The following is a 144,179-nucleotide window of genomic DNA, read 5'->3' as shown; positions in this document are numbered from 1 at the left end:
CTTTGCAATATCCCAACTACTGGTGAGTCTCTAACCAAGCAGTATAGAAGACAAGATGCTATTAGGAGAACACTGTGGGTATACAAAAAGCATTGAGGAAAGCAGGGTAGAACGGTAGAGATTTGAGTTAGTTCTATTAAACAGAAAGTACACACTTCTTTTAGGAACATTTATTTCAGAAAAAGATAGGGAAGGTACATGAAAATTCAGTGTTATGTGGATAGAAAAATGTACTTACTTTAAAAATCAATGGATGGTTTAATAGGCAAGTATAACAAAAATTTTATTAGACAGATAAGTTATGAACATTTTAAAGAGTTCAGAAACTTTTTTTAATCTTTAAGAAAGCTCATGGTCATGTTTTCACAAATTCAAGTATTGCAGGCCAAATACCAGGTGGTAAAATTCCATCTGACTCAATACATGCTCAGGTGTTAACTCCAAGGTAGTTTATGACCAGATTTAAAGAGCAGGAAAGAGACTGTTCTACATTTCTAATCATTATCAAAAATTACATATGGCATTTGAGTTTCAAGGAAATAACAGGGTATCATCTAATACCATTTCTTAGAAAATGAAAGATTATGTATTTGCCAAGTACAGTCCAAATGTCTCTTTTACACCACATATTTTGTCAACTGTGACCCTGGCAAGCTTCACTCTATTTTTTAAGGACTCTTAAAAAATGTGCTTCAATCATTTGCAGTTAATTATAACACTAACATGATAAATAACGGCTTCAAACTTGATGCCAAATTATAGATGGGAATGGGAAATGTGGTAGCCCATGTTGAAATACTGAGTGTTAACAAGTACAGCCGTCCTGAGGATAACATCTTGATAAGGAAGGACAACTATAAGGGTGTGAGCTTGCACAGAGAATAAATGGCCAGTCATTTTCTAAATACGGAAGTTTTCTTGGAGACATACTGTTTAAACCATTGGAAAAGGAAACAGAAGCACATCGCTCAGAAGTTAAAGGTTTGACATACCATACCTTTTAGACTCTTTCTTGACTCAGAGCCTTTGCCTAAGATGTTCCTTCCCTTGAAACATTACTTCTCACCTCTGCTTGCTACCTCCTCTTTATCATAAAGGTAATAAGTGGGATGTCCATTCTTTGCACAAGCACAGCACTTACTATGGCCTTTATCCCATTATAATCATATTATCTATTTATTTATATTTATTTTTATGTCTTCCCCAATATCCCATATCCTTAAGAGTAGTAGTACGACATTAGTTGTTATTCTATCTCGGCTCCTATTCTAATGCCTGGTAGCCCTGAAGAAATACTTGCTGAATGGATGAATGAAAATAATGAATATCAGAAGCAGTTAAACATGTGTTAAAGTTTATACAGCTGAATTCAAGTTCTCCCAAATCCCACATCCTCATAATCCTTTTCTGAGAAGGGCTGTACCAAACTGAAATGTTATTTGGGCATCACGGCTCCTTGTCACAAAAGATGCATCTGAGAGAAATTTGGTTCTGAAAATCCCAAGTTTCCCACATTTCTCCTGTCTCACCAAAGATCAAAATGTTTGCTTTCAGTCACCATTTTATTTTCCTTCAGGGGAGAATCCTGCCCAATTTTCCACATATGTCACCAGTTTAGGATTTTGATGTATCTAATAGCATACAGGATTTGCAAATAGAAGCTCTAGTGTGCTGGTCTTCCATCAATTTTTTGAAGCAAAATCATGGGTGGTATGGGGCAGATTTTGTTCAGGCTTTGAGAATGTGGCCATCTGCGTCAGAACTTTTAAAGGATATTATTAAGGGTGATATATAAAAGCACCCTTATAAGAACAGATTACATAGAGTGCTAAAGGTGGAAGAAAGGGAGAGAACAAACTCTTGTGTTGATTCTGAGCTGTGTCCTAGGCATTGTGTTGGATACTTTATTACAATGTAGTAGTTAAGAATATAGTCTCTGGAATCAGGCTGCCAAGGTTCAAATTTATCTTCGATACTTACTAGATAGGTGACTTTGGAAAAATTCCTTAATCACCATTGTATTTACAGATCTGAGCCTTACTGTCCATCTTCATCTGTAAAATGGGCAGAGATATAGCTCATACATCGTACGATTTGGGAAAGTAGTAATGATACATGTGTTATTTAAGGAAAGTCTTAGAATAATGTCTGGCACAGAGAAGGTGCTATACGTGTGTTTGTTTAAATAATTATCATTATTATTCGAACTCAGATCATTTTGTTTTCTAAAATTTCTACAGTGGGAAGTTTGGATTTCCTGTCCAACTGCCTAAGTGAAATGGCAAATACATATTTTACTTTTAAGAAATCAGGAAACTCCAAAAGTCTCATGATTGATTTGAAGAAAGAAACCAAAAAGCCAGGCTATCTGTGTAAGCACTCATTACTGACAGAAAGCATGTGGGCACTTTCTGTCTCTCAGGTAATAGTCATGTGTATAAACTGAATAGCATCAACAATTTTTTGAGTGAGATTTCTTATTCAAATTGAGTTTTGAAAAATATTGGGTAGAAAATGAAGGAGAAGACGATTGAGGAGTTGGAGTATAATCAATCAATAGTCAAGTAAGAGGACACACTCCAGAGGTGCCTTTTGTGAAAACTGTAATCAAGGAAACATTCCTCTGTCATCTAAACGTATCCACCCAAGTGCCGAGTACATTTGACAGTGATGAAGATAAGGATTACTCTCTGGAATAAATCTATTTAAGCAGCTACAAAGAATATCAAGACAAGGAAGGCAGTTTCTGATACAATCAAAACAAAGTTACTATTGAAGATTGGAAAGAGCAATTGAAAAGGCTGCTACATTCCTGATATTTTGAACTAAACAAGTTTGATGTCTATACACCCTGATCCCTTTTTTACAGGCAGTACATCGAAACAGTCCACTTTGTCACTGTGCATAATTCTACAAGACATGCTGTAGAGTGAGGGAAAATACTCAAATACTTATTTAGTGTTTCCTGGTCCATGGTCACAATTTTCAAAATTAGATCAGTGATTCCTTGTTCTGGTGGTTTTAAAATGATCTTCCAGCCACTGAAATAAAGCCTGTGATATCAAATAAGAAAATAAATAAAATCTTTACAGACTTTATATTATATTAATTAGTAGATTAGGTTTTCCAAGGGAGGTCTTTGCTGATGTAAATAGTCAGATTCCAGCCAAATGGGATACAGCTTCTGTTGACCAGTAGGTGTCAATAATCTTTGGATCCTTTTGAAAATTCAATTTAAAAATGCAGTTTACTTTTGTGAAAAAAAAAAAAAAGTGAGCTGAGAGTCTGACTTCATAAAACTAATTGGATTCAATTTCAAGATATAAAATAGCACCAGAACCAAAAATATTCATCTTAGAAGTTAAAGACTTTGGAAAATTGTATGCAGTTTAACACTCCCCAGCAGATTGGTCCTGGGCTTAGTTCTAATGGTAAATAACATAAATGGTTTAGTTTTTGCTCTAGTTTCTACCAACATTACAGACAGAATGAAATAATGCATCATAAAGTACATGGTATAGTGCCTGGCACTTAAAAGGTACCTAGTGGCAGGACAGGAATAAAGACGCAGACCTACTAGAGAATGGATTTGAGGACACGGGGAGGGGGAAGGGTAAGCTGGGACAAAGTGAGAGAGTGGCATGGACACATATATGCTCCCAAATGTAAAACAGATAGCTAGTGGGAAGCAGCCGCATGGCACAGGGAGATCAGCTCGGTGCTCTGTGACCACCTAGAGGGGTGGGAGAGGGAGGGTGGGAGGGAGGGAGATGCAAGCAGGAAGAGATATGGGGATATATGTATAACTGATTCACTTTGTTATAAAGCAGAAACTAACACACCACTGTAAAGCAATTATACTCCAATAAAGATGTTAAAAAAAAGGAACTAATGATTTGCTGTTTCTGAATGTGTCACATCTACATGATCATGTCCTCTGATAAGATTAGATCCCTATATTCATGATCTAATTCATACTTATACATCTCTTTGAGCAAAAATATGACAATTATTTAGGTCTTTAATTTACAGAGGAGAACATTTGGTTATACACTGATGCCAGCAGAATTCTTTTTCCTGGTGTTTATAGATGAGGGTGAAAGGTTTATTGTGACACAATTATTTACTCCTTCTCTGATCTACTGAAGGCTAAGAGGCGTGTTTCCTTTCTTTTGACTTCAGCATGTTCCAACAGAATCTTTAATTCAATAAAAAGTCAATATATTATTATGGTTGTACATTGTTGAATTTACAATGAAAATAAATTTGCCTGAAATTAACGTTAAAATCACCTTGCTCGGGCTTCCCTGGTGGCGCAGTGGTTAAGAATCTGCCTGCCAATGCAGGGGACATGGGTTCGAGCCTTGGTCTGGGAAGATCCCACATGCCGTGGAGCAACTAAGCCCTTGAGCCACAACTACTGAGCCTGCGCGTCTGGAGCCTGTGCTCCACAACGGGAGAGGCCTCGACAGTGAGAGGCCCGCGCACCGCGATGAAGAGTGGCCCTCGCCGCAACTGGAGAAAAACCCTCGCACAGCAACGAAGACCGAACACAGCCAAAAATAAATAAATAAATTTTTTTAAAAAATCACCTTGCTCTATCATCTGTGACAACTCAGGACGGCAGATATAGAATATCTGCCATTTCTGGGGAGAACCTTGCTCTGAGTTCAGCTGGTTCTTATTTAGTGAGAAATTTGAAACCATTCTTACACAAATTTTTGCATCACTAGATACCAAAATAATAGCAGATAGGTTAAGTATCAAACGTATAAGTAGCAAAAAATGAGATGATAGTTATACAAAAGTTTTTTTCATTAAAAGATAAAAAGATTCTTCCCATTTAGCAAAATCACAAAGAAATACATTCTCCAAAATTTCTTACAAAAATATTAATCTTAGAAATTCTCTGGAACAAAATTTGTTCCTCTTTGGGAATCATGATGCCTATTGATACAGCAAATGCTATGAGTATATAGTTTTAACTTTTGTGACACAAAACAGTCAAAACTTTTTTTGTTAAATCACAGAACTATTTCTTATTCAACAGATAGCATCATACTCAATGTCAAGAAGCTAAAAGCTTTTCCTCTAAGATCAGGAACGTAGAGAGTAATCTTCTTCACACTGATTTTTTTTGGATTTGACAACAAAAGCAAATGCAGCAAAAGCAAAGATCAACAAGTGGGACTATACCAAACTAAACTGCTTCTGCTCTGCACAGCAAAGGAAACAGTTAACAAAATGAAAGGGCAACCTACTGAATGTGAGAAAACATTTGCAAACCATCTATCTGATAAGGGGTTATTATCCAAAATATTTAAAGAACTCATACAACTCGACAGTAAAAAAGAAAAAAAAATCCAACCGATCCAATTAAAAAAAAAGGCAGAGGATCTAAATAGACATCTTTCCAAAGAAGTCATTCAAACTGCCAACAGGTGTTTGTGCTCAAAATCATGAATCATCAGGGAAATACAAATCGAAGTTACAATGAGATATCACTTAACATCTGTAGAATGGCTGTCATCAGAAAGACAAGAGATAACAAGCGTTGCCAAGCATGTGGAGTAAAGGAACTCTTGTGCACTGTTAATAGGAATATAAATCGGCACAGCCACTATGGAAAACAGTATGGAAGTTCCCCGAGAAATTAAAAATACCATATGATCTAGCAATTCCAATTTGGCAATTCCAATTCTTGGTAAACATCCAAAAGACACGAAATCACTATCTCAAAAAAGATAGTTGCATCCCTGTGTTCACTGCAATATTCCTTACAATAGCCAAGACATGGAAAGAACCTAAGTGCCCACTGACGGAAGAATGGATAAAGAAAATGTGACATATATATATATATGTATATATATATGTATATATATATATATATATAAAGGAATAGTAATGCATGATCTCACTTATGTATGAAACCTGAAAAACTGAACTCATAGAAACAGAAAACACATTGGTGGTTGCCAAAGGTGGGGACCGGGAAGAGGAGAAAATGTGTGAAGGGGGTCAAAAGGTAGAGCCTTCCAGTTATAAGATGAATAAGTTCTGGGTATGAAATGTACAGCATATTGAGTACAGTTAACAATAAAGTATTGCATATTTGAAAGCTGCTAAGTGAGTGGATATTAAAACGTTCTCATCGGGCTTCCCTGGTGGCGCAGTGGTTTGAGAGTCCGCCTGCCGATGCAGAGGACACGGGTTCGTGCCCCAGTCTCGGAAGATCCCACATGCCGCGGAGCGGCTGGGTCCGTGAGCCATGGCCGCTGGGCCTGCACGTCCGGAACCTGTGCTCCGCAACGGGAGAGGCCACAACAGTGAGAGGCCCGCGTACGGCAAAAAAAAAAAAAAAAAAAAAGGTTCTCATCAAAACAAAAGAAAAACGTAAACAAATGATATGAAGGATACACTCTGGTATGCACTGAGGAATGTTTTTAATATAATTAAAATAAAAAAGAACAATTAACTCCCTCCATATGTTATTATGATCACAGTCAGTGAACCCAGAGATTTAATTCAAAAGACACCACATAAATTCTCAAGTCTGTCTGGATTATGGGGAGCATGGCATGAGGTTACAAAGATGAAGGAGCATCTCATTTTACCATTAAACTGTATGTTTAGGATTGATCAAATACAGAGATTATGAAATTTCTCAGAGCATCAAAAATGTGTTTACTGCAAAAATCATACATTTCATTCTCACTCAGCACTAAACATTTTCTTGGAAATAACTATAATTCACTACAAAGTCTGAGTTAATAATTTCCCTAGGAGCTATTTTGAAGTTTTGCTTTTTTACTAAAATAGTCTTCCTAACACGATAGCATTAGCACAGATACTTCTTTTTTTACTCCCTCCATTACCACACCTCCACCTCATTCCTTGGCTATAAATCCTCACTTCTTCTTATATTCCAAATTGAGCTCAGTTCTATAATGAGATCTCTTTTCCCTTACAGTAATAGTTCCTGAATCAAATCTACTTTGACCACTTTATCTGTCATCCAGCTCTGGTTTTTCTTTGACATTCCCCTTGTAGTTATTTTGTGTTCTAGTCACACTGAATTATTTTCCACTTCTCAGAACATCTGCTGCTTTTTCATACCTTCCTGCTTCTGCACCTGCCTAGGAATGTCCTTCTTTCACATGTCTGCCTCGTTGAAGCCTAATTATTCTTCAAGATCAAGCTTACATCATTTATTAGCCAAGTCCCTTCTTTCCACTCCTAAAAGCACCACCACAGCTCAGGCCCTTGAAATTTCTTGGCTGGGTGGCTGCCAGCAATCTACATTCTCCAGGTCTCCAGCATTGAAGCCCTTCAAATCCATCTTCCACTCACCAATTTATTTATAACACAAATTTCAGCATCTTGTCCTTTGAATACTTTTTTTAAACTAAAAACATTATTGAGAAATAACTGACATATAACATTGTATTAGTTTAAGCTGTAAAATATAACGGTTCCATATATGTATATATTGCAAAATGATTACTGCAATAAGTTTACTTAACATCTATCACCACACAGTTACAAGTTTTTTCTTGTGATGAGAACTTTTAAAATCTACTTCCTTAGCAACTTTCAAATATACAATACATATAATGATACAAGTATCATTAACAATAGGCATCATTCTGTACTTTATATCCCCAGGACTTATTTTATAAACTGGAAGGTTGTACCTTTTGACCACCCTTACCCATTTAGCCTCTCCGCCCCCCATTTTAATTCTTATTTTTAAAATTTATTTTTTTTGAGGTAACATAGCTTTATAATATTATAGGTCTCATGTACACAACATTATATTTCTACTTCTGTATACACTACAGCATACTCACCACTAAAAATTTAGTTTCTATCCATCACCATGCAGTTGATCCCCTTTATGCATTTTGCCCTCACCCAGCCACTTTTTCTCCATAATCACTATTTTGTTCAATGTATCTACATGTTCGTTTTTCTCTGGTTTGTTCATTTATTTTGGTTTTTGTTTGTTATATTCCACAAATATATAAGTGAAATCATATACTATTTTTCTTTCTCTGACTTATTTCACTTAGCATAATACCCTCAAGTTCCATCCATGTTGTCAAAATGGAAAGACTGCATCTTTTCATGGCTGAGTAGTATTCCATAGTAGTATATACATACCATATCTTCTTTAGCCATTCACCCTTTCATGGGCATGTAGGTTATTTCCATATATTGGCTATCATAAATAATGTCCTGATGAATATAAGGGTGCTTGTATCTTTTTGAATTAGTGTTTTTGCATTCTTTGGATAAATACTCGTAAGTGGGATAACTGGAATACATGGTAGCTCATTCTTAATATTTTGAGGAATCTCCATACTGTCCTCCATATTGGCTGCATCAATTTACATTCCTACTAACAGTGTATGAGGTTCCTTTTTCTCTACATCCACACCAACACTTGTTGTTTCTTGCCTTCCTGATAATAGCCATTCTAACAGGTATGAATTTTATTGTGGTTTTGATTTGCACTTCCCTAATAATTAGTAATAAACATTTTTTCATGTGCCTATTGGCCATCTGTATGTCTTCTTTGGAAGAACGTCTACTCAGTTCCTCTGCCCATTATTTAATTGGTTTGTTTTTTGTTGTTGAGTTGTATGAGTTCTTCATATTTTGGAATATTAACTCCTTATCAGATACATAATTTGCAAATATCCTCTCCTATTTGGAAGGTTTTCTTTTTGTTTTGTTGATGGTTTCCTTTGCTAGCACAGAAAACTTATTTTTCTTTTTATGTGTATAGTTATATTGAAAATTGAAATCATTATACTAAAAGCTGTCTAGAAAACTTTTTCTCCTCAGGTGTAAAATATTTTAAACTGTAAATCTTACCACCTGTCTTAACTGCAAGCAAAATCAGTTATTATCAATGAAATAAAAATGAATACCTTACATTCATTTTAAAGTACACTGTACCTTGTAGTAACTGGTTGAAGGGAAAATACACTCTTGTAATTCATATAAACAAGGTCACAAAGTATATAGTCCTTTGTGTCTTGTTTCTTTTGGTCAACATAGTACTTTTTAGCCCCATTCACATTGGTTGTACATATCAGTAGTTCATTTCTTTTACTTCTGAGGAATATTGAATTATATAAATATATAACAATCTGTTAATCCATTTTCTTGTTGATGGTCACTCAGATCATTTCCAATATTAGGCTATTATGAAAAATCTGCTACAAACATATGTAGACAAATATGTAGACATAGGTATAGGTTTTTTTAGACATTCTTTATTAGTTTGAGGATGTTTCCCTCTATTAACAGTTTGCACAGACTGTTTATCATAAATGAACGTTGAACTATTTTCAAATGGTTTTCTACACCTATTGATATGGGTTTATCATTTTTTCCCAGTAATGTGATGAATTGTACTGATTAACATTCAAATTTTAAACCAAACTTGCATTGCTAAATTAACCCTCCCTTGGCATTAAGCATTATCATTTTCAAAAAAATTGTTGCACTTTATTTCCTAATATTTTGTTAAGTATTTTCTTATTGATGTTCATAAGGGATATGAATCTTTAATTTTCTCTTGTAATATCTTTGTGAGGTTGTGGTATCAGGGTTATCCAGGTTTCATAAAACGAAAGTTTTTCTTCTCTTTTTTCTGAAAGAGTTTCTGGAAGGTCTGTATTATTACTTACTTGAGTGTTTAAAAAGAAAATTCACCAGTAAAATAATCTGTACCTAGGATATTTTATTAAAATATTTTATAATGAATTTAACCATTTAACATATATTGAGGCATTTAGTTTTTCTATTTCTGCTGCATTTTTTGTAATTTCAATGACTGTAAATTTCATCCAAGTTATTTATTACCATAAAGTTATTTATAACATTATCTTATTATATTTATAATGCCTCTAGAATTTATAATGATATCCCCTCTTACCATTTCTGTTATTAGTAATTTGTGTTTTCTTTTACCTTTCATCTCTATCTTTATCTAAAAATGTATGCCACTTTCACCTTTAAAAGATATTTTGAATCTGCCTGCATCTCTTGATCACCCTGTCACTGTTTTCACATGGCCCTCTTCCATATGTGTCTGTGTCTTTTCCTCTTATTACATCAGCCATTGGATCTAGGGCCCACCCTAATCCAGTATGACCTCATTTTTTTTTTTAACATCTTTCTTGGAGTATAATTGCTTTACAATGGTGTGTTAGTTTCTGCTTTATAACAAAGTGAACCAGCTATACATATACATATATCCCCATATCCCCTCCCTCTTGTGTCCCCTCCCATCCTCCTTATCCCACCCCTCTAGGTTGACCTCATATTAATTACATGTGCAAAGACACTATTTTCAAATAGGGTCACATTCTGAGGTTCCAGGTGGGCATGAATTTGGGGAAGGTACTATTCAACTCACTACACATATATTTTACGCTTTTGGAATATAATAATTATTATATTCACAGAAATCCTACTATATTTTATAACTGATATATTCTTTTTTTGCAAATTGTACAATATCAGTTAATAAGTTACAATTTTCCCATCTAACACTTTTATATCACTTATGTGTTGTTTATCGTTGGCAGTACTGTTTCTCTTGTGCTGTTTTATGGTCGAATTTCACCAAATAACTAAAAGGACTTAAAACTGTTTTAGTGAAGAAATTACAAAGTTATCAATGTACATGTCTGAACTCAGAGTAACATTATAGATGCAAATAGTCAAAAAGAGTCAGCTTGTTACGGAATGTGATTCTATTGGTGTTAGATCAAATAAACCTGAAAGAGTGCTGAGAAAATAATAAGTGGTGCTGGGAAAACTGGACAGCTACATGTAAAAGTATGAGATTAGATCACTCCCTAATACCATACACAAAAATAAATTCAAAATGGATTAAAGACCTAAATGTAAGGCCAGACACTCTAAAAGTCTTAGAGAAAAATGTAGGCAGAACACTCTATGACATAAATCACAGCAAGATCCTTTTTGACCCACCTCCTAGAGAAATGGAAATAAAAACAAAAATAAACAAATGGGACCTAATGAAACTTAAAAGCTTTTGCACAGCAAAGGAAACCATAAACAAGATGAAAAGACAACCTTCAGAATGGGAGAAAATATTTGCAAACAAAGCAACTGACAAAGGATTAATCTCCAAAATCTACAAGCAGCTCATGCAGCTCAATATCAAAAAAACAAAGAACCCAATCCAAAAATTGGCAGAAGACCTAAATAGACATTTCTCCAAAGATATACAGATTTTCAACAAACACGTGAAAGAATGCTCAACATCACTAATCATTAAAGAAATGAAAATCTAAACTACAATGAGGTATCACCTCACACCAGTCAGAATGGCCATCATCAAAAAATCTAGAAACAATAAATGCTGGAGAGGGTGTGGAGAAAAGGGAACCCTCTTGCACTGCTGCTGGGAATGTAAACTGATACAGCCATTATGGAGAACAGTATGGAGGTTCCATAAATAATTAAAAATAGAACTCCCATATGACCCAGCAATCCCACTACTGGGCATATACCCTGAGAAAACCATAATTTAAAAAGAGTCATGTATCACAATGTTCATTGCAATAGTCAGGAAATGGAAGCAACCTAAGTGTCCATCAGCAGATGAATGGATAAAGAAGATGTGGCACATATATACAACGGAATACTAGTCAGCCATAAAAAGAAACGAAACTGAGTTATTTGTAGTGAGGTGGATGGACCTAGAGTCTGTCATACAGAGTGAAACAAGTCAGAAAGAGAAAAACAAATACCGTATGGTAACACATATATACGGAATCTTTAAAAAAAAATAGTTCTGAAGAAACTACGGGAAGGACAGGAATAAAGACGCAGACGTAGAGAATGGACTTGAGGACACGGGGAGTGGGCAGGGTAAGCTGGGACGAAGTGAGAGAGTGGCATGGACTTATATATACTACCAAATGTAAAATAGATAGCTAGTGGGAAGCAGCTGCGTAGCACAGGGAGATTAGCTCGGTGCTTTGTGACCACCTAAAGGGGTGGGATAGGGAGGGTGGGAGGAAGACACAAGAGGGAGGAGATATGGGGATGTGTATATATGTATAGCTGATTCACATTGTGGTAAAGCAGAAACTAACACACCATTGTGAAGCAATTATACTCCAATAAAGATGTTAAAAAAAAAAAAGACTTGGCCAGAGAATGAAATAAACCTGAAAAGATGTTTATTTTTCAACAAAATCTAAAACAAAATTGCCAATTGGAAGATGAATTTTTGAAAACTGGATTTCATCGTCCTACTGATACATTTTCCCCTAATCCTTCATCAGTAAAGATAGAATTTTAAAAGTTTCACTTTCTAAAATAAATATATATGAAGTTCATAAAACTAGATATAATGCTAATGACATATGTTCAAAATACAGAAAAAGTTCTTGGCAAAATCCTTCTATGAAATAGCACTATAGAATTTTGCTCAACATCAGCTTTGTACAATGGGGAAAGAAATCACCACACCATGGGTAACTAATATGTTGTTTGCTTCCCAGGATCGCTGATGGGTAAAGGTAGAACCATTTCTTGGCATTGATTCAGTGTGTATATATATATACACACATATATATATATAAACAGATACTATATATAGTATCTGTTTGTTACTGAAAAGGTTTTCTGCAGGACAAAAAGTGTTTTTAGTAACTTTTTTCACATAATGCAAACTGAAAAAAGTAATGTAGATGAGTGCCACATGGAATGGAATTAATAAATGTATTTTAAAATGTTGTAATTCTTACATGGCTTCATTCAGAGAAAATAGTAGCAGGTCAACAATATGACTGAGGATTTTATTTAAATATGGAATAATACAGTAAACACTAGGAGTATAATCAAACTGTGGTCACCAAGGATACATTGTTGCTTTGTGCTATGCAGAGAAATGGCAGCAAGAACAGATTTTACTTCCTCTGAGTGTAGAACACAGCTGTCAAGGGAAAGATACTTGCATGAGCTTTCGAAATAAGGAACGGATTTTAAAATATTTATGTATACCTCAATAATGTCAAGAAAGATAATTTATAAAATTTTAAGTTACTTTTCTAAGTGATGTGTCAGTATCTCAAATAGTGTGATAGAAAATTATGATTTTTAAAATTGAGATTAGGGAAAGAGTATTTTTTAAGACCCAATTTTAGTGCAAATTGCTGAGACATTGAATTTTCTCCCCTAGACTCGAAATTTTCACTTGTCAGAGAAATTAATTAATGGCATATTACTCTTGAGAATATTCGACACCACATGCAAGTGATACACTAGAACAATAGAAAACTTTCCACAGCTAAATGAATCAACGCCTCACTGACTTCTCTCACCCAAGTTAAATATGAAAACTTGTAGTTTTTACTTTTGAAATTCTTATCCCCTTAGTTTACAGTGGTTTTCAGTGTAAAAATCTCGTCTTGGTTTCTTGTCAATCTGAATATCTAGAACTATCTGTCAGACATATGAAACACTCATCATCATTCTTATCAGCTAGTGATTATGTGTCATAAGTTTCTAACTTGTATAACAACCAGTAGAAATAAGTATGACTGGATAGGAAACCTGAGCTATAGTTCAGGCTAGATATCATTAAGCTTAGTACAGATAACTTTAGTGTAAGGGTCTAAATAATATCTCATCACTCTGATATTCATCATTAATCTTACTATCATTTAACTTTAAATATATTTCTAACATTTAAGGTTATGAGGATTTTTATTTACAAAAAAAAGTTTGAGAAATTCTAATTTAAAGGGAAAAATATAGGCAGAAAATAATAAAATGTAATAGAATGTGCAAAAGTGTTATAAATTAGAATGTGCAAAAAGTTGTATATCTAATTGTCAGGGTCCCCCAAGCTAATGAGATCATTTAAATTACAGAAAAACAGAATAAACATTTTAATCATAAAATTGTTTATATCAATCATTAAGTGAGTAAATAAAAGCAGCAGGGATCCATCAGCTGGAAAATTCATTTGCTTCATTAAAACCTACTTTTCCAGAATGACCATGGGAAATCTTCGATGTTTTTCCATACTCAGAACTGATTTTTCTCTGTTAAGTCTGTAGCCAGTATGATGTCTTGCAAACAGTTGAAACAATTTTGTCAGCTCTCTTCAATCAAATCACACTTGTTCCGTCTCTCTACTACTGGTTTTGTTACTCAGATATCTTGGAGTGGTATCACTTCAAGCCCTTGTTTCTTGGCATCCAGCAATTGCTAGTCTTGCTGAAACTCCTTCAGAAGCAAAACTATACTCAATCATCAGAGGGAGAAGCCTTCACTTTAAACACTATGTCACATCTAGTTTCTGTTTTCCTAGCACTTTGTATGTGCTAGGAAAAGAATGAGACATTCTTTTGTTTCCATGATATTTTCCATTGACGTTGCTCCTGTATATAAAAATCTGATTTTTTTTCCTTTAATCCACAGTAGAATATTATTATTTTTACAAAATTATATTGAACATAGTTGAGTTTCATTGATTACATTCTGGTGCTTTAGCACATGCATTCAGATCTCAAACATATTGTGGGGGATTTTTAGCTCCATATTTTCTTAAATTTAGGGAGAACAAGAAAATAAAACTTAGTTAAGCTAAAGTTATAATTGTTATAGATTATGATAAATTAGTAAGACTTTTCGGAAGGCCCAGGAGGGATATAAATTCTAAATGGTCTCAAAGAAGAAAAGTGAGAGTGGGAGGAATAAACATTCCAGGTTGGTGAAGAAGAATACAAGAGATCATTGAACAATATGGAAAAGCAATTATGCAGGGATGAGGATTGGTCTGTTGAGACAGGGGAGAAATATGCCATTCAACTGCAAAAGAGGTATGACCTATACCTGTTTGATTTAATCTTATCAGGCTGAGTTCTCTAATCAAGGTTTATCCTGATATTGCAAATTGAATTAGATACTTCGAAACTATGTGTTATGGCTCTAGCATATGAACTTACATTATGAGAAGAAATGATCCAAAATGAGCATTACCACAATAATGAAGATTTCGCTTTTTTTTCTATATTCATGAGAGATATTGGTTTGCATTTATCCTTTCTTGTAATGTCTTTATCTGGTTTTCATATCAGGGTTATGCTGGCTTCTTGGAATGCCTTAGGAAGTGTTCCCTCTCTTATTTTCTGGAAGGATTTGTATAGAATTAGTATTATTTCTTCCTTAGAAAATTGATAGAATACACCAGTTAAACCATCTAGTAATGGTGTTTCTTTTTGGAAGGTTATTAATTATTGATAAAATTTCTTTAATAGATATAGGCCTGTTTAGATTATCTGTTTTTCCCTGTGTGAGTTTGGGTATGTTGTGTTCTTCAAGGAATTGGTCAATTTCATCTGTTATTTTTATTACAGTATATTTTTTATTATATGTATATTTATGCTTTTATGTTTTTCTTCTTTTGCTCAGTGTTATATGCCCAAGTGTCTGGAATGTATTTATTTATTTGATTATTTATTTATTTAGCTTAAACCAATTAATTAATTCACATACAAGTATGAAACAGCGCCTAACTCAAATGGGCCTATCATGTGGGGCTTTAGAGTATTTTGTTGTTGTTTACTTTCACCTATGAAAGGTCAGTGACTGGCCACTAATAAGTCATTGAATGATAAAGTTAATGTTCTGTCAATATTGATAACACGATTTTTGCCTCATCAATCTTATGAGATTTGCATTCACAATCCAATCATTATTATTTAAACATACAATAATCACTGACTTTAAACCAGTAAGAAGAAATACACATGAACATTTGCAAAGTGATATCTACTTTGTGCAACTTGGTGTCGGAGGTAGAACAGTGAAGGAAATAGTATTTTTCTAATAGCATCATGTACACAATTTCTTCCAGAAAAACACATTTCCATGTACTTGCTGATATTATTATCTCAGATCCTGCAAATAAATCTAGTATTTACAAATCTAACTATCATTTGACCAAAAGATATTTATTTTTTACAGATCAGTGTGAACTTATTCATGAAGAGAAATGAAATGTATTAGACTGACAGTAGAACACAAATGAGTGACCATGTATTATAATACAGTCGTGGAATCTAGGCTTATTTACCACCACTATTCTGTTTTTATAGTGCAATATGTGTAGATCATTTTCTCTTTAATGTCATCAGATGTAGAGCCATATATTCATTTGCTGTCATCAAGTTTTTAAAATTGTGCATATATATATATATATATATATATGCATTAGTCTGAATTAACAGATGTATCATCACCTCCAAATATATGAGACAGTTGACTAATGCCAATAACATCAGTTACTAACCAGAAATTATGTGCTCTTCTATTTTCTAAAATGTTTTTCAAAATAATTTACTTTCTTTTTACTCAAAGTCTAAAATGATACAAACTTTCTCAATAATACTTCCTCTTTTTGACTTCATCTCTGCTGTCAATATCACCACACTTTGTGTACTTACATTTAATATCTGAAGTCAGAATTGGACATTTGTATCTTGACTACTCTCATTTTTTAATTTAATTTTTATATTTTGTGTACAATTTTTCAAAGGTTACACTCCATTTACAGTTATTACAAAATATTGGCTATATTCCCTGTACAGTATAACACATCCTTGAGCCTGTCTTACACCCAACAGTTTGTACCTCCCATTCCCCCACCCCTATATTGCCCCACCTCCCCTCTCACCACTGGTAACCACGAGTTTGCTCTCTATTTCTGTGTCTGCTTCTTTTGTGTTATATTCATTAGTTTGTTGTATTTTTAAGATTCCACATATAAGTGATATCATACAATATTTGTCTTTCTCTGACGTTTCAGGGAACATAATGCCCTCCAAGTCCATCCATGTTGTTGCAAATGGCAAAATTTCATTCTATTTTATGGCTGAGTGGCATTCCATTGTATATACATATACCACAGTTTCTTTATCCATTCATCTGTTGATGGATACCTGCTTCCATATCTTGGCAATTGTAAATAATGCTGCTATAAACACTGTGGTGCATGTATTTTTCAATCAATGACCATACCAACTATAGTACTTAATTAAATGATGTTTTAATTATGTGAATCTTAAGCTTCATATATTGTCCTATAGTTACATGGATTTTAGATCTAAAACAAACAAACAACATACTATATTTTTTTAAATCTAAAACCAATTTTACTATGGCATTCCACCATTGGATTCCACCAACTGGCAGGTTCAAATGATTTGTTTAAACACATCATAACTGGCATCTGAATAAATCGATGACAGTCTTTATCAAAGCATATTTATTAATTATGGAATTTCAAAGCCTGTTTCAGTACATTCAAGTCTAATCTAAGAAGGTTTCGTTTTTATTTTTAATCTAATGCTGCTGCTTGTTTATTGCTTCATAATCTCCTGGGTAGCTTTCCTGGGTGTAATCTGAAACCAACCTGTAACAGGAGGGCAGGTAAGAGACCAAAGAAAGAGGCAGGCTGTTCCAGTTTGATAGACGGGGCAGGGTTGGTTTTTGTTTGTTTTTCTGTATAGTTGATTTGCAATATTGTGTCAGTTTCAGGTGCACAGCAAAGTGATTCAGCTGTATGTATATATATTTCAGATTATTAAGTTTATTAAGAAAGAGAACTTAGGAGTCTTATCTTGGTGGCCACAACATGAGCAGATTTCTGCACTGGCTAACCAGATTGTTAAAAATTTATATAGAGGATTTAATTGGGTTCAATCACATACCCAGTTCAGACAGTCTCAATGCCATATTACTTTCTCAAGGCTGTATACTTGGATCAACTTCTGGAAACTTGGACGGCAAGTGAAATGCACATTTCAAGGACAGGGGAGGAGGTAGAAAGCCTCCAACTGCCTCAGTCCAGCTTGATGGTAAAATGGCAGTCATGTCTTTTTGATGTCTTCCTCCAACATTGTTGAAATAACTACTTTTATACTCAGTAAATCTGCCGCCATCTTTCTTCCAAATTCTTCCCTAGATCAGACTCATCTCTCGAGTCTTTCAAACTTCTCATTTCACCAGAGGATGAGAAGAATGTATAAGCTGATTAAATGCAAAAAGAGTCCAAAGAACCCTTTACCCTTGATGTTTAAACACTTGAGCTCAAATTCCTATGACACAAATGTGGTATGAGTTTTAACTAGTAATAAGTTGCAAAGTTAGGATGAAAAGAGAGAGGTATCTAAGGATATTCCTAAACTGACACCTCTAGCATGTCACTGAGTATCTTTTTAAAATTTATTTTAAAGAAAGTATACTTTGGTCCCTTCTCATTTTACTTTCTGAATATTGAAATTTAATATCCTTATCATTTTATAGTTTTCTATTTTCAATGTGCTTATATTTCTTTCTCTTACAGACTGCCCTATTTTTACAAAGAAGATTGATTTTATATAAACCTTATTCTTGACTTTTTCTGATGTTCTTTTTTTTAATTTAATTTAGTTTTTATTGACGCATAGTTGGTTTACAATATTGTATTAGTTTCAGGGGTACAGCAAAGTGATTCAGTTAAATATATACGTATATATTTTTCAGATTATTTTCCATTATAGGTTATTACAAGATATTGAATATATCAATAGTTCCCTGTGCTATACAGTAAATCTTTGTTGCATATCTATTTTATGTATAGCAGTTTGCATCTGTTAGTCCCATACTCCTAATTTATCCCTCCCACTTTCCCCTTCCTCTTTGGTAACCATAACTTTATTTTCTATGTCTGTGAGTCTGTTTCTGTTTTGTGTGTAGATTCATTTGCATTTTTTTAGATTCTACATATAAGGGATATCAAATAACATTTGTCTTTCTCTGTCTGATTCTCTAGTTCCATCCGTGTTGCTGCAAATGACAATATTTTACTCTTTTTATGGCTGAGTAATATTCCATTGTATATATATACCACATCTTCTTTATCCATTCATCTGTTGATGGACACTTGAGTTGTTTCCATGTCTTGCCTATTGTAAATAATGCTGCTGTGAACATTGGGGTGCATGTATCTTTTCTAATTAGAATTTTCGTCTTTTCCAGGTATTTACCCAGGGGTGGGATTGCTGGATCATATGGTCTATTTCCAGTTTTTTAAGGAACCTCTATACTGTTTTCCATAGTGGCTACACCAATTTACATTCCCAACAACAGTGCTGTAGGGTGCCCTTTTCTGTTTTTATTTTTATATGAACTTGAAAAATTTATTTAACCTCACTTATCTCAAACTTAACATGGTGACCATAATTCCCATTCTATATACCTCATGGGACTTCTTTTGCACATCATACCAGATAAAATGTAAGAAAGCCCTTTATAAAATATATAAGGTGCTATATAAAATAAAAGCAGTATCAGCTTCTTTCTAGATACATTCTTTTCTAACACAAACCTAAGAACAGGAGCAGGTAAGATGATATTTAAAATTATTTTACAATGAACTAATGATATAATATCAGTGCCAAGATGACAGAATATATCTGGAAATCTATATAAATGAAAAATTCTTCCGTTTTATAAAGTTTTCAACTAATTTTATCTCAAATTGACTTCAACAGTTTTGCAAAAATTATAGATGGCATCTCTTTATAAAAACAGAATTTTCTAATTCAAATGATCCTCAGATGCTGTAATCAAGCACCTTCATTTTACATATGAGCAGTAACTAGAGATCCAAAAGCATTAACTAACTTGCCCACATTCAACGTCATTACTAGAACCCACTTTTCCTAGCTTACATATTAGTGCTTTTTTCACTGTACCACTGGTCATTTGATTGAAAGCCTGAGAAAGCTGCTTTGAAAGTCAGAGGGCAATAAATCTAGCTCATCTCTACACATTTGAAAGTCAACTTTTAATTTATTGCCAAATGCATGAGCTAAATTTTTCCCAGTGTAATGTATAGATTAGTATGGATCTGCTATCCTAGGATACCTGAACAATTAGATTGGATTAAATTTGAGCAGACTTGAAATTATTCTAAAAATAATAACATTAGCTCCATACATCTTTGTGCTAACTATTTCTTGTTATGTAATGCATTTCATTCTAGCAACAGTTAATGTAGAAAGAGATATTGAAAAATTGTGGGCTAGTAAAAGTTTTACAGATAATTGAGTTTTAAAAATTTATCCATAACATTGACTTGAAGCTACAGAGCTCTTCTGAGAAGTTTTATGTGGCATTTTAAAAAATCTTCCTGATTATGTTTAAATTTTTTAGCACAGAAGATTGCACTGTTCTCCCCTATTTCAGGAAACCTCCCCCCTCCAAACACACTCCTAGAGATTTATTAATCTGATGCCTCATTTTCAGACATAATGAAAATTAAAACACACACACACACACACACACACACACACACACACAACAAAGCTCATGCTACCATTATTGTCCTTAGGCTTTTGGGGATAACAACCAAAGCACACACACACACACACACACACACACACACACACACACACACACACACACACAAACAAAGCTCATGCTACCATTATTGTCCTTAGGCTTTTGGGGATAACAACCAAAGCTCAGAGGTAGATAATTGCAGACACTTTTCCCCATGACAGCAAACCAAAATCCAGACCAGAATTTTCATCAGTAAAGAATGCTGACCTAGAAAGTATATGGAGGGGGACATAGAATATTTAAAATATCAAGGGCCCACTCATCCTTTATTCTAGCAGTGGCTGAACTAAAAAAAGTCAAGGGTTATAGAAAATATATCTTTCCATCACTAGTATTTTTCTGTAGCAGTTATCACCACTGGGCCTAAGGGCTTTGACAAAAGAGCTTTTTAACATGAAAGCAGAAAGAAACAAGCCCTAGAGCTAAGCTGGTTGGAGGCCCAAATGGTGCTTTTTAAAAATAAGCTTGGAGAGCATTAAGCATCTCTGAGCAAGCACCTCCTTCCCCTCAGGATCATAGATACTACTTTTAGATAAGAAGGCTCTGCAAACAGCCATTCTGTACCCCTCAGGATTCCCCAGTTCCTAGTGAGGATGGCTCCCAGAGGAAATGGAGGGGAAGAAATAAATAGACTCAGAAGAGGAAATGAAAAATGTAATAACCATTAGAGTAAAGCTGGGGTAGTTAATGAAAACTGGAGATTAAATTTCCCATTTGAAACCTGGCTATTTTCAATGTATTTCTCAAACATTCTATTTGCAACTATGAAAGAAAAGCAATCAAGTTATCAATATTTCCATTTGTTTTTACATTTCATCATGATGTTTTAAAGTGGTAGACTGCAAATCAGCAGGATCAAGGTTAGTATAAAGAACTATAGGCCTGACCTTTAGTATAAAGAACTACAGGCCTGAACAATAATAAGCAAGGTCAGAAGACAGCATGTGTTCTGCATGAGGTGGTGGCATCCTCACACAGTGATGGCTCCTGCTTTTTAATTTTTAATTAATAGATAAGGGTTTCTTGAGAAAAATTCTTATGCTTGCAGTTATCTTGTGAACAGGTAACTGATTCATGGTCCACTTCAGCACCCTCATAGAACGCTAAAAGTCACAATAATTTATTTTCTTTCTATTTTTATCATCTTTATCTATTCAATATTGTTCTGAACAATTTTTATTCAATGCCTATCATGTGCCAGGTCTGTATTCAGATGTCCTGAAATCTGGGACTCACAATAATTGCATGCAACCTTTAGGAGGGTAGGTTTATTTATCACATAAATCTTTGGCTCTAATAGAATCAACTTTAGTTTTTCATGCAATTACCTTTTCTAAAAGCAAATACTATCTATTCCATAACCTGTGTAAACACCGCACATGTTAATTAGTATAGGCAGTGTGTAGTGATGAATTAAAACATCTCAACAGGAGGAACATACGGAATTCCCTTTCCGAGAGAACCCATTGGTTAGTTGCTAGACAGGAATTTCTATGATTGCCTCCTTACGTATTATAGTCACATCAACCTCCCACTGATATTAATGCAAGTCTTAGAATTAAAGGTAAAGATGCTTCTAATTACAGAGACAAATCGCTCACTGTTTAAATAACACCACAGGTTACTATTAAGCATTTAACAAAACAAAATAACTATGTAAAATCAGAGTAACAAACATCAAACTAAGGTACAAACAATTTCATCCACATATTTCTGTGGAAGAATAGCATACAGAAAAGCCTTGAGCTCTCATTTCCATGTATTATGGATACTATACACTTAGTATATTTTTTTGAAGGCAGAACTAACACATATTGATTATATATTATTTGCTAGGCCTTGTGGTAGATAAATACATTATCTCATTTAATCCCAGCAATTACCCAACGAAGCTGATATTATCATCTTTATTTGTGGATGAAGGTAATGAAACCTAGAAAACATGTGTAACTTGCCCAAGTTCACAAAGATAGTAAGGCTCAAAGCAGGTTTGAAATCTAGGACTGCCTCAGCGCAAAGCTTCATGATCTTTTCTTCATGTCATGCCAGTTACAGTATTTCTTAATCTCAGATTAACACGGTATGTGATATAATGGTTAAATCTAATTATTTCCAGTGTTTATAAATATGAACTCTTGTTTGTATAAGACAAACAAGTTTGTATAAGTTAAATTAATTACATATTTAACTTAAGTATAAGTTAAATTAATTAAATATTTTATATGCAAGAAACACTGTTTATCTCTGAATATTTTCAGTTACTTTTTTTTAATAAGTATTTTCTACAAGCAATTATCAGGTTTTAAATGACTCATATTCATTTTACTACAATCATTATATCTTTAAGTGTTAATTATTTGCTTTAGTAATTTCCAAATGAAACTTTAGAATTTCTAAGAAACAAAAAATTGCGACATGGGACTATTTATTAGCATGTGAGTTGTCTTTAGTAAATATTGTTCACATGGTAATGCATTTGTCTTACATATGGGAATTATTATTAGCTGCACCTTCATTTGTGCAAGTGAGAAAGCAAAAATTCATATTGAACAACAGATGAATTCCAAAATGATTAACTTTATAAATTATTATTAGTTTAATAAATCAAATATTATTCATTTAAAATGTATATTTCAAGTAGTTCCTGGATTTTCTTTGTTTACAAGCTTAACTATTGCATTTAAGTATCTGTTTATTTTAAAGATTTCTAAACTTTTTGTGTCCAAAAAGTTTTCCCTACACAGACATTGTAATTTGGCCTCCAAAAATATAAAGTGATTAAAAAACGATTTTATTATATGAAAGGATGAAAAAGAAAGATTTTATTATATGAAAGGATGAAAAAGAATCTGGGGTAAATTAGGTATTTCCATATAGTACTGGTGAGCAACTTGAATAAAGGGATTGAGTTATTATTTACCAAAAGTCTTAAAAGTGGGAAGGCCTCATCTATCAATTTTATTTCTACAAGGCATTATTCAAAAAAGCATGCATAGATGCAAGGACATGAATACTTACTGGAAAATTGTGAATAATACTGAAAAAGTCTGGACACTTCCTAAACATCCTTCAGTAGACACTGGGAAAAGATTTTTGTGTATCAAAGGATACTATCAAGACAATCCATATAAGGGGAGAAAATATTTGCAAATCATATATCTGATAAAGGTTTAATATCTGGAATATATAAAGAGCTCTTAGAACTCAACAACAAAAAGACAAAAAAAAACAATTCAAAATGAGCAAAGAACTTGAATGGACATTTCTCAAAAAAATGTAAATGGCCAATCAGTACATGAAAAGATCTTAACATCCTTAGTTACTAGGGAAATGCAAATCAAAACCATAATAAGATACTACTTTACAACTGCTAAGAAGGCTATAATTTACGGTGGAAAAAAAGGAAAATAACAAGTATTGAAGAGGATGTGGAGAAAATTGTAACCCTTGTGCATTGCTGATGGAAATATGGAATGGTGCAGTCACTGTGAAAATAGTTTCTGAAAAAGTTAAACATAGAATTACCATGTGATCCAGCAATTTCACTCCTATGTATATACCCAAAAGATTTGAACTCAAACAGATACTTGTAGGCCAATGTTCATAGCAGCATTTTCCATAACAACCAAAAGATAGAAACACTCCAAGGGTTTATCAACAGATGACTAGATAAACAAAACATGGGGCATATATATGCAGTGGAATACTATTCAGCCATAAAATGGAATGAAGCTTTGATACATGCTACAACAGAGATGAAACTTGAAAATATCATGCTAAATGAAGTAAGATAAACAAAAAATAAGAAATACTGTATGATTCCACTTATATGTATTATCTAGAACAGGCAAAGTGATAGAGACAGAAAGAAGATTAAAGGTTACCAGGGGCTGTGGTTAACGGAGAATGGGAAGTTACTGCTTAAGGGGTACATAGTTTCTGTTTGGAGTGATGAGAATGTTCTAGGAATAGATGGTGATGATGGTTACACAACATTTTGAATGTGATTATTGCCACTGAACTGTATACATTAAAGTAGTTAAAATGACAACTTGTGCTATATATATTTTACCACAAAAAAAGAAGACTGTGTGTTAAATATTCTGAATTCATCAATTATTTTTACACAAACATTAAATATTGAAGTAGATTTAAATTTATTTTTTACAAAAGATCACAATATATTTGTGAGGGAACAAAATCCTCAAAAATCAGTACACATAGTATGATTACATCTCAATAAATAAATGTGGATGGTGTATTTCCATGTATTTGAATGAATGTTGTGGTGTGTGTGTGTGTGAGCTAGAGAGGGGGAGAGGGAGGGAGAAATAGTAACACTGCATACATAGTGGTTAAAATAAAGCTGAGATTTCAGATAATTGTTTCTTCTTTTCTAAACTCTGATGCTGTTCTCTTATTTTTATATACAGAAAAATTTAAGAAGTAAGTTATTTCCATTTTCAAAAAAAGAGAAAACAGCAACATTAAAAAGTGGAAGAGATTTAAAAAAGAGAGAGAGAAGGGAAGAGGACAGAAGTAGTGGAAAAAGGAGGAGGAAAAATGCTGAGGCCAGCTTATTGCTTTTGACTTAAGTTAGAGTTCAATTCTTTATGAAAGAAAAAGGTCTTAGCACTCTAAGACACAGAAGAAAAAAAAAAGGAAAGACCAACTCCTGTGCTTGCATTTGTTTCCCTTCTACTAAATGCTTTCCATCCAATCTTTCCTCCAGGACCCTTGCAGTGAGGATTTCTGTCCGTTGAAGTTATAGGGCTAGTCATGACATAAGTAAAATTGTGAAATTTTCAAGAAAATAATTCAATTTTAGTAGACCTATACTTATATTCTTCCATTTCATACATGTTGCATACATATGTGTACCAGTGACTTGTTGGAAAAAATAACAATTATTTACTGTGATGTGTGTTGATCACCAAGCACACACTGATATATTCCATTTTCTATCTGGGCACATGGCAGGATGGCACTTCCTTGGCTGTGGGAAGTTAATGTGACCATGTGATTTGCATTAGTAAATGAGATATAAATAGAAGAGTCATGTATCACTTCCAACTGGAATCCTTAGAGTCAGCACATCATTTGCCATGTTCGCCTGTCATGCTCTGACAATAGTGGAAACACTGAGGTGCAGCCTCCCTCAACCTGACTACCTGACAGATGAAAACAGGTCAAAGCCCCTACCTGATTCATGACCTACAGGTGGCATGAGTGAGAAATCGATCTTTACTGTTTTAACTCACTGAGATGCAAGGGTTGTTTGTTACTGCAGCATAACCCCACTTATTCAAAAAATAGATTGGCAAAGAGCATTTCCAAGATCTCATATTCAAAAGAAGAAATTCATTCAGCAAATACTTCTTGAATACTTGCTTCATGCCAGTCATGGGTCGCAGCTAGGTGATAAACTCAAGGAACAACACCCCGTTTTGTGGAGTTTACATTTGAATGTGGAAAACAGACAACAAACATAATACATATAAAAACATATGCTATTCCAGAAGATGGTATTACTATGGAGAAAAGCATTAGAGCAGGATAAGAGGGATCAAGAATAACAGGAGGGGCTTCCCTGGTGGCGCAGTGGTTGAGAGTCCGCCTGCCAATGCAGGGCACGCGGGTTCGTGCCCCGGTCCGGGAAGATCCCACATGCCGCGGAGCGGCCGGGCCCGTGAGCCATGGCCACTGAGCCTGCGCGTCCGAAGCCTGTGCTCCACGACGGGAGAGGCCACAATAGTGAGAAGCTCACGTACCGCAAAAAAAAAAAAAAAGAATGACAGGAAATCAGGTGAGTTTAACTTCTAGAGAGGGTGTCTTATGTAGACCTCAGTGAGAAATGACATTTGCGGGAAAACTTGGAGGTGAGCACACTAACTTCAAGTGACTCAAGCTGAAGTTGGGCAGTGAATTGGTTTCCATGCCTACTCAGAATGAAAAAAAATCATTGAGAATGTTACTGGAAAATAATCTCAGTAGATGCTGGGTTGCTATGTGAATTCTTTGTGTATACATAATCTCATTTTCTTTTTAATGTTAAACTGTTAATTCTAGATTCTTAGCTGAACTAAAAATAAAATCCATATGCTTATGTGTAAAATCTGTGACAATACATTTTCATTTCATTCATCATTGCTTCCTCTGGGCCATGAATTGGAGAAGGTTGTAGAAATCATAGAGGGTTCAAAGGACTCACTTTAAAGATTTGAAAACAGCATTCACAGTGAAATGCTGAGGGGATTGAAAATCGTTTGTAATACTCTAAGAATGTGTGTGTGTATTTGTATATAATGCGTATGTATAGACCATCCACATATAGACATACTTGTTCATGAATCTACATATCATTGAATATTTTAATGCCATTTGCCATATAATTTCTTGGCCATATACAAGAGAGAGTCATGTTGCAGTTGGCTATGTCTATGGTTAGCTGAAGTTTCCACCTACTGTTTCTGGACTTAAACTATAGCACGGTCAGTTCTCTGATGAAAAACTAATTGCATTAGCTTGGCTGACCCTATAGATATTCTAGAGGAATGGCTCAAGAGCTATGTGAACCATTATTCCTCTAGATTCCTCTAGCTAGATTCTTCTAGCTCTGTATTAAGTTAAAACCACACACTGACCTATGAAAACCTTGGAGAAATGCCTTCCTAGAAATATGACCTAAGAATCTACCCTTGGCATAAGTAGCTTTGTATACCGAAAGAGTGGTGAAATAACTGTGCAATTTTGCAATCACAAACATTTCCAACTCTTCAGTAATGCAAATCCTAGTTCATGGACTTGAGTTGCTAAACTTCTTCCTTCATCAGTAAAGGGTCAGAAAATATGAAGTGAAAGGGTAAAAATAGAAGTACAACACTTGGACCATCCTTTTCCTCATTCATATAAATTCAGGTAGTCACTATTCAAGGCAGGTGTTAAGGCCAGCCCCAAATTAGATTTATATACATATGAATCTGGTGAGAGATCAACTAGGGGTATTCAGTAAAATTCTGTTTACTTTATATTGAACGCCTGCTCTCAGGGACTAAACACTGGGAGTCACAATACCTAACACTTGGGTTAATCGTGCCACAGTACTGGAAATTCAAGCAAAATAATATTTTGACTGTAAACTGTGGACACCATTGTACCTCTCTGAGTAACTCTGTTAAACATTTTTTTCCTTTCAAATCCATTCCTGCGGATAAATTAGAAAGGGTAGTGTGAAGGGGAAAAGAACCATTGAACTGAGGCTTTGTCCTTGGCTTTTCATTGCTCAACTGGGAGAAAACAGCTACCAGAGAGGGCTGCAACCTTACTCTGCCATATCGTTCAGAATGTCAGCCATAGATTACCCGTGACAAGTATTTAATTCTTTGTCTCACCAGGGACTATGTGCAACTTTCTGCTGGAAGTGAGGTGTTTCATTTCATTTTAAAGCTGCCAACAATAGTTGTCTTTTTGGCCTTGCAGTAAGCTTTCTTTCGATTTAGTATTCCCACCTTCTTCCTCTAAAAGAGGTAAAAATAATTCCCTTTCTACTGATTTCCATGCTAACTCCTTTCAAAAGTCTCTGACATACATGATTCTTCCCTCCGTAACAGTGCCTTTTCTTGTTTTCCCACAGAAGGCCACATAGAGCATTTCTGCCTTTGTTTTTGCCAGCTGAACAGAATAAAACATTAGGATTCAATGATTAAAGAGGCAGATCAAATGTGTTTTAGTTATTGGGCTTCTGCTGAGAAGGAAATATAGATTAGAGCGAATGTAGGTAAGCAATTTTTATAGGTGATATACTGAAAACACAAATTACATCCTAGTAATAGCTGATATGCACGGTAATTAGAAGATTCATTCTACCACTAAGAAGAGTATATTTGCAGACTCAAATGTTGCCTCATGCCATTTTCCAGATCATTGACAACTCAGTATGCCTCTGTACCTGGGCCATGACATAGTCACACAACAGTACAGATTAAACTTCCAGTTCCTCCAAATGGTATCCATCTTGATTGAATTTGAAACACATCATAATGTTTATTAAAAATCAGAAATATCTAAAGTATTCTCAGTTTTATTTCATTTTTACATGATGTATACTCTCTTATTCAAATGGATTAAAGCATTATTTTTAAAATGTGGGAATATATAAATATTCGATATCTATATATTTTATTATGTTATGAATTTGGCCTATTGAGACTTTAGAAAAAAATGTTATTCCATTTCTCTCCTAAACAGGTTCTTACTGTTGCAGACACAGTGAATAATGAAAAAGTTAAAAATTGTTATTTTTAAACAGAAAAGAAGGTATATATGAAGGAACTGGATAAATTAAAAAAAATAATTTGGTCTTAAAAACTGTAAAATCTGTGTAGACAATAAAAAGTAGACTAGAGAAAGATTTTTTGATGCTATAGATGTAAGCTATCTACACATGGGAAAAATAACAATGCATATAAAATAATTAATAGTTTTCTGGTCATTATAGCAATTCAAATTTAGATATTTTCCAACATGGATGAATGAGGGCAAGTTTATTCAAATCTGTTTAAACATTCTAAGTTACTGCCTTCAGTTCAGTAAGAGGCTTTACCTCAGATATAAACTCTCCTTTGTATATGAATGTATGTATATATAACTTACTTTGGTTTCCTTTTACAACATGATTTTTTAAATTATGATAGATTTTAGAAAATAAATATGGGAAACTGAGTTTTTTTTAACTTTAATTCTTGTGCTTACAGATTTAGAAGTATTGTTTCTTTAATGTCATGTGCACTTTATTTCTCCATGTATTCTGTTTATTCCTTACATAATGAATTGCCTGTGGGCATATGGAAAGCTTCAATAAACTGCATATAATGAGCTCATTTGAAATTTGCCATAAGTCCAGTGACAGTCATTTTCAAATTTGCCTTCTCTGTAAAAAATTTTGCACAAAGTGTGAAGAGACATTATTTTCTGTTAGGCTCTGACTGTATTCCTGACCCAACCATGCCAGCAAGATATATGCTGGAAAATATTATGGCATTTGTAATAATGTTTTCAAGTGGAACATATCCCTATGGGACATATTTTATGTGTGCTGTAGGTATTGCGAAGAAAAGCATTCAGGGGGCATGTTACTCAACTGAAGCTGTCGCCAGGTAATAGAGTACTACAGTACTTGGGTGAAATGATACAGATAGACTTATTGCATTTTCCAGTGGAACATTTTAAACTGGCTTGCTCTTAAGAGTCAGTAAATTGTCTAAGCAGGGGAAACAAGTGGCAAGGCTGATAAAATCATAAATAGCTTTTCCATTATTGCTGAAACTCTAATTTTCTTGCTTATTGCTTGAGTTGATAAAACAAATAAAAGAAGGACTCTCAGAAAGAGATTTCTTTAATATGCAAAATGAATTTCAATGTACTCTCCTGCTGGTATTTTTATGGAAAACCTGACTACATGGTACACATGGAATGTAGAAATCTGCATTTAGATAGAAATATTATAAAATGCATGGCATGGTACAAAGTCAGTCTTTAATGGAGATGACAAAGTGCTGAGTTATACGGTTGAGTGGAAAGACAGCATGCATATAGGTTTTCACGTCTTTGGTAACCAAGTGCCAGGTTTGCCCAGGAGAGTACTACATTATTTTGAATTTCTGACAAATATTGATGAGGAAAAAAAATATACCAGATGGGTAAGCCCTTCTCCAAGTGAAAATTCTTGTGCTGTCTATAAGATATGCTTGCAATGTAAAATTTTTCTTAATTTTTCCTCAAATATTTCTGGGGAATAGTGAAGATTGATTTTGTAGAAAGGTATTTCATTATACTTAGGTGAATTTGACTAGGAAGTACTGAGTGATGTTTCATGGTTATGTTAAAACAACTGAAGTCAAACATTCTTGATTCTCTTAACACAACTGATTTTTGGGGGTGACCTCAGGAATTTCACAGTCCCTCAGTGGCTCAGCTATTCTATCTGTAAATGTAAAGTTAAGGTTGCCTCTTGGAAACTATTCCACAGGGCTCGAGAAAGGACCAATGAGTTGACATTTTGTAGACATTTGCAAACGTCAAATAAGCATTTCTTTGTGCTGTTAGTAGAATTCAGTCTTATTATCAAGCACATGTAAGAGTAGCTTATTATAAGAATGAGAAATGAACTAGTGGTATAGAGATTATAAATTGTTGAAATAAATATGATTAAAATCATAATAAGCAGAAGAGATCATAATGATTTGAACTATTTTATATAAAACCATTTTTGTAATATTACTATATTTGAATACCTCTAATGAGTTTGTAACAGATAGAAAAAAAATCAATGACACAACATGGAAGGATGAAAACTGTGCACCTGTGCTCTTTTCAAAAACCTCACACACATAAAGAAAAGGATAAAAGACTGTATAATTCCACAGGAACAAAGATAACAGGATGAGCTGACAGTGACAAAATTTCAGAAGCCGGAAAGCACATGTCAAAGTGATAGCTGATTAAGCAAACTGAAGAAAGCTGAAACTTAGGTCTGGAGACGCTGAAGCAGGGAGTTAAGCTGACTGCCACCAGAAAACCCCAGAAGGCTCAAAAATTACTCTACTGAAGTGTCCAGGTGGCACTAGAAGTAGGACTGGCTGGAAAGTTGTGTACTAAGCATTTAGATGCTCAGAGCCCCTTCCTCACAAGACAGAGTTGTGGTGGGTGGCTACTGAAGAGATCGGAGTTGAGGAACTGAAACACAAAGCTTGCTGGATGTGGGAGAGTTTTACTGAAAACTCAGCGAGAAAGCACAGGCCTACAAGTGGTAAAATCTTCAAAGAACTACATTTTTCATAGTAAAAATCCAATAACTCTGAAATTGAAACATTAAGAACCGTATTATAAGCTTGTTATTTGGAAATATGGAGAGGATTACCAGAAAAAAAGAATTAAAAATCAAAATGGCTAAAAGAGGTAAGAGCCTATGGTATATAGGACTTGCAGGGAGGGAGAAACTGGTCTATTTCTTAGTAAGCTCATAGAATTATGTGGCTTTTAAAACTATCTCCAACATAAAAAGTAAAAATTAAATTAAAATGAAGAGTTGATGGCAAGCTTGTAAAAAGAATACACACACTAAGCCAAGTACGGATAAAAAGAACAGCATGTTGATATATTCATCAATGAGCTTTTTTTTTTTTAATCACAGAATCTAAATGACCTGGCAAAACATTTTAGTTATCAAAGTGTAAATGAATCTCTTAGTGGTTAGAAAGTGTATTTTTCTTGTTCACCATTCTTTTCTGTCACTTTTCTCTTGAGCATTTATTCACTTGTCTTTTAAATGCCTCTTTTAGCCCATTTTTATAATGGGATATACTCTGAGTGATTTGACTTAACTCTGAGTTTGCTCCTTAACTCAGCTTCAAAACAAAAGAGATCATGACAAGAAAGGCAATTTTAGGGCAAGCACAACACATGATTAGGTTCACAGTTCCCATATAAATAAAAACATTGCTTTAACAACACAGTTTCCTGAAGTTAAACACTGAAAAAAAAAGGTAACAAAAGATTTACAGAATTAAATTTAAGGGATAGAGCTTGATGGCACTGACTTTTCAGTAAAGCTTAAAATAAATAAATAAGATAATAAGATACCTTAAAAACATTTGCTTTCCAAATTTCAATCTCTGGAAATATAGCTCTTGGATCAATCATTTTGACCAAAGAGGGCAGTATTACAGAATTATTGCAAAGTGTTTTAGCGACCATCATAGGAATGCTTTTCACAAGCGGCCAAATGCAGGGTTTTTTATCATTTTTTTGATATAATCTAATTCATATTTAATTAACCCTTAAGAGCCTTTGACTACTGTTCCAAATATGTCTTTCTGCAAAAATCACCAGAAGTACTTCAGAACATATCCATATTCACTTTTACAGAGTTTGACCACTGAAAGTAATGGAGACGTTGTTAAGTGGCACATTCTGGGCTTGCCATGGATCCCTGATTCTCCAGAGGTTAATGGGTGACTATATATGGTAGTTGAATTATCAGATATAATATCCTTCCATACATGCCATCAACTGGGAAGGCACATCTAGGCACTAGAGGCTAATGGCCATTACTTTACTCTGCTTTCAACTTTAAATATTATTTTCAAGTATCATTTGCTTTACTGACGTTGACTGTTATAGACTTGAATAACAGCATTTTTTCCTGCTGCTTTCATTCTCTACGCAGGAAAACCAAATGGAGTCTTTTTCTCTTTTATTGAAATGCTCTCGTAAAAACAACAGCAATTAAATTGAGTATGTCTAAAACATTCAGATTTTGTAAAAGGAAATTTGAAAGAATTGCTCATATTAAAAACAATATAAAAAACTATCTTCATTAGCTGGTTTTATTCTTTAGATATGAATCTAATGTGTTAAAAATATACAATGTACTGCAAGGATTTCACAGTTATTTAAAACAATAATAGGATAAAGATTATGAAGACTTATGAAGCATACTATGAAATTAAATGATGAAGCATCCTAATGAACCTTTGACTCTGCACATCTTCCATAGGCATGTTTCACAGAGTAATAAGCATGGCATCATCCCTATATCTCCCCAGATAAAAGGAAAGGATAAAAATGACAGATCGACCAGGTTTAATATTATAGGCATTTGCAACTAAGCAGCCTGGCATCCTGTTTAAACTACTGTCTTCAACTCTCAGAGTTCATTATATCCTGCTCTTCAACTAAACCGCTGATCATGTTAATGCCAAACACTATCTCAATCTATTATGAAAATTTTGTTCCCTCTGTCATTGGGTCTTACGTGATTAAAGAAAGCAGAATGCTCATCCACTCCTCCACTGTTCATATTTAATAACATAAACATGCTCTGGAGTTTCCTACATCACCTTAAATATGAAAAAATATTAGAATAATGAGACTTCTTGTTGAGGGAATGAGTAGGTCTTAAAACGTTTGATTTCTTCTACAACATAACTTCTTTCATAACTTGCCACAGGATTTCTTTTAAATGTTTAGGTTCATTAGTATGAGGATGAGTCTTTAGATGTAATCTAATAATAAGATGATTTTTTAAACCAAAGCTCTTTAACTTATTTCATTAAATTTCCTTTCCTGTTAATGCAGAAGTTCAGTAATAATTAGGACTGTGATGGATTAATGATTGATAATTTTTCAAGTTAATATTGGCAAGCTGCAGTCAGAGATGTTCACTACTGCTATTCATCCCTGCTCTCTGGCATATTGAACATAAGCAAACTTGCTTCCCTTCCCTCTGTTTAAGGGGCTGGAAGGTATTGACTTGGACCTGCAGCCTGCTCATTTCTGTGACTGATGTATTTCCACTTAAATAGTGCGGATTCTTTTTGCAGTTTGTGTTGCTGTTGAGAATAGATTTAAAGAAGATCTGACATATCATTAATCCTTCAGCTCCTATTTTAGATTATGAACATAGCAAAAATCACTATAATGGAGGGAAATAACATTTGTTTAACCAGTACAACTCTACACTCAAGACAAATTCTACATAGGTTAAGATATTTTTTTAAATAGAAGTCTATTATTTTACTCCAAAAATAAAAGTCAGCTAACATGTTTCAGGTACCTATGAGTAATCCATGGAAATTAAGGATTTTAAAGATAAACATTAACCAAATTTTAAAAAATCTCCACTTTATCACAGTTGGGATTTTGTCTTGTAAGCAAGAGGAAACCATAAATATTTTGTTTTTGTTTTAAGCATGGCAGGTATACTACTAAATCTATTTTCTAAATTATGATGCTGCTTGTTCCATGTATGATGGATTGGAATATGAGACGCTAAAGGCAGAAAGACCAGCTAGAAGGCCATTACCATGTTCCAGGTGAGAGGTGGAGAGTGGTGCTGAAAAATGGTGAGGTGTTGAACTACACTGGCAGCTGTGGAGAAGCAGAGATGGATTTGGATGAAAGGGAGTTTGGAGTCATAGAAACAGTACTTAGAAACCAAATAATTATTTGCCCATGAATTTATGTGGATGGATCAGGGACAAGGGTTGGCAGGAAAAGCTTGAGGAGGGAAAGGAAGGTGTTAAGGGTGACTGATCAAACTACTTGGAGCCGGTAAGGGAATGATGATACCCAACAGCGGTCACACCAAATGCGAACAATGTCTACCTGTTCTTTTAAGAAAAGAGACGTGGGTTTTCTTGTTTGTGTGTTTTCTGCATGGAAACACAAGTGCATAAAATAAATCAACAATTGTGGAGTACAACTTTGTGCCAGGAACTGGGCAGAACTGATAATACAAAGTTGTTTATTACGGCCTGTTTTCTTCCCTAAAAAAAAAGAAGGTACTACAATCAAGGACATAGATACCTTAAAAAGATCATCTTAAAATAACTTCTCTTTTATATATATATACATATATATATATATATACACATACATATATATACATACATATACACACACACATATATATACATACATATATATATTCACTAAGTTTTTAGTTGCAAATAGAAAAAGAAGGCAACTTAACCTAAATGTGCATCAGAATAATTGGAAGGTGTAAAGTAAAAGTGTCTATACCTTTATTTTTTTAAATCTCTCTACCCCTCACCACTGTCATTAATATTTGGCTTATATATTTCCAGAACTTTCCCTGCCTAAGTTGATTCTTAAAAAGGGAGGATAAATTTTGAGCCTAGGCAGTAATGATACACCCAGAAACTTTCCTAATTCAATTAATCACAACTCCTCCTAAATTTTAAAGTACTCATTTTGTTTGGGACCTGTTTGCACAGGCTATGTTGCTAACCTCTATTAGTGAGTAGAAACCTAACTTTTTATTTCGTAAAATTACTGGACCAGAATACTTTCCATGCTCCCTAACCATGTCTTAGGCACCAGCAATATATTTTATTTTATTACAAGTATATTCTGCCCAACAAAAACCCAGGTATGACCATTTTAGGATATCTATTTGTGGACTTCCATCGTTAAGGTTAATGCATCATTGCACTGTAATAGAAGACAGCACCAGATCCTCCATCTTGAGCAATATAAACTATATGAATTTTTTGTGCAAAATTTAATCTTTGGGAATGTTTGCCCTCCCCAGAGCACTTTACAGCAGGAAACGCCACCTATTTATAGCTTAACACATTTCAATACATAATTTGAAACAACTGAAACAGTACAAATAAGTTTTACAAAAAGGTTAATTTTTTTTTTTTTTTTTTTCTTGCAGTACGCGGGCCTCTCACTGTTGTGGCCTCTCCCGTTGCAGAGCACAGGCTCCGGACGCGCAGGCTCAGCGGCCATGGTTCACGGGCCCAGCCGCTCCGCGGCATGTGGGATCTTCGCGGATCGGGGCACGAACCTCTGTCCCCTGCATCGGCAGGCAGACTCTCAACCACTGTGCCACCAGGGAAGCCCTTTTCTTCCCATTTTTTATCTCCAAATTATTTAAGCCAAAATCATTTTGGTATTTCCAATATTTTCAATAGGGAGAATGCTCTCTAGCCAATGTTCAGTGGATATCTGGATTTAGGTGTTAATAACAAGAGGCATACCTGGACTCCAACCTTGAACCACTGTAATTACTGCCAATAATAGTAAGTGAGTTGTGCCTTAGTAAGCACCCTGAAAAGTATTTGCTGTCTAGGTGGCTATTATAAAAGTGCTTTTATTAGTTGATATCAACCAGTCCTTGAGATAACTCAGCATTAATAGGGACCAATCAAAAGTAGTCTTATAATATTAGATACATATCTGGGTCTTTTAAAATTGTCATTAACTCTAGCTTGTCATCTCATAGATCCATATATATATGTAGGTATATATGTACGTACGTATGTATGTGTATATATATACATATACCTTAAGTTTTTAATTCTATTATACATTTATGTCCTTTCTATCAACAAAATTTAACTTCCATCTTTTGAGTCTAATACAGACCTACGAGAACTTGGCATATATAATAATGTGCCAGGTTTAAATGTATTTTCTTAGTGATTTAATAATTATCTGAAAGAGCACAAAATATCCATTGATGTTATTATGGATGTGGGAATAAAAGGTATATCAGCCAGTTTACCTGCAATAAAGGTATAGTAGCTGGACCAAAATTATTCTGGGTGCTTAAATATCCAATATCTTGCTCAAAGAGAGTGGCCAATTTAACTGCTAACTTTTTCACTTAAAATAGTTATTGAGAATCACTTAGGTACCAATCATTGAGTTAGACACTGCAGATATGATTACAGCCCTCTTCTGATTTAAAGCCCATCTCAGGATACAAGCAAGTAAAGATATAGTTGGAATTCAGTGATAGGGTTTTGAACAGTGAGTAAGACAGTATGTAAACAGTTGGGACTGACTCAGTTTTGGGGATTCAGGAAGTCTCCCTAGTGGTAGAACATATAACCAGAGTTCCTAAAGAAAGAGACCTGGGGTGTGTATGTATCAGAGTCCTATAGAATACAAAAGGAGATTGTAGAAAATTTGCATATTTATCAGTAGTTCAACATGACATACACACAGAATGACTGAGAATGGGAATGAGGAAAATAATAAAAGAGATGAAATAAGAAGAATTAATATCAGCTTCTTTTGGACCTAACACTAGAAGATAAGCACATTTAGTGTAATTTAGTAAATATCTGCTCTTCACTAAGTATCTAAGAACACGATATATTAATTATCCATTTGATCATTACTAGAGTACGTCTAAGAGACAAATATATTCATGTGCTCCACGTGGACAAAGACATTACGTCATTTATGCTTCAAATTTTCTCTGTTTGGGGTTTCTCAAATTTAAAAGTAATTCCTGTTTGTTTAAAAAATCAGTAAATGTGCATAATGGCAAAGTTAAACATTTCCTCCCCATATGGATACATCTTTCTCATGGATCATACACAAGACTGTAGGCACAAATATAGGAGTTATACTTACTTGACTTGATTTTTTTCATTTCATATCTCATAGACATTCATATATCAGCACATATAGATTTATTTTGATCTTTTATTCATGCTGTGTTTTTTAATGAAGAGTTTTTTTTCTTTTTCTTGATCTCATAACTCCAATTCCTACTCTTTACCCACATTCTCCTCCCTTCGATTCAAATAACATGTTAATCTGTGTATCTGCACATGAGGTGTATGACTAGTTTAATCTAATGGGTTGAATTAAGCGAGCAAATGAATGGATTTTTAATTCTTTATATTATTTCGTTGTAAAGTGGTATAATATTAGTGTTTATATATGTTTTATTTGTCCAGCAACTTTCAAATATAAGATTCAAAATGAATTTATATGTCAATTTTACTTTGTCAACTTTAAAGTATATATATATCATACTGGATATATATACTATATATATATGTATACATATATATAAATGCTTTATAAAGTAAGGTTGACATATAAATATTCATTTTGAGTATTATATTTGAAAATCTATGGACAAATAAAATATATATGAAACACTAATACCATTTTATAAATAAAATTATACAATTTAAATATAATATATAAATATATATTAGAAAAAATAACATGAATAATAGTGTCTCCTCTCAGATCACTAAGCTATATTAATACGTATGTGTGTATGCATTTACCTTAGTGTAATTTTTCTTTGGTATATTGATTTTCTTGAGAATAGTATTCTGTGGTAGGATTTTAATATTTACTTCACAGCTCTTATTCCCCTGATGAGAGTGTTCTGAAGACTTAATCAATGCTGAAAGCAGATATAATACACTTGCAGTCTATTCAAATTAACACCTCCTTCTCTCTTTGACTTTTGGGCTAATTATACTCATGATCCTTCTCTCTATGGACACCCTGAACTCAGCAGTTCTGAGTGAATAGGTTTGTTTCACTTTTCTCTTTTTGATTTTCTGGATAAATTTTCTTTTTCCATTTTTCTGACATTTTTTAAAAACAGAGCTATAAAATGTTAATATCACCTTACTTTTAAAGCATTTATTGTTAATGAGGATACTATATAAGAAACTTAAAAATCACAGGGTTTTAATAAAATTCAAATGTACTTCTATATCAGTGTTGTAGAAACTGACTCATTTTCATCAAGTGCAATATTGCATTCATTGGCACTATTATTTTCAACTAAGAATTTGCTTATTCTTTTTTTTCCAGTTGGCCTCTTTATCTAATAATTATACTTCCTTTCTCCAAATTTAAGAAATTGTTAAAAAGCCTCAGTGATTAAGAAAAATTTCCACTGCAAAAGAAACATATTATCATTATAAACCTTGTAACACTAATATCTGTAATAAGGTAATAACACCAAGAAATATTTGCATAGCTTTTTTTTATGGTGTAAAGTGCCAATTCATTATGTCAGCAGATCCAAATAACAATCAGTAATATGGAAAATCAAGGAAATTTGCATACATTAAAACTAGGAGTCACAGACATTAAAGTCCCCAAAATAACTATTTAATAAGAGAGAAAATTTTACAACAAAATATCCAAATCCCCAGGAATTTTTCCAGATAATTTCAAAATTCACCAAACCCTTTGCCTATCATAGTTTTCTCTGAGGAAAACTTTTACACCTTCCCTAATGAATCTCTTAACTTTATGGCTAATTATGAAATCACAATAACTATATATAGGACCAATCAATGTACACTTAAGATAAATATATATATATATATATATATATAGAGAGAGAGAGAGAGAGAGAGAGAGAGAGAGAGAGAGAGCGAGAGAGCGCGCACTTACTGTGTGGCAAGTACTGTTCTAGCAGCCAGAGAATTTTTTTGTTTGTTTTTTTTTGCGGTACGCGGGCCTCTCACTGTTGTGGCCTCTCCTGTTGCGGAGCACAGGCTCCGGATGCGCAGGCTCAGCGGCCATGGCTCACGGGCCCAGCCGCTCCGCGGCATGTGGGATCTTCCCGGACTGGGGCACAAACCCACGTCCCCTGCATCAGCAGGTGGACTCTCAACCACTGCGCCACCAGGGAAGCCCCAGAGAATTTTTTAAATGAAGTTCTTATATGCAAGAAAGTGACAATCTACTGGAGCAGGTAGATCCATAAGAAAATAATTTTGTACATGTTATAGTAATTTAGGAGTCTGACAGAGGAATGTTCCTTCCATGGACTTTTTTAGAAGTGCAAGTGAATTCAAAAGGAAGAACTTTCTGAGGGATAAAAGACAGAAAAATCATTCTTTTAGTTTGGCAATCTATCACAGCTAACATAGCCATATACCTTATCAGTTACTAATTAGTATCTAAAACAACAGGCATAAACTGGGACTGTCCTGTGTAAACCCAGACTCATGATGGTACTAGGTTCTCTCCAGAGAGAAAAATTATAGTATAAATATGATTTACAAAGAATACTATTGTATTTCTTCTCAGAAGTCACTCTGCCATCCCTATCCCATGTATCATGTAATGTTATCATACTGCTCATTTATTCAAGACAAAAAAACTGGGGATCATTCTAGACCTTCCCTATCTGTTTGATACCCCCAATTGTGATATAAATCATCTAAAACATATCTGTTCTTCTGTTCCCTCTCTCTGTCACCACTGCCACTACTCTGAATGAGATCTTGTTATCTCATGCCTAGACTTTCTCAGTGCCTGCTAATCAGTCTCCTCTCCTTCAGCTCTGCCCATTACTCTCCATGAGGATCCAGATTAAATTACCTACAGTCCATAAGTGGTCATGGCATTCACTGGGACTGCAGGTTCAGTGCATATTTATCGGCTGGCACATAGGGCCTTTCCTGATTTGCCCCACTCATCAGTTTTGCCTTCTAACTTGCTGCTTCTTTCTCACTCTTTATACTCTTTATACTCCAGAGACTTAACATATCCCCAAATACAGACACTTTTTCCCCCCACCTTTGAACTTTTCTATATGCTGCTTCCTCTGCCTAGAATTTCTCTCTCTTCCTTGTCTTCTTAGAGACCTTCAAAACCCTATCAAAGGTCAGGAGGCTTTGCTGGTACCACAGTGGTTAAGAATCCACCTGCCAAGGGAGGGGACATGGGTTTGAGCCCTGGTCCAGGAAGATCCCACATGCTGTGGAGCAACTAAGCCTGTGTGCCACAACTACTGAGCCTGCGCTCTAGAGCCCGCAAGCCACAACTACTGTCTGCATGTCACAACTGCTGAAGCCTGCACACCTACAGCCCATGCTCCGCAACAAGAGAAGCCACCACAATGAGAAGCCCGCATGCAGCAATGAAGACCCAACACAACCAATTAATTAATTATAAAAACAAAGGCCAATTAATCTTTCTCTTTTTCTTTGATAATCATAAATAAGAGTAAAACACTTCCTGTTCTTTCCTGCCATATAAATTGTATAAACATCTATGTCTGCACTCATTGTACTATAATTCTTTTGTTAATTTGTATGTCTCTACTCGATTGTCAGCTGTGAGTACAGGGAGGGCAGAACCATGCCCTTTTCTTCATTGAATCCCAAACTACTGGATAGTAATTAGCACAGAGCAGGCCATCAGTATATGTGATTAATTTTATTCACTGTCAAAACAAGGTGGTATGCATGCAGTGATGTGGCTTATTTGCCAATCAACAATAATAAACAGGCTCAATTCAGGAAATTATGCAAATGTTTTTTATCCACAGGTAGAGATATCCTCACAACATTTTTTCTATGAAAATACATTTAAGAAAAGATGATTAACTAAATATACCTGGATCTCATGGTAATTTTGAAGATCCTTTTTTTTTAGAACTCTCTGCAGAGCAGTAGCATATAGATAATTTCTTCCCAACTATAAACAAAAGCCTAGGTCACTTACTATTCTTGGTTTTTAGCTTACTCTTTTGTGTAACATGAATGAATATTTGCTCTCTCACCCCTAAGCCGAAGCATTGGACAAAAAAGTCCTCATTTTTAATACTAATAATCCAAGATGGCACAGGGGTGGGTAGCAGGGAGACACTGCAGAGAGGAGAAAGGAGGTATTTCAAAATAATTTATAGCAACTTTACATCAGATTTATCTCAAAATTGGAATCAGATGTATAATTAATCCATTACATATTTATTATTTGTTCAGAATAAAAGAAAATAATATGAGGCCCTTTCTAGTTTCCTTGGGTAGATTAATTGTATAATGTCTAGAATGTACCATGAAATATTTAGGGACTGGCCTAGTATGTATGTGAGTCACTGTGATTTAACTGCAAAAAAAATGAAACTGCTGTACAAAACATAAATTTAACTTCCCCATGAAGCTAACAGGTTTCAAATCTATTATGGAAAATCCTACAATTTTTGATTTGAGACTAGAGTAGGACTGCTGTTTTCACAAGTAAGGCTGAGAAGTATAATAAGTTTGTTTTCTACTGTTTGCCAAACCTACAAGCTGACTCCACAGACTGCATGACTGAAAATGCGTTTATGGCATGAGATCCCTTGGGATAACTGTGAAAGCCAAATTCATCATTCTTAGCTGAGACTAGGAACCACAGAGGGCATCAATAGCACCTCTGTCCTTGAAGAAAAAAATTCACTGTAGAAATGAAAGGCAGGGAGTCACCTTTGGACCTTGAAAAGTCTGAAAGAAATTCTGAAAATCATATGCTCTACTGGTCTCTAACGAAAACAGATCAAAAATAACCAAACTGTACTTATTCTGTATCTACAGGAAACTCTTACTAAATTAACGAAAATCCAAAGTTTATATTGAATTACATCACTTTAGGATATTATTTACAAGTTGAAGAAAAGAATTAGAAAATGTGCCCTTGACTGTGTCTAATACACCAAAATGAAATATACTCAAAGCCATAAATGCAAGAAGGCAGCCTAATGTTCATGTCAAGGTATTTTGATGTTGAGTCATATGGAATTTTGGTGATCACATACTCTATGAGCTAATGATTTATTTTTTTCTTTCCTTTCTTTTCAATTACAAGACACATTGCAATTGTTTCCCCACAGTCCTGGTTTATTTACAGTAGCCAAAAATTGAAAAACAACCAAAAAACGTGCATCAAATGGTGAATAGATATACTAATAGTGGTACATCCATACAATGGAAAACTTACTCAGCTATAAAATAAAAGAACTACTGATATCTGCAGCAACGTGAGTGACGTTCAAGAAAGAATATAGATAGAAAAATATATTTGAAGAAAAAGTGAATGAATATTTCTCAAATTTAGTTAACTTAAACCTACAGATTTTTAATAAGTTCAGTTTATCTTAAGTAGGATAATCTGAAGAAAACAACACCTTGACATATTGTGAACAGATCACTTAATATAAAGGTAAAGAGAAAATGTTAAAAGTATACAAATAGAAATGACACATTGCATACATGGTTGCGTATGTAGAAGACAAAGTTAAAAAATAAACTTCTCATCATAATCAGTGTGGATATGAAGACAATTGTTAAACAACTTTAAGGTGCTAACAGAAAAAAAAACCCAAAACTTTTCACCCAAAATTGTATAACCAACAAAATTATCCTTCAAAAAATGAAGACATCTTAAAGAAAAAAAAAAAACCAACTGGTAGAATTTATTACCAGCAGACCTGCAGTAAAAGAAACGTCAAAGGAAGTTTTTAAAGGCCAAAATAAAGTGATACCAAATAGAAACACAGGTCTATAGAAAGGAATGGAATTATCAGAAAGATATGTGGATAAATATTGAGATTATCTACAGTTGTAAATTAATTAATAAGGCAAGAAAGAAGCATCAAATATATCTATCTAGCACCCCCTTCACTGGTCTTTATTTCCATATCTTTTCCAGAGTGTATTTTTCTTCAGCCTAATACATTCACTTGGGGATAAACCTCAAAACGTAACTGTATAAGCCTTTATCAATTTCTTCAAATACTCTGTTTGTTTTACAATCACTAACTTCCTTAACTAAATGGTAAAAGATGAAACAGGCATTTTCTTTAAAAATGTGTGTAAATGTATATTTAAATAAATATGTAATATATTATTATAACATAACATTATAGTAATGTATAATATGTAAACATATATATCAGAAAATTACCAAAAAACCCATTTTGTTTCTATTAACTTTTTTTTTTTTTTTTTTTTTGCGATACACGGGCCTGTCACTGTTGTGGCCTCTCCCGTTGTGGAGCACAGGCTCCAGACGCGCAGGCTCAGCGGCCATGGCTCACGGGCCCAGCTGCTCCGCGGCATGTGGGATCTTCCCAGACCGGGGCACGAACCGTGTCCGCTGCATCGGCAGGCGGACTCTCAAGCGCTGCGCCACCAGGGAAGCCCTTCTATTAACTTTTAAAATAGTCTGTAGGCATTTAAGACAAAGGTATTGAAAAAGCCCAAATTATATTTAGGCAAGTCCTATAGGAATGGAAAATCTCTAAAAGAAATCCTTCAATGTCTGGTTTCAGTCTATCCTAAATCGAATTTAGAAAGTATATGAAGTGCAGGGCACATAAGAATATATAGTCAGGCCTTTTGTATCCATGAGTTCAACCAACCTAGGATTTCTATCTGCAGTTGGTTGAATCCCCAGATGCATTACCCACAGATACAGAGATACGGAGGGGCAACTGTACTACGCCATTTTAAATAAGGGACTTGAGCATCTGAGGATTTTGATATACATGGGGGTCCTGGAGTGAATCCCCGATGGATACCAAGGAGATTGTATTCCTCACAGTCATATCATACTAATTACATTACATATACAATATATAATATATTATGTAATTAGAATAAGCTTTTTATCTAGTCAGAAAATTTCTGCAAGTATTAGACACTCATTTCTAAAGAAGAATCTAACTTAAAGAGACTGACTAGCATCTAAGCTCACTTTAAAGAGAAAATAGTAACTCCTGAATGTGAATCTTACAGTAAGGCTGATTATGAAGGATTGGCCTAAATTTTGATACCAAGCACCAAATGGTACTATAGACTAAAAATAATCATTTTCCTCCTCTACTATCATTCATTCTTATTCCCTATGTCTCTTTTTAAAATGTTCAAATAATTTCCTTAATTTCTTTATATAGACATGATGATATTAACAGTAATTTTTATAATCCAATTCTTCTCTAAGTACATTAAAGTTTAATGTAGCCTGGCAATGCAATTCTAGCAAAAACATAATTTGCATAAAACATGAGGCAGCATGAAGCAGAGTTATTCAGAAAGGATTCAGGCTTCCAATGTTAACACTCACAATTTAATTCTAAGCCATGAAAACACACACACAAGCTTACAATTCCAAATTAATGAAAGTTTCAATGTTTCGGTGGTGTATAAGTCATACATCTTCTTTCTACCTAGATACATCCAACTGTTTAGATATCAGTTATGTGAGTGTATATGACTGCAGAGTTTGCCAAACCCGACACTGTTTAGGCATGTGCAGACCAGCATCTTCATGAATCTCAAAATGTAGTATACTCTTCATATGTTTTATAGTAAAGGTACCTTAACATTAAAATAATTCTCATATTATTAAATGTAGTTCTAATGAATTTAGACATCTCACATATATATAGGGAATTTGCAGTGCTCTGTATTAATGTAATTATGATCAGTCACCAACTGCCTCTTGCTTTATCCATAGCAAATTATATGTAGAAGAGAGGATGCTGTCCTTGAGGAATTCTACTTTTAAGACATAGGATCTGAAAAACAAAAGGAGTGAAATGCAGGATGGGACACGCCATTTCTTGGGAATAAGAGACGTCTCATTTCCTGCTAGGGCCTGATGAATCATGCAATCACATAAACAGAACAGAGATGGTAAATGAATTATAACACAAGAACAGTTAGGAATGAGCTGTTTCTCCACTCACAGATTAAGTGTAACAAATGTAAACTTCAAACACGTTTAAACTTGCTCAGCTGTTATTTTACTTTATGTATTTGTTTATTGTTTGATTAGTTTTTTAGTTGGAAAGGTAATTAGGTTGGTATTTATTAGGTTTTTTTTTTAATAAAACTATAATCCACATGGGAAATCAGTCACTTTCAAAACTATTGTCTTGCTTTCCTCTCATACAAGTCACCTATGTCTATCATAAACCTAATTCTGAACTATGACAGAATGGAATGAGTCAGCAAAATTTGCTTATACCTCTCATTTTACTCCCAAGGCTTAATTTCCCAAATTCAGAAATATATCAGTGACAAATAAAAGCAATGCTGTATCATCTGTTTGGTTCTCCCAACTCACTCCTACCCTAGAACCAAGCCTCACTGTGTTGTTCAGGAGTTAACCAGTACACGAAGCAGGGAGTGGTCATATTTATGCCTCAAAAAACTCAGTGGAACTCCTTGCAGATATGCAAGATTGTGGATCCATTATTCAGTTGAGATAGCAACTAACTGAAACTCCACTCCTTTTTTTTCCAGATTTGATTGTGTTTTACCTGTCTCCTGCTGCTTCATCTTGGTTACCCCTGGGCAAGACTGGAGGGAAAGATTTATACTTGCCCAAATGGAAAGAGAGAGCTTAGGCAGTTTCATCCAAGCCTGTATTTCTATAAAATTTACTGCCATTACCTGTAGAAGAACAGATCACTACGATACAAAGCCAATAGTTACAATTTGTATAAGAAAACATTGTAATGTCAAAGAAAAGTTATAGCATAAAATACAAAGAGACACAATGAGCTTCTCAGAAATGATCCTTTCTTTCGCGAGTCTCAAGAGGATCGCCCTTGGTGAGAATACGTGCTGATATCCTGTATCAGCTCACCCTGTACAAGTGGATGTAAACTGCACACAAAGGGAAAGCCAATTTTATTGTAAATGTTTTCATCGTTGTGATTGACTCACAAGAGGTCCATTTTCTTGTGGGTCCCAAAGGATGGCAGTCACGCAGCGTTGTGTAAGCACTCATTACTGCGCAAGAGATGCCACATAAACATTCCATCTCAAACAGATTCTATGGTATAAACATGTTTCTTTAAACAAGCACTTTAAACCAAAGATAAGCTGTAGTTACAGCAGGAATGAAGACATTTCTTATAAAGACTATTAACATAGGCACCAAGGCAGACTTCATTTTATCTACGTATTTTTGAGCGCTTACTCTGTGCTAAGTGATTTAAATGAATAATCTCATAACTGGTACCAGAACAGAATTGATGCATAGTGTCTCTGACTAAATTCTGGGCTCTTGTTCAAAGGCACTACAATCTCTTTAGCATTGATAGTTTTCAGCCCCAAATCAAGATTTCCTGAACTCTTATTTTTTATATTATCTGCAAGTTTAGCCTCATTCCAGACTCCAGGGTTCTTGCTTCTAGTTACCAGAAATTTAGTAACAATTCATGTTGTGAGTTTTAGAAAAATATTAGGCCTTGGTGGGCTTCACAGTGTGGGCATCAATGAAGTCTGATGCCTGCACACAGTTATCTCCCAAAAGGTGAACCTCTACCATTGTGTGAACAGTAACACAATAATAGTGGGGAACTTTAACACCTCACTTACACTAATGGACAGGTCAACCAAACAGAAAATTAATAAGGAAACACAAGCTTTAAGTGACACAGTAGACCAGATAGATTTAAGTGATATTTATAGGACATTCCTTCCAAAAACAGCAGATTACACTTTCTTCTCAAGTGCACACGGAACATTCTCCAGGATAGATCATACCTCAGGTCACAAATCAAGCCTCAGTAAATTTAAGAAAATTGAGATCATATCGAGCATCTTTTCTGACCACAGTGCTATGAGATTAGAAATCAATTACAGGGAAAAAAACGTAAAAAACACAAACACATTGACGCTAAACAATACGTTACTAAATAACCAAGACATCATTCAAGAAATCAAAGAGGAAATTGAAAAATACCTAGAGACAAATGACAATGAAAACACGACGATCCAAAACCTATGGGATGCAGCAAAAGCAGTTCTAAGAGGGAAGTTTATAGCTATACAAGCCTACCTCAAGAAAAAAGGAAAATCTCAAATGTACAATCTAACCTTACACATAAAGGAACTAGAGAAAGAAGAAGAAACAAAACTCAAAGTTAGCAGAAGAAGAGAAATCATAAAGATGAGAGCAGAAATAAATGAAATAGAAACAAAGAAAATAATAGCAAATATCAATAAAACTAAAAGGTGGTTCTTTGAGAAGATAAACAAAACTGATAAACCATTACCCAGCTTCATAAAGAAAAAGAGGGAGAGGACTCAAATCAATAAAACTAGAAATTAAAAAGGAGAAGTTACAACAGACACCACAGAAATACAAAGCATCCTAAGAGACGATTACAAGCAACTCTATGCCAATAAAATGGACAACCTGGAAAAAATGGACAAATTCTTAGAGAAGTATAACCTCCCAAGACTGAACCAGGAAGAAATAGAAAATATGAACAGACCAATCACAAGTAAAGACATTGAAACTGTGATCAAAAATCTTCCAACAGACAAAATCCAGGACCAGATGGCTTCACAGGTGAATTCTATCAAACATTTGGAGAAGAGCTAACACCCATCCTTCTCAGACTCTTCCAAAAATATGCAGAGGAAGTAACACTCCCAAACTCATTCTATGATGCCACCATCACCCTGATACCAAAACCAGTCAAAGATACTACAAAAAAGGAAATTACAAACCAATACCACTGATGAATATAGATGCAAAAATCCTCAACAACATACTGTCAAACAGACTCCAACAACGCATTAAAGGGATCATACACCATAATCAAGTGGGATTTGTCCCAGGGATGCAAGGATTCTTCAATATATGCAAATCAATCCATGTGATACACCATATTAACAAATTGAAGAATAAAAACCATATGATCATCTCAATAATTGCATACAAAGCTTTTGACAAAATTCAACACCTATTTATGATAAAAACTCTCCAGAAAGTGGTAATAGAGGGAACTTATCTCAACATAATAAAGGGCCTTATACGACAAACCCACAGCAAACATCATTCTCAATGGTGAAAAACTGAAAGTATTTCCTCTAAGATCAGGAACAAGACAAGGATGTCCACTCTCACCACTATTATTCAACATAGTTTTAGAAGTCCTAGCCATGGCGATCAGAGAAGAAAAAGAAATAAAAGAGATAAAAATTGGAAAAGAAGAAGTAAAACTGTCACTGTTTGCAGATGACATGATACTATACATAGAGAATCCTAAAGATGCCACCAGAAAACTACTAGAGCTAATCAATGAATTTGGTAAAGTTGCAGGATACAAAATTAATGCACAGAAATCTCTTGCATTTCTATACACTAATGATGAAAAATCTGAAAGAGAAATTAAAGAAACACTCCCATTTACCACTGCAAGAAAAAATACTAAGAACAAACCTAACTAGGGAGACAAAAGACCTTTATGCGGAAAACTATAAGACACTGATGAAAGAAATTAAAGATGATACCAACGGATGGAGAGATATACCATGTTTTTGGATTGGAAGAATCAATATTGTGAAAATGACTATACTACCCAAAGCCATCTACAGATTCAATGCAATCCCTATCAAATTACCAATGGCATTTTTTACAGAACTAGAACAAAAAATCTTAAAATTTGTATAGAGACACAAAAGATCCTGAATAGCCACAGCAGTCTTGAGGGAAAAAACTGCAGCTGAATCCCTGACTTCAAATTATACTACAAAGCTACAGTAATCAAGACAATATGGTACTGGCACAAAAACAGAAATATAGATCAATGGAACAAGACAGACAGCCCAGAGATAAACCCACACACCTATGGTCAGCTAATCTATGACAAAAGAGGCAAGGATATACAATGGAGAAAAAACAGCATCTTCAATAAGTGATGCTGGGAAAACTGGACAGCTACATGTAAAAGAATAAAATTAGAACACTTCCTAACACCATACACAAAAATAAACTCAAAATGGATTAGAGATCTAAATGTAATACCGGACACTATAAAACTCTTAGAGGAAAACATAGGAAGAACACTCTGACATAAATCACAGCAAGATCTTTTTTTGATCCACCTCCTAGAGTAATGGAAAAAAAAACAGAAATAAACAAATGGGACCTAATGAAACTTAAAAGCTTTTGCACAGCAAAGGAAACCATAAACAAGACAAAAAGATAACCCTCAGAATGGCAGAAAATATTTGCAAATGAAGCAACTGACAAAGGATTAATCTCCAAAATATATAAACAGCTCATGCAGCTCAATATTAAAAAAACAAACAACCCAATCTAAAAATGGGCAGAAGACCTAAATAGACTTTTCTCCAAAGAAGACACATAGATGGCCATGAAGCATATGAAAAGCTGATCAACATCACTAATTATTAGAGAAATGCAAATCAAAACTACAATGAGGTATCACCTCACACCAGTTAGAATGGGCATCATCAGAAAATCTACAAACAACAAATGCTGGAGAGGGTGTGAGAAAAGGGAACCGTCTTGCATTGTTGGTGGGAATGTAAATTGATACAGCCACTATGGAGAACAGTATGGAGGTTCCTTAAAAAACTAAAAATAGAATTACCATATGACCCAGCAATTTCACTACTGGGCATATATCCAGAGAAAACCATAATTCAAAAAGACACATGCACCCCAATGTTCATTGCAGCACTATTTAAAATAGCCAGGTCATGGAAGCAATCTAAATGCCCATCGACAGATGAATGGATAAGATGTGGTACATATATACAATGGAGTATTTCTCAGCCATAAAAATGAACGAAATTGGGTAATTTGTAGAGACATGGATGGATCTAGAGACTGTCATACAGAGTGAAGTAAGTCAGAAAGGGAAAAACAAATATCGTATATTAACGCATATACGTGGAACCTAGAAAAATGGCACAGATGAACCGGTTTGTAGGGCAGAAATTGAGACACTGATGTAGAGAACAAAACATATGGACACCAAGGGGAGATAGCAGCGGTGGGTGGGGGTGGTGGTGTGATGAATTGGGAGATTGGGATTGACAGGTATACACTGATGTGTATCAAATGGATGACTAATAAGAACCTGCCATATAGAAAAAAAGGAAAAAAATATGGTTATTTATCAATAATTACCATATTAATCTCTGTTTTCTCTCCTCTCACTACCATTCATACTCTTCCCCTTGTCAGCCATCACAAATTTTGGGGACACTTCGTTTTATAAACCACTCTATGTCCTTAGTGTCTGCCCAGATCATTTTTCCCCTGTCTTCTTTGGCTTTCTGCTGAGATCATTAGGCCAGAGATTTCCAAACTGTTTTGATCTGTGGTGCCTTTAGTATCTCAGGTTATTTTGTTTTTTGATTTTTTTTCCACAAAAAACCTGAGCCAAATGAAATACCTAAGAGTTCTATTTAGTAAGAAATTAGACCCAAATAATTTAATAAGTGTTTAGATTCTAACGATTTAGTAGCCGTTAGAAAAAATGATAAAAATAAATTTAAAAGATAATATTTTATTTCATTTTTAAATAACCATGATTACTTGCTAAGGGGATGTGTATATCTGGGCTCTGTGAAATTTCTCCAACCATGGAGTTATATTGTGCAATTCCACCTTCATTTCTTGCTCTACATTTTTTAAAGCAATATTTTATATTTATCACAACCACTGAAAACCTAGCTTTACAAAGATATGACGTCATTGAAAGGAAGGCAGCACAATCGAATGTTGAAACTATGAACTACCTTGAGTTAGTAATTCACACAGTGTCCTATAGATATTGCTGCATTTTTCTTAAAAATTTAAAATATTGTGTAGGATCCTGTGAGTTCACTGTGGCATCCTGGAGCACCTCAGTACTTATTTTGAAAACTGCAGATCTAGGCATTCCAAAGGTGACTTTCTCCCAAACCTTTCACACGCAATCAGTAATCAAGACTCGTCCGTTCCACCATTTCCATGTCATTTATTTATTCTTTCTTCTGTATATCTACAGCCACTTCATTACTTCATCACTTGCACTTTGACTGTTGGATAAGATTTCTAACTTCTACCCCAAGTTTCCAAACTCCAATTTATTTTCCATCTTTCTTCCAGGCTTTCTATTTAAAAATCCAATTCTGATTGTGTCATTATTTGACACTGAAATACTTCAAGCCTCCTTTGCTTTCATGTTCTTGCCCCTGTGAACTCTTAACACTCCCTATTTTCTCATCCTCTCTTTCAGGTGTACTCAGCTGTTTACAAAGCCCCATGCTCTTGCTTACTTCGTTGATGCTTGTTACTGCTTTGTCCTAATAGAAATCTCTACAGTCCTTTATCTAACTGGTCAGTGCCTACATAGTTTTCAAACATTAGCCCTAACATCATTTTCCTGATGTTGGCAGTTCTTATTGTGCCTCACTTGTCTGTGCCAATATCACAGTGAATACCTTTATAGGAATACTTTCAAAACATATGATAATGTTTAGCATAATAACTAGCACTTATAATTGGCCCAGTAAATATTTGCTGAAATAATGAAATACAAATGAATAAATACATGTCAATTTAGTTAATGGAGCAATGTTATGCAAACCTTGTCAGAAACCTAAAATAGAATGAAGCTGTCTTCTAGAATGAGTTTCCAGAGAAGTTGACCAATTCTTTTGGGGAAAGCTGCCATAATACATTTAGCATAAAACCAATCAAGCTTGATAACATGGTGCATCCTCTGAAAGCAAAACTCATTTATATACAGATGTTCACAATTCAAGCTTTGACTCCATTTTCATTTCATCATGCCCTATCTATGCCATTGGTAAGCCAACCCAGTCTGTTGCTGCTGCAATAGTATCCCCAGTACTCTAATTTTTCAACAAAGGATGTTATTCTGTAAGGTGGTGCCATGGTAAAGATTTTTTTTTTTTTTTCTCTAAAAGAAAGGCTCTAAACCAACAGGATAAGAGTCCTAGAGTTATCTGAGAACCATTTTTCCTATGCCATGGTCTCTGAATGACAGGTAAAATCTAGAAATCAGTGAATCAGAAACCTAAGGAAACTTTAGATATTGAGCTTTCAGAGATTGCAAGAGCAAAAATTAACCCTAACCAAGCATACCTCCACTAAGGTAAATAAACACCACTGAGTATCATAAAGGAAATTCTGCTCTTTGAGCCTGGGTAGAAGAACACAGCAATGAACTGCTACTCATACAATCCACCCAACCAAGAAATTATTTAAAATTCTTGCTTCTTTGTTTATGGGAATTGAGTATGTGGTAAGACATGATTACACCATCATATGGGCCATATATTTGATGGTCTCAAACTCCTACTAGCATCATCTTGGCAAATCAATGAAATTATAAAATATTAATCACTTAAAATGGTTCAATTATTTTTTCACCACATTAGTCAAAGTTTTAATATTCTTTCCATTGAAAAAAGAAAGATGAGCTTTGTGGAACTCCTATGAAATCACCATGGGAATTTTTTTCCTGGTACCTCTACATCCAGATTGTCAAGTTGAAGTCCTAAGGAATAAATCAGAAAGTTTAAAAAAAAAAACACCTTCCAATTATAACTAGGCACATCAGATGTCTGATTAGGAAAACTGATTTTTGATGTATGTCACTACTTTCAAGTTGATGTATGTCCCACAGGCCTATGAATCAGATTTTTCATCATTCAGTAATAAAGGGGGCAACTAATCACCTAGCACAAAATCCGAGGATGCGTATAGCAACACTTTCTATTAATATTTTAGAAAACATCCAGAATGAGTAGATGAGTACAGCTATGAGCCAACTGACACTCAAAAAAAAAAAAAAATAAAGAAAAAGAAAAGAAGGAAGGAAGAGAGGGAGGAAGGGAAAGAAGATGGGAGGAAGGAGGGAGGGAGGAAGGAAGGAAGAAAGGAAGGAAGGAAGAAAGGGAGAGAAGGAATGAAGGAAGAAAGCAAGAAAGAAAGGAAGGGGGACTTCCCTGGTGGTCCAGTGGTAAAGAATCCACCTTACAATGCAGGGGACGTGCGTTCCATCCCTGGTCAGGGAACTAAGATCCCATATGCCACGGAGCAACTAAGCCCATGTGCCACAGCTATTGAGCTCGCGTGCCTCAGCTAGAGCCCGCGAGCCGCAAGCTACAGAGCTCACATGCCCTGGAACCTGCACGACACAACTTGAGAGAGAAAAACCCACAAGCCATAACTAGGGAGAAGCCCACGTGCCGCAACGAAAGATCCTGCATGCTGCAACTAAGATCCAATGCAGCCAAAAATAAAATAAATAAATAAATTTTAAAAAGGAAAGAAGAAAGAAAGAAAAAAGGGTATTGGTAGTTTTTCACATTTGTGGACTGCTGTTAGTATCAGTGTCTTTTCTTAGATGCTCTCTCCAAGGAATATCCAGAAAAATGAAAGTACTTTTTTTGAACTGCCAGTTACTGAAGAGGCTTCCAAGAAACTTGAATGATGCTTCCCTCCTGGGTACACTGCCACACAGTCAGCCAAATGGAACACTTGGCTATATAAGCTTGGTTAGAAGTACTATGTCTCACAAAATGGTTAAAAGATCCAGTCCTAAGTTTTTCAGATCATTAACTTATTCATTCAACTATTTATTCATGTTGTTTAGTCAATATTGGAGAATCTTTTCTGTGCAAAGCATTGACTCAGGAGCAACATCTAACTCTAAAAACCATTCAGACCCCAGGGAAACACATCACATCTCATGCCCTGTCTTCAAAACCAAAGTCCACCATGTCTGAAAGCTATGAAGATTTGTGTGTTATGCTGCTGGCAGTTTTAGAGGAGATAAGACATTGTTTTGGAGTGTGGGGGGCATTTAAACAGCATATGAATTTAGGTAAGAGAAACAAAATTTTATTTGAATTGATTCATATTTCAATATTCCTCCCAGTGATGAACCTTGATGCTCCAATGTGAAATAAGGGGAAAAATTCCCAGCCTTCCTTTCCCATAGGGAACAGACATTGAAATTAGATTCCACCCAACAGACACTGCCTGGAATTCAGAAAACATCTGGTTAAGAAAACAGGGTAAGCAGGGCATGCACTTTTCTGGCAAAGGGACAGTGGTAAAGGCAGTGTGTTTCTGGGGTCAGTGGTGTCCATGACAGCAATATGTCAAGAATGTTGCATCATGGCACTTAATTCAATGGTAACAGTGCTCCATATTCTGCAGTATGGTTTTGGGCATTGCCCCTGAAATAGCAGCCTAGAGTTTATCTCTTCAGCTCTTTTAACATTTCTGTAAGTGTAAGATTTATGTAATGTTTAACCATGGTAGGAGTATGAGTTTAGAAAAAGGAACTGACTTGCAAATATTGTGAACATTTTCAATTTTACCATATTCTAGCATATAGTTTCCTAAAGTTGCAATACACCAGTTTATGAGAATAATCTTTCCCACCACTGCTTTAGCATCATAGATATTTATATTTTTTCAAAACTGATAAGTATATATCATATCTATTTTTACTTCAATTTGTATTTTGTTGACTATCAATGAAATTGAATATAGTGTCATGTGTTTACTGTGCATTCATATTTTCTTTTCTTTAAAATGATTATTCATATACTCTACCACTTTTTTCTATTGAACTGTGTACACATTTATTAATAATATTCATTGTATATTTGGAACAATACAAATATACATATATAATATGTATATGTATTATATATAATATTCTCTCCCTTTGGTGTCTGCATAACTTTGTTAGCATCATCTTTTGCACATCAGATGTCGTTGTTGTTTAATAAATACATGTTATCAACTTTTTTTTGCAAAATTTATTTTGTCCCTTGTTTAAGAAATTCTTCCCTAGTCAGAAGTAATGAAATATTTTTCTATATTTTCTTTTGATAGTTATAAATTTTATTTTCTCTTTGAATACTTCAAGTATTTGAAGCATATTTTGTGTATGGAATGAGATTGGGATATAATTTTATATTTTCCTCATGGATAGCTAATGGTAAGAACTGTGAAGGGTTTGATATTTTACCCTATAAACAAGCTAAAATGTTAGCCAACAATGTTTTATAGCTGTCAGTAGAAGATATGAGATTTCTGGGTCAATAATGACAGATAGTTTATTAATCACAGCAATAGCAGTAGCCAGATTATCATCAATTCCCTGAGCCCCAATTTCCACAAGGAAAGTTGAAGAGAACAAGATGACACCTGCACCTATGCTGTGGGTTGTGCTATAAAAAAGGAACTCTTGAGCTAAAGAAAACCAAACCTTTTATAATAGGTGGTAAGGATGCTTGCCCTTTGCTGTAGAGAGAGACTCTATGTCTATCTTCCGAGTCTGTTGACGACAAAAATATCCTATAAAATAAAGATTGGAGCAAAGGGCAATAAGATGGAAGAAACACAAGTGACCTATGAGGACTTGTCTCCCAACAGCCAATTGTCCCAACAATGTTTTCCTACAGAGACCTCACCTCTTTTACAAAAAATTCCAATATATAATCAATTTACCTTTCATTGAGTCAATGAAACAGATAAATATATGTATCCTTGGCTATCATGTTCTATGGATTTATATGTTATAAATAATTTAGGCTCATATCATTTTAACTAAAATCTCTTGAAACCTCTATATCTAGCAGTGGAAATCTATTACCCTTTTGGTTTGTCTTTTTAAATATTTTTAGTTCTTTGTGAAAATATACCCTTCTATATTTATTTTATTTTGTCAAGGTTCTTGAAAGAAACCTAATAGGGTTTTGTTGGAAAGACATTAAATGTAAAAATTAATTTGGAGAAAATTTATAATTTTAAAATGATGGGTGCTGCCATCAACAAAGACCTCTATATTTATTTTGGTTTTCCTCCACAGTCTTTAAAATGTTTTGTCAGCCATCTTAATTAGTGAGTTTGATCTATTATACTTAATCTCATTTCACCTTTCCATATTTCTTGCCATCTGTTATATTCATCATTGTCTTCATCCTAATTTTTTTCATTCTGTTTGAATTATAGTTTAGCTTATTTTCATTTTTGCATTGCTATACTCATATTAGTTTGCATATTAAATTTATTTTTCAAGCTATATCTAGTAACAATCATATCCATAGCCTCTCCATGAATAGGAGTTTAATCTCAGTGTATTTTTACTATTCCAACCACTCTTGCCATCTTTCTCATAAATATCACTTTGAATTTTAGTGCAAACTTTTTATTTTCAAGGACAAAAATAACTTTTACTCATTTATTTGCTCACTGTTCTTTCCCATAAATCACTACCTACTCTCAGATTCAATTTTCCTTTGTAATGGATTATAGCCTCTGTTTTTTTAAGACAATTTTTTTTAGAGCTGTTTTAGGTTTACAACAAAATTGAGTGGAAGGTACAGCGATTTTGCCTGCTCTCACACATGGATAGACTCCCCATTGTCAAGATCATTCTCGAGAATGGTACATATTTTCACCAAAAATGAACCTATATTGGCACATCATAATCACCCCAAATCCAGTTTACCTTAAGGTTCACTGTTGGTGTTTTACATTCTATGAGTTTGGACAAAATTATAATGACATATATCCATTGTTATAATAACATACAGAATATTTTCACTGTCCTAAAAATCCTTGTGTTCTGCCTGTTCATCTCTACCCTCAACCCGTGACAACCACTAATCTTTTTACTGTCACTATTCTTTTGCCTTTTCCAGAATATCATACAGTTGGAATCATACAGTATATCGCCTTTTCAGATGAGCTTCTTTCACTTAGTAGTATGCATTTAAACTTTCTCCATTTTTTTTCATGTCTTGATAGCTCATTTCCTTTTAGTGCTGTGTAATATTCTATTGCCTGGGTGTACCACAGTTCATTAACCCTTTCATGTAGGGCATATTTGATGCTTCCAGGTTTTGACAATTAGGAATAGAGCTGTTATAAATATCCGTGTGCAGGTTTTTGTGTAGACATAAGTTTTCAGCTTTTTTGGATAAATATCAAAGGAGTGAGATTGCTGGATTGTATGATAAGACTATATTTATTTTGTAAGAAACCACCAAACTGTTTTCCAAAGTGGCTGTACCATTTTGCATCCCCACTAGTTATAAATTAGAGGTATGTTTACCCACACCCTCACCAGCATATGGTGTTGTCAGTGTTGCACATTTGGGCTATTCTGATAGGTGTGTAGTGGTATCTCATTTTAATTTGCATTCCCCTGATGATATTTGATGTGGAGAATCACTTCATATACTTATTTGTCATCCGTATATCTTCTTTGGCAAGTTGTTTTAAGTTATTTGTCCTATTTTTTAACTGAGTTATTTATTTTCTTATTGTTGAGTTTTAGGAGTTCTTTGTATATTTCAGGTAACAGTCCTTTATTAGATGTGTCTTTTGCAAATATTTTCTCCCAATCTATGGGAGAAATTGTTTTCTCATTCTTTTGATCTTATCTTTCACAGAGCAAATGTTTTTAATTTCAATGAATTCTGGTTTATCAATTATTTCTTTCTTGCCTCATGCCTTTGGTGTTTTATCTAAAAAGGCATCACCATACTCAAAGTCATCTAGGTTTGCTCCTATATTTTCCTCTAGGAGTTTTACTGTTTTACATTTAGGCCTATGATCCATTTTGAGTTAATTTTGGTGAAGGGTATAAAGTCTGTGTCTAGATTCACTTTCTGTATGTGATGTCCAGTTGTTCCAGCACCATTTATTGAAAATACTATCTTTTCTCTGTTGCACTGCCTTTGTTCCTTTGTCAAAGATCAGTTGACTATATTTATGCGCATCTATTTCTAGGCTCTCTATTCTGTTTCATTGATTGATCTACTTGTCTTTCCTTTTACCATTAACACATTGCCTTGATGACTGTAGCTTTACACTAAGTCTTAAAGATGTGTAGCACAGTCTTCCAACTTTGTTCCTGTTTGTTAATATTGTGTTGACTATTCTAGATCTTTTGCCTCTCCATATAAACTTTAGAATCAGTTTATCAATATCCATAAAAATAATTTTTCTGAGATTTTGATTGAGATTGCATTGAATCTATGGATCCAGTTGAGAAGAACTGAAAAATTGATAATGCTTAGTCTTTATTATGAATAGAGAGTATCTCTCCATTTATTTAGTTCTTTAATTTGGTTTTTCTTTTATTTCATTTGAGTTTTGTAGTTTTCCTCTGAGAGACCTTGTACATCTTTTTGTTAGATTTATATCTAAGTATTTCTTTTTCTTTTTGGTGCTAATGTAAATGGGATTATATTTTTAATTTCAAGTTTCACTATTTGTTCATTGTTGGTATATAGGAAAGACATTCACTTTTTTATATTAACCCTGTATCCTGCAACCTTCCTATAATTACTTATTAGTTCCAGGAGGGTTTTTTTGGTTGTTGAATCTTTCAGATTTTCTACACAATCATGTCATATGTGAATAAAGACAGCTTTATATCTTTCTTCCCAATCTGTACATCTTTTATTCCCTTTTCTTGCCTTATTGCATTAGCAAGAACTTCCAGTATGATGTTGATATCTTTGTCTTATACCTAATCTGAGTGGAAAGCTTTGAGTTTCTTGTCATTAAGTGTGACATTAGCTGTATATTTTTTGTAGATTATCTTTATCAAGTTGAGAACGAGTCCTATTCTCAGTTTACTGAGAATTTTTATCATAAATGGGTACTGGATTTTGTCAAATGCTGTTTCTGCATCTATTAACATGATCATGTGAGTTTTCTTTTTAAATCTGTTGATATGATAGATTGAATTATTGATTTTTTTTTTTTTTTTTTTTTTTTTGCGGTACGCTGGCCTCTCACTGCTGTGGCCTCTCCCATTGCAGAGCAAAGGCTCTGGACGCACAGGCTCAGCAGCCATGGCTCATGGGCCTAGCCGCTCTGCAGCATGTGGGATCTTCCCGGACCGGGGCACGAACCCGTGTCCCCTGCATCGGCAGGCGGACTCTCAACCACTGTGCCACCAGGGAAGCCCTGAATTATTGATTTTTGAATGCTAAACCCTGGTTTTTTCAAAGGAAGTTTGAGGATGGTATATGTTTTGAGTCTTTGTTGATCATATAATGTGTTTTTACACTCTCAAATGAATAACAGTTTTTTTCTGGATGAAGTATTCTAGATGTAAATTCATTTCCCTCTGGTACTTGAAAGATATTGTTCCATCATCCTCTTGCATCCAGTGTTGGTGAAGAAAATTCTGAAGACTCTGATTTGTGTTTCTTTAAAGATAGTACATGTCTATAATGTGAATGGCACTGCCTTAGATATGGTGATCCTTTTCATTTTGCCACCTGAAAGCCTTAAGCAAAACTATAAGATATAAGCAAAAGTCAAACCAGGCACCAAAGAAAGATTCATAAAAAGGAAGCAGACTCGGAAGAATGCTTTATGCCTCTCACACTTCTCCATTTTCTCTACTAGAATATGGCTACAAGATAAGGGAAGAATATCTGTGGATAAGAGAGCGAGGAAACAAACAAACAGAATCTGAGGCTTTGTCACATTGCTGTATGAGCACTGGACTATCTAATTTTTCCAGGTTACTCTCTTTCAATTACTTAAATGCAACCAGGTTCAATTCTTAGCCCTGTTTGCAGTTTTCCCAGTCACGCCCTACCCCTGGTTGCACAGCATACCTCAGTGTTCTGGATGGGGCAAGAAAGAAGTGGGTCTCTTTGGCAGTGTCCTGTACAGCTGGGAATATCAGACTCTTTCTCACAAGCTCTCTTATTCGCCCATGGGAGAAATCATGGTCTGAGAAGGTCTCTCTTGGCACTGAGCCGTGCAACCTTGGAGGAGGAATGATATGGATAAAGTGAGACTGTTCCTCTTCCCTTCTTCAATGTGTTCAATAACAGATTGCTTTTGCTCCAAAGGTGTTCTGGAACTTCTCTGCTAGATTCCTACACTTCCACAAAGGCTCTCTTGTCTGTGGGTGATTGTCTGATTTGTGTTCTTTGGGGAGAAGATTGTAGAAAATTCTTATTCCACTATGGTGGTGACATCATTCCCGGAACTTCTCTATTTTTTCAAACAGTGCTTCAATACCATCCTTTCTATTTTCACTTCTGGAGGTCTTTTGTTTTCCTTTTTATTTTTTATTGAACTATGGTTTTATACAATATTAGTTTCAGTGTACAACATAGTGATTTGACTTTTATTTATATTATGAATTGATCACCACAAGTCTAGTAACCATCTGTCACTATAAAAGTTATTAAAATATTACAGGCTATAATACCTATGCTGTGCCTTACATCCCCATGACTTATGTATTTTATAACTGGAGGTCTGTATCTCTTGCTCCCTTTCTATTTTGGCCAACAACCTACCCCCCTCCCCTCGTGGTGACTACCAGTTTGTTCTCTGTATCTATGAATTTGTTTAGTTTTCTTTGTTCTTCTGTTTTGATTTTTTAGATTTAACATATAAGTGAAATCATACAGTATTTGTCTTTCTCTGAATTACTTCACTTAGCATAATACCCTCAAGGTCTATACATGTTGTCACAAATGGCAATATTTCATTCATTTTATGGTTGATGATTATTCCATTTTATATATATATATATATTTCTTGATCCATTCATCTGTTGATGGACACTTAGATTGCTTCCATATCTTGGCTATTATAAGTAATGCTGCAATAAGCATAGGGGTGCATATATCTTTTTGAATTAATATTTTTGAATAAAAATCCAGAAGTAAAATTACTGGATCATATGGAAGCTCTATTTTAAATTTTTTGCAGAATCTCTATACTGTTTTCCATTATGGCTGCACTGATTTATAATCCCACCAACAATGCCCAATGGTTCCCTTCTCTTCACATTCTTGCCAACATTTGTTATTTGTCGTCTTTTTGACGATAGACATTCTGACAGGTGTGAGGTGACATCTTACTGTGGTTTTGATTTGCTTTTCCCTGATGATTAGTGATGTTGAGCATCTTTTCATGTACTTGTTGGCCATGTGTATGTCTTCTTTGGAAAACTGTCTAGTCTGGTCCTCTGCTCGTTTTTTAATTCAGTTGTTTGTTTGTTTGATATTGAGTTGTTTGACTTCTTTATATATTTTGGATATTAACCACTTATCAAATATGTCATTTGCAAATGCCTTCTCCCATTCAGAAGGTTGCCTTTTCATTTGTTGATGGTTTCCTTCACTGTGTAAAACTTTAATTTGATTGGGTCCCATTTGTTTATTTTTTTCTTTTGTTTCTTTTGACTGAGGAGATAGATCCAAAAGAATACTGCTAAGACTATGTTAAAGAGCATACTGTCTATGTTTTCTTCTAGGAGTTTTATGGTTCCAGGTCTTACACTTAAGTCTTTAATGTATTTTGAGTTTATTTTTATACATGGTATAAGAAAGTAGTCCAGTTTCATTCTTTTGCATGTAGCTGTCCAGTTTTCCCACCATCATTTATTGAAAAGACTGTCTTTTCCCCACTGTATATTCTTTGTTTCTTTGTTGTAAATTAATTGACCATATAAGTATAAGTTTATTTTCGGGGCTCTCTATTAATCACATTTAGGTATCTCTTGCTCATTCTTTCCTTACTTTTTATTTTGTTTATACTTTTGACCTCTTTATCCCTTTTTCCTACATTCTAGGCTGATTCCACAGACCACTCTTTAAAATGTTAATTCAGTCATTTGCTCCCTCTATTCTGCTATTTAGCCTCTCCACTGAATTTTTAAAACAATTAAAATTTGCATTTCCCAAATTTCTAGAAGTTGTTTCTACAACAACATAATCTCATTTATTTCTCTGAGGATATGGAATTTTACTTATTTACAGCCTTTTTCTGGTTGTTATATAAGTCTGTTTCCTCAGGTGTAAGTTCTTTAGTTTGTTATCGCTCTTTCATTATATTGTTTTTACACAAATTTCTGGCAATTTCATTTTTTGATCTCATCTGTGTAATGTATTACCTACTATACTGGCAACTCCAACTGTTGGAACAGTCTGCTTGTAAAAGGGGAGAAATCAGCTGCTGAGGTTTATTCTATCATTACTAAGATTAGTGTATGCCCAGTACACTGGCAGCGAATCTTCTAGGCTTATATACTACCCACTTTTCCATGCAACTGTAAACTACCTGGAACACTCTTCTGCATTTTTTTATTTCAATGGCATCTACTACTTAAACCAGAACAATCATTTCATAGTTTCTGCCAAAAGGAATGATGTCCAGAAAGTTAATCTCTCTTGTTGATCCTGCTTAATTACCTCAAACAATTGCATTCTTGCTAACTGCTTCTATCACATTGAGCTTTTTGATGCCACTTCCATGAATAAAACTTAAAAGGCAGTTCTTTCACTGAAATAGACACTAAAAAGACAGTAGAAAAGATCAGTGAAACTAAGAGCTGATTCTTTGAAAAGGTAAAATTGACCAACCATTAGCTAGGCTCACTAAGAATAGAAAAAGAAGGCCCTGATAAATAAAATCTGATATGAAAGAGAAGTAACAACAGATACCACAGAAATATCACAGAGTATTATAAGAGAATATTATGAAAATCTATACACTAACAAACTGGACAACCCAGAAGAAATGGACAAATTCGTAGAATCATACTAACTTCCAAGACTGAATCAGGAAAAAAATAGAAAATCTAAATGGACGTATCACCAGAACAGAAATTGAAGCAGTAACAAATAAGCTACCAAGAAACAAGTGTTCAGGACCAGATGGCTTCACAAGTCAATTCTACAACATTCAAAGAAGATTTAGTGCCCATCCTCCTCAAACTATTCCAAAAAAACTGAAGAGAAGGGAACACTTCCTAACTCATTGTATGAGGCCAACATACCAAAAAAGAAAATTACAGGCCAATATCTCTGATGAACATAGAGGCAAAAATCCTCAACAAAACATTGGCAAACCAAATTCAACAATACATAAAAAAGATCATACACCATGATAAAGTGAGATTTATTCCATGTAAGCAAGGATGGTTCAACATCCACAAATGAATCTATGTGATACGCCACATCAAGAAAATGAAGAGGAAATATCATATGAACATCTCAGTAGATGCAGAAAAGGCATTTGACAAGAATCAGCACTTGTTTATAAAAATTCTCAATAAAGTGGGTATAGAAGGAATATAACTCAACATAATAAAGACTACATATGAGAAACCCACAGCTAACATCATACTCAATGGTGAAAAACTGAAAGTTAAGTAACAAAAAAAGGATGCACACTCTCACTGCTCTTATTCAACATGGTATTAGAAGTCCTAACCAGAGCAATTAGGCAAGGAAAAAAAGGCATCCAAATTGAACAGAAAGAAGTAAAACTGTCACTATTTATAGATGATGTGATTTTATATATAGAAAACCCTAAAGACTCCACCAAAACACTATTAGAAATAATAAATGAAAACATTAAAGTGGTTGGACACAAAATCAATATACAAAAATTTGTTGCATTTCTATATGCTAACAATGAGCTAACAGAAGGAGAAATAAAGAATCAATACCATTTACAATTGAGACAAAAAGAATAAAATACCTAGTAATAAATTTAAACAAGGAGGTGAAAGACCTGTACACTGAAAACTATAAGACATTGTTGAAAGAAATTAAATAAAATACAAATAAATGGAAAGATATTCCATGCTCATGGATTAGGAGATTAATATTGTCAAGATGTCCTTTCACAAAAGACCCCAAATAGCCATAGCAATCCTAAGAAAAAAGAACAAAGATGGAGGTATCACACTCCTTTATTGCAAATAATAGAAAAAACTAAAATTTATTTAATTAAGCTATATTTGTTTGAATTCAAAGGGATTTTAAACTCCATTTGCTACTACATCCGTTTGCTATACAGATTTTTTTTTTTATTTGTGAGAAAGTTTGGGGTTACTTTCCCCATAATACACTATTTTATGCACACAATTTCATAAATGTAATAATTTTAAGTGAAGAAATTTGCACCAATACCATTGTTGTGATAAAATTATAACTTCACAGCCTTTAAATCATAATCATGGTTTTTGTACACTATTCAAAACTCAGTTTAGCCATGACCTACTCTAGATCTTCCTAATAGCCCTTGGATACCTTCCATCATTTTCCTTAACAGATTTTGACTTAAAAATCTATTTCTGTGACTTTCACCCCAATAAGACCTTGAGTCAACAGAGGACAGAAAGTATCTTATTGACCCTGGTACCCTAGTTTCTGGCACAAGTGTGCCCAAACTGTGCTCCAGAAAAAGAAAAAGAAAAAAAAATTGTATGCTACAATGAAAAGAATTTTCACAAGATAAAAAATAATCATTAAATTTAAGTGAAAAAATGTATGATGTCTATGACATTTTTTTTCTTAGATTCCATATATATGTGTTAGCATACGGTATTTGTCTTTCTCTTTCTGACTTACTTCACTCTGTATGACAGACTCTAGGTCCATCCACCTCACTACAAATAACTCAATTTCATTTCTTTTTATGGCTGAGTAATATTCCATTGTATATATGTGCCACATCTTCTTTATCCATTCATAGATAGCTAGTGGGCAGCAGCTGCATAGCACAGGGAGATCAGCTCGGTGCTTTGTGACCACCTAGAGGTGTGGGAGTGGGAGGGTGGGAGGGAGGGAGACACAATGAGGGAAGAGATATGGGAACATATGTATATGTATAACTGATTCACTTTGTTATAAAGCAGAAACTAACACACCATTGTAAAGCAATTATACTCCAATAAAGATGTAAAAAAAAAAGTATGCTGTCTAACATATATTTTACTTTCATTTGGGTCTAAAAACTGATCGTGGTAACAAATGTTTGATCCTCTTTCATGAGAAGATAAATACTCTGTCACATCTCTCCTTCCACTGTTACAGAATTTGTAATCATTGTATGTGTAAACCACTATGAATATATGGTATGGAACTTGTTCTCATGTTTATCTTTGTCAGAGGATAATGAATTACTCTTTTCAAACGCATTGTTTAAAAAGGAAAATATTAGAACTAAAATAATTTTTAAAATCCTGATTCCTTGTAAATGCAATAAACTAACAGGAATAAATGTAAAGCTATTTAGGGCATGAAATAAGATCATCAACTTTGTAAGTAACATTCATTTTCCTGAGGTATCAGCTTCATCTGACAAGTATTTATAAATACCTGGTGATTAGTAGAATATATAAAGCTAAGCCTTAGGTTACTTTATGTAGTCTGAACCTAGTTCTTTGGGCAAATAAGATAAAAATACTCCCAGTAACTCATTTGAGGTAAACATGGCTTTCCAATCAATCAACAGGAATCAATAGGCACAAGAACTGTAGTAAAATGAACTTCTGATTGCTTGAACAAATCCCAAGTACCTAAGATTCAGGCCCAGAAAGTATATTTCCGAAGACTAATTGGCATAGGAATATTTTAATGACATTGTCAAAATTCTCTTGTTACCCATACTAATGTAATCAGATTTGTGTTTTCTATTTGGTGAATTAAATGTGTTTAACCCTGATGAGGAGTAAAATTTTATAAGAGGAATTTGAAGACCACATCCATACATATAGCTTAATATTAGTAAATTGAAAGGAATATCCATTTTGTCCTTGTCATCAATAAATGTATCTCCTCCATAATGTCCTGGGCAGATGGTGAATCATTCTTCAAGGGAGCAAACCTTGCTTCCGTTGAGCTTTTTTTTTTTGGTTCTTTTTTTTGCGGTATGCGGGCCTCTCACTGTTGTGGCCTCTCCCGTTGCGGAGCACAGGCTCCGGACGCGCAGGTTCAGCAGCCATGGCTCACAGGCCCAGACACTCTGCGGCATGTGGGATCTTCCCGCACCGGGAACGAACCCGTGTCCCCTGCATCAGCAAGTGAACTCTCAACCACTGTGCCACCAGGGAAGCCCTTCTTGAGCTTTTTTAAACTGTTAAAATCTTTTCCTTTTTATTAAGTCAAAACTTGCCTTTTTTTTTTTTTTTTTTTTGCGGTACACGGGCCTCTCACCGCTGTGGCCTCTCCCGTTGTGGAGCACAGGCTCTGGACGCGCAGGCTCAGCGGCCATGGCTCACGGGCCTAGCCGCTCCGCAGCATGTGGGATCTTCCCGGACCGGGGCACAAACCCGTGTCCCCTGCATCGGCAGGCAGACTCTCAACCACTGTGCCACCAGGGAAGCCCCTAAAACTTGCCTTCTTATAAATTCTATCCATTGACCTCTTCTCTAGGAACTTCTCAATCTACTCTTACTTCTACACTAAAGCCCCTATTTTAAAAAATAGGTCTCATATCCCTTTCTGTCCTGTCTTTTAAACACCATACTTCATGAACTATGGCTTCAAAACAATCTCATATTTCATGAACTATAGCTTCTAAACACTTAATCTCATATATTTTGTACACACACGTATGCAAACTCTCACACAATTTATTTGTGGCTCGGATGAAGTGTGAACTTGTTCTAAGCTATAATTTTTAAATAAATAAGGAACAAAATACCCCTTATTTATCTAAGCTCATGATTACTAGATTTTTCACTATAATTTACAATACTTTATAAAAAGGACTTCGTAATTTTCCAATTTGTATCTTTAGTTGGTTGATTCTTTAATATACGGCAAATTAAAATAGCTAACCTTGGCTGTAACCCAAGACTTACAATGTGTCACTTTTGTAGAATCTTAGAGTATAAGCGATAAATTAAATTATTTAACCCCCCCTTTTTTCTGGTAAAACTGGAAAAGTTCAAAATAGAATTTTGATTATTTTTCAGCTAGGCTCCTATGTATGAAGTATGGTGAGAGTAAACCTAAGGTTTTTTAAGTCACCCATGACACTCTTCTACCTTTTCTAAAACAAATTCTTTCTAGCCATTGTGAACAACTGAAGTCCTTTCTTTGCAGTTGTTTTCTCCTCACTCCTTCCCTTAACAGTCACCTATTTTTTACATGCTCTCTGCCCTTTTTCTCCCTCAACAAAGGCTAGTCTCAAAACAAAACATCATGCTCTTTATATTGAGATACATAGTGCTGATAAGGTTTCACCATGATCCTTCTGATCAACAGGTGATTTATATGTACATTACTGGAAAATACTATGTACAAATATTGGAAAATACTACTCTAGCCTCCTTCCAGATTTTACTTCCATTTTGTAATATCCGGTCTCTTCCTTGACAGTATTTCTGAATAAAAATGCCCATGTTCCTTTTATTTATTAGAAAAATCCTTCTCATTACCTAAACTATCTTCCTGAATATATCATTACTCTCCTACATTTTCCTACCAGATGTTTTGATAGAATTACTCTATACAGGATACTTCCAGAAAGGCTTTAACTTGGACTTCTGTCATCCCTGCTGCTTCCAATAACAAAATTAATTACAAAATTTCATGTAATTTTGTACGTCCTGGCCCTCCTCTCTTACTCTACTCAATTGACTGCAGCAGACACAGCTGGTTGTCCACCTAGCATCTTTTTCCTTATTCTTCCTTGAGAACAGAAATCTGATTTCATAAAGAAGTCCAGCCCTACTTCAAAGAAAGGTGATCCCATGCCCAAATCAGGCAGGAGAACTTAGTTAATCTAAGTTCATATAGTAGTTCTATTCTGCCTCATCTAGAAGCAATGGGAACATGACCCAATTCTGGCCAAAGAAAAGTGTGTGGATTTAAGAATCACTTTCCTCACTCATTATAACCTCACTCCTTTTGACCCTGGATATTAATATTTTGCGGTGTTAAACATGGAACTAATATAATCATCCTGGAACGAAGGGAAGAGCTAGTGTCTCAAAAGTGAAGTCAGTAGAGTGAATATAGAACGAGAAGAAACAATCTGGAGTCTTGATGCCAAAGCTGATATAACTTATCTTGCTCTCAACCATATTAGAAAGTTTTATTTTACATCTTATGGGGCCTTATCATACCTTAATTTGTGTCACAGTTCTGCATAACTCTCTTCTGTCCTTTAATACATTGTAAGCTATTTGAGGACAGTATCTGCATTGTAATGGCATTTGTATACCTTTTGGTATATAGCATAGTGTCTTACATGAAGTAGATATTCAGGGTATGCTTGTTGGTTAAATAAATGAGTATTCCTCTGCTTCTCAGTGTATCATCTTAGCTCATAGTACATTTTCTGGGTTTTCCTTAATTTTAAGATTGTTTTAATACCAAAGAGCATGGTGACCTACCTGGACTATAGTTTTACTTTGAATGAGCTAGATAAAGCACCCAGTTCCAATGCTGAAGGCAAAATAGCTAGGTATAATCTTTCAGTTAGGGCTTCCCTGGTGGTGCAGTGGTTGAGAATCTGTCTGCTAATGCAGGGGACACAGGTTCGAACCCTGGTCCAGGAAGATCCCACATACCACGGAGTAACTAAGCCCGTGTGCCACAACTACTGAGCCTGCGCGTCTGGAGCCTGTGCTCCTCAATGAGAGGCCATGATAGTGAGAGGCCCGCGCACCGCGATGAAGAGTGGCCCCCACTTGCCGCAACTAGAGAAAGCCCTTGCACAGAAATGAAGACCCAACACAGCAAAAAAATAAAATTAAAATTAATAAAAAAAAAATCTTTCAGTTGGGAAAAATAACCAAAAAGGATGAAAATGTTATATTTTGGGGGAATAAAGAGCTGCCTAAGTAGTACGCATAGTATTCCCCACGGTGAAAATTTTCAAAATTGCCAGTGATTCACATTTGGCACATGGGAAACATGTGACATTTCATAATGTTTCCATATTTTCTCTTCTATCACTAGCTCATGGTTATGGACACAACACCAAATCATGAAATCATTCATCTAAGAAAGGACAATGAGAAATGTTTCCCTATTACCATTGGCTAATTTCATTAATCTACTCAGAGGCATGTGCGTATGTGAGATAACATACTCTGCAAGTCCCAATGCTTCAGAAGCATTCATTTTTGTAATTCAGATCTAATTACATAATTATTAAATTTAATGCTGATTTACAAACACTGTTAAGTAACAATACCTACATTTTTCTAAAGCATTACTTTTGTTCCTCGGGAATGAAAAGTCGCTGATTAAAATCTCTTCATGTTGGTTCCATGTCCTGGCTATTGTAAATAGTGCTGCAATGAACATTGCGGTCATGTCTCTTTTTGAATTATGGTTTTCTCAGGGTACATGCCCAGTAGTGGGACTGCTGGGTCGTATGGTAGTTCTATTTTTAGTTTTTAAAGGAACCTCCATAAGCAGCCGCATAGCACAGGGAGATCATCTCTGTGCTTTGCAGATGACCTAGAAGGGTGGGATAGGGAGGTTGGGAGGGAGGCTCAAGAGGGAGGGGGATATGAGGACATGTGAGCGCATATGGCTGATTCACTTTGTTGTGCAACAGAAACTAACACAGTATTGTGAAGTAAAAAAAAGAAAAATCTCTTCATGTACATTTCCCAGTAAGCCATAGGAGCATTCGGTTTGATATGAGGAAAGCTGTTTGTTTTTTTAAGCCTCTCAATGTTTGGGGCCACCTGTTAGCCAATCCCAGATAGTAGCAGTGCCTAATTAAACTGCCCTCTCTAGAACCATTCGGACAATTTCATTATTGCTTCAGTTTATGATAGCAGAGCCAGCCATGCTGCATTGCAGAAAGTCCTGACAACTTAGAGAAAGCCCATTTGGGCACACAGGACATAGGTTTAGAAATTGTGCACAGTTGCAAAGTTTTGATTACATGAATTATACATGAGGGGTGACCAGCCATTTATGCTCAATGATGTTAGCCGATCAGTACAGGTGCAGGAAAGAAAGTAGATTGGGAGAGAGCAAAATCATAACTCAGAAAAGCACTTTCTTTTGGCTCTACCAACTCAATGCATGACACTGTAAATCCTGGCTGAATGCATTACGCCACTTATTAAAATTTTTCAGGTAGACTAGGAATTTCAATAAATAGAGGAGAGTAGAAAAGAGAATGCAATTTACAAGTCTCTGCTTGCAAATTACTGCATACATCGATGGGTTCTATAGGTGAACATAAACAGGGTCTCTGAAAGCTCACCTTGTTACTTTTCTAAAGACAGCTCTCCTCCTTGCACCAAATATCTCTCTATTCTGTTACCGGTTCATTTTATTAAAGCATGGGGGTTTGCTTTCTTCTTTTGATTTCTACTTTAGTTGACTCTAAAGAGTTTCAAATGTTTATGAAAGAAAGAAGCAACAATATTTGTACATGATTCAGATGATTTATACATTATTTTTGTTGATAAAAAGAGAATCTTGAGTTAGTATAAGATACTACTTGTATCTAAATTTTTAACTATAAAGTTTAATAGGGATAAGAAATTAATTTTGATAAAATATATAGTATAAATTGTAAAGAAAAAGAATCACAACAAAAAGGAGAGTTTTCATCTCCTATCCTTCATTTACATATGAATAGAAAAATGCTGCTTTTCTTTCTACCGTTTTATTATTTAACTGGGGCTTTCATATCAATTCCTATTATTCCTGGGTTAAGAAGCACATTGCATGAGATTGTAAGATAATTGAGATCTACTTTAAAAAACAAACCACTTTCTTACCAACAGGACAGCAATGAGGCTGCTCCTAGAGAAGAATGTTTCAGGGTCACCATTAAATAAATACGAAAGGCTGCTGCCTTCAGGACAGAAGGAAGCAGAGGAAGTCAGCAGGGGAAAGATGTATATTTGTCAGCTTTGACAGTTTGCTTTATAGCGGACCCACCTCCTCTTTAAAGTAATTCCCATTCAGTTTATGGTAGATTGGTATACAATGAGGCCAGGCACAGCAAATCAATTCTGATATGATTGCATTTTAGCCATAGTCATATTTCTCTTGGAAATCTTGCCAGAATCAGCTATTCATTTCATAGGAGCATTGATTTCCCTACCCTTACTCTCTTACTCTAGTCCACGTTCCATTCAGCAGGGCTCCTCCTTTAAGGAAAATCATGTAGGTCCCAAACAATCTCCCTGCAGGGTGACTGTGTGAGCAGACACATAGACAGGTACCTTTATTTAATGGCTTTGACCACTGCATAGTCTTCCTTGGTGGCTTCCCAGCATAAGTTGTATAGGTACTTCTGCCCTTATGTCATCTTGATATTAGCCCACGGACTACTGCTATGATTAATGCTGTGCTTTCCCCTTTCACGTAAAGAAATGGGCAAGTAGGGAAGAGAAGGAAAACACACCTAACACCTTTTCCTACTCAGTCTTCCTTTCCTAGTATTCAGCTCCCTTTTACTCTGAGCTGCCAATTATTACTTTCTCTCCTCCCAAACACCAGAATCCAACCACCTTCTATTATTCTTAGAAGGTCTCACAGTCTATTTTTAGGTTGAAAAAATCCATCAATTTCCCCCAGATATCTGCAGGGTCTCAAGATTAAGTTACACAGAGAGACCCAGAAGCCCATGCTTATCACCATCACAGCAGGACATGCAATCACTGTATTCTTCTAATGCTTTCTCTTGTTTTGGTAGATTCTATCCTTGTTTAGCAAGCATTCACTCATTTCCTGCAAACCTTGGTCTCCATGGGAAGAAAATCCTCCTTGCCCCACTGATACTGGGTTTGGCTACGTGATTTTCTTTGTTCAATGGGATGATAGTGTACATGACAAGACTCAAAATATGATATGCCTTTAGGCAAACATTCTTGGGCTCTGGTATTTTGCCATGAGAAGAGCTTCCCTCAGATTGCTTCTGCCTCTTTCAGTTCTACCTACAGAATGAATTTACTTGAACAGACATGGGCTCAAACACAGGCTCTCAAACCAAAGTAACCTCACCCCAGTCTGAAGTAGAGATATTCTAGGTGAATCACAGATCTATGACTAAGAAGTAAGTGCTTATTTTTAGGTGCCACAAAGATTTTGTGGTGGTTTGTTATGCAACAATAACTGATTAACACATAATTGGTCCTAGGAGCATGGTTCTGCAAAAATTAAAAACGAAAATTAGTGGCAGTGATTTTGGGAATTGGCAGGCTGGTAAAGAAATTGTTAAATGCAGTTGAGAAGAATGCTCTGTGTAATGTAGTGGCAAAACATTTGGTAACGCTAGCAGTAATGAAGTAAAAAGAAAATGTATGCGCTGAATTGGCAGTGTTGAACCAGGCAGTTTTGAGGCAATATTTTGAAAGTGTATATCACGTACCTTAGTGTGAGGGTTAATTTTATGTGTCAGCTTGACGGATGCCCAGATAGCTGGTAATTTACTTCTGGGTGTGTCTGTAAGGGTGCTTCTGCAAGAGATTAGCATTTGATTCAGTTGACTAGGTAAAGACATCCACTTCACCAGTGTGGGTAGTATCATGCAATCAGTTGGAAGCCCAAACAGAAAATAAAAGGTGAAGAAAGGGAGAATTCTCACTCTCTTCTTGTGATAGTACATCCATTTTCTCCTGCCTTTGGACATCAGAGCTCCTGGTTCTCAGAACTGCAGAACTGAGGATTTACACCATCGACTTTCCTGGGTCTCCAGTCTTTCAACACAGACTGAATTATACCACCAGCTTTCCTCTTTGCCCAGCTTGCAGACGGCAGGTAGTGGGATTTCTGTCTCCATAACTGTATGACCCATTCCTATAACAAATCTCCTCTTCTATGTATGTATGTATGTATGTATGTATGTATCTATCCATCCTATCAGTTACGTTACTTAGGAGAGCCCTGACTAATACAATTAGTTAAGACCCAAGAAAAAGATGAGCTCAGAAAGGAGCTGACCTGTTGGCAAGCAGAGTGCAGAGGAAATAAAAACAGCCCAGAATTTACAGAACTGAAAAATGGAACTGGTGCTAAGGCAATGATGAAATTAACAGTGTATCTGCAAAACTTTAGACCTCTAAAAGAATTAAGGTGATTGTAGAAGATTCTTTCAGCTGGCCCAATGTGCTTTTAGAAAGTTTGATAGCAGCAAAATTAAATACACCAAATTACTGGTAAGTAAATCTAAAAAGAAAGACAAGTCTGGAAAGTAATTGTGGGTATAGCTTTGAGCAAATAAATTTGCTGGAAACTAATGAGTAAAACACATACAATGTTTTTGAAAGAGCTATGATGGAAAAAGTACAAGCAGCCAGATTAAAAGAAACTGAGATTATATAAAGTATAAAAAGAAGACTGGCTCCCAAATTTCTAGATGCAGAAAGAGGCTGAAAAGCTGTGCATTCACCAATGAGTGACGTATTTCCCAATACTTTCTTTAGAAATGACCAAGGGAAATGATAAAACTGAAGCAGTCCCCAGAAAGTGAATCCAAGAACTGTGGAAAACCATGGACTGGAAAGCCACTTTGAGGAAGTTAATTGGTGACTGATCAAGGAAACTTCCCTAACAAGAGAACAACCTGGTAGCATTTACTTGGCCAAATTTTAGAATTTTTATGTATCAGTGAATGCTATATGCTCACCTTTTTGGATGGGATTGTTAATGAAGTTACAATCAGTTCCATTATTTTATGCCCCAGTTCCATTATTTTATGTTGGGTATATAGGGAATACATAACTTGTTTTGAGTTCATTGTTTCAGAGGAGCAAAATCTGGTTTCAGAGGGAGCAAAATCTTGGCCCAGTGTAAATCACAAGATCCTAGACTTCGAGCTTGATGCCATGATTGAATGAACCTTTTCAATGAGATTTTGGCATATTCTTTTTAAGGAGATAGTGAGTAACTCTGCATGAAGAAAGGAAGTGAATACCTATGAATAAGAGGGCACACTGTGAAAATTAGATTACTTTTCAGCATATATTCATTCCTGCCCCTCGCCCCACCATGAATACAGGGCTGTATTTATTTGCCTAACTGAAATGGCTTAGATATACACCATTGCTTTGGCCAGTAAGATACTAATGGATGTGATGCAAGTGAGGTTTATCATGTGCATCAGTGAATGTACTCTAGAGATCATTATGAGAAGAGCTTCCTCTGGACATCTGTTGTTCCTTTATCTGGGTTCCCAAGTGCAGACACATGGAAGAAAACTGAACCCCCTTTGTAACCAAGCTAAGCTGGATCCACAGTCTGAAACAGCTGCCCTGGCTAAACCTTATATACACAGCTGAAGCAAATCTACCCAAATGAGTAGCAGATACATGAACAAGAAATAAATGCTTATTATTGTATATCACTGAGATTTTTTTTTTATTATTTCTTACACAGAGGAACTGGGCTGATATGCCTTGCCTATCCAGATTCGAGACTTGCCTAGCTTTCCTCATTAAAATATTTCTCTGATGATTCCTGTGCTAATGACACAGAGTATTAATTTGTCAATGAAACAAATCTTGTCTCTTGCAGTTTATTAGTTCCTATCTACTCAGATATTGTGTTATTTTCCCTGTACAAGAGAACATAAAATAATTCATTTACTTATGCAGTCCTTTATGTACATGCTGGCATATTAACACAGTAATCATTCAACTCTCTAACCTTCTCTGTCTCAAAAAAAAGTCCCCAGGATAATCGTTAATTTTCTATACAATATACATTTTGACCAAATAGCATGTGCAATATACATGAAGAAATGCTTCCCAACTTCACCCATGGCTTATTACATAGAAAACATTTAAAAATATCTTTTGAATGAATTACTGAGTGACTTCTATGAATTAATATGCTGATGTTGTGTACCTGTAAACAAGTATAGAAGGGTATGGGTGACTTTTCAGTGAATGTGCACTTCAGCATATTCACAATATATTTTCTCTATTTTTATTGAAAATTTATCAGTGTCATAAGTCTCTAACACACACATATATGAAACTCTGAGTCAGTGATCTAGAAAATGTCTTTTATAAAAATCATAATTTTGTAAATTGTGAGTATATTATCTGCATGGAGAAAAGCTCTTAGCTCTCAATAAGGAATATGACCCTTTCATGCAAATGTGTTCTGCCTCTATACACACCACCGAACAATAAACAGTAGAGTCAACCAACTATATATTCAGATCCCTGAATGACGCTTGACTGAATTTTTTTACTTTGTCAATTACATGGATTAGATTCATGTACGTATAGCCACAGATATTCATAAATTACAGACCTTTCCTCTTGACACTATGATTGATAAACGGTAAATATTTTCTGTTTGTGCTTTCACACACACTCACAGAGCAAAACCAGAAACTCTAGGGCTGTTACTTTTTAAGACCTCAATGTCTATTTTTATTCAATTATCTATATGTTATGAACTGAATTGTGTCCCTGCCCCCGAATTCATGTTAAAGCCCTACTCCTCAATGAGACTGTATTTGGTAACAGGGTTTTTAGGAGGTATTTAAGATTAAATGAGGTCATGAGAGTCGGATCCTAATCTGATAGGATTAGTGACCTTAGAAAGAGGGAGAGAGAGAGTTGTCCATGTATACACACTAAGGAAAGGCCCTAGGAATATACAGTGAGAAAGAAGCTGACTGCAACCCAAGGAGAGAGCCCTTACCAGCCACCAAATCTGCTGGCACCTTGATCTTGGATTTTCTAGACTTCAGAACTGTGAGAAACCAATTTCTGTTGTTTAAGCCACCCAGTCTGTGTCTTTTGTTGTTGTTGATGTTGTTGTTATGGCAGTGTGGACAGAAAATGTTGCCTGCTACTCCAGTAGACTACGAATGTTACCCTCCATCACCATCAAGCCATAGCCACTGCAGCCACACACCCCCACCCATGGTGCACCCAGAGGGGAATTCAGGATGGAAAATAAAAAACAACAAGAGGATGCTGGCCCTAGACAGTTAAGATGAATATCTAAGGAATAATTTCAATGAGCCCAGACTTTTGCATCTTCCCAAACATAGAAAAGCGCTAAAATTATTAACTTAAGATGTCTGCTTTTTGTGATTTGCAGTAATCTTTTGATGTTCGACTCCATGTTTGTTTTTTTCCTGCAAAAACTCCTATATATCCTGGCTTCTCCCTAACCTCTTTGGAGCAGTTCCTCTGAGCTGAGAAGCTGTCTTCCAGGCTATACCCCTCAGTAAGGTCCCCAAATAAAACTTAACTCACAACTTTTAGGTTGTTCATTTTTCTTCAGTCAACAGCAGCCTGAGCTGAGTAAAACACAAGTATATTACCACATGAATTTTCTTAAGAAGTTTAAAATGGACTTCTTTAATATTAATAATTGATGTAAATGCACATGGAATCCCCTTTAAAAGATACCACTTAAAGAAAGTTAAGTTAAAAATTTAAGCTTCTAAGAGATGACAGTTGTATTGGACTATTATATAGAGTTATTTATAAACATTTGGAAAAGTCAAAATCTAAGAAAACAAGGTTGATAATGTTTGCCTTACAGGAAAGCACCATATCTAAAGATTAAAAGTATTGTGACCCAGTACTTTGCATTCATATTAGAGGGAGGCAGCAACATATTTCTGTAACATTGCGAGTTTTTTTGAACTGACAAAATATGTGTTTGAACTAGGAAGCTGGATGACTAACATTTTCTTGCCTTTGAATTTAGTTAACCTAATCAGTCAAGAAGTAGTTATTAAGTGTTTATTGTGTGTTAGTATTACTCCAAATTCAGCAGTGAATAAGATAGGCAAGGTCTCCATTCTCATGACTTTTATATCCTATGGGGTTCGATATAAAAATAATCAGTGAGAGTCAGAGCAGACTAAGATGCAACATAGGAGCCTCCTGAGTTTCCTTCTTCTCAGGAACACACCAAATGTACAGCTACCCATGGAGCAAGTCTCTCAGAAAGAGATCCAGAAACTAGCTGAGTGACTCCTACGCATCAGATAAATGAGAAAATACCCACATCGAAACACAAAGGAGAGGCTGAGACACTCTTGTCAAAATCTCCACCCATGGCATAGCACCATACAATCAGAAAGGAACACCTGACTCCCAGCTTCTCTCCGAGGAGCAAAGGGCTTGGACCTTACATCTAGTGCCCTAACTTTTAAGACTCCCACTGGAGGAATGCCCCCCCCCCCCCCCCCCCGCAACAGCTCTGAAAGCTAACGACTTGTGTCCACAAGACCCACAAGACTTCAGCAAACAAAGAAGCACATCTTAACAAATTCACTAGCACTCACTGCAACTATGCCCCTAGGGCTCAGCCCAGAGGAAGGAGATAAAAATACCCATCTCCCACTTTTTCCCTGAAATGGGTTTATCTGCCTACTTTAAAAGCTGCCTGAGAGCCAGTCTTCTAATTTAGCATGCACTAGCGGGGTGGCTACTTCTGTCAGGGAAGCTGATTTTTTGGATTTGACCCCAAAAGCAAAGGCAACAAAAGCAAAAATAAAAAGTGGGACATTATCAAACTAAAAAGTTTCTGCACAGCAAAAGAAACCATCAACAAAGTGAAAAAACAGTGTAATGGGAGAAAATATTTGCAAATCACATATCGCATAAGGAGTTAATATCTAAAACATACAAGGAACTCAATAGCAACTCAATAGCAAAAAAACCCAAAACACACAAAAAAACCCAAATAACCTAATTAATAAAATGGGCAAAGGACCTGAACTGATTTTCCAATAAAGACATACACATGCCAACAGGTACGGGAAAAGGTGCTCAATATCACTAATCATCAGGAAAATGTAAATCAAAACTACAGTGAGATACCACCTCACACATTAGAATGGTGGTCACCAAAAAGACAAGAGATAACGTATGTTGCAAGGATGTGGAGAAAAGTAAACCTTTGTGCACTGTTGGTGGGAATGTAAACTGGTACAGTCACTATGGAAAACAATATAAAGATTTTTCAAGAAACTAAAAACAGAACTACCATATAATTCACAATTCCACTTCTAAGTGTATATCCAAAGAAAATGAAATCACTATCTTGAAGAGATATCTGTACTCCCATTTTCTTTACAGCATTATTCACAATAGCCAATAGCCAAGGTATGTAAACAACCTGTGTCTATCAACAAATGAATGGACAAAGAAAATGTGATACACACACACAGAGAGACACACACACACACTGGGATATTAGTTAACCTTAAAAACCAAGAAAATCCTGTCATTTATGACAAAATGAATGAACATGGAAAGCACTATGCTAAGTGAAATAAGCCAGGCAGAGAAAGACAAATACTGTTTACAATTACTTATATGTAGAATCTAAAAAGTCAAACTCATAGAAGACACGGAGTAGAACAGTTATTGCCAGAGACTAGGAGGTGAAGGAAATGGGAAAAGGCTGGTAAAAAAAGTAACACCTTCAGTTATAAGATGGATAAAATCTGAGGATCTAATGTATAACATGGTTACTCTAGTTGATAATACTGTATTGTAAAATTGAAAATTTCTAAGACATTAGAACTTAAGTGTTCTCACCAAAAGAAAGAAAAAAGAAAAAAGGTAAACATGTGAGATGATTGGTGTGTTAATTAACTCAAGGGTAGAAATCCTTTCACAATGTATACATATGCCAAATCATCACATTGTACACTTTAAATATATTATAATTTTATTTGGAAATTGTACCTCAGTAAAGCTAAAAAAAAGAAAGTAAGTCAAAGAGATAGCAAGAGACTGAACAGCTACTTTATATTGCATGACATTTAACCTGAGATCTGAACAAAAAGGAAGAGAAAATCACGCGAAATTGAGAGGAAGGGCAATCCCAGCTGGGACAAAAGATGGTACATAATGAGTTTGGATCATTCAAAAAATACTTAGAAGATCACTGTGGCTGGAGTAATTTGAGCTAGGAATTAGAATAGCACAAAGTGAGGCTGGAGACACAGGTGATGACTAAATCATGCATCTCTTTATAAACAGTGAAAGGAGTTTGAATTTTATTATAAGTAAGTTAGAAAGATATTACATGTTTTAAGATATGGAAATGACATAATGTACTTTATTTACATTCAAGGGCATTTTCCATCCAGTATATACAATAAATAATAAAAAGGAATGATGAGAGGAAGATAAACAGTTTGGAGGCCATTGGATTGTCTAAGCAAGTGATAAAGTTGATCTTGCACTAAGGAGTCTCATAGATGGTGAAAAAGTCTGAAGATGCCTGCAAGTTGAGTAACTGCAGTAGTATTCTAAGAGCCAGAGTAGGTGAGCTGTTGTTTAGAAGACATTGGTCATAGAACTGATACTTAAAATTGTGTTTTCAGAAGAGTGGCTGTTTCTAAAACGACAGGATCAAAGGTTTGAACCAGAGAGTAGGACTAGTTGTAGGTGAGGAAATTAAGAACTGGAAATATCTTTTTATTTTATATGCAAGGTTATGACTCAATTCCAGTATTAATACCTTATCAATACCTATAGGAAGAATGACCACATATAAGAAAAATTGTTTAAATTAATTACTAAATTCTAACCTTTAGATAATGGCACCATTAAGCACAACCTAAAATGAAAACAGCCAAACAGAATATGAGCAATTTCGGGACAACAGACACTAAAGCAAATAGTATTTGTGTTCATAATAATAATGTTTTGAGATCTGAATGAATTACTCACATAATCTTATCAATAAGAAATAGAGTGCAATGTAAGAAAGGGAAACATATGGAGAGGAACTTATTATTGTATAATTATTTTTCTGTATATAATGAAATGTTTTATTTTGCATATATTATATGATATTTTAAATAAAAATAGTGCTGAGTAGATGCTTGGGATACCAGTCATCAGAGCCCAAAGAGATGTATTATGAACATCATCTCACCTACATTTACCATCTAGGGGTGATAACCACTACCTAAATTCAGGACATGTGAAATTCATGTCTTATCATTTGAGAGTCTAAATTAGCAATTCAATGTAATATAAAGTGATTCAAATATTACAGTGGAGAATTAAAGCACTGGATTCAATATAATCATGGAATTCCACAAATTTATGAAGTCTATGAGAATTCAAAATGCATTTCTTGGTTATAGAACATGAGCCATCTATCTTCTTCTCTACATTTGTCTCCACTTTATGATGGAGTGAGAATTGATAGTAAGCATTTTTCTTATAAATCAAAAAATAATAAAAGATCTATACAAATCTCTGACTCCAACATACATTAGCTGTGCTTTTCCCAGGTGGCTGAATTGAGTATTTCAACTTGTATAGGGAAAAATATGCCAATCAGATGGAATTGCTTGGACACACTGCTTCAATCAGTTAACTGAATTTTTTGCTACAATACAGTAAGTCTGGTGGATATTTTATAGGGAAAACACTTCAACAATAACTTTTATTTCCCCTAGATTCTTTTGGTGCAAGAAAGACAAAACTTTGTGTGTGTCTGTGTTTCTTTTCAAATGCTAAATAATTGTTAACTATGATAGAAAACTTAGTGGTTTCAACTTGTCTTTTCTGCATCTTTACATGTTTTCAGTTAGAACCTGTTTACTCTGGCTCAGCGTATTTTACCTTAAACTAAAGCTTATTTGACTTAAATGTTAGCTGATGATACTGGGGTCTGTCATTAAATTCTTCAGAGATCAAAATATAACGGTACATTTAGTATTCAATATGATTATAATTGAAGAAGACATATTTAAAGATATTGAAATTAATATTGCCAAAATTGTAAAATGTCCGTATGACCTAATAAGCTTTTATTTTACTTAAAGACTGTAGGTTACATTTTTTAAAATTATAATTGGCTATTCTCCAAAAAGTATAATGATTGCAGAGGACCTCCACTGTCTAAATGATTTCCTGATTATTTTATTTCTGTCCTGTTCTTAAATATTCTCTCAACTACTAATTGCTTTGTTAAGAACACTAGCATTTTCTTATTTCTGAAGCTTTCTCTAGTTACAGTTTCATACACAACATTTGTTAAAAGGATTATAAAATTCAAAAAGAATTTAAAAATATAAAATTATATTTTATCTGTATGTAAAATATTTATTATCATGTAAACAACATATTTTGTTAAATTATGAGTACTGATATTTCAGCTAGCAAATGAGTATGTTACTCTTTTGAGTCACATCATTTCATCTAGACACATTAAGTAGATGAAGTCTAATAAAAAATACCATTTGATTATAACCTCTCTGGTATGTCCTCAAATTTTTACTGATGTTAAACATAAAAACTAAGGATGTTATACTTAACAGTTACAGAAGTAAAGGGCTTCCCTAGGGAAAAAAGTTTCAGTGAAATTTTTAGATTACAGTGGGATATCGAAGTTTTCATCTTCCTCAGATCTTTTGCTCATTTAAAAATATATTCCAGGGCTTCCCTGGTGGCGCAGTGGTTGAGAGTCTGCCTGCCGATGCAGGGGACGCGGGTTCGTGTCCCGGTCCGGGAAGATCCCACATGCCGCGGAGCAGCTGGGCCCATGAGCCATGGCCGCTGAGCCTGCGCGTCCGGAGCCTGTGCTCCGCAACGGGAGAGGCCACAACAGTGAGAGGCCCGTGTACCAAAAAAATATATATATATGTATATATTCCACCACACAAATTTTTAGTTGAAATTAACCAGAGGAAAACTAGATATCAGGAATCAGGGACTATATAAAGAAAGATATAAAAGTTAGTTAGATATAAAATTTAGTTATCTTCAAATATGGAATGTCATCATAAAGCACAGGAATAGACATATCACTTCAATTGATAAAAGTTACCAAGAAGAAAGATCTCTAAGCACTCTAACAGAGAACATCCTCACAAGACAACAGTGTAATTTCACTGCCTCTAGAGGATACCTTTGCTGAATTAAAACCTTATCAAGCTTAAAACCATAGCTGATTTGTGATGCATGTTTCCAATTAAGGTTCTATGTTTCTGTACATCCTTGCACAATTATTCTTGTAAAAATTTTGTTATGATTTCATCCATGATTATCAAACTTACAGGTAATATTTACATAATACCTCAGCTGATGGTGTAAATCCAATTTTTGCTAAGAGGTTTAAATAGAGATCCAGAAGGTAAACATTCTAGACCAGGGCTTGGCAAACTAGGATCTGTATGCCAAACCCAGCTCACTGCCTGTTTTTAAAATAATCCATGAGCTAATAATGGCTTCTATGTCTTGAGTGGTAAAAAAAATAAATAAATAAAAATAAGAATACTATTTAATGATGTAAAAATTATACAAAATTCAAAATCCAGTGCTCAAAAATAAAATTTCATTGTAACATCATCACACTCATGCATTTCTGTATTGTCTATGGTTGCTTTCTTGCTACAGTGACAGAGCTGAGTAGTTTTAAGAGAGATTTTGTGGCCCATAAGGCCTAAAATATTTACTATCTAGACTTGTACAAAAAGATTACCCACTTGCATTCTAAACTACTAGAGGACATTAGTCTGTATTCTCTGGAGTAGTATTTACAAATGTAAATAATAATATTAATAATATATTTACTGTTATGTGGATTCCAGGAAGGAGAAAGAAATCTCAAATATTTTTGCCAATCAATAGGAGCCATCACACCCTGAAGTTTGATAATCGCTACCATAGATTCGAATAATATCTGAAACCCTCCACCCAACCCTCCACACTGAGGTCTTTTCTGGTATTTCCTGTCACAGAGAACCATCCAACAAGTTGTGTAGGCCAGGGATGTAGAAGTTTTGCTTGTCGCCTCCCTCTCCCTCACATACATTAACAGAGCCTATCAAATTTACCTCCTGCATCTCATGTATCTGTCCACATCTCTCCATCCCCATTATCATGTTCCTAGCCTGAGCACTCATGTGCCTGAACTATGACAACTAACTGCCTTTTAACTGGTTTCCCGACATTAATATTTGAAAATGCATGCTTTAGGGAAAAAAGTGGCATAAGCTCACCATAAAAGAGAGAAGTACAAAGAAAGTAAAGCAAGAATTGGTGAGTCTTAAATATTTATTTGAACAGGTCAAATTTCAACCTATTATTCTATCATGCTGTGTTCCTTCCTGATCTCTTTAATTTCATTGCCATCATCCCTTGGTTGGCTTTATTTTGTTATCAAGTAATATATCTTTCAAGAATAATGCAAGGGAAGACATCTTTTCTGAGTTTCATGAATTTTAGGATTATGCCTTGAAAGAAAACTAAGCTGAGCATGATATGCTTAAATTATCCAGTGTTGTCTCTTGGCATCTTATGAAGTATGGAAAAAATCTTTAGCTTTCTGTACATGTGCTTTTTATTATTATCATTATCATTAACCTTTAAGTTCTAAATCTCACAACGTATGCTTTGGTACTGCCTTTTCTGAATCAAATTTTGTGGGACAGGAATCACCTTTATGATAGGAAAGGCAGTTTTATCATCCATTTATCATTTTCCACATGCTGTATTTTCTTACTGAGAACACAAATTATACATCTGTTGATTTCCTTTGTATGTCTTCCGGAAATACTATTTCTTCTAATACTATTTATTTTTTTATTTTTGTGATTTTTCTCAGTTCTCTGATTTATCACTGTGCTTTAAGCCAGATTCATTCTACTTTTCATTATCTCTAAACTTTTCTTTAACTCTACAATGGTTTTGTTTTTCCCTTCCATTTCTTCCTCAGGTATGTCAGCTCCCTTTGATTCTCTTTTGTTGGCCTGGAATCTCTTCTTTAAACTCTTCTTTGAACTCCCATAAAACAGGCACAAACATACACATTTTCACAATTGCTACGAAGTGTAGAGAACCACATTCCAGGCCTCTTCTGATTCTAAAACTAAAACTTGTTAGATGTTACTTTCATCTTCCTTTCTTTCCAATTGCAGTTTGTTGTTATTGTCAAATGTTTATATGCTTCTGCTATTGTTTGCTTATTGTGTTTGTTTTAGTTTTATTTACAGCATCTCTGCACAGGTCTTGCATTTGTTCCTTTCTGTATTGTGACTGGTAGCATTCAGCAGAGTCTGAAATACAGTGAGAGTCAGGAGACTCTCCTGGGGCTATCAATAATTTCAAGTCCTTGATGAACCACTCTCCCAAAATCTGCTGTGCTCTTTTTGGTTGGGTACAATTTTCCACTCTGATTTTGGAGGTGGCAGTTTGAAGTTCCTTTATTCATACTCTCTGGGTTTTAATCTCCTAATCCCATGCCCCTTCCCCTCCCACCTTTCAAACATCTTCCCTCTTTCAGGCTCTCTCACCAGGAGGGGCAGGTTATTAGATGATAAAGGTGTCCTCTCACTTTCCCATCCCCTGCCACTGTCCACTCTGAGACCTGGAACCAGCAGTGTCAGGGACTCTCCCTACTTTGCCTTTGATCCATCCAAACCCTTTGATCTTTTATTCTATTAATCAAGGGAATATTGGATAAGCCTTTCAGAGATACGGCACTTTCTATAAAAGGTGTATGTATTCAACCTGAGGTTGCAGTTTGTGTTAGCTCTCAACATGCTGCCTTGTTGTGGACCATTTTTTTATTATAGATATTGTTCAAAATTTGTTGTCATCCTTACTATTTCATACTTATGCACACAAACACGCACACAGACACACACACTTTTTTCTTTCTATGTTTCAATAAATAAAAATACTTTATTCCACCAACTTTAACCCTAAATCTACACATTTTAATTTTCTCCTCCAATTTATTATCTCTGTGGGCCAAAGCAATCTTTGCAAAATGCTAATGCTACTACTCATCCCGCTTTGTAAAACCCTCCAAAGAATTACACTTCTCTTAGACAAACACTAACGTTGGTAACAAAGCCTACATATCACCGCATGATCTGTGCCCTATCTCCCCATCCTCACCTTGCAGGTTAGCCTCCTTTCTACAGTTCAGATGTACTGGCTTTCTCTGCTGTTCTCATTTGCCTCAAGGCCTGGTGCATACTGATGCTTAACAGAATGTGCTTTTCACTAGTAACCCACAACTTTGCTAAATTAACAGCACTTATGACTCAGAGATCAGAGCTACTTTCTTTAGAAAAATGTCTGACCTCCCCACCCTATCCTTACTATATGCAGTATTTGCATCTTTTTTTCAGAACACTAAATCAGAGTTAGGACATTATATGCTTATTCATTAAATGAATGATTGAATGAGAAAAATGAATGACAGAAAAATATCTTGACAATTATATTTTATCATCTAAAATGGTTGATGGAAGAATTTTAAGTAAGTAATATAAAGCAATATTCATTTAACAATATTATCCATTAATTTGTTTTGATACAATTCTTCATTCATAAGATCTATATTATATGCTGCTTTAGCAATTTTGCTTGATTTCTTCTGAAAATGATTCTCATATACTCTTTGCTCCTGTGCTCACACACTTTCTGTCACCCCCTCAGTCCCCCCATGTATATATACAGATACATATATATACCCACAATTATATGTGTATATATGTATGTATATATGTGTGTGTGTAACTTACAATGAACTAGAAAACCTTATCACACAAACACTTATAAGGATCTTAAGAGCATAGGAAACTTATGATAAGTTCTAGACCCTGATTCTTAGGACCCCAAACAAGGCCACATATCTCTATTCACATGCCTTATAAACTATGTAAGCATCAGACTAACATGTTCAGTTTTCAATATGATAAAGTATTTTCTCAAAGTTAATACTTCATTTTATTGTAAAACATACATTATCCATTCCAGGCTACATACATCTGGTAACTATTACTTCTTTCAGTTCAAAACTTAATATCAACAATATTTTAAAAAGAGCGTAAAAATCTATATAGAAAATATTTCAGATGCCAATCTATCTTTAGATTCAATTTATGAAAAAAATCAGCGTTAGTTTGAATGCTAGGATCAGAATACTACCCCTATGCTTACACTGCTTTCTCCCTTATGTTGCAAAGTTATGAACAATACACATTAAAAACCAATGAATCATCAATTGGAAGATTAGTGCCAAATTGCATTAGCTGCATCTACTTTCTTGCTCACCCAACAACAAAGCCCTTGAGAACGGCATTTCTTAAGCATTATAGGCCATCTTAGCCTTCCGCATGTCCCATCATTTGCTGTTCACCAAACAGTTTTGCTTCCTTTGACTATTTTCATCTTTGACTGCATCACCCTCTTTGATGCAGTTCTGAATTTAAAAGGTATGTGACTGAATTTTCAAAAATAAAAAGTTTTAAAAATCTTAGCCTTTAATGTAATTTAAACTAATTTCACTTGAAAACATTTACACACAATCATTTATTTAATAAATAGCTGTCATCTTTCTACCCATACGGTTCACTGCACACTAGCTGTGCTCTCTAAAGCAAGAGGAGAACGTGATCAGGAAAAGCTAGAAAGCATCCCATGGGTCTTTGCCAGTTTCTCTCCTCTCTAACGTCCACTGCCGTTTAATCCAGCACTCTTTCTCTCTTTCCTATTTAACAAAATACTGCTTTCAGCTGCTGCCAGATTTCTAACAAAAATCTCACAAAAAGCAATCATCTCAACCCACTGAGAGGTATCTGACTTAAAAATCAACTGTTGGGACAATAAGCCTTTACTATACCTATTACAATAAATGCCCTGAATGATGAACACAAAGTTATTGTTGGATGTGGGTCATATATGGTTCCTCCCATCCATGCTCAAGGCTGTCCTGCAGTCCTCTGGGCATCTCAGCCTGTTCTCTCATCCCTTCCTTGTGAGGCAAGGCTCATCTTTTCCTCACCCCACCTTTGAATCTGAGCCCACCATGGAAAAAACTCTGCAAATTCACTTACCATTCTGGGTCCTTTCTGTTGTTTTCCTTCTTAAGACATTTCTCAGAACCCTTTGATGTTCTACTTGCTCTCCTTTCTCTTTCTTAGTCTCTGTTCCAGACTGATAGATCTCACACCCCACCTTCCCACCTGCCAACACACCCCTTCTTAGACATATAATTATTAAATGTTTTCTGTCATCAAGGCAGCTGGCATCTTTGAGCAGTAGTCAAAATCTGGCATGTGGAAAGTCTTGGGACAGACAATTGGGAGGGGGGGAAGAAAGGGAATTGAAGTTTCCTTTTAACATTGGTTATTAATATTTCTACAAGAGAAATTGCTCTATTTGAAAGTCGAGGAGACATAAAAAGTTAATGATTTGGCCTAATGGATGTAAGGGTTAACTTCATTATTTTGTTGTTTGTTGAATTGAAACGTGCTTTTCTTTTTTTTTCAATTTTAAAAAGACTATTTTTAGAGCAGTTCTAGGTTTAAAGCAAAATTGAGCAGAAAGTACACAAAATTCCCATATACTCCCTCCCCCCACAAATGCACAACCTTCCCCATTAGCAACATCCTTGCCTTCATCACAGTGGTACATTTGTTACAATCCATGAACCTACATAAATACATTACCACCCAAAGCCCATGGTTTGCATTTGGGTTAACCCTTGGTACTGTGCATTCTATGGGCCTTGACAAATATTTGGTGACATGTGTCCACCAGTGTAATATCATACAGAGTAGTTTCACCGCCCTAACAATTCTCTATGTTCTGCCTATTCATACCTCCTTCCCATCCTACTCCTTCGCAACCACTGATCTTTTTACTGTCACTTTAGTTTTGCCTTTTCCAGAATGTCATATAGTTGGAATCATTCAATATGTAACCTTTTTCAGTTTGGCTTCGTTCACTTAGTAATATGGATTTAAGGTTCCACCATATCTTTTCCTAGCTTAATAGCTTATTTCTTTTTAATGCTGAATAATATTTCAATATCTGGGTATATCACAGTTTATTTATCTATTCACCTATTGAAGGATATCTTGGTTGCTTCCAAGTTTGGACAATTATAAATAAAGCTTCTATAAATATCTGTGTGCAGGCTTTTATGTAGATATAAATTAAAGAAACTGAACTCCTTTAAGTAAATACCAAGGAGCCTGATTGCGGGATCATATGGTAAGAGTATTTTTAGTTTTGTAAGAAAAAGACAATCTGTATTCCAAATTGCTGTAATATTTTGCTTTCCTGCTAGCAATGAATGAGAGTTCCTGTTGCTCCACATCCTCACCAGCATTTGGTGTTGTTAGGTTTCTGGATTTGGGCCATTCTGGTAGATGTGTAGTGGTATCTCTTTATTGTTTTAATTTGCGTTTCCCTGACGACATATGATATAGGACATCTTTTTTTTTTTTTTTTTTTTTTTGCGGTACGCGAAATCACTGTTGTGGCCTCTCCTGTTGCAGAGCACAGGCTCTGGACGCGCAGGTTCAGCGGCCATGGCCCACAGGCCCAGCCACTCCGCGGCATGTGGGATCTTCCCGGACCGGGGCACAAACCCGTGTCCCCTGCATCGGAAGGAGGACTCTCAACCACTGCGCCACCAGGGAAGCCCAGGACATCTTTTCATATACTTATTTGCCATCTGTTGATCTTCTTTGGTGAGGTGTTTGTTAGTCTTTGGCTTATTTTTTAATTGTGTTCTTTGTTTTCTTATTGTCAAGTTTTAAGAGTTCTTTATGTATTATGAATAACAATCCCTTATCAAATGTGTCTTGCAAATATTTTCTCCCAGTCTCTTATTTGTCTTATTATTTTCCTTGGAATTGTTTCTCACAGAGCAGAAGTTAATAATTTTAATGAAATTTAACTTATCAATTATTTACTTCATGGATTGTGCCTGTGGTATTGTATCTAAACGGTCATCTGCATACTCAAGGACATCTATGCTTTCTCCTATGTTATTTTCTAAGAGTTTTATAGTTTTACACTTCACCTTTTGGTCTGTGATTTATTTTCAGTTAGTTTTTGTGAAGTGTGTATGGTCTGTGTCTAGATTAATTTTTTTGTATGTGGATATCCAGTTGTTTCAGCATCATTAGCTGAAGCTCTCTATTCCGTTCCATGGATCAATTTGTGTATTCTTTTACCATGACCACATTGTCTTCATTACTGTAGCTTTATAGTAAGTCTTTAAGTTGGGTGATGTCAGCTTCTTTTGTTCTACTCCTTCAATATTGTGTTGACTATTCTGGGTCTTTCAACTCTCCACATAAACTTTAGAATAAGTTTATCAATATCCACAAAATAACTTCCTGGGATTTTTAGTGGTATTTAATTGATCAACTTTATTTTTACTAACTAAAAGGATATTAACTTTTACCTAATGAAAATCTAGTGATGGAGATTCACACAGTTTATAATTAGAAAATGAGACTCAAATACAATTATTCTGAGGTAAGAGAGACTTCCCAATGGCTTCCAAATTTGTCCTGTAACTGTATACATGAGCTGTTAATTCATAAGTTTAGCCTAGGAAAGGAAAACTGGAAAATAATTCCAGGAAAACACTGACACAAAGAAAACACCAAAGCTCTCTTCCTGTCCTTGGACCCCCTCCACAATTTCAAAAACAACTTGAATCATGAGGAAGTTTGCTATATTACACAAAGATTACTGCAGCAATGCACTTAAATGACTGCGGATTTCATCCGTAACTCGAAAGATACTGCAATATAGCCACGTTAGCAATAAGCAGCGTATGTACCGAGATACCCTAATGAGGACCAAGAGAAACATTATGGAAATCCAAGACAAAATTCCAGACTGGATGAATACTAATGCAAAATTTAAATAATAATGGCCTAATAATGGAACCAACATATACAGTCATATTTGTAACCATGCTAATTTAAATACTTCAAAGGATTATAATTTTTATTGCAATGAGGTATATAGCATTTTAGGTTTAGTATTTTTTTTAAACAATTAATCAGCCACTAAGAGTGGCCTTGTTAAACAAAAGGTGGTGCACAGAAGAAATTATTTTATTGTTATCCTTTTGTTTCCTTTATCAACATATAACTCTGCTTTGGCATAAATCTGTTCTTGTGTTCTCTTTAAGATTTATCTCTAAATATCATATTTTAGTATCACACATCACAGACACAGAAATCAGCATCTTTTCTCTTTTTTAGCACAGTGACTGTATTTCATAACAGCAGAGCAGCATGCAATTCAAATGTAAAGAAGATAAACACAGTATGTTTTAGAATTTAGCTTATACGAAAGTTACCTCTTTCCATATTAACAAAGAATAATTTTGAAGTAACATAGGAAAAAAATGACTTTCAATTAAGCCTAAAACATATACAAATCAAGTCTAATTAGTCCAGTCCTCTAAATATGATCTGCAATTATGAGATAAATCTACCCACAGAGATTTATTAAACCTTATCATTTTTGAACTGGAACTTCAATGAGCCTACTTTAGCTGCACCCTGCAGTGACTGGCAAGGTTTGCTAATCCTTCTGGTCCCTCAGGTGCACTTTCCAAACAAAATTCTATGAAAAAAAGATTTTGTGTTGGGGGACCTTGAAGATGGCGGAAGAGTAAGACGCGGAGATCGCCTTCCTCCCCACGGATACACCAGAAATACATCCACACGTGGAACAACTCCTACAGAACTCCTACTGAAGGCTGGCAGAAGACCTCAGACCTCCCAAAAGGCAAGAAACTCCCCACGTAACTGGGTAGGGCAAAAGAAAAAACAGAGACAAAAGAATAAGGACGGCACCTGCACCAGTGGGAGGGAGCTGTGAAGGAGGAAAAGTTTCCACACACTAGGAAGCCCCTCCGCGGGCGGAGACTGCGGGAGGCAGAGGGGGGAGTTTCGGGACCGCGGAGTAGTGCACAGCGACGGGTGCGGAGGGCAAAGCGGGAAGATTCCTGCACAGACGGTCGGTGCCGACCAGCACTCACCAACCCGAGAGGCTTGCTGCGCACCCACTGGGGCGGGCGGGGCTGCGAGCTGAGGCTCGGGTTTTGGTTTTGGACGGAGCTCAGGGAGAGGACTGGGGTTGGCGGCTTGAACATAGCCTGAAGGGGTTAGTGCACCACGACTAGCCGGGAGGGAGTTCAGTGAAAAGCCTGCACCAGCCGAAGAGGCAAGAGACTTTTTCTTCCCTCTTTGTCTCCTGGTGCGCGAGGAGAGGGGTTTAAGAGCGCTGCTTAAAGGAACTCCAGAGACGGGCGCGAGCCGCGGCTAAAAGCGCGAACCCCAGAGACGGGCGCGAGCCGCGGCTGAAAGCGCAGACCCCAGAGACGGGCGCGAGCCGCGGCTAAAACCGCGGACCCCAGAGACGGGCGGGAGACGCTAAGGCTGCTGCTGCCGCCACCAAGGGGCCTGTGTGCGAGCACAGGTCACTCTCCACACCCCTCTTCCGCGGAGTCTGTGCAGCCCGCCACTGCCAGGTTCCCGGGATCCAGGGACAACTTCCCCGGGACAGCGCACGGCGGGCCTCAGGCTGGTGCAACGTCACGCCGGCCTCTGCCGCAACGTCACGCTGCCTCTGCCGCCGCAGGCCGGCCCCGCACGCAGTGCCCCTCCTTCCGCCATCCCCCAACCCCCGGCCTGAGTGAGCCGGAGGCCCCGAATCAGCGGCTCCTTTAACCCCGTCCTGTCTGAGCGAAAAAACAGACGCCCTCCAGCGACCTACACGCAGAGGCAGGGCCAAATCCAAAGCTGAGCTCCTGTGAGCTGTGAAAACAAAGAAGAGAAAGGGAAATCTCTCCCAGCAGCCACAGAAGCAGCGGATTAAAGCTCCACAATCAACTTGATATACCCTGCATCTGTGGAATACCTGAATAGACAAGGAATGATCCCAAATTGAAGAGGTGGAATTTAGGAGCGAAATCTATGATTTTTTTTCCCTTTTCCTCTTTTTGTGAAGGTGTACGTGTATGCTCCTGTGTGACATCTAGTCTGTATACTCTAGCTTCCACCATTTGTACTAGGGCTCTATCCGTCCATGACTTTTTTTTAAAAATTCTTTTTCTTAATAATTAAGTTTAATTGTAATAACTTTATTATACTTTACCTTCGTTCTTTCTTTCTTTCCTTCCTTCCCTCCCTCCTTTAGACAACGAATCACCCCAAATTGAGGAGGTGGTCTCAGGGAGCAGGATTTATGATTTTTCCCCCTTTACCTCTTTTTGTGAAGGTGTATGTGTATGCTTCTGTGTAAGATTTTCTCTGTATAGCTTTGCTTCCAACATTTGTCCTAAGGTTCTATCCGTCCCTTTTTTTTTTTCTAAATATTGTTTAATTCAATAACTATATTATACTTTATTCTATTTTTACTGTATCATCTTTCTTTCTGTCTTTTTTTCCTTCTTTCCCTCCTTCCTTCCTTCCTCCCTCCCTCCCTCCCTCCTTTCTTTCCTTCTTTGCTTCTTTCTTCCTTCCTTCCTTTCCTCCTTTCCTTCTTTCTTTCCTCATACCTCTACTAATTCTCTCTACTTTTTCTCCCTTTTATTCTGAGCCGTGTGGATGAAAGGCTCGTGGTGCTCCAGCCAGGAGTCAGGGCTCTGCCTCTGAGGTAGGAGAGCCAACTTCAGGTCACTGGTCAACAAGAGACCTCCCAGCTCCACATAATATTAAACGGCGGAAATCTCCCAGAGACCTCCATCTTAACACCAGCACCCAGCTTCACTCAACGACCAGCAAGCCACAGTGCTGGACAACCTATGCCAAACAACTAGCAAAACAGGAACACAACCCCACCCATTAGCAGAGAGGCTGCCTAAAATCATAATAAGGCCACAGACACCCCAAAACACACCACCAGACGTGAACCTGCCCACTAGAGAGACAAGATCCAGCCTCATCCAGCACAACACAGGCACTAGTCCCCTCCACCAAGAAGCCTACACAACCCACTGAAACAACCTTAGCCACTGGAGACAGACATCAAAAACAACGGGAACTACGAACGTGCAGCCTGCAAAAAGGAGACCCCAAACACAGTAAGATAAGCAAAATGAGAAGACAGAAAAACACACAGCAGATGAAGGAGCAAGATAAAAACCCACCAGACCTAACAAATGAAGAGGAAATAGGCAATCTACCTGAAAAAGAATTCAGAATAATGATAGTAAGGATGATCCGAAATCTTGGAAGTAGAATGGACAAAATGCAAGAAACAGTTAACAAGGACCTACAAGAACTAAAGATGAAACAAGCAACGATGAACAATGCAATAAATGAAATTAAAATCACTCTAGATAGGATCAATAGCAGAATAACTGAGGCAGAAGAACGGATAAGTGACCTGGAAGATAAAGTAGTGGAAATAACTACTGCAGAGCAGAATAAAGAAAAAAGAATGAAAAGAACTGAGGACAGTCTCAGAGACCTCTGGGACAACATGAAACGCACCAACATTCGAATTATAGGGGTTCCAGAAGAAGAAGAAAGAAAGAAAGGGACTGAGAAAATATTTGAAGAATTATAGTTGAAAACTTCCCTAATATGCGAAAGGAAATAGTTAATCAAGTCCAGGAAGCACAGAGGGTCCCATACAGGATAAATACAAGGAGAAACACGCCAAGACACATATTAATCAAACTGTCAAAAATTAAATACAAAGAAAGCATATTAAAAGCAGCAAGGGAAAAACAACAAATAACACACAAGGGAATCCCCATAAGGTTAACAGCTGATCTCTCAGCAGAAACCCTACAAGCCAGAAGGGAGTGGCAGGACATACTGAAAGTGATGAAGGAGAATAGCCTGAAACCAAGACTACTCTACCCAGCAAGGATCTCATTCACATTTGATGGAGAAATTAAAACCTTTACAGACAAGCAAAAGCTGAGAGAGTTCAGCACCACCAAACCAGCTTTACAACAAATGCTAAAGGAACTTCTCTAGACGCGAAACACAAGAGAAGGAAATGACCTATAGTAGCGAACCCAGAACAATATATAAAATGGAAATAGGAACATACATATCAATAATTACCTTAAATGTAAATGGACTAAATGCTCCCACCAAAAGACACAGATTGGCTGAATGGATACAAAAACAAGACCCTTATATATGCTGTCTACAAGAGACCCACTTCAGAACTAGAGACACATACAGACTGAAAGTAAGGGGATGGAAAAAGATATTCCATGCAAATGGAAACCAAAAGAAAGCTGGAGTAGCAATTCTCATATCAGACAAAATAGACTTTAAAATAAGGACTATTAAAAGGGACAAAGGGGCTTCCCTGGTGGCGCAGTGGTTGAGAGTCCGCCTGCCGATGCAGGGGACACGGGTTCGTGCCCTGGTCCGGGAAGATCCCACATGCCGCGGAGCGGCTAGGCACGTGAGCCATGGCCGCTGAGCCTGCGCGTCCGGAGCCTGTGCTCCGCAACGGGAGAGGCCACAACAGTGAGAGGCCCGCGTACCGCAAAAAAAAAAAAAAAAAAGGGACAAAGAAGGACACTGCATAATGATCAAGGGATCGATCCAAGAAGAAGATATAACAATTGTAAATATTTATGCACCCAACATAAGAGCACCTCAATACATAAGGCAAATACTAACAACCATAAAAGGGGAGATCAACAGTAACACATTCATAGTAGGGGACTTTAACACCCCACTTTCACCCATGGACAGATCATCCAAAATGAAAATAAATAAGGAAACACAAGCTTTAAATGATACATTAAACAAGATGGACTTAATTGATATTTATAGGACACTCCATCCAAAAACAACAGAATACACATTTTTCTCAAGTGCTCATGGAACATTCTCCAGGATAGATCATATCTTGGGTCACAAATCAAGCCTTGGTAAATTTAAGAAAATTGAAATTGTATCAAGTATCTTTTCCGACCACAACGCCATGAGACTAGATATCAATTACAGGAAAAGATCTGTAAAAAATACAAACACATGGAGGCTAAACAATACACTACTTAATAATGAAGTGATCACTGAAGAAATCAAAGAGGAAATAAAAAAATACCTAGAAACAAATGACAATGGGGACACAACGACCCAAAACCTATGGGATGCAGCAAAAGCAGTTCTAAGGGGGAAGTTTATAGCAATACAAGCCCACCTTAAGAAGCAGGAAACATCTCGAATAAACAACCTAACCTTGCACCTCAAGCAATTAGAGAAAGAAGAACAAAAAAACCCCAAAGCTAGCAGAAGGAAAGAAATCATAAAGATCAGATCAGAAATAAATGAAAAAGAAATGAAGGAAACAATAGCAAAGATCAATAAAACTAAAAGCTGGTTCTTTGAGAAGATAAACAAAATAGATAAACCACTAGCCAGACTCATGAAGAAAAAAAGGGAGAAGACTCAAATCAATAGAATTAGAAATGAAAAAGGAGAAGTAACAACTGACACTGCAGAAATAAAAAAAATCATGAGAGATTACTACAAGCCACTCTATGCCAATAAAATGGACAATCTGGAAGAAATGGACAAATTCTTAGAAATGCACAACCTGCCAAGACTGAATCAGGAAGAAATAGAAAATATGAACAGACCAATCACAAGCACTGAAATTGAAACTGTGATTAAAAACCTTCCAACAAACAAAAGCCCAGGACCAGATGGCTTCACAGGTGAATTCTATCAAACGTTTAGAAAAGAGCTAACACCTATCCTTCTCAAACTCTTCCAAAATATAGCAGAGGGAGGAACACTCCCAAATTCCTTCTACGAGGCCACCATCACCTTGATACCAAAACCAGACAAGGATGTCACAAAGAAAGAAAACTACAGGCCAATATCACTGATGAACATAGATGCAAAAATCCTCAACAAAATACTAGCAAACAAAATCCAACAGCACATTAAAAGGATCATACACCATGATCAAGTGGGGTTTATTCCAGGAATGCAAGGATTCTTCAATATACGCAAATCTATCAATGTGATAAACCATATTAACAAATTGAAGGAGAAAAACCATATGATCATCTCAATAGATGCAGAGAAAGCTTTCGACAAAATTCAACACCCATTTATGATAAAAACCCTCCAGAAAGTAGGCCTAGAGGGAACTTTCCTAAACATAATAAAAGCCATATATGACAAGCCCACAGCCAACATCATCCTCAATGGTGAAAAACTGAAAGCATTTCCACTAAGATCAGGAACAAGACAAGGTTGCCCACTCTCACCACTCTTATTCAACATAGTTTTGGAAGTTTTAGCCACAGCAATCAGAGAAGAAAAGGAAATAAAAGGAATCCAAATCAGAAAAGAAGAAGTAAAGCTGTCACTGTTTAGCAGATGACATGATACTATACATGGAGAATTCTAAAGATGCCACCAGAAAACTACTAGAGCTAATCAATGAATTTGGTCAAGTAGCAGGATACAAAATTAATGCACAGAAATCTCTGGCATTCCTATATACTAATGATGAAAAATCTGAAAGTGAAATCAAGAAAACACTCCCATTTACCATTGCAACAAAAAGAATAAAATATCTAGGAATAAACCTACCTAAGGATACGAAAGACCTGTATGCAGAAAATTATAAGACACTGATGACAGAAATTAAAGATGATACAAATAGATGGAGAGATATACCATGTTCTTGGATGGGAAGAATCAACATTGTGAAAATGACTCTACTACCCAAAGCAATCTACAGATTCAATGCAATCCCTATCAAACTACCACTGGCATTTTTCACAGAACTAGAACAAAAAATTTCGCAATTTGTATGGAAACACAAAAGACCCCGAATAGCCAAAGCAATCTTTAGAACGAAAAAAGGAGCTGGAGGAATAAGGCTCCCTGACTTCAGACTATATTACAAAGCAACAGTAATCAAGACAGTATGGTACTGGCACAAAAACAGAAAGATAGATCAGTGGAACAGGATAGAAAGCCCAGAGATAAACCCACGCACATATGGACACCTTATCTTTGATAAAGGAGGCAGGAATGTACAGTGGAGAAAGGACAGCCTCTTCAATAAATGCTGCTGGGAAAACTGGACAGGTACATGTAAAAGTATGAGATTAGATCACTCCCTAACACCATACACAAAAATAAGCTCAAAATGGATTAAAGACCTAAATGTAAGGCCAGAAACTATCAAACTCTTAGAAGAAAACATAGGAAGAACAGTCTATGACATAAATCACAGCAAGATCCTTTCTGACCCACCTCCTAGAGTAATGGAAATAAAAACAAAAATAAACAAATGGGACCTAATGAAACTTCAAAGCTTTTGCACAGCAAAGGAAACCATAACCAAGACCAAAAGACAACCCTCAGAATGGGAGAAAACATTTGCAGATGAAGCAACTGACAAAGGATTAATCTCCAAAATTTACAAGCAGCTCATGCAGCTCAATAACAAAAAAACAAACAACCCCATCCAAACATGGGCAGAAGACCTAAATAGACATTTCTCCAAAGAAGATATACAGAATGCCAACAAACACATGAAAGAATGCTCAACATCATTAATCATTAGAGAAATGCAAATCAAAACTACAATGAGATATCATCTCACACCAGTCAGAATGGCCATCATCAAAAAATCAAGAAACAATAAATGCTGGAGAGGGTGTGGAGAAAAGGGGACACTCTTGCACTGCTGGTGGGAATGTGAATTGGTTCAGCCACTGTGGAGAACAGTATGGAGGTTCCTTAAAAAGCTACAAATAGAATTACCATATGACCCAGCAATCCCACTACTTGGCATATACCCTGAGAAAACCAAAATTCAAAGAGAGTCATGTACCAAAATGTTCATTGCAGCTCTATTTACAATAGCCAGGACATGGAAACAACCTAAGCGCCCATCATCGGATGAATGGATAAAGAAGATGTGGCACATATACACAATGGAATATTACTCAGCCTTAAAAAGAAATGAAATTGAGCTATTTGTAATGAGATGGATAGACCTAGAATCTGTCATACAGAGTGAAGTAAGTCAGAAAGAAAAAGATAAATACCGTATGCTAACACATATATATGGAATTTAAGGGAAAAAAATGTCATGAAGAACCTAGGGGTAAGATAGGAATAAAGACGCAGACCTACTGGAGAACGGACTTAAGGATATGGGGAGGGGGAAGGGTGAGTTTTGACAGGGCGAGAGAGAGTCATGGACATATACACACTAACAAACGTAGTAAGGTAGATAGCTGGGGGGAAGCAGCCGCAAGGCACAGGGATATTAGCTCGGTGCTTTGTGACAGCCTGGAAGGGTGGGATGGGGAGAGTGGGAGGGAGGGAGACGCAAGAGGGAAGACATATGGGAACATATGTATATGTATAGCTGATTCACTTTGTTGTAAAGCAGAAACTAACACACCATTATAAAGCAATTATACCCCAATAAAGATGTTTAAAAAAAAAAAAAATATTTTGTGTTAACTATTTTTGCCGCAAGAACTAGCTTTCATCAGCTACCCTCACTTTTCGTTTTCCTGTCCTTTATTTCTGCTCTTCCGTTTTCTTACCAATGACAACTGGAAATAAACAGTGGCGGCTCTATATTTATTTAACAGAGGCAGGAGTTTATTGCTTCTGACCCTCATCTAAAGCAATCACAAAGGTTGAGGTTGTGCACAAGCACAAAATGGTCATGTACGAACCGACAGAGGTAGTAAAAGCATGGTTCTGAGCAAACCCACTACGCTGCATTCGTGATTACACTGGTCCCTGGATGGCACCAATCATGAAAAAGCAACATCAACCTGAAGTAATATGCTGCCCAGAGAAATGATCTCGAGAAAGAGAGTCTCATGCACGTGAGAGAAACAACTGTTGGTTAGTTCATCTTGTCCCCAAAGCATAATCTTCCTAAAACTTTGCCAAATGCTTTGTTCATATTTGCTTTCATTAGCCAGGGAATGTTTTCCTTGATTTTTAACAATATTACCAAGAAAAAGGATCTTTCTTTGCTTAACACTGGGATTTTTCTATTAATGAAGTCATTAAGTTGTAGCTGGCTAAATATCACAAATGACCCTTTTTCCTCTTTAGCAGATAAAAATGATCTTCCTGGTTTATTTTTAACAAGACATGTTCTTCTAGTTGTTCTGTTGGCTGCTGTGATGCAAATGTTTAGATACATTGACATGTCATCATTTCTTTCCTGTGAACTGTTCACCAGCTAACCAGTAGAAATTAACGAAGCCAATTTAGGTAGTCCATATGCTGATCATGTGGTAACCTCGATTTCATTCATAACATAAACTTAAAAACTGACCACCGGTAAGTAAATAAATCATTAGGTTAAGAACATGTGCTGTCAACAAAAGCACTAACTACTAATTAGCTGAGATATCACTCGATGTTTGCCAACTTCAGCAAAGGCTCACACATTTATGGTTGTGTGTGCTAGTACTTCTGTTAACACCAGTCGGGTGTACTTCACATCTCCTCTATTACATTAGAAGCTTTATCTGGGTAAGAATCTGGCATTTGATTTTTAGGCAAGAAATGTAACATTAGCACATAATGCACACAGAGTGGCTGTCCAACAAATGTAGTTGCAGGGAGTGACGATGATTTTGACAAAGATAATAGTAAAGACTTGCAGACTAACATTTTTATCTCTCTCTGTCATTACCTGGCTAAATGTTACATCGGAAATTTCTACATTTTTTCCGATACACTTAGATGGTTATAACCTAGGAGACTAGCTGTAAATTCTGTTCACATTTTGTCCTCCTCTGCCAAAGTTCTATTAGTTTAAAAGTGGGAACATGTAATAGATGTTACAGATGCTGAAGATTTTGATGTCTGCTATTACTGGTATATATTGATTGATTACCTTGGACAGTTTTGCCAGCATTTTAAGTCTGATAGCATACAAAATTTTAGTACAGAAGAGTGCTTAAGGAGTATTCACTTCATAAACTACTGGGTTAGAAAAATGACCATCTTGATTGCTTAGTATTTTTTGCTGTGTATCACGCACATTTCACAATTCCATGTAAAAATCTAATCTGGATTTTATATTTGATTCAATTAAATTAACAAACATTTATTGATTACCTTGTATAGGCATTGTGCTAGGAAATGGAAATAGTGAAGATAGCAAATGGAAATAATAGATAATTACATGAAAGCAAAGTAAAACCTCCGTGAAGGCAACAACCTAGCTTGTTGTATTCACTATTGTATCCTTGGTACCTACAGACATGTCTTCTCTGATGCTGTCCCAGGAGTTGCTCTCTCCCTTGGAATATTCACTCTCTCCTTTTTCTACCCTCCTGCTTAACACAGGAATGGAAAGTAAAGGAACCTATTTTGACTTACCATGTATGTAGCCCTCAAAGCCCATCTTATTCCACTATTGTGCTTATTCTATTTGTAAAGGAAATACACACACACAGTGTCACAAAATGATATGCAGTCAATGTATTAGTGGTACATACTTAAGATGCTATGTGAGCAGAGAAAAGGCAGTATTGGATTCTGCCTGGGAAATGGGTACAGAAGGTATCACAAAGACAGTGAGCTGTATCTAGTAAGTGTGTATAATCCAGATGTTTCACAGCATTATAGCCCAGATTACATGTGGGGAGCCCTGGGAAATGAGGTTGGAAGGGGGGGAAACAACCAGATCATTACTACTCTTCCATGTCCTGTTCAGATATATCAAGTTTACCCTTTAGTGTATGGAAAGGTATCGAGGGGTTTTGATAAGGAAGCAGTACGAACAATATTTTATTTTACGAAGAACATCTTCTCAGAGGTATTGGAAGGAATCACACGGATAGGGTGTAGAACCACGGAGACTAGTTTCACTACTCTTACTGTATTGCAGATGAGAAGTGACGAGGGCCTGAACCAAGGGAGTGACAAAAGGATGAAAGCAGGGAATAAAATATTTATTAGATAGACTAGGCAAGATGTGATGACTGACTATATGCAGAGAATGAAGGACAGAGAAGAGTCTGAGTATCACTGAGGTCAGAGCAAATGAGCAGACAGTAGTTTCCCTTACAGCAATAGGAAATGCAGAAGGAGGGATTAATAGTGAATACTTAGACTAAACAATATTTCTGAGCATGTTGTTCTACAAATATATTCAATGGGGATTATAGGCTGCTCTTACTTTCCTTTGGGTTTTATCACTTCCTTATTGGATACTGCCTCCTATTAAAGACCAATACTTCACAGCTTGTAGATTCTAGCTGTCATCTGAAAGCTTCTGCCATTATCCTGACCAGCAAGGACTGCAATGCAGACATGGGCTATTTACCTTATCGTCACCTTTAAAAAAATATGTTAACCAGGTTAAAAATGTTAACAGGTGAACTGACTTAGCTAATTTAATTTGTTTTGCCCTAACATATTTTTCTAAAGGCTCAAAATTAGGACATATAAGGGAGTATAGCTGGAAGAATTACCACAAAGAGATAATAGCAGGTGGTATTGATTAAAATATAACCAAACAGAAAATCAAAGAAATTTGCTGTTTGTACTGGGTTGAAGAGTGTCCCCCTAAAATTCATGTCTACTGAGAACCTTAAATGTGACTTTATTTGGAAGTAGGATCCTGGGAGATATAAGCAGTTAAATTGAGAAGCGGTCATATTCAACCGGAATAGGCCCTAATTGAATGACTAGTGCCTTTATAAGAGGAGAAAACAGAGACACACAGGGAGAACACTAAGTGATGATGGATACAAAAATTGGAGCAATGTGTCTCCAGGCAAAGGAACGCTAAGGATTGCTAGCGATCACCAGAAGCCAGGAAGAGACAAGGAAGGATCTTTCTAAAGCCTTTAGGGAGTTCATGGCTCTGTCATCATCCTGATTTCAGATTTCTAGCTTCCATAGCTTTGAGAGAATAAATTTCTGGTTTTAACCATCCAGTTTGCTGTAGTTTTTATGGCAGCCTTAAGAAACTAATACAATTTCTATAATATATACATATAATATTTGTCCCACCTAATTCCAAAACAGATTTGAAGGAAGTGACAATAAAATCATATATAAAATACAACTATTGAACAAAAAGTCAATTAGGTGTTAGAATTGTAATTTTGGAGTTGAATGCAAGATTGGAGATCCTCACATTCAGGAGAAGTTACATTCTGAATACAAGAACACTGGCTAGCAATTCTGAACTGTAAGCTCTTTCCCTACTCTTTTCAGTAACAAGAAACAGAAAAACCAAGCAGGGGCCTCCCTGCTGGTGCAGTGGTTAAGAATCCACCTGCCAATGCAGGGGACATGGGTTCGATCCCTGGTCTGGGAAGATCCCACATGCCAAAGAGCAAGTAAGCCCGTGCGCCACAACTACTGAGCCTGCGCTCTAGGGCCCGTGTGCCACAGCTACTGAGCCCGCATGCTGCAACTGCTGAAGCCCGGGAGCCTAGAGCCCGTGGTCTGCAACAAGAGAAGCCACTACAATGAGAAGCCCGCACACTGCAACAAAGACCGAAACACAGCCAAAAATAAATAAATAGAGTAGTATTAAAAAAAAAAAAAAAAAAAAACAAGCAAACAAAAAAGAAAACCACTGAAGTACAAAGTAAAAGAGAGAAACTATATTTGCATAAAACATGGCCAATGTAGATATGTTTCATTGTCAGACAACAGGACATACCCACCTTTGTCTGGAGAGGCTGGATTTTTCCTGACAATAGATTTTAAAAGAAATCCATTTAGCATAGGGACAAGCAACCTATATACTTCGATGGTTCCTATAACTGTATAGGACAGAACAATCATTGGTGTTCATGGACATGACCCTGAGTCATCAAGAAAAGGTTCCATTCAATGTATTCTGTTTCACAAAGCAGAGGCTGTCTAATACATTTATAAAGTGGATATAAATGAGCCTCAAAGAGATGACTGACAGTTTTAGTCATGCCTCGTGTCAGTGGGAAGAGAATTGGCAATATGACAGAGGATATTCAGTGGGGTAAGAAGGGGCAATATGACAGCTGGATGGAGAGAGGTGGTAGGGGCTGCAGACTGATGGAGAAGGGAGAGTGGCCAACAGGACAGAGACTGGAAGTGACTCTTTGCCAGAAAAAAAGAATATTGTAGAGGAGAGAAAGATGGCAATACCTTGTCAAGCTAGGGAATGGGAGCAGTGGAAGGGTGGAGGAATGGCAACACAGACAGAAAAGTTTTATTCATTTCCTAGTTACCACCACTAAGTGTGTAAGCAGTATCCCTACCTACCACTTAGTACTTTCTATGTAAAAGCCATGATGCTAAGCTTTTCAGATAGATTATCTCCTTTAATCTTTAAAACAAGCCAGGGATGTGAACATCGTTATGCCCATTTTATGGAGGTCAGGAAACTTGTCCAAAACCACGTAACTAGTAAACAGTGGGGACAATATTGAAGGCCAGGCCTCACTGAGTACAAACGTTATATCTTAACCATTTCCTTCTAAAGCCAGTGAATTTCAGAGTAACTCAGAGAGTCAAGCAAACAGCTGTGAATGCCATAGAGGTGATGCGTTTACCTATGACTCTTGCAAGGTTGTATCTGTAACTGAATCCTTACGGAAGACTACAGAGGTAGAAAGGTAGAGAGAAAACCTCTAGGAAAGCTGAATCAGATAAACATCCTTCTAATTCATCATTGGAGGAAGTGACAGATATACTAATGAATGAGATTTTAGTGGCAGGGGGTAATTACTATTTCCAAATGCCATTTACTGAATTATTTTAATATTACATCAATATAATGTTACTTTCTATTAATTATTTTTCCCAAAATTCTGGTGCTTACCTACTTTTTTTTTTGAGTAGGCCACATCTTTTATTTCAGATATTTTTTTGCCAATGTCTGACTAAAGATCTCAGGTCAAAGTATTTTCTTACACTAAGCATCAGCTAGGGGTTCTGAGAAGTTGGAGCCTGCATCTCAGACACACAAACTTTAAAATAATGCCTAGAGTAACAAGTATCAACCATCCTAGAAGACTGTCATGTGCCATCAAGGGCTATGTCCCAGGAAATTTGGGGATGGGTGCTCTGACAGATGTATTATACATTTTAGAGCAATTTCTATTAAAAATGGCTTAAATATGGCTTAACAGGAATAGGAGCCGCTTTCTTTCAGAACATTTACTCCCAAATGATAGCAAATGAATAGGCATCACTAAATAAGATGAGTGAAATTACAATGTCATCGAAATATTTATGAATCTATATTTATACATTTTCATCCACATCAGTTTAAAGAATAAAGTCAATATATTGTTTAAAAGGAAAAAATGCTAAAATAATAAAATGCAAATGATTCTAATAGATACATTTAAGAAATAAAATGATCAGTTACATATGAGTCAAGTTCTAAAACACAATGATTAAATATTATCTGTGCCCTTCAAACATGTGAAGTTGCTTGATGTATTTCTCATGTGGTGTGGAAAGTTTAACATGATAGAAATCGTGGGGCAAATTCTGAGGTACCCTAGATTTACCTGTTTAGAAAACAAATGCACTTGTAAATCCACACTCTTAATAGAGAATTATACGGCTCAAAGTATTTGGTTTTCATATTTATATTGAATGACTTACCTAGGGAATCACTAAACCCTCCCCACACTTAGCCTAAGAAAGAGTCAGAAAGTTCCACAAGCAATGATCTTCATACATCGTTTAGTGTTGGGCTCACATGGCATGAAGGACGGTCATTGTTTGGCTGGGGGGAGGGGGTAGGATGAGTGGTCCTCCTTGACAGAATGACCTTGTTTAATGCCCTCTGTGCCATTCACTCCTCCATTCTTGATCAGCCAGTTCCATTTATCATTCTAATTAGGCAGCATCTTGCCAGCTCAATCAGCCTCAATTACTTTAGGCCTCATTAGTGACTGACATCCTGTAACAAGTGCATCTTTGAAGGAGCAAGGTCAGATAAAGAAGTTGAATACATAGAAAGCAAGCACATTCAATTCTCTATACACGAAGATTTTAGTTTTGGCAAGACATTCATAAGATATTTCAACTTTTTAACCTCCAGATTATAGCCCTCCAATCAAGAACACTTTGTTATAATTTAGCATCATCTCAATGCTCTCAAAAGTTGATGTCTAAATCTCTGGCCAGAGAATTTCAAACAATATTTACGTTTACAGGTAGCAGTCATCCATCATTGAAATGAATTCTCCAAAGATGAATTTTGCTTCATATAAGGTGATTTGGCAAAATAAAACAGAAAGAAGAAAAAACTCCTTCAGAATTGGTGAACAGTGCGGGAGATTTTCACCATTTCCATTTACTCAAAGTTAGAAAAACACATGTAACATCAATACTTGGAAGAATTATTTATGATATGATATTAAGTGAAAATTACAGAGTTTAACAACAAATATAGCTATGTAAAATATGGATACATACAGCCAAGTTCTAGACAGTAATGTAAAAAAATGTTAAACTGGAAGGATTATTATCATTTTACTTTGTTTTGGTTGTATAAGTTTAGCATTTTTTAAGTTTTTTTTTTAAGGTTTTCTTATTTTTTTAAGTGCAGATCAGGAACACTATATCAACATAAGAATTTTCTTGTTTTTCTTTTTAGTTTCAAAATCCTGTGAATAATCTGCAATTTGTTTCCTAAAGTGGAAGAAAGTTAATGGAACATTGCATGATTCCATTTGACAATCTGTAAATAAATCTGTACTATGTGCCAGGCACCAGTGATTTGAGTTTATATAAAACAAAATCTTTGCTTTCTTGGGGAACACCGAGTAACAGGGAAGACAGATTGATAAACAAGTAATTATCATGTAAAATGATACATACAACAATACTGCATTTACAGAACACTGAGGAAGAGACACCTAAGTCTGTCCAAGGTGACCATAGAGAAAGTGAGATTTACAGAAACTTTCAGATACAGAGGTGTTTAAAAGTTAGAGAGAGGAAGTGGAAAAGAACTGGGAAGAAGAGCAGTCCCAGCATGGGAAGGAGATGGCAAGGAGAGGAATAGGGTGGGGTACTGGCCCAGCCGGAGCAGTGAGGGGGGTAGAGTGGCTGGCCAGAAGCTTGGAACAGCAGCCAGGCAGGAAGGACCTTGAATGGGGACAGGGAAGCCCATATGTCCTGGGCTTTGCCCTTGAGAGTAGACAACCTCATTAATTAGCTACAGAAATCGAGTACTGAGGTTCTAACCTTTGCTTTTCAAGCTTTCACTTGTCTTCCTTGCTTCATCTGCCATCGGCTTACTAACCTCTTAGCTGTAGCCTAGGTTTCTAGGGTCCAGATATTTTATTTGTTCCACATACTTTGAATAAAGCTCTATAACTGGTTCTCAGCCCTGGTCTTGACTCCCCTGATTCTGCTTCCAGATGGCTGCCATGCCCCAGTAGCGGCCCCCCAGTTCTCTTTCCCTAGGTCAGCCAGAACCTGTTTTTCAGTTCACAGATGTTGTGATGTTTTTAAAGAAAATTATACCACTCAACGAGACTGTATATTGTTTAACTGGATTCAACATCAGCAAATAAAATCTAAAATATATTCCAACAATGAGGTTAAATAATGTTAAAAAATGTTATTATAAATCCACTACAGTATTCCATAGAGACACTGTTCAAAACTTTCTTTTTCAGCAATTGTAATTGATATTTTTTAAGAAAAGAGTCATCAGGAAAATTGTTATGCTTACAGAACAGAAATGAAGTATATTGGCAAGTTGATAAACAGGTTTTTTTCTAAGAATAAAATTCAAATATGAGAATTTGTAGAAACTTTCAGTTTTCCTATCAAAAGAATTAAACATGCTTTCAGGTTTCTTCCAACAAATGAGTCACAATATGCAATGTGCACTTATGATTATTGGAAAATTATCCTACAGTAAAAATTATCTCACATGCCTGGACAAATTCCCTTTGAGAAGCTAGAAATACCTAAGAGACATGTTATCCTTTTCAACTATCAAAAACAAGACATTCCATGTACGAAGAAATGACTTCAAAGTATTGTTTAGTGACCTGAATAATATTAGCTCAGTTTAATATTTAACCTCTTGTACTTGGAAAATTAAGCATGAAAATGTGTTGCTAGGTATTCCCTATTTGTCAAACAGATAAGCAGGCTACCTGGTTACATCACAGCACTGCAGAAACTAGAGTGTTCTGCAGCGAACACTCTAGGTAATGTGAACTTTTTCCTTTTTGGCTTTTGTTTACCCCTCTCAAGCCATGAAGATTTGGGTGCTGGCAAAAGAGAGCAGGTTTTATTTGCAGCCACACTCTTCTGTGCCTCACTCTGCTCTCTTCCTCATTTACCTACATTCTGAATCCACTCTGGGAGTGTATGGCTTTAATTGCAGCTATTGTTTTTCATCTTCAGCAGGACCTATGAAGCGCAGCTACATTTCTCCTAAGTTCTTGCTAACCATTACTCAGTCTCCATCCTTTGTAATGTAACAGTCATTTTTTCCCTCCTGCCATGAACTGATTAATGTGATACCCACTCTTAAACTGTGCTTCTGAGAGCACTCGGTATGTGTAACCTAGTATACATCAGATAAAAAAAAGCTTACCGTACCACTCATTTGCAACACTACTTTTGGTCCTGGCTGAGAAAATACACTGGAACAGATCCAGCGGTGTGTACAAATCAATTCTGTTCACACCCCTGAAAAGCTGCCTATTCCTGCCAGTTTGAGCTGTTGGCAGATGGAAGGTTGTGTGTGAAAACTTCTGCAGTTGTTTGTACCACTCCTAAGAAATATAAAGAGAATTACAGCAAAGAATAGTGGGAAAAGTTTCAGCTTCATGCACTACTGCTCCTGCTAAAACCTTTGTTTTTAACATGGATACATAACAACCTACAAAACTACCTAGACAAATCTGGATCTACCACAGGACTTTAATTTTTCTTTTTAATTTGTTTTTGTGCCTAAGGGGTTATAATTTGTTTTAATATATAGAAAATTTCACAACCCTTTCTGAATATCTCAAAGATTGAAGTACAGAGAATATAAAGAATTTACGAAGTATGAACTGCTATACACAAGCTTAAATACTTGACAGTTTGCATCCCACCTCCGTGTGTTACCTCTAGTAATAGAGAAGAATAGCGGATACCAAAATTTCCTTGAGTTGTTATGGCACATTTGTATGTTTGGAAAATCTTTTTTGCCCATATTTCTGCCAACACATACTTCTCAATTAAGAACTGAAAAAAGGTACTACTATAAATTCAAAGATAGTGTAAGCCAATTAGCCAAAAACTACTTAGTGGGCACCAAAGTCCATAATCCTCATGGGTATCTTTAGAGCTTTGAAAGAAGCCTCTAGGTAATACTACTGTTGTTGCTTATATACAGTAAATTTTTTTCTCTGACGTGATTTAAGCAATATTTTAAATATTTTGATTCTTGGAAGAACAACTATATCGTTATCAACAAAACTAAGTATCTAATGTATTTGTTCCATAGTCCAGAAATCTAATAAAGATAGTCATTCAGAGTGTTGAAGGCAAATTACCCCAAATGAAGAGTTGGCACACAAACTTTACCTCCCATGCCAACTGTCATCAACCAGTTGTGGCTCCCCGGAACAGCACATGGAGCAGGATTCCCAGGCCTTACCGAGGTTCAGCTGAAAAAAGCCTTGATTTCTTACTGATTTCTGACAGTAGCATGGGTGGGACAGTTGCCAAAGGTCTCTCGTCTACACATTTTTAAAAGAATACACCTTCACAGGACAAAGTGAAATAAAAGTACAATGGGGATCAGAGACTAAGAAGAGTAAACCCAACATGGAGCATGGAAATTAAAGAAAGGCTGGACAAGCAGCCAGAAGACATATGAGAATATTGGTTGGTAACCTGAGTTTATACCCTAAGTGCCAGAAATGAACATCCTTTGCTCTGTTATATATGCTGTGTCATGATTAATCAGCTGATACACAAGTCAGCCCTCAAATACGTAATAGTCATCTGCTGATTGAAGGGTGTGGGAGCTGCCCACATATATGTGATTGACTTGCTCTTTGGAGGAGAGTAATATTAAAGGTTACTTTTTAATCATGGCCTATTCTAAAGTCAACGAGACAGGAAATATTACCAGTATTATGCAGAGGTACAAGATCATATTTCTGGATTCTTGAAGCAGAAAGTGTCCCAGCAAAGTTTATTTTTAATTTGGATCAAACACTACTCCAATTTTGGAAGCAGTAGCAAGAATAATTGTCATGGGAAAATTTAGAGTCCTGAGGCAGAAACACCAGGGAAATCCCACCCAATCTATTCTAAGTGCAATTCTATTTTCTCCAGCCCAGAGAACACCGCTTTATTAGTCAGCATTCTCCAGAGAAACAGAAACCATAGGAAATATAGATAGATGATAGATAGATAGATAGATGGATAGATAGATGGATAGATAGGGAGATAGGGGTTTTTTTGTTTTGTTTTTTCTTTAAGGAATTGGCCTATGTGATTATAGAGTCTGGAAAGTACAAAATCTGCAGGGTGGATTGTCAGGCTAGAGATCCAGGAAGAGCTGATGTTGCAGTTAAAGGTATAAACATCCCCTGCTGCAGAATTTTCCTCTTGCTTGGGGGAGGTCAGTCTTTCGTTCTATTCAACTGATTGGATGAGGCCTGCCACATTATGAAGGACAATCTGCTTTACTCAAAGTTCACCAGTTTAAATGTTGGTTTCATCCAAAAACACCCTCACAGAAACATCCAAAATAATATTTGACCACGTATCTGGGTACAATGACTCATACAAGTTGACACATAAAATTAACCATCACAACCACTAACCAAAGAGAGATAAGAAAAAACAAAATTCCAAAAACTGATATATCGCTGCTACATGAAGGCATCATGAAAGCTTGGAACTTATCATCTCCCCTGCTTGAGGCTTCAATTAAATTAATTACATCAACTATTTATTGCACATTATGAAAGACCGTTTTTCATAAAAGTGATCACAACAATATCTGCCATTCCTCATGCTCTTTTGCAATGTGACCTTGATATTCCCCCATGAAGGGAAGGGGTCTAATTCCCTTCTCTTTGAATCTGAGTGGTTTTTAGTGATTCAGTTGTAACCAATAGAATCCAGTGGCAGTGACACTGCATGCCTTCTGAAGGCAAGTCAGACAAATAACCAAGCTCCGACCTTGGTCATTTGAACACTCACTCTCAGGTCTCTTCCCCTCATAGCTGCCATACTTTGAGAAGCCAAAGACACAAGGAGAAACCAAGTAGGGTCTCAGGTCTGAAGTCATAGCTAAGCCCATACTTTGAGTCATCCTATCTCAGATGCAAGAGACATGAGTGCAGTAGCCTCTGATGACTTCGGCCCTCAGCCATTCCAGTCAGCCGTTGGTGTGCTCCCAGTCGAGTCCCTGGACAACATGCAGGAGGGAGAAGCCATCCCCACTACAATCTATCCAAATTTCTAACCACAGAATACGTGAGCATAATAAAATGGTCATTGCTTTATGCTACTGAGTTTGGGATATTTTGTCAAACCACAGAGATAACCAGACCAAGAGACTGCTATGTGTAGGCAATATACTAAGCACCATGAGGGATAAAAAGTAAAATAAAATTAAGTTACTGATGATCTATCTAGGAGTTAAAAATATAAAGATATATAAAGAAGATATCTCTTTTTTATTCCAAAACGAGACCAGTTCCTAAGCCTGAAAGATACATCACTCTTACTAAGTGACAGGCACAATATCAGTATAATATCAATAGTAATATTTTTAAACGTAATACTTTCTTTAAAACATAAACACAGTTTATTTGATTTTTAAAACACTGATCACTGGTTTTGTGCCCTCTATGTCTCTTTGAAGTCCTCTGTTGACATTTTTCTTCATTGTATGAAAGAAACCCTAAAACCGTCAGAGGCGATGGCTACCCACAGCTACTACCACCAGGGGAGTAAGTGGGAAGAGAATCAGGGGGGTTTCTTCTTCTTTCCCAATGCCGGGGAGATGGGGGAGCAGGAGGCCCTCAAGCAGAATATTTCAATAATTCATTTTTCTATTTCATGTCCTTCATCTTCTAATAGAATGGAATTTTTAAAAAATCTGTAAAGAGAGCACCTTATATTATAAATCTTGTTTCACTAGGTTGTAAACTCCTACATGACAGGAGGTCTGTCTTTATCCGCCCCATGTTTTGAATAGTGTCTTGTATCTTGACCTCTCAAATATTAAATCAGTCAAGTCTTGGAACAAAGGGTATTCGAAAATCATTTTTTTCATAACATACAGGATATTTCTGCTTCCACATGAAGATAATGAAAGGTCTTAATCATATCACAGGTGCCAACTTTTCATTTTCCTGGCGAGTGCCCTGGTACTAAATCCAAATCAAGCCCTTATTGCAGTGAAGTTAAGTTGCTAGGATGACCAGAGTAGCAGGTCATCTCAGGCATCGTCTCCCATCTCCCACAGAGTGGAAGATTGCTCCATAAACCATGTTCCTTGATGCTTATCCAATCCTATATGAAGCAATGAAAATAATGGTCTAACAGTCTTTTCTTTAAGAAGTATTTCAAGATTTTCAGTCTAGGCTTTCAAAGTCTAAAGGACAGAACTCAGACAACTCTAACTAAAATCTGAGGTGTCAGTAAATTGCAAATGCAGAGTCAAGAACATATTAAGGTAAATGAAGCGATTTGGTCACTCTTAGTTATGGAGACAAACAATAGAGGGACAACCTTGCCACTAAGAGAGGTGTCTAGATGATTATCTGACCTTCCTCTAAGATTTTAGAACACCTTTTCTTGTAGGCAACATAGGAAAGTGTCTAATTAGAAGTCTCCTAACCACAAAAGAAAAAGAGAGTGTTTGTGTGTGTGTGTGTACATGTGTGTTATGCACACATACTTCTATTTATCATTTTTAAGAAACATAGAAGAATTGGGAATACAAGTATGTATACAATACCCCGAAGAAAAAAAAATAGTGAAAAATAAGATATACACTTAAAATGTATCATCTAGTAATACAGAAAAGTTTAGGCAAATGAATTCCATGTACATATTTTTAAATCAAATTATAAGTGTTTGAACCAAGACTGTGCATGATGTACAAGATCACATATGAAAAATTTCAAAATTGTAGTTTAACTGTTAATTGTTTCTTCAACATAAAAGTATTCATATAATAAGAGCATTTGAACAGGCAGGGTTGTCTAAATAATTTGCAGGGTTTTCATTTTAAAATGAAAATCAGGGCCTTTTGTTCAAAAATCAGGGGAAAAGCTCTCTCATTTTTCCACAGTTTCTCTCTCAACCTATTATGATGTCTCTTATTTATCTTTAAATAAATAGATTAATAAAATATGCATATATAAATCATAGAATATTTATCTATTTATATATTTATTTAATGTCACACACCCTCGGTCATGGGGACACCTGCAGGCTGACTGCACACCCTACACCAAGTACCCTGCACTGTGATTCCATCCCTCCCCATGCCTGGCCCCCACTTGGGGTGGAAGGTGGCAAAGAATCCATACTGGTAAGATCCAGGCCTCTGTACATGCTCCTTTTCACATTCACTTATAAAACACAAATTCAAAGATATAATTACTAAGAACTTCAAGATAGTGATTGTAGAGCAACAGACTCTAAGCACACGGTCCTGAAGGTAGCCCTATTAACAGGAAACATGTAGAAAACACATCTTTTAAATTTATGATGTTTTAAATGTAGTTTAATATTATACCTTATTAATTCTAAGGTTTAGAACCTTAGAACCTTTTTTCTTTCTTATAATTTAGAGTATTTTTTCTATCTTAAGATTTTGGTTTTTGTTTAATTTTTATTTGGGAGGATTTTCTCTTCTACAATAAACTTCTTTAAAATAAAAGGCTATGATGGCTTCTGTAATGGGTCAACTTGACTAGGTTGAATCCAACTTCTCTTCCATGTATGCTTCTAGTTAAGGTGGGCTGCTGGAGAACTCTTGATATATGGGAGATTTGGATGGCACATGTGAGCCAGCAGTCATGTTGGAGCTTATACATGTTGGTGATTTTCTCTGGTTCATGCAGTTCACAGAAGGCAAATGGCCAGACTACAACTAACTTAAAACTTCAGCATTAGGCACAAGACAACAGCTTCACAGAAGCTGCTTGATCAGCCCCTACAATTGAGTACGGTCAAATCCCTATAACAAATTATATACTCTATGATAATCACATATATATATATATATATATATATATATATACACACACACACAATTTTTGTCCACAAAAGCACATTTGTATATAATTGCATACAATTATAATTGTCTCTATATACACATATATATATAAATTGTAATTGTGTGTGTGTGTGTGTGTGTGTGTGTGTATTCTGTCTCTCTGGTGGAATCCTGACTAATACAAATCCCAGAATGTAAATACACATTCTGTGATTTACAAGCAAACTAAATACACTTCCTAGGAAATTTATGGTTTGTCTATAAATGTTGAGATGATTTTAAATAAAATTTGAAAAGTGGTTCTGTTTCTTACTGTTAGACCTTATTTCTACAGTCATTATGTCCAGACGGTTCTAAACATGCTACCTGCATTGGCCTTCTCCAGCCCTGTTCTTCAATTCCACCTCATGTGAACTCACTGTGTGCTAGCCATACTCAGAACCCTCCCTTGCACACACCCACATCTCTTTGACCTAGAAATCTTAACTCCAGCTACCACAACAAAAGATTTTACAGTAGCATTCTAAGTAATACATATAAATGATACCAAACTTTACAGGTATAAAGAGTTTCTCTCTTCTAGTACCCATAATCTCCTAACCCAAGAAGATTATGAGGCCCCAGGATATGATAAGAAAAAGAGCTAGTCTCAAGAGAGTTGTGTATTCCAACCATATGAATAGATTAATTTATAGTAAAAGGCCCTTTCTACATCTGCAAAAGGTACTTAAACTTTGTGGGATATTTCATCCTTTTTATATAGTTATTTTCAATTCCTTCATAAGTATCGACTGTCAGCATTTTATAATATATCAAAAGAAAGAGCTTATAGACAAGCATTGTGATATTTTTCTGAGAAATGTAAAATTCCCAGGTTGATTGGACAGGCAGGTAATCAATTTTAATTTTCTACATTTATTTCTTAAGTTATTTTCAGTCATTTTGTGTCTGTTATTTCTCTAAAACACATTAGTAAACTCTCTGTGAACACACAAAATGAAGTTGCCCCTTGTCCTCTGAAAACACCTCCAAAAATGAAGGATGATTATTTAAAAAACAGTTGATGTATTTGCATTTTTGTTTTTATTTCTTTCATTTCAACAAAGTTACAGGCTTACTTTCAAATTCAAATCTATTTGCAAATGAGATGCTACCTTGTGATTTACAAGGTCTTTCTCCAAACTGTGTGGTCCCTAAGCCTTTCTTTGTGGGAAGCCCAAAGATCTCATACTCTTTTGAACAGTCCCTAGAACTTTATGGGACATCCCTTCTTTTTCTCTTGATTAATATGTATAATTTGAATATGCATGTTTTTCGTGCTATAAGGCTTCAATCTCTGTATGTAAAACAAACATTCATTTTCCAGGTCTTTTTGGTCCTGTCTCAACTTTTAAGAATTTCTGTCCCTGAGTTTACTATGACCAATTTATGTGTTGGGTTACCAGTTTATTTGTATCCTGACATGGCCCACAAAGGCCCTGACATAAAAGTAAGCAAAACATATGTAATAAAAGATAAGTAAGAATAAATTTCAGTGACCAAAAAATATACAATAAATTGTAGCAGTCCATGACAAGAGGAGGGAAAAACACAAACATTCAAACAATAAAAATATCCATATTGCTTTACTGAAATATAAAATTTTACATTGAGCTTCTTATAAAACAAAGTATAAAGTGAAAACACAACATAAACAATGTAATAATTCTAACTTGGTGTGGACGTACGGAGAGATATACATATACATGCATATACTTATACAGGTTATAAGTGAAATCAAAGCATTTCACAAGCAGTTGCTCTTGAACTCCATGTAGTACTAATTTAGGGGACTGATGCACTGAATGCATTTTCAAAAATACAATATAACAGAAGCTATTTCTAGTAGCTTCTTTCAAAGAGAGTTTAGAGTATAGCACCCAAACACACCTCACTGAAAACAAGGTTTCAAGAAACCAAAAGAAGGGTATAATTTCCAAGCATTAAATCACTGAGTTTATTGACACATGTAATATTTGTCCACCAAATCACAAGCATGGAAGTATTTTATTCATGAAATTGGTGGAAAAGACATCTTTTGTGATCTGTAAATGCAAAATGGAGATTGCATGCACTTGAAGCTCAACATTTATGACATTTCCAACTGCATCCTAAACTCAAACTTGTTCCTAACATCTACCTTCAAGCAATTCCATCAGAGCAACTAATACATGGAGGGCTCTGTCAGTCATCCAACCTATAAGTGCACTAAAGCTGGTTCATTAGGCGAAAATCATAATGAAAGAAATTTTGTAATGATGTAGCCAAAAGGTTTATAGGCTCAGATTCTTTGAGTTCTGTCTAAAAATTGAAGTTTAAGTATTTGCATGTTAAAAAAAGTTATTTTAGATCTTTGAAGAAGAGTTATGACCATCCTGAGGTGGACTCTCATCATGGTAATCAGATCCATTTCAAATACATTTTTTTCTGTACATGCAACTTTAAATTTTTTGTAACCCTCAATTATTCCTTAAGACTTCAGTTATAAATGTCTGTTTAAATCATACTCTATTTCTTAAATATCTTCTCCAGTGTTTATGTGTAGGAGTATTTTCAATGCTACACTAAACCACACCTATTACTTATGTACTCTCATCACATTTCTAGATCACTGGGCTTTTGTGATTTGCTATATGGACTTTGTGCCCCTGCACTGAACACTAAGCAAGACAGCACTTGCAAATTCAGTTTTCACTCCATTAAAGTGAGTTCTATGGAAGACACATGTCTGACCATTTGAATCTTGCCATGTAATACAATTAACATGTATTACAAAATGATGGATATAAAATCAAGGTTTCCAAGGATTATTACAGTTTGAGCTCATCAATCCTGGGTCAGAAGCTAGGCCAAGTCCCTTGTTCACTCTTGGTAAGTTACTGGTATTTCAAGTGGTCAACTACACTGAGGATAGTTTGTTGGTCAAGATCAAGTAACTATTTTTGTGACTGACCACATCATCACTCATCACCTTAATTTTCCCTGTGAATGTGTGTGAAGAGGGGGTGGAGAAAGGAAAAAAGCACTAGATCCTTAATCTTGTCCATTAAACATAACAGGATATTTTATAAGACTTAAAATTTCTTTCCATAGTGAGACATAACACAATGACATACAGATAGACAAAAGCCTATTATTCACAACTCCAAAGGCAAGAAGGCTACTACATAAGGGCTACTACGTAAGGGCACAGAGTTTTGTACCTGGGACAAGGTAACAGCAAGCTGGATCTGTAGGGGACTGATGTATGGCAAACAAGTGGGGATTAGCTAGGTTTGGTGGGCTACAGATGGGTTAATTTGAATAATTTCTCAGCTCCAGGGCATAGGGGCTGTCCACAGCTGTCTTATACCTGGGCCTGGGGTGACTACGGTGGTTTACAGTGGCCTCTGAGTACAGGGAAGTGGCTGAGGTGTAGACAATTGGCCGCTCAAGAAGGGAAACTGACCAGCCTCTGGTCACAGCTTTAAAACTGGGTCAAGACAGCATTTAAGAAAAAATTGTATTACAGAGTCACTACAGATTTTCTTAACCATGTCTTGAGGATATAATTCAACCTTTGTAGAATAAATGCTCTATTGCTCTCCTGGTCCTCCTGACTCACAAGGTGCCTCCTGCAGCTTGGCCTCTGTATGTTGGCCTCTGTCCTTGTGTTCACAGTTGGAACAACCCCTGGTCTATTTTGGCCCTGCCAAAGCTGGTCATCTTAAACCTCTGATGGAGACACCTCTGAGCCTTGACTGCACCCTTCCCTCCACCAAACCCCATTAATCCACTGCTGGAACTCTTACATTGTTTCTGCTGTTGGGCAACTGCTCTCAAACTTAGCTTTACATTATCATTACCTGGGACGTTTCTGAAACTGGTGCTCTGACCCTCAACCCAGACAATAAAATCAGAATCTGTTTTGGGGAAAGGGACCCAGGATTTAAATATGCATACAGGATTGCGATCATTGCACCCAGGTGGCTGTGACATAAGTCAGGCAATTATTTCTTAGTTACCATCCATGCCCTTCCTAGGGTCCATAAGAGCATTTTCAGATTGTCTCTCTACCTTGCTAGAGTCAACAAAGACCAAGAGAGGATCAGGGTGGAAGGTGATATCATGTGCATCATCTCTTCATTTAAGCCTTCAAGATACAATTTCTACTTTTCTGCGTGTGGGGTGGAGAGCGGTGGGGAAGAGGTCGAGAAGGAATTCGTGGAGCGCTCACGCCTGCATCAGGGAGTGCACATTCCCCATGGCCCACCTCAACTGTGTACTGGGAGCCTGAATTTCACCACCGAGTCCCTTTTCATCCAAACCAGAATAAAGTTCCTAGTAAACAGCCTATCATTGTCCTACCTACCAAGACTGACACGCTACAAGTTTTCAAAAGAAACCTGAGTATCGCCATCCATCCACTCTCAGGATTGATTCCCCTAAAACCAAAAACCATTTCCTTTTGTTCTCATCATAGTCTCTCATGTCTTCTATCTGACACTATACTATTCTTTCAGACAACAAACTTGGCACACGAACACATTAAACCCTTTGTATGTGGTGGGCTCTGAAGACACAGTGTTGAATAAGATAGACTGTAGGTTCATGTTAACCTGCAAATTCCAGTATGTAAGATACACTTTTCTGTTCTATAATTCAATTGCATAACTATGCCTAGTTGTTCCAAGTATGCAGCTTGTCTGTTCGTCTTCTTAATAGGGTCGGTTGCAGAGCCAAAGGTTTTAATTTTGATGAAATTCAATACATTGATTTCCTCTTTATACTTCCATGATTTGGGTGACAAGTCTAAAAACTGTTTGCCTAGACTTAGACTTTGAATATTTTTCTCCTATGTTTTTTCTAAAAGTCTCACAGTATTACATTTTAATCTCTGATGCATTTTGAAAGGATTTTTCTATAGGATATGAGACTTAGTCTAAGGTTTGCTTATTTATTTGTAAACTGCTTATGTGACCAAGGATTAATATCTAGAATGCACTAAAAACTCTCAAAACTCAATAGTAAAATATCAGCAATCCAACTAGATTGGCAAAGGACATGGAGAGACATTTCACCGAAAAGGACAGGTAGATAGTAAATAAGCATTTTTTAAAGTCTTTTAAGTCATTTTTAAATGTCTTTTATAGTTAAAACTCTTTAATATTCCCATTCTACCTCCAATAAAAATAAGTATATTGGAAAAAGCGCTTAGGATTGACTGCTAATGGTTGCAGGGTTTCTTTAGTGGGGGACAATAATGTACCAAAATTAGATTGTGGTGATGGATGCAATATACTGTAAATATACTTTTAAAAGCCATTAAATTCTTGTTATGGACTGAATGTATGACCCCACCCACAAATTCATATGTTGAAATCTAATTTCCAATGTGATAGTATTTGGAGGTGAGGCCTTTATCAGGTAATTAGGTCATAAGCTTGAAGCCCTCGGGAGTGGGATTCATACCTGTGTAAGAAGAGGCCAGGGGGCTTCCCTGGTGGCGCAGTGATTGAGAGTCCGCCTGCCGATGCAGGGGACACGGGTTTGTGCCCCGGTCTGGGAAGATCCCACATGCCACGGAGCGGCTAGGCCCCTGAGCCATGGCCACTGGGCCTGCGCGTCCGGAGCCTGTGCTCCTCAACGGGAGAAGCCATAATAGTGAGAGGCCCGCATACCGCAAAAAAAAAAAAAAAAAGACGCCAGAGATAGACCTGAGCAAGAAGCCAGAATGCCAGGCCCGACTGCCCCCAGGGCGCTGTCCCAGGCAACCTCATCCAGCACTTCCACCAGCTGGCAGCCCTAGACTGGGCCCCCAAGCTGTGCGGACGCCCCCCTCCCACTGAGACAAGGGCTTGCAGAGCCCCCACCCAGAGGGCCTTGGCCCCTGTGCCCAAAGGCAGCACAGGTACTGCTGCCTGTGCGACATCAAGTTTAGAAGCCTGTCCCCCTTCATCGCCCACAAGAACGATTACTGTTCCTTGCACGCGGCCCAGCACGTGCAGTGAGTGCTGCCACGCTACAGGCAGAGGCTGCACAGCCGGCTCTGCAGGGGCTGCCTCAGCCCAGGACCGCTGGGCACTCTGGCTCCTGAGAAATGCTCCAGGCATAGACAGGGGGGCAGCACCCACCTGGACCCTTGGCACTTAATAAAGAAGTTCAGTTTGATGGAAAAAAAATAGGTGAGGGCAGAGAGCCCTTCCAACATGTGAGATGTATGCAGTCGGCAGTCTGTACCCCAGAAGTGGGTAGTCACCAGATTCCAACCATGTTGGCACTGTGATCTTGGACTTCCAGGCTCCAGAACTGTGAGGAATAAATTTCTGTTGTTTATAAGCCACCCAGTCCATGGCGTTCTGTTGTAGCAGCCCAAGCTTAGTAACAACTGTGTACTTTAAATGGTGAATTGCATGGGAAAAAATTATCTTTTTAAAATAAAGCTATTTAGGAAAATATAGATAGAGCAAAAAATAAAGGATTAATCTAGTGCTTGGGAAGATGATGTCAAATTCACAAGTGACAGAAGGAAAAACCTTATCTTTCTTATTCAGTGCTCCACTCAAGAGAATGATGTTAAATGTGAACTTTAGTCCCAAATTAAGGAAGGATAATATGGCCTCTGTGTATTTTAAGGGAGTCCAAGACTCCAGGGCTCAGCTAAATTATCTCCCATTTAATCAGTCAGAAATTATGGAGAATTGGAGGGTGGAGAAGCAGTTTTAGAGACAGATACTCATACAAAATTGTCAAAAGTGCCCTGGCTAGGGTGGGAAAAAAAAATCAGTTGGACATATTTGTGTGGGTCTATATTGGGGTCTCTAGTCTGTTACATTGATCTTTGTGTTTACCCTTCAACCAGTACTTTACAGCTTTGATCAGTGTAGCCATAGAATAAGTCTTAAAATCAGGTGATTGATTCCTTCCACTTGATTCTTATTTTTCAAATTGTTTTAGCTATCCTATTTCCTTTGTTATTTTAAAATAATCTTGTCTTCATCTACAAAAATTCTTGATGAGATTTTGATAGGAATTGTGCTAAGCTTATATATCAGTTTGGGGAGTAGGGCCATCTTTATTCTGTTGAATCTTCCAATCCATGAAGACAATGTATCTCTCCATGTATTTAGATTTCCTATGATTTCTCTCATCAGCATTGTATAGTGTTCACCATAGAGGTCCTGTGCATGTCTTGTTAAATTTACACCTTAGTAATTCATTTGATTAAGCAATTATAAATAGTGTTTCATTTTTTAAAATTTTGGTATCTATGTGTTTACTGTTAGTATATAGAAATATATTTTATTTTTATATGTAGACCTTATATCATGTAACCTTGCTGAATGCATTTATTAGTTCTAGGAACTTTAGATTCCTTGAAATTTTCTACACAATCATGTCACCAGCAAATAGATGGAGTTTGTTTTTTCCTTTCCCATCTCTGTGTCTTTTATAACCTTTTCTTGCTTTCTTGCCCAGGCTAGAACTTCCAGTACTATGCTGATAGAAGTGATGAGAGTAAACACCCTTGCCTTGTTCCCTGTCTTAAGGGGAAATCATTTAGTATGATGTTAGCTGTAAGTTTTTTAGAGATGTTGTTTATAAAGTAGAGATTGTCCTCTATTCCAAGTTTTCTGAGAATTTTCTTATACTTTAAAAAATTACCTTTGAGTATGTACACATATTGATAACTATGTTTTCCTCTTTGGTAATGTAGAATATTCACAAGTGGGAGTATCCATTTATAACATTATTTATAACAGCTTCCTAAAAGTTTGTCTTCCAGAAATCTTACCTTTGTTTATCCTGTTGCCTGCAAAACTAACTTAGAGTTTCTCATTTGCTTTAAGGTATTTTTACCCCAAGATGATCCCTATTAATATACATATGTCTTGCCTGAGATGGCAGATATATGAATCAATGAGTGCCATTAAATACATCACCATGGATTTGTTGATTACCTTATACAGAGTTTGAAGGGCTAAAAAGATATTAGAAGGTAATCATTGTGAGGGAGATATGGGATAACTGTAGAGGAAAATGAAGGAGCTATTCTGAAATGACCAGAGGCCTGATAAAGAAGGATTGATAGGAGAAAACCTACCTAGATGACCTTGGGTATGGTGATAACTTTTTAGACACAACATCAAAGACATGATCCCTGATAAGCTGGAATTCATTAAAATTAATATCTTCTGCTCTGTAAAAGATGGTGTCAAGAAAATGAGAGAACAAGCCACAGATTAAGAGAAAAAATATTTACAAACAACATACTTGATAAAGGACTGCTATCCAAAATATATTTAAAAACTCTTAAAACTCAACAATAAGAAAACAAACCACGCTATTCAAAAATGGGCCAAAGACCTTAACAGGACCTCACCAAAGAAGATATACAGATGGCAAATGAGCATATGAAAAGGTGCCACACATCATATGTCATCAAGGAAATGCAAATTAAAACAAGACACTGCTATACATCTATTAGAGTGGCCCAAATCTGGAAGACAACACCAAATGCTGGTGATGACGCAGAGCAACAAGAACTCTCATTCACTGCTGGTAGGAATGCAAAATTTTACAGCTACTTTGGAAGACAGTTTCATGGTTTCTTACAACACTAATACTCTTACCATGCAATCCAGCAACCACACTCCTTGGTATTTACACACAGGAGTTGGGAACTTATGCCCACACAAAACTTGCACACAGATATCCATATCAGCTTTATTCATAATTGCCAAAACTTGGAAGTAAACAAGATGTCCTTCAATCAGTGAATGGATAAACTTCAGCACATCCAGACAACAGAATATTATTCCGCCCTCAAAAGAAATGAACTATCAAGCCATGAAAAGACATGAAAGAACTTTAAATGTATATTAGTAAGTGATAGAAGCCCAACTAGAATGGCTACATACTACATTACACTCTGGAACAGGCAAAACTATGGAGACAGTTCAAAGATCATAGGTTGACAGGAATGGGGAGAGGAGAGATTAAGAGATGGAGCACAGAGGATTTTTAAGGCAGTGAAAATACTCTGTATGATATCATAATGATGGACACATATCACTATACATTTGTCAAAACCCATAGAATGCACCACACCAGCAGTGGAACCCTAATGTAAACTCTGGACTCTGAGTGATGATGATGTGCCAGTATAGGTTCATCAGTTTTAACACATGTACCAACCTGGTGGGGGGGTGTTGACAATGTGGAAGTCTATGCATGGTGGGGGAAATCTCTGTACCTTCCCCTCAATTTTTGGTGAATCTTAAACTGCTATAAAAATGATATTAATATTAAAAAAAGAAGAAGAAAGAGAAGCAGAAGGGAGAAAAGGTGTGCTGAATGAAGATGTCAACTGGGGGAGGCAAAGGCACTATTCAGTTGCTCGGTGGCTTTGCCTGGGCCATCAGAGTTCACTTATTCCCTGTCTCCCTCCAGAGTATGTGCTGTACAAATAGGAAACTTTAGATATATATGTTTTTACTTATTTCTTTATATTAAAGATTTTAGGTTCTTATTTTCACTCATACGTATCACTTTGGTAATTTACTGATTATCTTTTTGTGTCATTCTCCATGCTAAGTATATTTTCTCTTTTAATATTATTTCACAATACAACATGAATTTTAAAAATCTCAAGACAGCCATACCACCACAGCATGTTAAAGATAAAGTGCTTCCAGGACACAACATGTGGCATAACTGTATATATAAGCAACAGTGAATTGAATCTATTACATGTTTTGATCCTGACTCACTTGGCAATGTTCCTATAAAGTCGGCCTAAATATCCTGGAGAGTAATGCTTGCTAATGAAACCAAAGAGGCAGAGGCTGAATGAAAGTAAGTGCTATAAATACTGGATGCTTGTGATTAAACATGCTGAGGTGTGCCAGGAAGATTTAAGTCCCACTAATTATCAGGAGCTTGGACCAAATGAGGTATCTGTTCAGTTATGGCTTGACTCAGAGAGTCAATCCTTTTTTTTTTTTTTTTAATGTTATACAGAGTTCAATAGCTTTAAAAATAGATATGTTTGGCCTCTAATGATTAATTCAGTATTTTGTTGAATAAACTCCCATTTGTTTCTCTATTCAGTAGAAGAAGAAAACATCTGGAATTAATTTGGTGTTCAGTAAAGTTGTACTATTTGTTTGTTTGTGTGTGTTTTTAATAGTTTACCTCCATGCTAGTCTTTCTAACCTAATCATGAACGTGGCACCTTGCAAATAAATTATCTAGAAGAAAGGTATCTTTAAAATGGCTCTATCTGTCAAGAGGAAGACCGTGTCACTGTAAAACCTTTTGAAAGATCTCCTTATATGGGAGGTGTAATGATTCTTTTAAGCATCACAGATGGGATCAAGGGACTTTGGAGCCCAGGGCAAAGTATGACAGGAGGAAAGAATGGCCAGAGTTAGAAGATCTTACTTCCCGGACAAATCTGTTAAGTGAGGATGTGAACTTTCTAGATACTTTACAACCTGGGTATTGGAAGGGCACCAAAGGTTTTCCATGCTGCCTCATAACCCTTACAAAGCTGGAATCAAAGGAGTCTACACCTGATCGCTGTTTTCTCTATAATTATGCCACTGCTATTTCATTTACAGCAAGGGATAGCTTCATGGGAATGTACATATTTCATAAGGCCATATTGATAAATGATGCTAATAGAATCTGTACATTTAATCAGCAGGTATATATTTATCACCTACTATAAAGAAAGCACCATGCTAAGGACAAAGGATTATTTTTTATATAATTGACTTAACCCTTGCCCTCAAGGAGCTTATAACTAGTAAGAGGAAAGGAACTATAGACAAATAATACATAATAAAATTTTCAATAAGGAATATGTATATATACTCATATACATATATACACACAATCATACATTCACATGCATGAATATACACATAAAATAGGGCTTCAGAAGGAAAGGAATATTACATTCTCCCAATAACCTTTAAGTGAATGAATAAATTAGTGCTCTAGATGTCATTTTTATTTAATAATTAAAGTAAAATGATAAACTATCTTCTATCCTCCAGATTTTACTTTACTGTAAAACAAACCAAAACCAGAGTCCCCAGTAACCTGTAACAAAATCCATGTGTTGGTTATCACTATGGTCCTCAACAAAAACTACCTTCCGATAAGTAGTTTGGGCTGTCAACCATGGAGACAGTGACTGTGGATTGCTGGGACCAAAGCAAGTTCCACAGCCAGAGCCACCCTCTGAGACGTGGATTTCAGGGCAAACCTTTTTCCCATACAGCTTGAGATGACATTATCCCAGTTCATCAGGTGGTGAGATATCAGATGTAAATTCTAGGTTCTACATAACATTAAGGAATGCTTACTGAGTGAAGTTCTCAAAGTACTTGTAGTATTCCACGACAGAACAAATAATACGTTATCTTCTTGTGCCCAGGTAACTCTCTGTACTTGGGAAAATAAAAGTGCTATGTCTCCCTATGTACCCAAAATGTTATTATAAGTGGTATTGGAAAAAATATTGTGGATGGATGGCTAGCAGAGTTAATGACCTTGATCAATAAGTCCATCATGAAATAAATCTTCTCACTCTTTAAAACGGTTACATTTTAAATAAATTATATGGTTACCCCAACTGTAAGTGACTCATATCTCAAACTACAAAAAAACCCGTATTATACTTGTGCTTTCTGGGGCATAATCCTATGCTAATAGTATGCTCTACTGAACAGATTCCTAAAGGATTACCTAGGTTTATTGATTACTTCTCATTTGTTTGTCATGGTGGAAAAGAATAAATAAGAATCCTAATTGATCAGCAGCTTTCCATAAAGCACTGTTTTATTAAACCAAGAGATAACAGGGTTTCCCTGCTTCAGTTTATTGTACAACTATAGACCTCCTCCCACTGAGTTGCTGAAATGTGTTTCATGGCACACTCAGGTCTTTTAAATGTGTAATTTAGGAATATATTCAACAAACATTAATAAGCACTTACTATATTCCAAGCATGGTACTAAGTATTAACAATTAAAAAATAAATCGGGCTTCCCTGGTGACACAGTGGTTGAGAATCTGCCTGCTAATGCAGGGGACATGGGTTCGAGCCCTGGTCTGGGAAGATCCCACATGCCGCGGAGCAACTGGGCCCGTGAGCCACAACTGCTGAGCCTGCGCGTCTGGAGCCTGTGCTCCGCAACAAGAGAGGCCACGATAGTGAGAGGCCCGCGCACCGCGATGAAGCATGGCCCTCACTTGCCACAACTAGAGAAAGCCCTCGCACAGAAACAAAGACCCAACACAGCAAAAATAAATTAATTAATAAACTCCTACCCCCAACATCTTTAAAAAAAAAAAAAAAGGCGCTATGAAATATATTAAAAAATAAATAAATAAATAAATCATGGTAACTACTATATGTATAGTGTTTAGTATATGCTGAACAATTTACTAAGCGCTTTATATGTATGTTTATTTAATCTTCATCACAAATTTATGAAGTAGGTATCAGAATTCTCTGCCTTTCCCATGGGAGAAATCTAAGACACAGAGGATTTTGCTAAATAATCCCAAGTCAGAGAGCTGGTAAAGAGCAAACCTGGGCTTGAACCAGTATAAGTATGATCTAGTCCCTACCCTAGACAAGGCCTACAGATTTATTACAAAAGAGATCGAATTATTAAAAAGTATTTCTAATAACTTTCTAATTGATTGTGAAACATCATTGCTATTACCTGTGGTTTTGGATTCCTCTATAACTGTCAGGTATGACAAAGGGACCAGAACACACGCATTGATTTTAGTTGGTGGGGTTCTCATGGCCAGTGTTAGAGGAGGAGTGAGGCTAAGAACTCTGGAATTCTAAGTGTTTTATAGCTCTTAGCTAAGACATCTTCAGGAAAACAAGAAGCAAACAGGATATTGACCTGTCCAGGTTATGTTGCAGAAAGAAAATTTCTTTAGGGCTTCATAAAAATTCTAGGACTTTTCCAGTATTTAAATATATGGTTCTGTGCAGTAGTATTATTACAATTTTAAAGCTTGTGAAACACATAGTGACTAAGAAAAGAAATTATGCAATTAAGTGAAATTAAAATTGTTGATGTGAATAAACAGTCATTGGCAAGAAGCCTGTGTGGTAGGTGTGGCCTCAGCCTGGGCAATGAACTTGAAAGCTCAGCTACTGGGCATTTCTGGAGGTCTGCCAGGTTCATTCTCAAGGCCTCCACACCAACTGAGCAGGATTAATTCCTGGTGGAAATTCCCAGCAACAACCTCAATCCTGAGCTCTGGATTAATTTAACTGCCTGCTTCATACTCCTCCCTGAATGTCCCACAGATCCTCCAACTCAAAGTGTCCCAAGCCAGAATCACAACTTTCCCTGCTTCCTTTCCCAATGCTCCTACCTCAATCTGTTCTTCTATGTCCCCCATGTTTAAAAGCACCAAAATCTACCCAGTTAATCCAAACCCGAGTCAGATCCCAAATCTAAAGCCTTCAAAGATTTTTCCCCCTCTATCCCCATCAGTTTCTTTTAGCATCGTCTCCTACTAAATCTGTCCCTCTTCATCATCACTACCTTAAATTATTGTAGGACCCTAGTATCTTTGACTCTAACTGCTGCAATATGTTCTTGACTTGTGTACTTGACTCCAGATATGCCCCTTTGCAGATACATTTTCCATGCTGTCTCAATTGTGCCCCTGGTAAAATTCTGATCTTATTACATTATTCCCCTCCCAAAGTCCCTCAGACAGGTTGTTTCACTTCTCTGGAAAGAACCAACACTTGCATACATGATATATAGGTTGGTGCTCTGCTTTCTTTTTACAGCTTCTCCTCTATAAAGACCTACTAGTCCCTCTGGGCTCTGGAAAGAGTGAAATTGCTGAACTTAATCTAACCAAAAATGTACTTTATGTGTTTCTGTTTCTCTTTTCGAATTATTTCTAATGAAATTCCCTTTCCCTCCTGCTGGCCTGGCTACTTCCTATTATTTTCTTCAAGAAGAAAATAAAATTATGTACCTCAAAGAAAACTGAAGGATCTGAGATAATTAGAAACATAAGTTTTAGTTAATAATGGTCAAAACAGGTGAAAATAAGAAAAAAAGAGAATGGTTTTATTTTAAGGACAATAGAATGGGAGCAAAAACATTTTTAATTATTTAATGATTACTATAGGAATATAAAGCAGTGAATTTAGTCTAATTGTTTAAAATAGAATGGGAAATTCAGGGAGTAGTTTGACATAATATGTGAGATAATTATATCCTGGTTATGTTTTAAATAATGATTCTTATATTTTAAATATAGAGTATTTATGGGTGAAATGATAAGAAGCCTGGGATTTACATCAAAATAATCCAGTGCAAGAGTGGAAGTAATTGTAGGTAGGAAAGGAAATGAACTGAGAATAGTTTAAACTGAGAGATAAGCACATGGAGGTACATTATACTATTCTCTGTTTTATAAGCTTTTTCCATTTATTCATGACAAGAAGCTTTTTTTCTTTTAAGACACTTGAAAATAGTACTAATAGCATGGTAGAGAAGTAAGAGAGGAAGAAGTACTTACTATGTAGAAATTAATGGGTGTCTAGGGTGTACAGATGGTAAGATATATTTACAAAGGTGAATTAAAAGATACAAAATACCTCCAAAGGAAGAAGTTTTAAAAAAATGAAAGTAAAGTTGATGAAAGTCTTTATTATTATAATAAATGAACACTAAACAAAGCAAAATAAAAACAATTCAGATATCTGTGTAAATGCATGTGTGTGCAGGGCTGTGTGAGGGTGAAGGGAAGGAGGTGGAAAAGAAACAAATATGTTTCAAGGAAGAAAACAAAACCTAAATGCAAGCCATTGGTTTTGGAGACCTGCAGAACATTTTCTCACTGTAGAGGAAGGAAATGCCCAGATGCCTGGGGTTAACACCTAAAGGTGTGCTCCATGCCTTGGAAAAATCCCATTGCCTCATCTAACAGGGACAGGCCCTGGGGCACACTACTCTAAAAATATGATAAATCCTAGAACTGAATTTTCCTTCTGAAAGGTTTGCATATGGCAATTTTCAAAATTGGGCCTGAGATGTTCCTTTAGCATTCAAGCATCCTTAAGATTTTGGTGCACTTACACAGTGCACATAATTAAAGGTGGTATTTACTGATTGATCTTCACTAAGACTCTAGAGAAACTGACAAAGGTACCATCTCTACCTATCCCCCAGACCCCTGCTCCAACCTGCCCTGCCTTGGAGAACACAATATTGAAGGAGCTATTCTTTACCTCTGCTTATTGATTTCATCTAATTTTCATACTGTCATTCATGATAGATACAGTTAATTTTGCTGCTGTATGTATGTTGGATATTGTCATTTATACCATTAATCACATGCATAATTGTCGTAAGAACAGAAATGCCTTTTCTTAGACATTTCATTCTAAACTATAATTATCCAGACATCTGGCTGTTAATGGCATTGAATCCTAATTACTTCAAAATGAAGCCATTATTCATAAACTTAGAGCCTGTACTACACGTGTTTACAGAAAGTAGATGGGACAATATTATAAAATTTATTATCTAGAGTAGGGCTCATTTTCTAGAAGCTGATTTAACTGTTCAGCTCCTTAGTATTTCTTTGTCCAACCTCATTAACATATGATAAAGTTTACCAGGTCCTATGTGGTCTAAAGAATAACAGTAGAAATCGTCTCTCCCCGAAAACTGACATTCAGAACTGCCTAACAAACTACATGGTTAATGACAAATGCCCTCATAACACAAACTGAGCCACTAGTAAAATGACATCTTCCATTATGATTTTTTTTTCTGGATTTAATGCAAGATAAATCATGTCAGAGAAGTGTACCAACATATTATTTCTCAAATAATTTGTGATCTAATAATGAGTCATAACCTAATTATTACATTTCCATGGTGCTTTACACTTTTCAGAGTATTTTCACATCTTTTATCATATTTTATCTTAAAAATTTTACTTATATGGTATTTACCTATTTAGAGTTCTTTTCACATGACCAATACAAGCAAAATCTCTACACATTCCTTATCAATTTCTGATGAACCTAGTACTCACAAATGCCTATTTGCTTTTGTCTATTCTCTTCCTTTTCTTTTTTTAAAGATTAAGAAATAAACATATGTAGATTGGCCCGAAACAAAATGTGTTTAAACTGAAAATAATAATAATGATAATTAATCATTCTGTCTTGTTTTTCTATCTTTTTCACATTTATCAACATCTGTGTTTATGCCAACTCAATGAATGTCCCAGGAAGGTATCCACTTTCTTTTCAAGTCTTAAAGTCACTCATAAATTGGAATTTTGTGTTGATTTAAAAGAGCATTTCTTGAGTAAATATTCCAAATAATTTATGTACCTTCTTGTTCTTTCTGTTGTCAAATCCATCAATACAGTATTCAAGTCTATCAACCTACATAAAGCTCCTCTGATACTTCTCTGTGAAATACTTTACTAGTTTCCACCTTAATGTTTAACCTCTATTTCATTATTATTTATATATGATTTAACCATGTTGCACTCTTCTGTTTTCGAACTTCTCTCTTTGGGGCATGAAAAAAATAGGCACTCTCCTAATTTGGTAGGTGAGTGAAAATTGGTATAAACACTCTGGAACATCATTTGTCAACTTATGCTAAGAAATTTTGGCTTATTCACTGAAAAGAAATAATCCATAAAGCAAACAAAGACTTAAGCAGGAGAAGATTCATCACATCATTATTATTTTTGAACATGAAGCATTTTATAATCTGGAAGGAGCTATGTGACATAGGCTATTACCAATGTATAGTGATACCATTGGTGGATAAGAGTGTGTGCCACTCTCTAGGGGTGCCTGGGTTCAAAGCTCCACTCTGCTACAGGCCAGCAGCATGACACACATGGTAAGAAAACTCTCTAAATCTCTATTTATCATGGACATGATAAAGCAACTACTTCACAAAGCTGTTGAGAGAATCAAAAGAATATAAACAAAAGCTTTTAACACACTGCCTGGTACACAGTAAGTGTTCAGTAAATGCTAGCTAATAAAATTGCATTTTTAGTTGTTTTTGTTTTTCTTTTCAATTTTATTAAGAAATAATTGACATATATCACTGTAAACATGTAAGATATACAGCATAACAGCTGACATATTGTGAGATGATTAACACAATAAGTTTAGTTAGCATCCATCATCTCATAGATATAATTAAAAGAAAAAGAAAAAAAATTCCTTGTAATGAGAACTCTTAGGCTTTATTCTCTTAACAACTTTCCTATATAGTCATCATGCTGTACACTACAGTCCTAGTCATTATTCATCTTACAACTATACATTTATATCTTTGACCACCTTCCTCTAATTCTCCCTCCTCCCACCACACCTCTGGTAACCAAAAACCTGATCTCTCTTTCTATAAATTTGGGTGCTTTTTGCTTTTTGGATTCTATATATAAGTGAGATCATACAGTATTTACCCTTCTGTCTGACTTACTTCACTTAGCATAATGCCCTCAGGAGCCATCAAGTGTTACTGCAAATAGCAGGATTTCCTCATTTTTTAATGGCTGAATAATACTCATATATATATGTATTACATATATATTACAATTTCTTTATCCATTTCATAAGTTTTGATGGACCCGGGTTGTTTCCATGTCTTGGCTTTGTAAATAATGTTGCTGTGAACATGGGGGTGCAGATATCTTTTTGAGTGAGTGTTTTCATTTGCTTTGCATGTATTCCCAGAAGTGAAAATGCTGGATTATATGGTAATTCTCTTTTTAATCGTTTGAGGATCCACCATACTGTTTTCCATAGTGGCTGTACCACTGTTTACAGTTTACAATCCCACCAACAGTGCACAAGGATTCCCTTTTCTCCACATTCTCACCAGCATTTTTTATCTCTTCTCTTTTTTGGTGATGGCCATTCTAACAGGCAGAAGGTGACATCTTATTGTGTTTCTGACTTGCATTTTCCTAACTACTAGTGATTTGAGCATCTTTTCATGTATCTATATCATTATTTTTAATAGAGAATATTTGAAAACCACCCACATATCCTATACTATTTAAAAACGTGAAAAAGTAATTTATGCTATGGCTACACAATGAATATAAAGAATCTCTTCAAAGCAATGCAGATCCATTTTTTATTATTGTTCTTATGGCTTCTTATTGTTATCCTTGCTTCTTCCACTGCCACCGCCATGCTTCAAGGTCTCCATGAGATCTGCTCAACTTTCCTGACTTCAGAATTCCTAATTTTTTAAGAATAACTGAAAGAAATGAGTCAAGTAGCCTTCAGCTTCCCCACTATCATTTAATTAGGTAGTTATGCCCTCTCTTTGCATGCCTCTCCTGCCAAGTCAGAGAGTTTGATAAAATATCATCACCTCAGTCACTCTGCATGAGAAATATTTCAAGTCAGCTGCACTTGTGGAGACTTTATTTGATATAGATAAAGGTTTTATAAAAATTAATCTTTTTGTCCATTTTCTTATACTTGGGGTGGCTCTAAAATGTATATCATCAAATTTATTTTCATTATCCCTCTGTCGATATCTCACCATTGGGGGAGTAGTAGGTGCTCACAGGACTAATACACACAGACATATGGGATTTTGTGGGGCTGAGCCAATCAGATTACAGTGTATGGGCTTTAGACTCATACAGCCTATATGTTCAATTTCCCAGCCCAGCATGGTGTTTAATGAAGCTGTTTAAAGTTATGCTCATAAAAAGTATTATTTTTATTGAAAAGAAGGAAATGCTTTTGAGGAAATGGTATAGTAGAAAAGAGGGATACATAATTAAAATGCAGTTTGATCCTAACTATATAAGATAATATGCTCATTTGTTAGATATATACTAATATAGATTTCCCCTAATGAAGGAGAATCTTGCCCTGAGGATTAAAATATATGGGGAGATTTTTTAAGCTATCCAATCCACCACTCCCTACAAATGAAAGATTTATAGCAGTTACTATTGAAGACTCCATTTCTTCCAGCCCTCTTCCTCCACACATGCACACACACACGCACACACAAATGCACAAGCATATGTTTTGAAACTCACTAGACAACTGAAGTTACTGATGGGAGAGTCTTTAAACATGTAAATTGTTAGAGGCAAAAAATATGATAGAGAATAATTGCTCAGAAATCCTGAGTGGTTAACTCTGGGTAGTGAGATATGAGTAACCTTTCTTTGTAAGCCTTATTGTTCATATTTTCTGTAATAAATGTGTAATTTTAGAATCAGAAAAGAAGTTTATGTATTATTTTTTAAAACTTACTTTAAGCAGAGCACTTGTGTTTCAAAATGAACTGGCAGAATCTGATATCTGCTCTCAATTTCTCCCATTTTAAAAATTTTATTAAGGTTGAAATACAAAAGAACTAATATTTGATTCTGCATTGATAATATCTAACCTTCCTCTTCCTCCTGGCAGTCTTGAAAGTTGGCCACTGAGTTATGATCTGTCATAGGCCACAAGCACACATTGCCAGGGGGAAATATGCTCTCCAGTGGAAGACGTAGTAGTAATAACAGTAGTAGTGGTAGTAGTAGTAGTAGTAGTAGTAATACTTACTGAGTGTTAATTCTTTTCCAGGCACTGTTCTCATTGTTTTATGTATATTAATGCATGGAGTCCTCACATCTCTATGAGGTAGATACTCCTTTTGTTTTTTAGTAAGGAAGCAAACTGAGGCACAGAGAAATTAAATAACCTGCTCAAGTTCACCCACTGAATGAATGGTAGAGCCCAGAGTTGAGGCCATGTGGACCAATTCCAGAATCCACTCTATTAATTCTATGCTTAAAGAAATAATACATAATTCAATTGGCATCAGAAACTCCGTGATCCACTTTCACTTGATTTCTAACTAGCTTAGTCTAAAACTCCTTTCTAAGCATGGTTTCTGGCATATCGCAAGCTCTCATTAAAGAAATACAGACTATTTTTAATATTATTGTTATACTATTATTATTTTATCTTTTCATTATTTCACTTCTCAATATTATTTCCTGTTTATTTTGTCTGTAAAGAATTTTCAGATGTCCATCTTTCGCTTTACACACCTTTTGGATTTCTTTTTTTAATTTCTGTGAGATCCATAATCGATTGAATTTATTAATGCTTTTATTACATATAATAGGATTTCTTAACTTCCTTTTTTCCGTTATTTCTGGGGTTGGCTTCGGCATGAATGACAATGTACTTAAGAGGTACCAACACTGCAGCAGTCCAAAACCTAGAAGGAGAATACTTATGTGATCTTATTGTTCACAATGTAACAGGTCAGTAATGTTGGTTAGAATCTATAATTAAATTATTCAACAGATGGTACGTATGTCATTCTGGATAAATAATGTGAATTTCAACTTCTTAATAAATTCTTTAATATCACTCATCTTTTGACATTATAGTAGTTTTTTAGCAGCCTCATATTATTTGTCACTTATTTTGCCGTGTTTCCTTAGTGCTTCACTCATTCATTGTTTTATTCATTCATCTGTATTTATTATCTAACATATATCGAGGATTCACGAATTTGAGATGCAGCTCTAGCTTTCAAATATTATAGTTGTTAGAGGAGATAAACCCCCCAAAGTCAATTGCAACATAAGACAGTCTTTTATGGAAATAAAGAAAGGACACCTACTGGGCTTTGAGAGTGGGAGGAGGGGTGGTAAGAAAGACATGTCAGAAAACATATTCTCAAAAATCTGATACATAAGAGTCTGCTTGAAAGTGCTGGAATTAGCAAAGAACAAGTGTGGATATAAGTGTATATGCCTGTGTGCATGCATGTGTACATGTGTGTGAGAGTATGTGTGTGTATGGGGTTCACATTGTGGGGATGGAGGGAGTGAAAGAGAAGAAAAATTGAAGAGACAGGAAGAAGAATACCAAAAAAGAGAGAAAGCAGTCTGGGAGAGAGGTTGTTATGTGGTATCACAGCCTGTCCCTGCAATTGCAATAGTTCAGCATGAATACAACAAAGGACAAAGTCAAAACGGCTCGTAGGGATTAGATACCTTCAGTCTTTGACTTACACATTAATCCATTTAACAAATATGTAGTTTACTCTTGCAGTATTCCAAGGCTATTTCAGGTTTAGGGAATATAATAATCAACAAGGCAGGCTAAGTTGATGCCTAAAAACACCTGTATTCTACTCATATAAATAATAAGCAAAAACTATATATAAGATGAAGAAAAATTTTATTTGTTATACAAATGCATTTTAACTTTGTGCTGAAGATACAGGAAGCCACTAGAGAGTTTTAAGTAAGGAGTTTGTGCAAGCCGATCTTCATTTAGCAAGGCCACTCTGGCATTACTCCGGACTGGACTGCAGGCAGGGCCAGTTAGTAGGTAACTACATTATTAGAGTTGTGACAAGCATCTGAATTGAGGTACAGAGTGGAGATGGAGAAAAATGGATGAGGAAGAGAGAGGCGGTAAGGAACATGCCTGCTTCCTGGTATGGAATTTTAGGTGAATGGTGGTGGTCTCAAGACAGGAAATATGGAAAGAACTGGTTGGGAGAGCTGGGTGGAGATGAGGAATTTAATTTTGGACATGTCGAGTGTGAGATTCTGGTGGAACTTGCAAGCAGAGCTGTCCAGTTGGCAGTTGAATGTACCTGTCTGAATACCAGGTCTGAGCTAAAAATATAAATTTATGCTTCCTCATCACGGGACAACAATAAAGACACAGGATGATATGTAATTATCAAGAAAGAATATTCAGAGTAAAAAGAAAACAGGGACCCAGGCACATCTCAGAATCAATACTATTAGTTTCTAACTAGGCGGGCCTATCAAAAATACCTGCAAGCGATAAAATAATACAGATTATCAAAGCAACTTCAGACCATATGATAAGCATTTTTAGAGTTTGCACTTAGACTTCTGTTTAATTTTTTAAAGCTATATATGATCTACATGAGTTGATAACTTCTCTTTTTAAACAATTAAGAGATAAACATCAGTAGAAGATCCCACAAAAGATGAGAGAAATGAAGGAAAACAAGAGAAAGTGATACACATCATTAAAATACAGTTAATTGTATGTGTCTTCCTCCCTATACTGCTTTTTGAGGGCAATATGTGCATCTCTGATAAGCACTCAGGGACACACATCAAAGCGTCTAGTAAATATGTGTATAAACTATTCCACATGTAACTGCCTACAAACTCTCCCTTATTGGAGACCTGACTAAACCTGAGTTATTTGTTATTGTACTTATTTGACTTGTTATTCGAGTTATTTGACTGAAGTATAACGCTATCCTCCCAATCAACTAACCCCAAAGATGAAAAAAATCTAGGACCTCACAAATGCATTTATTAAACCTACAGAACTTGTAATGTTCTTAAAAGAATCCTTTATTTGCATTATCAAATAGAAAATATACCTCCAATTATTTTTTTAAGATCACAAATAAATCTTGGAAATTAAGCTCCCTCTATATGACCAACGCAACACCTTGTGTATTTCTGGCATCTAAACAAAGTAATTTAAATTGGTTCAGTTATACTTGGTTTTACAAATTGACATTTAAACTCTGTACCTGTATCTTACTATGAATGTCTTTCATTAAAACCACACCTTTATAGCCTTGGATAAATAAGGCAATGCATGGTCATCTGTGGAACTATCTGCACGGTTAGAATCCCTTCCCTGTCCCCCAATCCATCTTCAAAGCCGTTGCGTGAGCGCCCACTTTACCGTGAGCCCCCTCTCTCCTGGCTACAATTGCGTGGACCAAGGGCAGGCATTTGCTCTAAGCAGAGCCAGTGAGTCCCTGCTGTAAATTTTTAGATATAGAACCAAGAGAAAACACAATCTCTTTCTGTTGTGTAGGGCTGAGATATAAATTTTCAGGAAAAATAGTGGTCAGAGTTTCCATAAGAAGAAAACCACTCTTCAGCAGGAGAGAACATGGAAGGAAACAGAGAAGAAGCAGAGTCTAGATATAAATGGATGTCATCAATCTTCAAACCTAGTTCTATTAGTTCCAAAGGCTAGATGCATCTCTACCCTTCCTATATCTTGATTGATCCAAATTTTCTCTTAGACTATCTAATATATTAGCAGCCTTTCAATAATCTCATCCTTTTGCTTAAGCCAGTTCAAACTGTGTGTCTGTGACTTACAGGTAAACAGTGCTCTTGATCCATTTTTTTAAAATTTAATGTTATATCTAATACATAATTATGTGAAGTTGTTCTAGTAAATTTATATCCTGTGTTTTTTGCATGTTTTCCATTGTATGTTAGAGAATATGGAATTCGAACTTATTTCTCCAGGATGTGGTACTATTTCTGTCATGATGGCCACTATACTCAGTCTGAGTTAGCCCCTTGGATAGCATGAAAAGAGTCATTAAAAGGCCCCTGGTAGACAGATGCCTATTACATAAATGTGACATTGAGGCTGTTTTAAAGTATTATTATTTAGTATTCCTTTTAAAGACTGTTGTTTCACTTATTTATTGATTACAGTAGCTGTAGTTTAAAGTCTGGGCCCCTGGCTTCTTGCTCTCCACACATCTCATTCAATTTCTGTTTATAGCATCATTTAATGGGTGTTCTTATGTGGCATTTTTGGCTACGGCTTTTAATTAAAAGAACATCTTTATGACATTTAAATTTGAAATTAGGAAGATTAACTGTAGTGCTTTTATTATATAACATTTTCTTTTATAATGTCTTATTTCGATGGTCTAATCAACCTAAATTTCCACTTAAACAGCCTGTAAATAGGAACATAGAAGTAATTAGATATTTTTGAAAGAAAATAAATTTAACAGATAAACATCTTAAAAATTCAAAAAGAAGGATACGTTATTCCCAGTTATAGATATTATCTCATGAAGCCAGGAAACCAGGAAAGTGTGAAGGTATTACAGACTAAATAATAAGCTTGCTTTTAGCATATGTTTTGTTATTAAAAGCCTTGAAACAATATCGTCTCTTTCAGACTTTCATGCATGTCACAAATTTTAAATATTTTGCAAAGTTTACTTGATATTTCTATTACAATTTTTTTAATTTAAATATTTAATAATATCCATGGTATTTCCTCAATAACTTGAATTGTTTTGTACATTCTTTTCTAAGTGGAGAGATTCATTAAGCCAAGACTTGGCATAGAGCTGAATAGAAACTGCAGAGAGAAGGGAAATTGGAATTGACAGTGAGACTGAATTTTAACATTTAATGGAGTCCTATTTTAAGTGTTAGTTTCTGGCTTGAAAATACTGCAAGGAAGTCTCTGGCCAATAGGACAATCCATTTTCAACAGAAGATTTTCTTCCTACTTCACCAATGGAATTAGGCTATACATCATGATTTTTTTCATGTTTTCAGACCTAACTCCATAAACAGACACAGTGGTATTACTGCTTACCTCCCTTCTACCTCAGAATGTAAAATATCCTATTTATCATGTAACACCTGCCTCCCATCTTTGCCCTTGATATCATTTCCTCCTATTTTCCCAGATACCACACCTCCCTAGTTATTGAGCTTCTCCAGTATCTTCAACCTTTTTTCCTATTGGCACTTTGACAGCAGCTTTTAAACATTTCATGTCTCTCCTATCTTTCTATTATCAATATATACGTTTTATTTTTCTAATTGATGTTACTGAGATACCGTAAAATGCACTCAAAATTTTAAGTATGTACTTTGATGTATTTTGATAATCAAGATATAGAACATTTCCATCACAACAGAAAGTGTTATCATGCCCTTTTGCAGTCAATAACTCTTCCAACCCCCTCTACCGAAAGCAGCCACTGATTTGCTTTGTCACAATAAATTAGTTTTGCCTGTTCTAAAATTCCATATTATATATATGAAATCATATGCTATACATGGCTCCTTTTGCTCAGTATATTATTTTTGAGATGTATTCATGTTGTGCATATCAATAGTTGATTTCTTTTTAATTAATGAATAGTGTTCCATTATATAGCTATACCACAATCTGTCTTATAGTTTTAGCTTTTATATTTAGGCCTATGATTGATTTCATGTTAATTTTTATGGATAACATAAGGTCAGATTTGAAGTTCATTCTTTTTTCAAAAAGATTACAAATTATCACAGGAGCATTGGTTGAGAAGATTTTCCTTTCTTCACTGAATTACCCTCTTATCTTTGTCAAAAATTAATTAATCTTATATGCACGAATCTATTTCTAGATTTTCAATTCTTTTTCATTTACTATGTGGATAGTACAGCAACACCTTAATTACTGCAGTTATATAATGAGTCTTAAAATCTAGTAATGTGAGTCCTCCAACTTTGCTCTTCTTCCTTTTACAAAACTGTTTTACTTATTGTTGATTTTTTAAATTTTTACATAAATTTTAGAATATGCATAAATGATTTATCAAAAATCTTACTGAACATTTTAATGCGACTGCATGAAATCTACAGATCAATTTGGGAGGAAAAAAACATCTTACCAGTATTGAATTTTCCAATGCAATAACAAAATATATCTTCTATTTCTTTAGATCTTTTTAAAATTATAAATGAAACTATTTAATTAAAATTCCAATTGCTTCTTACATAAAAAATATAATGGACTTTTGTATAATGACCTTGCATCCTGCCATACTGCTAAACTCACTTATTAGTTCTAGTAATTTTTTTGTATATTTCTTATGAGTTTTTATATATATATGTACTCATACATACTCGTATCATCTGCAAATAAAGACAATTTCATTTCTTCCTTTTTAATCTGTATAATGTTTCTTTTTCTTATCTTATTACACTAGTTTGGACTTCCTACAGAATATTAAATAGCAGTGGTAAAAGTGGACATCCTTGCTTTGTACTTGATCTTAGGAGAGAAGTGTTTCAGTCCTTCAAAATTAAGTTTGATGATAACTATAGGTTTTTCATAGATGTTCTTTAATAGTCTGAGGAAGTTCTCCCCCCATCCCTAGGTTTGCTGAGAGCTTTTATCATCAATTGTTAAATATTATTAAATATTCTGCATTTATTGAAAAGATCATAGGATTGTTTTCTTTTATGCTGTTAATATGGTGAATCACATTCACTGATTTTCAAAAGTAGAATCAAATTTGCCTTTCTGGGTTGAACACTACATGTCCATCATAAGTTGTCCTTTCTATCTATTTCTGCTGGAATTGTACGGTTAATACTTTCATTTGGCTTCCACGGCATTATTCTTTTGCTATTATCATCATGGTTTCCTATTCCTCTTTCTCATGGTTTTCCATGTCATTCACTCTCCTTATTCTATGCTCTTCCTGGATTATCTCATCTACATTCATGATTTTAATTATTAGCTCCATGACAATGGTTCCTCAAATTATATCTTCTACAAGCTGTGAATCCATATCCTACCTCCTGCTACTCTTTATCTAGTTGTCCTACGTGTATCACAGTCTAAACATGCCCAGAATCTAATGTTTCCTTTATATTTGTCTTTGCCAAAGGGTCTTACCCATATGATTTTCAAATCTTACTTGATATCACCACTACAACTCAATGTCACAAAATGAAATCTGACATTCAGCCTCAACTGTTTCCTCTGTTTTACCCTCAACATCTAAATAAGTTGTCTTATTTAATCTCAAATAGGTCTTAATTATTCCACTCCATTTATGTTCAGATCTTTCTTTTCTATTTCATACTGCAGTAGCTCCTTAATTCTTTTCCCAATTCCATGTTACACCAATCAAATGATTCAGAATATCAAGTATAACTTCCTTAATTATAACCTTTAATGGCTCCCACTGTTTACTCATTAAAATCTAAACTTTCTAGAGGGACCTTCAAAAAGGCAGAGGAGTAAGACGAGGAGATCACATTCCTCCCCACAAATACATCAGAAATACATCTACATGGGGAAAAACTCCTACAGAACACCTACTGAATGCTGGCAGAAGACCTCAGACTTCCCAAAAGACAAGAAACTTCCCACGTACCTGGGTAGGACAAAAGAAAAAACAGAGACAAAAGAATAGGGACAGGAGCAGCACCTCGGGGAGGGAGCTGTGAAGGAGGAAAGGTTTCCACACACTAGGAAGCCCCTCCATGGGCGGAGACGAGGGGTGGGTGGGGAGTAAACTTCAGAGCCATGGAGCAGAGCACAGCAACAGGGGTGCAAAGGGCAAAGCAGAGAGATTCCCGCACAGAGGATGGGGGCCGACCAGCACTCACCGGCCCTAGAGTCTTGTCTGCTCACCCACTGGGAAGGGTGAGGGCTGGGAGCTGAGGCTCGGGCTTCGGAAGTCAGATCCCAAGGAGAGGACTGGGGTTGGCTGCGTCAACACAGCCTGAAGGGGGCAAGTGCGCCACAGCTAGTGGGGAGGGAGTCCGGGGGAAAAGTCTGGACCTGCCTAAGAGGAAAGAGACCATTGTTTCGGGGTGTGCGAGGAGAGGGGATTCAGAACACTGCCTAAACTAGCTCCAGAGATGGGCGCGAGCTGCGGCTATCAGCGCAGACATCAGAGACGGGCATGAGACGCTAAGGCAGCTGCTGCAGCCACCAAGAGGCCTGTGTGCGAGCACAGGTCACTATCCACACCTCCCCTCCCTGAAGCCTGTGCAGCCCGCCACTGCCAGGGTCCCGTGATCCAGGGACAACTTCCCCGGGAGAATGCACGGCACGCCTCAGGCTGGTGCAATGTCACGCCGGCCTACGCCACTGCAGGCTTGCCCTACATCCGTACCCCTCCCTCCCCCTGGCCTGAATGAGCCAGAGCCCCCGAATCAGCTGCTCCTTTAACCCTGTAATGTCTGAGCGAAGAACAGACACCCTCAGGTGACCTACAAGCAGAGGTGGGTCCAAATCCAAATCTGAACCCTGGGAGCTGTGTGAACAAAGAAGAGAAAGGGAAATCTCTCCCAACAGCCTCAGGAGCAGCAGATTAAATCTCCACAGTCAACTTGATGTACCCTGAATCTGTGGAATACATGAATAGACAATGAATCATCTCAAAATTGAGGCGGTGGACTTTGGAAGCAACTGTAGACTTGGGGTTTGCTTTCTGCATCAAATTTGTTTCCAGTTTTATGTTTACCTTAGTTTAGTATTTAGAGTTTATTACCATTGGTAGATTTGTTTATTGATTTGGTAGCTCTCTTCCTCCTTTTTTTTTTTTCTTTTTATATATAGATATATTATTTTTCCTTTTTCTCCCTTTGCGACTATGTATGTGTATGCTTCTTTGTGTGATTTTGTCTGTATAGCTATGCTTTCACCTAGGGTTTGCCTAGGGTTCTGTCTGCCTGCTTTTTTTTTTTTTTTAATTTAGTATACTTTAGTTACTGCTATACTATAGTTTTTCTTAGTATAGTTTTTAGTGCTTGATATCACTGGTGGATTTGTTTTTTGGTTTGGTGGCTCTCTTCTTTATTTTTCTTTTGGTTTTTCATTTTTTATTACAATAACATTATTTTATTTATTTATTTATTTTCTTTCTTTTTTTCTCAATTTTCTTCTGAGCCCTGTGGCTGGCAAGGACTTGGTGCTCTGGCAAGGTATCAGGACTGAGCTTCTGAGATGGGAGAGCCAAGTTCAGGACACTGGTCCACAAAGACCTCCCGGGTCCACATAATACCAAACAGCGAAAGCTCTCCCAGAGATATCCATCTCAATGCTAAGACCCAGCTCCACTCAACAACCAGCAAGCTACAGTGCTGGACACCCCAGGCCGAACAACTAGCAGGACAGGAACACAACACCACACATTACCAGAGAGGCTACCTAAAATTGTAATACGGTCATAGACACCACAAAACACACCACTGGACCCAGCCCTGCCCACGAGAAAGACAAGACCCACCCTCACCCACCAGAACACAGGCACCAGACGCATCAACGAGGAAACCTACAAAACCGACTGAACCAATCTTAGCCACTGGGGGCAAACACTAAAAACAACAGGAACTAAAAACATGCAGCCTGCGAAATGGACACCCCAAACACAGTAAGTTAAGCAAAATGAGAAGGCAAAGAAACACACAGCAGATGAAGGAGCAAGGGAAAAACCCACTAGACCAAACAAATGAAGAGGAAATAGACAGTCTACCTGAAAAAGAAATCAGAATGATAGTGAAGATGATCCAAAATCTTGGAAACAGAAAGAAGAAAATACAAGAAACATTTAACAAGGGCCTAGAAAAACTAAACAGCAAACAAACAATGATGAACAACACAATAAATGAAATTAAAAATTCTCTAGATGGGATTAATAGCAGAATAACTGAGGCAGACAAACAGATAAGTGACCTGGAAGATAAAATACTGAAAATAACTACCACAGAGCAGAATAAAGAAAAAAGAATGAAAAGAATTGGGGACAATCTCACACACATCTGGGAAAATATTAAACACACTAACATTCAAACTATAGGGGTCCCAGAAGAAGAAGAGAAAAACAAAGGGACTGAGAAAATATTTGAAGAGCTTAGAGTTGAAAACTTCCCTAATAGGGGAAAGGAAATAGTTAATCAAGTCCAGGAAGCACAGAGAGTCCCTTACAGGATAAATCCAAGGAGAAACACGCCAAGACACATATTAATCAAACTCTCAAAAATTAAATACAAAGAAAAAATATTAAAAGCAGCAAGGGAAAAACAGCAAGTAACATACAAGGGAATCCCCATAAGATAAACAGCTGATCTTTCAGCAGAAACATTGCAAGCCAGAAGGGAGTGGCAGGACATATTTAAAGTGATGAAGGAGGAAAACCTGCAACCAAGATTACTCTACTCAGCAAGGATCTCATTCAGATTTGATGGAGAAATTAAAACCTTTACAGACAAGAAAAGCTAAAAGAATTCAACACCATCAACCAGCTTTACAACAAATACTAAAGGAACTTCTCTAGGCAAGAAACACAAGAGAAGGAAAAGACCTACAGTCACAAACCCAAAACAATTAAGAAATGGAAATAGAAACATATATATCAATAATTACCTTAAATGTAAATGGATTAAATGCTCCAACCAAAAGACACAGACTGGCTGAATGGATACAAAAACAAACCCGTATATATGCTATCTACAAGAGACCCACTTCAGACCGAGGGACACCTACAAACTGAAAGTGAGGGGATGGAAAAAGATATTCTATGCAAATGGAAATCAAAAGAAAGCTGGAGTAGCAATTCTCATATCAGACAAAATAGACTTTAAAATAAAGACTATTACAAGAGACAAAGAAGGACACTACATAATTATCAAGGGATTGATCCAAGAAGAAGATATAACAGTTGTAAATATTTATACACCCAACACAGAAGCACCTCAATACACAAGGCAAATACTAACAGCCATAAAAGGGAAAATTGACAGTAACACAATCATAGTAGGGGTCTTTAACACCCCACTTTCACCAATGGACAGATCATCCAAAATGAAAACAAATAAGGAAACACAAGCTTTAAATGAAACATTAAACAAGATGGACTTAATTGATATTTATAGGACATTCCATCGAAAACCAACAGAATACACCTTCTCAAGTGCTTGTGGAACATTCTCCAGGATAGACCATATCTTGGGTCACAAATCAAGCCTAACTGAAATCATATCAAGTATCTTTTCCGAACACAGTGCTATGAGACTAGATATCAATTACAGAAAAAATCTGTAAAAAATACAAGCACATGGAGGCTAAACAATACACTACTTAATAACCAAGAGATCACTGAAGAAATCAAAGAGGAAATCAAAAAATACCTAGAAACAAATGAAAATACGATGAAAACAAAACCTATGGGATGCAGCAAAAGCAGTTCTAAGAGGGAAGTTTATAGCAATACAATCCTACCTTTAGAAACAAGAAACATCTCAAATAAACAACCTAACCTTACATGTAAAGCAATCAGAGAAAAAAAACCCCAAAGGTAGCAGAAGGAAAGAAATCAAAAGATCAGATCAGAAATAAATGAAAAAGAAATGAAGGAAACGATAGCATAGATCAATAAAACTAAAAGCTGGTTCTTTG

The sequence above is a fragment of the Phocoena phocoena genome, chromosome 12 (assembly GCF_963924675.1).
Source record: "Phocoena phocoena chromosome 12, mPhoPho1.1, whole genome shotgun sequence".
Taxonomy (NCBI): Eukaryota; Metazoa; Chordata; class Mammalia; order Artiodactyla; family Phocoenidae; genus Phocoena; species Phocoena phocoena.
The sequence above is the reverse complement of the archived record's forward strand: the minus strand, read 5'-3'. Positions refer to the sequence as shown.